This window comes from Lytechinus pictus, chromosome 1 (assembly GCF_037042905.1).
Source record: "Lytechinus pictus isolate F3 Inbred chromosome 1, Lp3.0, whole genome shotgun sequence".
Lineage (NCBI taxonomy): Eukaryota > Metazoa > Echinodermata > Echinoidea > Temnopleuroida > Toxopneustidae > Lytechinus > Lytechinus pictus.
In genome coordinates this window covers 33,333,314-33,456,620 of record NC_087245.1, presented here as the reverse complement: position 1 = coordinate 33,456,620, position 123,307 = coordinate 33,333,314, and the positions used below count along the sequence as shown (strand labels likewise).

Sequence of the window (123,307 nt, the reverse complement as noted above, 5' to 3'; positions counted from 1 at the left end):
CCCCCCCCCCCTCCAAAGCAAACTGGAGTATATAGGTTAAGGTTGGGAATAATGCGATTGCAAGAGTGACCAGTGAGTGTGGAGGAGCTACTAATGAGTATCTCAGCTCCTTTTGGAGATGTTGGTAGAACTGACGTATAGAATAGGGAGGGGGGGGCTTGGGGCTCTTGCCCCCCCCCAAAAAAAAAAAAAAAAAAAAAAAAAAATTCACGACCAAGAAAAAGATAATAGAAATGAGGGTGAAATAGAATATTTTTTGATATTATGTGAAAACCTAACACAAACTAGGATTTTAATGTCAATTAAAAATTTTTTTTGCTCGCTTAATTTTTTTTAAAAATCAATTTATCGAGATACACCATATAAAAAGACAAAAATAAATAAATGAATTGAAAATATTACTTCGAATGGGAAAGTCAATTCTGAGGGAAAGGAAAAGAGGCACGCTTGTGGACGCGAGATCAGATCAAGGTCATGTCGCTTCACCCCACGCGACGCTGGCCCCACCATTGCATTTACCAAGTACATAACCCAAACAAAGATTCAATTCCATATTTCCATTTTCTATCAAAGCTAGCTCCGGGCAAAGTTCCACCAGACTTCGATAAGGTAGGTAGGATTATACAATCAGATTTAATTCAAACAAATGTGCACTTGATCTAGATGTAATTGGTGTGTAACGTTATATTTATTTTTCCGTAGATCTAAGTAACTTCCTCAGGCCTAAAACGCAGTTACGGCACGCTATTATAGGCCTAGATCCACGTCTAACTGCACTGTAATACGATGGCGATCGATCTGGACCTCATATTAGACCAAAAAGGCAAAAAAAAAAAAAAAAAAACTTTGGTCTCTGTCATTGTTCCGCTGGACTCCGTTGCCTCCACTAACCAATTGAGAAATAAGAAATTGAAAAAAAATGTGTAAAACCCCCTCGAAAAAGCCGGCTGCTGCAGCTGTCTAAAAAAGGTTAAAACTTCTTCACGTTGCAGTGCACCTACCGCACGGTACCGTACATTGACGGAGTTTGAACTTACTTCTCGATACGGTACGATGCTGCAGGCGCAGTCGAGCTAGCTCGCACGCAGGCAGCGCTAACGGTAGTCCGAACCTAAGTTGGTAACTATTAACAAATAAGTAATGACAATGTTCGTTGTCAACACCTCATTGCTAAGAAATTCAAGTTCATGCTGCTGATACATGATTTTGGGGTTGAGTTCTGCTTCCTAACTCATGTGATGCAATGGCGACATTTCATATGGCCCTAGCAGACGAAACTCTCAAATACGGCACTGAGCATGCTCAGTACTGCTTTATTACACTGAGCATGCTCAGTGCAGTGTTATAATAGTATGCTAGCTTCAGTCCATGATTTAATCCATGGACTAAAGTTATCACCTGGGTATAACTCAGCCGTGGGTTAAATTTAGCACCGGGTGCTAAAGTTAGTCCATGGATTAGTTAGTCCACCGTTTGTGAATAGCGCGGTGGACTAACTTTATACCCCGGTATTAGTTAACCCCCGACTAAATTTAACCCCGGTATAACTTTAGTCAACCTTTGTGACTTCGGGCCATAATGTTAAACAATGGTAATTCCACATGTTCAGGGAGAAAAAAAAACTTTGTTTCACAGGACAATGAGGAGAAAATTAGAATATATCACATTTCATATAATAAAATACAAAAGAAAAAGTGAGTGAGTGATGTCATCAGTTCCCTCATTTGCATACCGACCGGGATGTGCATAATTAAGCGAAACTTTAAAATGTCATAACTTTCTTATTTTACATCCGATTTTGATGAAATTTTCAGTGTTATGCTCGTTGGATTTTTCTCTTTTTATTCAAATCGACATTTTGTTGGGGTGGACTTGTCCTTTAATAAGCGCATAATAACTGGAGTAGTTTTCTATGCACTTTACACTAACCTGTAGCTCTAGCCATGGACGTGCTGCATCTTCATCAATCTCCATGGGTATGTGGTTAGACTGAGATACCCAGGTAAACCAAATACTTTCCATTACTCTGTAAATAAAGTAATAGGAATATTCTATATACCATTTAAGTCACAAAAGGATAAAACCAAAAACGGAGACCTGTTTTCAGCTCTACATCACTATCATCAAATAGGTTTTGATTAGAAATATGACAACCACAGTAAGAGTAAACTAGCTTCTTTAAATTGAGATTGAATAATTTGTGCATTGTTCATATATTATATGGTAGATTAAAAACTATAATCATTGTTGTGTCAGAAACGTGTCAGAAGACAAATGTTGATGAAACACTCTTCAGGAATCATATCCAAAGGTGTTTTCCTGAAACAGAGCAGGGGCCTTGCAAAGGACTTGCAACTGTTGTAACTTTGCCATTATGGCAACTACCATGGTAACAGGGCTCAGCAGCCAATCAGAATCAAGGTTTCCATGGTAGTTGCCATAATGGCAAAGTAACAACAGTTGTAACTCTTTATGAATAATAATAATAATAATAAACACTTCTTGTATAACGCATATCACAATTATGAATAATGTCTCTATGCGCTTCCCAGGGACTTGGATATTACCCCAGCTGTAGCTTGGCAGCCGTAATTACAAAGATTACAGCGCTCATGCATTTCAAGGAATAAATTCCTGCCAGGTACCCATTCACCTCACCTGGGTTGAGTGCAGCACAATGTAGATAAGTTTCTTGCTGAAGGAAATTACGCCATGGCTGGGATTCGAACCCACGACCCTCTGTTTCAAAGTCCGGAGACTAATCCACTGGGCCACAACGCTCCTATGAAATGGGCCCCTCGTCCCCATAACATAAAGAGTAACGGTTGATAGTGGGGTAGATTTTCGGGATTGATCACACATAATAATCAATGCAATCAATCATAGAAATAGGCCCCAAGACCAATTGCTATTTAAAGCTCTGAATTATGGGACCCTGGACTGATTAAACTCTACTGCCCTTAGTGATATAAAATGGTCTGTCTGGGGGGGGGCACGTGGTTGAGTGGTTATGACTCTCATCCCAATCTGAGGGATGTGGGTTTGGTTCCTAGCCATGGTTTTTTTCCTTCAGAAAGAAAATTACCCATATTGTGCTGCACTAAGTTTGGGTGAGGTAAATTGGTACCTGGTAGGAAGAAATTTATTGAATGCCTGAGCACCTAGGCAGCCCAGCCAATGCCGGGGAAATGATAATAGCAGGGCACGCTGGGAGAACAGTTTTCGGAATTGAATTGGCTACCCTGGTTAAATATGCCGTCATCATTATTATATTATTATTTTCTACTAGTAAACAAACCTGAAGGATTCATAGAAGAGAAAAATTTGCCACCATTTCATGAGAGGTAGATAGAGGTATAGAAACCTGACATAGTATAAGACGTTGCAGAACAGGTCCTAGAGGAGAAAAATGTGAATGAAAAGAAAATGAAACACTATTTACAACATTACCATTAGAATATTTATTCACTCACTGTAATATTAAAATGTATTTTCCATGAAATAATTTGATTTTATTGTCATCTGATTCACTATATACACACACGTATTGGCAGCTATTTGCATATTCATTAATATTCATAAGTCACATGACCAGAGCTTTTAGTGGTGTAAGATTCTGTTCACAAAATTCAACATTTTTGCACTAAAACCAACTTTTAAAAAAGTGAATCTAACAAAACACACCTTCAAAAGATTACTCTTACAGATCAAACTGTGACATGATGAATTTTCAGATCTAAAGGTACAAAAAAGTGAAATTTAAGCCACTTTTTTCCACATTTTGTAACTGTTTTTACAGGGACATATTTATGTACATAAGACACATCAGCATGAGGACTTTGAGGAACATAGTTTTGCACATGATTTGCACTAGTTTTGCTTCTTTGAAATGCTGTGGGGTGTTTCGTACATCTTCCAATCGCAAATTTAACAACCCGCGAAAATGTCGGGACCCCCCCCCCCCCCGATTCCCAAAAAATTCTATACGCGAAAATAACAGCTTGTACAGTAATACTAAATTGCGTTTCATCAGTTGGTTTGGATTCAGTTACAAAGGTGTGACTGATGCAGTCATACACAACTGTAATCTATCAAAATCTGGGGTCACAAGCACAGGACAGAAATACATGTTGTATGGCTATTCAAATCCTGCAGTGTTGCACATTATTTTGTGACAATTACAAGTACAAGAATGTGTGTTAAGTACTACATGTAGTTCATGTGTGATATTGTAACATCAGTATCAGTTGTCCACGGCCTTGCTGAAAAGCAGCATCTAGCTGAAAGCAGACTTTTTAATCATGATTAAATATATAAAATATAATACAAATACAATGATGAGGTTTGTCACACTTTGTCTGAACGAGCTTTCACATTCCCTTTTTTTTTTCCTTGGGAAATGTAAGATCTTGATAAGATCTGAAAAGGAAGAACTGGAAGGGCCATTACTTGACAACAAGCAACCACTTCCTTCAAATCTTCTTGTTAAAGGGTACCAAGGATCTAAGCGTATCTTTATGTCATACGCCCTATGTGGATAACTAAATAATCAAGAGCTTCAGTCCACCCCAATAAAAAGGCAATTTGAATAAAAAGAGAAACAACCATGAATAACACAGAAAATTTCATGAAAATTTGATACAAATAACAAATTTTATAACATTATAAAATGCATATATTGCTTATTTTTCAGTTATACATGGATGCACAACACAACAATATGTAAATAAGAAAGTTGATAATGTCACACATTCGGTATTTCTTTTGTATCTTACGGTTTGAATAATAAATTTTTCAATTTTTGCAGTATTGACATCACAGAAGCTCTTCATTGACTCATAATAGGTTCAACAATATTAATTCCAAGTGTTCAGGGGGAAATCAAACTTTGGTTTACAACATAATGAGGAAAAATTAAAATATTTAATATTTCATCATGGAATGAAATACAAAAGAAATATTGATTCGGAGACATCATTGATTCCCTTATTTGTATATTTTGTTTAATGAAATTCAGCAAAACTTAAAAAATATATTAACTCTTTTATCTCATATCTGAATTTGACTTAATTCTAATGCTTGTTTGATTTTTATCTTTTCATCAAAAATCAATGGTTGGGGTGGACATGTCCTTTAAATGAACAAAAACATTTTCAACTCACCGTCCATTCCCTCTGCTTGATCATGTGACGATAAATCATGAATTGGAAGTATGCAGGAAACAGCAAAGGGGGTCCAACTAAAAAATAAATCACAAGACATGATAAATCATATTCACTCAAGCTTTATGGGAAAAAGAAATGAATTGTTATATGACAATTACTTAACACACTATGACAAAATATCAATTTCAGTTTAAATATCAATATCATCCTAAGAAGCTTCATAGGATATGAAAACAAATGATTCATTGACCCCCCCCCCCCCATCCCCCCTTGTCAATATGTCAATAAGCATGCTATATAGAATTGGCTACTTTAAGAATCATTTCTTAATCATTTGGTATGACATCAAATGAAATAGAGGCCTGTTCTCATTGCCGGCAGTTTGAATTTGGTTCATGCAGCTTTTCAACCTGATTCTTAAGAGAGCATAGATGCTTGTCAGTTTGGACAAGTGAACAACTGGGGGACAGAGAGCCCAATGTCCTCTCCAAGGGACCAAAGGGTACTAGTGCATCAACTTGGTATTAAACCCAGGTCACAGGATTACAAGAACACTCCTATATCAACTGAGCTATCACACCTCAAATAATCTGTAAAACTGGCAAAACACTCTGCAATTCTTCCGGATAGGCTGAGAATCGGAACAGGACTGATGAGATAGCAAAGATAAACTTACTCAGGAAGAAGTACTTGTGTTGATGATTGTATGGCATTGACGACTGACCACTCTCTGCGACCATCACAGGCATCTTCTCTCCAACAACAAAGAGCTTTTCAAGACGAACATCTGGATCTTTGTTCATCTGAAGCAGAGAAAAATAAGATATCAGTTTCGTTCTCATATTAAGAGTCATCATCCTGCTACATGTACATCACATTTCTTGTACATGTATCCATGATCATACGCATGGGAGGGGAGGGGCAGTTATCCTCCCCCCACCCCCTGCAATTTTGAAAACTTACATATATTACTGAAAATTTTTACTGTATTCATCAAAAATCTGCACAAGATCCTTCAATTTCACTTCAGAACATGCAAAAGCACCCCATGACAAGCTTGATCACTTCGCTCCCTCACTTTGGAATTTCTTAAAGTTGTATGCCCCCGGGAAAAAAATTCTGCATATGGCCATGTTTGTATTCCATACTTCTATAAATTGCTAGGTACCATCAACCGAATTCAGGCAGGATAAACATGAAAAAAAAATGATTTCATACTCATAAATATTTCATTAATAATAATCCACTTTTGTTTAGCACTACTATCACATTAGAACAATGTTTCTAATCACTTTGCAATTAAATTGTTACCTCTAGTCATTGGATTCTGGCTCATTTACATGTAATTGCACTTTTTAAACATTTTCCATAGAGTACCAAAATGATGACGTCACAAAAATGTCATCATGCTCTACCAAAATATGGTATCTAATACGCTGGCAACGCAAAAAGGGAAAATTGATGATGTCACACTTTGGTACTCTATTGCAGAATCAAATCATTATTTACTTGGTATTGAGTTGGCAACTGACACTCTATTAAAGTGATGTTTTTGTTTACCTATCAGTTTGTAACCTCTACAAACATCCAATTCCCCCAAAATAAGTATTTTAAAAAAGGTTTGTAAAACCTCTTTGATGTAATTTCCTTACAAAGTGCTCATGTACGTGTGTACAAAATCCTGTGCTTGCACAAGTATTCATGGGTATTGTGTCCATGGAATTCAACATATTTTGCAATCTTGAGATCATTATCAAGTGGAGTAAAACAGAAATAGTTTGATAACTCTGTACATACCACATTAGGCTTTGCATGATGCTGATAGTGCATGTGATTCCACCATTTAGCTGATGCACCCTGTTGGGATGGATAGAACAATGTATTAGAATTCATACTATGTATCAATACTTCACTTCATTATAGGAAAAAAGTTTAAACAGCCCCTTTCCATTTCTAAACAGACCATCCGCAAGTATTCTTTCTATTTTCTTGAGCGCCTCTAATATATTTATAAAATAGCACTATATACATGTAAATGACTAGTATTATAATTTTCTATAGCTTTTTCGCCTATTTTCGGTATTTGATTTTTTTCAATACCAGAGTTACTATTACGTTTAATACTGGTACACCATTACAGTCTCTATTTCTGAGATTATCGCTTGCGTGCCGAAGAATGAATAATTATTCACAGAAGAAAACACTAATATGATATAATAAAATATTATGTCCATTGACCCAAAATGACCTTTGACCATGATCATGTGACCTAAGACATGTGCAAAACAATCATTCATACTTGATTACCCTTATGTCGATGTTTCATGAGCAAGTACCATAATCTTCCTAAGTTATAATGCCAATTCAACACATACTCCCAACTCGGCCAGAGTTCATTGACCTTTAAATGACCTTTGATCTTGGCCATGTTCCTGAAACACACACAGGGTATTCAGGGATACATTGCTGCTCTTACATTTAAGTTTCATGAACTAAATCCATAGACTTTTAAACTTATGACAATTCCACAAATACCCCTAACATTACCAAAGTTTGATGACCCTAAATGACCTTTGACCTTGATCATGTGACCTGAATCTAGCACAGGATGTTCAAGGATACTTGATTGCTCATATGTCCAAGTTTCATGAACTAGATCCATAAAATTTCAAAGTTATGATAATTCCTCAAATACCCCCAATATGGCCAAAGTTCATTGACCTAAGTGACCTTTGACCTTGGTCATGTGACCTGAAACTCACGCATGATATTCAGGAATACTTGGTTGCTCTTATGTCCAAGTTTCATGAACTAGGTCCATATACTTTCTAAGTTATGACATTTCAAAAACTTAACCAAGGTTAAGATTTCAATGTTGACTATGCTGTTGTAGGAAAAGTGGCACCTACTGTATAGTCTTGCTCTGCTATGCAGACGAAACAAAAATGATCGCACAAATGCATTCAAGTTGGGGAATTTTAGGGGGGTTCGGGCTGTCATGACAGCGAAACTACTTGTTGCCCTCATGTAGAACTACCACTTACCTTGACTGTAGACATGAAGATAAAGTGCAAGGCATGGTTCCACTTTGATGACTTGAAGCATGACAGGTGACCAAGATCATGTTGAAACCATCCTACCTGCGCCTGTATTTGAAACAGAAAAGTTGCTTTTCACCATTGTCTTCATGTAAATGTACATCCAGGGAGGGGGGGTTAGGGTTTCTTAGTATAAATGTATGATACTGTATGTATGTATGTACCACGGTCGATTTTCAGCCTAAAATTCTGTTCCAGAACATCACCAATTTATAGAAAACCATAGAAATTCCTATTTTTTTCCTTTTCCGGAGACCCCAAAATTTGTGGTTTCTCATTCCAGTGCCCGCCCTTACCATGGACCTACTACATGCTCATACTCAGCGCAGCAAAGTGGCAAATCGACATTGACTGCGTTCAGCAGACAGCAAAAGCTTTGCACAGCGATTCCAAGACCGGTAATTGGTTTATCGTGCAGAAACGTCATGATCAATTTCATGCATACTTATATAAAGCTCCGAAACACCTAATTTGTGCCGTTCCAGAGCATTGCATTTTTAGCAATTGTTATCCAAAAGCAGTTCCGGAGATCACATTTTCTGACCAAAGTTTAGTTCCAGAGCCCCCTGTATTCGTAGTTTTTGCTGCAGCATGCTGCAGCACAAACATGTAGGTATCAATATAATTCGAGTCCCCCCCCCCCCCGAATGGGAAGACGACAGATTTTGTCAGTGTCACCATCACCAAACAGCTACTGGATATTACGATTAATTGTTGTCAATGATACTATTTTTACCAAATTACATGATTTTAAGCCTCTTGTAAATTTTCAAAAAGCATTATCACTGTTCCAGTCCATTACTACATGTGCAATACACAAATATGTACGTCCTTTAACTAATGTTTAGGGTGACATGCAATAAAATAATGTGATTTTACAGGAACATTTATTTTTTAAATATAAATTTACTTTTCATGTTATTACATGTATGGAATAGGCTGAAAGTTTTTACACTGTACATGTGTATGCAGTTTTCTGACATCCAATCATTAAATTTTTAAGCTAAGTTCATTTTAAAGTGAAGCAAAAATATAATCAGAAAGTCAAAAAGGGGCCTAAGCTTTCGATCCTAGCAGAATCTTCGTCGGAGGCAAAATATAATTGAGAGAGGGCCATAAACATCAACAATTTTATTTAAATTTGGCCTCAAAAACATTGAACTGCCACTACACTTTTTAAAGATTAGAATTTTACATGTGGATCATGCTTATAAGTACTTCACAGCATTTACCCTCAATAATTTAGCAAAGTTTTTAGACAAAGGTTTTAAACAGCAGCAATTTGATCATCCCTTATATACCTATCATACATACTGTACTTATACAAATTTCTTGTATATTCACAATTTAATTTCTTCAAAATTTCACATCTTGAAGCAAAATGACAATCAATACTCCTTTACAATGTTTGGGGTTTTTTTTTAGAATGTTGCATTGTAAACAGTGATCATCCAAAGTTCATAATTTTTGCAATATTTATACATTTTTAATTTCAACTTCAATTTTCATGGTTCACTGTTTATTTTCAATCATCAATCGATTGTGATTTCAACCATGAACTATATGTAAGGTCAACTTTGTCTCGCTCAATACCTGTAGTGATTCTGATTTCAAACAGTAAAGGGGATGAGCATTGGTACTGTAGGGGCTATTGATGATTGCAATACTTTATGTAAATAATTATTAGGCCTTTATGTGACTGTCTGATGATTTTTTATCACAGTTGATTTATGGAATGGAAGATGAAACTTAAAGGGGGTACTCCTGGCTGAAAATACTTAAATCTAATAGAGTAAATTTAGCACAGTAAAATGCTGAAAATTTCATCAAAATCTGATAATAGTAAAGTTATTAAAATTTAAAATTTAGTAATATATTGTGAAAACAGTTGTCGTCATGAATATTTCATTAGGTGAGCTGATGTCACATCCCCACTTTCCTTGTTCTTAGAACTTTATGTTTAATAGTTGGGGTATTACTGTCTTTTATTTGATTAAATATTTTTATAATGAGTATACATGTTGTGTAAGAAGAATTGGCCACTACACTGTTTCATAAGAACTTCAATATCCAATATGGTATTGGTAACCATACACGCTAGCCAATCAAAATCAAGGATTTCCAAGAAGTTAAATACTAATGAGTTGGCAAAGTGACCATTTTGTAATAATATAAACTTTCATGCAACAGTCCTAGATTCGAGTATCATCTTCACACATTAAATAATGTATGTACATGTACATGTAGTTCACCATACCTGAAGTGTACCGTGCATCATTACACATGCGATGAACGTCCACCACGTTACTCCAAATGTCCTCATGACGATGTAAGACAAGATCTCCAGGCCAACGATATGACTCATATGAAGGAAGAAGAAGAGGAAATTAGCATTGAAAAGACCCTGAAATATTAAAAAAAAGGAAACAAAAGGTAAATATAAGGTTAAACTATTTTCATACATTTCATAAAAATACAGGCTTTTATGGGAACCAACAAGATCTTTAAAAAAAAGTTAATATAGGGATGGAGTATTAATTTCGAGTTTCGCAGTGGCTTGATGTGCATGATCATGCCTGCCTGAAGATATACTTTGTGACACTTAATGCAACATCTCTATGAATGACTGAGAGGCTTTTATAATTACCGGCTGAATTATTCTGTTTTTCACTTTGAATTCTGACCTTATCAGAGCTGTAAACCATTCATAACGTATAATCAAATGAAAATGTACACTACATATCCTCTGCAACCTAAAATTACTGTAAAAAGAAGGCAATTTGGTTGGTACAAACTATCCTCATAAAAAGGCACTGATAATATAAAATAAATTACATGTCACTGTTTTTCCCCTAAAATAAGCATTATACAGTGCGTATCAAAAAAAAGTTTACACTTTGAAAAACCCTGGGAATTAAAAAATATACAACATGTGGGTAATTTTTTCACATATAATCTTGGGTTTGGGTCTCATCTATCCAATGAAAGTAAAAGTTTTGACAGAATGTTACACTTGAGTGAGCACTGTCCATTTTTGTAAAGCTCGCAGAAATCAGTTTGCGCAGAAATGCTCGTTTTCACGCTGTGTCAAGGGGAAAGGGCGAAATCAAACTTTCCTTGCGAAACATTTCTCATACATTTCCCTTGCACTTTTGTGTCAATTGAATAAAACGGATCCATTCAAACATTTTGTAACAATTTTGCCACCCAAATTGAAATTTCAACACTTAGTAAGCACAACCTTTACCATTTTTGTGCAAGCTGGATCTGAAGACATAACTGAATCTGAACAAAAGTTTATATCAGACATCTCCAGCATTTTTCACTAAGGTTTTATCATGTAAAGTGGGTTTACATTTCACTTTTCATTCAATACTTGTTTCTCCACACTTATTCCAAGCTTGACAATGATTAACAAAATGAAAATCAAGCCTAAGCCATTTCATGTAAATCACAGCTCAGTGTAAAGCAAATATCGTCACAATGGTATTGGTGTGTGGGGGGAGTGGGGTGGGGCGCAATGTACTCTTCGAAGTGTTTTGGGCAAGGAAACAAGTTAAAAAGGGTAAAAGATATCTTCAAATCAATTTTACTAGCTAAATTCCATGTGTTCTTCATGATTAAGGTCTACTTTTATTCGCATAACTATTTCAAAGTTCTGCGCAAATCATTTTTCACTAACTTTTCAAAAGTAAGTGGTGCTCACTCAAGCGGAAATATTTTTCGACAGTTATATCGTCATTTGCTTAAATGGATCTGTACCAATGTTAAAATGTGGAAAAATCATCAGGATATTACAAATGTATAATTTTAGAGGATTTTTTCTTAGTGTAAACTTTTTTTTGATACACACTGTATAGGCTACTCATAACAGGCAGCATACAAATGAGGGGACCCTGACCTCACACACTCATCTTTTGTCTTCTTTTATGAATATGTGATTTCAGGCGTACTAAGAGCTCCAGTCTAAGTTCCATTTGGTTTACACAAATATCAAACTGATAAGTTTTTTTCTCATTGCAAACTGAGATTACTCCAATCTTACATACATTGTTCAAATTCTTTCAATATTTTTGTTTTTCTGTTTGACATGTATACATAAGGTGTACAGTAAATTGTATGTAACCAATTTTATAACCAAGATTCAATTCGACCTTTTAAGGACATTTAGCTTTAACAATCCTGCTAATTCAAAAATAAAACTTTAATTGGAGCTTACAAACAATGAGGAAAATAAAACTTTCAGAATGTACATGTACTACACATGTACCTTACACAAGGTACATGCAGTTACGTATACTGTACCAAGGATGTATTGTGTCAATATTACCCCAACTGTGTTTCTGTCAAGAACCACATGACTTTGTGATAATTTGTGGGGGATAACAAATCTACTAATTAGCACTGGAAGTAAATAGTACATGTACACGGTGTACATGTACTATCTACAATTCACCTCCAGTGCTAATTAGTAGATTTGTTATCTCCCACAAATTATCACAAAGTCATGTGGTTCTTGACAGAAACAGTGCACCCATCATTGACCTGCATGTATACAATTCGTTAGGTTTAAATATACTTATCTCTGAACTGTCAAATTACATAAACACAATACTACACAGTTACATAAACCAACATGTAATTGTTTCAGTATGCACAGACACACTTCAAACAACCTCTACATTGTAAGTATTCAACTTCAAATCTGTAAATTATCCTCTAGTCAGGATATTGACAAAACATGTAGAAAATGTTGTACAGTGTAGTACTGAACAGACCTTGATTTCCCTTTTTTTTTTGTGTACATATTTGTATCTATTTTTCATGTAATGATAAATTTGGACAGTACGTTTTATTAACATAATGTACAATGAAATACACATAATAAGAATGAGTTATTTTGACACCATTGACAAATGAAGACCTATAGAAATATGACACTAAATGGCTAGCCTGTTTTTTTAGTAAACTCCCATAAGTGTATAAAGTGTAAAAACAGCACCCAAAAAGAAAAAGAAAACATTACTGATTAAGGGTGTCAGATTTAACAATTTGAAAATTTTAATGTTCACAAAAAGAAAATCAACGGCCACTTCATTTCTTGTATGATTGGATAAGTTCACGTAAACACTTTACCAAAGCTTCCGACAGGCTTTAAATTACTAGTAATTAACCCTATTCGAACACCTTGCATACCCACGTGTTCTCTACATGCTATGGGGTGATTGGTAAAGACAGGCTGATTAATCACTGCTCAATTAAATTCAGAATGTTGGTTCAGTGTGTCATAATGTTTGTTCATTGTTTACAGCCCCTGTTACATGTTTGGGATCAACTCTTATATGACACAGTCTACAAGGCTTTTGCTATGATGTAAAACCAAAGTTATGCAATCATTGAAATGTGTAAACCATTGTTGCTTACGGTATATATAAGGAAAATACATCTGAGAGACCTACAAATAACACGGGATAAATGTGTAGTTTCTTGTGGGTTTTTTTTCATAATCTTGACAAGATTTTCATCCAAATTATTATAATAATAATAATAATAATATTAATACAGGTATATTTACCCAGGGAAGCCGCTTCAGTTCCGAAAACTGTTCTCCCAGCGGGCCCTGCTATTATTATTACCCCGGCTTTAGCTGGGCTACCTAGGCGCTCAAAGCATTGAAGGAATTTCTTCCTACCGGGTACCCATTCATCTCACCTGGGTTGAGTGCAGCACAGTGTGGATAAATTTCTTGCTGAAGGAAATTACGCCATGGCTGGGATTCGAACCCACGACCCTCTGTTTCAAAGTCCGAAGACTAATCCACTGGGCCACAATGGGGTATTGATGGGGGAATAGTATTTTCTGAGTGGAGGCAACTTATACCTTCTTGTTTGAGCCACATGGCACTCTTTAATGAACTCACTATTAATGCTCCTGCATTCAAAAATATATAACTCTTAAAGATTAATGCTAATATTTAAAATAAATAATGAAACAAAAAGTGAACATGTGTCACAGAACACTCAAGCCATTATAAAAAGTGAATTTAGCAAGAAAGGGAACCAATGAATATAGTTGTTAATGAAAAAAAAAAAAAATATATATATTTATATCCTACATAGAGTAAATCCTGTATAGTGATTGGTTCAAGTAGCATCATGTGACCTAATATATTTCAACTATGATGTTGCGTGACGTCAGACCTCGATATATTTTTGGATATACCAATATTATGACGTCATTATTTCACAAAACTGGATATCTCGGCGCACCGGCTTGCGCGCTCTCTCCCCCGGGCGCGCAAGTCCAGCGCGATGCGTCAGCGCAGACACTAATCTGCGTTCCGCTGAGCGCGGTGGCTCGGAGAAAAGTAGGTAATTCAACGCAAGTAACAGGACTTTGCATGCTCAGCGCATAGATTTTGGTTATGAATTATTAAAAGTAGGATATAAAACAAATATATCAGGCGTTTCATTCGAAAGCATAGTGGGAATTATTAATCCTCGGTTGGACTGGCAAAACTACTATATTTCCCTCGGGGCTTCGCCCCTCGGGGAAAAATAGTAATTGCCAGACCAACCTCGGATAAATAATTCCACTATACTTTCTCAAAGCCTGATATATTTGTTTAATATATACCGGTATATATATTTGTGCACATTAATGTCAAAATGAGCACAAATACTGTAGTTCTAAAGAAACAGTAAAAATTAGATAATCTAACCCTACATGTACAGTACATGTATATCTAGGAAGTTTCAATTACCTTCCTGTATTGAGGAGTTTTCCATTTAAAAGGGTTATTCTAATAATCCACTATGAATAGTATATACATACAGGTACACACAGAATAGTTCATGATTATTCAAGCCAATTACATGTAATCACAGTACCAGCTCACAAATTTTACATAAAGCCTCTTCTACTTTTGTCAAGGTTTTGAAACTGATTTGCATGAAATTTGTAACTCAACTGTTCTTGAATATATAGTAAAATATATAAAGGGAGGAGTACGCTCTTTAAGATATCAATAGACTGTGTGCATAAATCCCATATAATAAGAACTGACTGTGTCCGGTATTAAATAGAAAGATAGTTAATAAATCTTTGGGAGAAAGTCATTACAATGTCAATCCATGAACAGTTTAAAAAACAAATCATGAAGTACACTCTTCATGCACCGTCAGTCTGATATGCATGTTTACTGACAAAGTTCACTACAGATATAGAACTATTTACTATTCTTGACAAACGGTCTGCCTAGAACAAAAATGTCAAAAACTTCAGGGCCTTAAATTTACTTCTTCATTTTCAAGGGTCAATTCAACTTGTTATAATAACTTATTTGCAATGAGTTTAACCCTAAAACCGCTGGGGGGTTGAATCAACCCCCCCCCCCCCTTGACATTTTCAGTGACCACTCAGGTGCGTGAAATTTTTCAACCGCGTCACTCACTGACTTTTTTATTTGAAGTCTTGCGCATCTTTTGGAAAGAAATTTAAGATGGGTGTGTGGTTGAAAAATTATGCAACATTACGCAAGTCCAAAACTTGATTTTGTGTACAAAGTCAATGTAAATTTAGTTTTCTCATCTTATTCATAAAGATAGAATCATTTTTACTTAAATCAGCAGAAATTCATTGATTTTTGCATAATTATACTTCAAAAAAGGTTCTGCTATAAATTTGGCAAAAAAAAGAAAAACAGAGAAACAATAAGAAATTTATAAAACAATAAAATACATTAAAAATTCATTTTCAAACCAGGATTTTTTTTCATTAAAAAATTGTTACAAATGGTACAAAGAATATTTACACCAAAAATTTGCATTCTATGAATTTTTAATAGTGAATTAGATAAAAAAGTATGATTTATGCATAAATTAGCATACATGTAATTCATTTTTTTTTATCTGATGATTTCAGAAAAATTAACCATACCCCCCCTTCATCATCATCATCATATAACATCCAAAAAAGCCCGGCCTGGTTTAAGGCTAATAAAATCATACCATTCGATTGGCTGATAGTATATTTGTTAAAGAAATTGAGCATTTTTTTGTTATGATAAGCCGTCATAAAACGGGATCCAGGTATTGTTGTAAAGGTACGTGCAATCTGGCACAATGCTTAATGCCATAGCTGGTCAAAGTTCAAAGTAAGTTTAATTGCATATACAATCAGGGATCTTGTCCTATCTTAGTTATCAAAACCATACATGTACAACCCTAACAAGAACTAGATGGACCTTGCATAAAATCTAATTTTTTGACAGAAGCTGATCCAGATGACTGAATAAATTTACTAAGATTGGTACCCCCAAATATTTGTAATGGCCAAATTTGTTCAATATTATTATTACATAAAAATACATCTATGGACAAATAATTGTTGTTGATCACTGCTCAAGCAATTAATTTTAGAACCGCGGTTCTCAATTGGCAGGATATTAATGTTGTTTACAGTGTATATAAACAGATTGAAGCCATCCAAAAGACATCATATTCAGATATTTGTTTGGGGGGGGGGATACTCTATCTCCTGGACCCCCTATCAGGAGGTTTCACTTCAACTTGCTACACATATGTAACAGCAATTAACACTGACAAATTTATTGATAAATAGTGGAGGAAGATAATGCAAAAAAAAGAAGAAACATTCTATATCGATTATTATATAATATTCTTAAAATGAATTAATAAACAATATTTAGATCACATGATTTGTAGATTTCTTTTGTGTTTTTTTTTCTGAATATCCGAGATTGAAAACCTTTAACAGCTCCCAATACCTACCATTTTCTCAGCAGTTTCTCGTAGCTCAGCAAAGTCTTTGACAACTTCTTTTTGCTCAATTTGATCTTTGACAATCTGTCCAATATGGATAGACTTCATGAACTTCCTCACGTATTGTTCATCATTGTGAAAAGCTGTAAATGCTTCCTGTGGATGGAAGTGAAAATTCTTTTTAATTATTTTTTTCATTTTTTTATTTTTTTTTATTTATTATTACCAAAATAATTCATTAAGTATCATGATGAGCATTCACCTGTAAGCTATACATCATACAGTAAAACCAAGGGGGGAAATATCTTGCTGCTTTATCATTACCTAATCACAAATTTTATCAATTGAGAGTTTCTTTTTCTATATCTACATGTACAACTCATATATTGCGAATAAGAATGACTGAGTAAAAACAAAATAGTGAAAGGGAACCAACAGGTTATTTAGTGTGCAGTACAGTACATGTATCTCACTTCCTAAAGGAAACTCACCTTGATTGAGTTCATGGATTGCAAGAGATGTTCTAGATGCTGATATCAAAGTCAAGTAAGATTGTTTTAATAACAAAACTTGAGTACTTTATAAAAGTTATACCTATTTTCTCTATTTTTTAGATACGGAAGTAGGAACTGTTTAATACAAACAAGCCATTCCCCAATCAATCAGATACTTCCTCTAATGCATAGTGAAATGATCATGAGCACATACATGTACATGTAGAATGGCTGGTGTTTTAAAGTAAGGCATATGGTTTATGGTTCATTTTAGGAATTAGCAAGTGAAGAAGCCGGACTGTGCATCAAATTATAGTTTTCATGATTTTTTTTGTCAATAACACATTCAGATTTCAATTATTCCATTGACAGTACGTGTTCTGGCTCTTAAACAGCCAAAAGAGCCTTACGGATCCGTCTTGTCCAGCATAGTGTGTGATGACTTTAAACCCTCCCGGATGCCTCTTACTCCACTGTGTGATGTCATAGACCTGGTTATCAACTACCAGCCACTTCTCCTTCACGGTCTTGCCATCATGCTTCTTCACCTCATCCCAGGTGACATCACCCACAAACCTCCTCGGCTTGTGCACGGCACCCTGTACCTCTCCATTGGCTTGGTTCCTTCCCAGACCCATCTTTCACGCTACGGAAAACTACTGTACAAAAGAGAAGGGAAAACAAAACAAAAGACTTCATAACATTGAAACAGGCTAGGAGATGAAATGAACGAATCATACATGTATATCATAAAAACATGAATATTGATGATCAAACTGATGCAATATTTAATTTTAAATGACCATTTTATATTTCAAGCTCTTGCACGTGCGTCAGCAGCTCCATGATGCGTACAACCTTAAACATGGAGAATCAATCCCTTTTGCAGCTCCATCTGAAAGCTGATGGCTGCATGTGCAATCAATGGCCGACAGTGATGTTGGAGGTTATTTAGAATTAAAAGTAACAAGAAGTCAAAGCCAAGGTTGCAAATACAAACATGGTTATTTGATTTATAACTGAATGCAATGAAAGAATGATTTTGTAAAGCTAATTAGTCAAAAATTATCCTTTGATTAATGTTTTTTTTTTTAATTTACAATTTCTAAATAGTCTACATTACCGGTACTACTAGTATGAAGTGCTGCAAAGTATGACGAATATGACCTCAAATCCGAATAAATAGTAGAGTGGTTTGGAATCATTCCTTACTGATATAGATCTAAAGCCTTTGGCATGTTTTTGGTATTCTAAATAGCACAATAGCTCCCAAAAAAATGTGCTGATTCTATATTTTAAAACAAGCACATGAACCCCTATTTTTAAATGTTTAGGTCTAGAGATCTACAGTCTTCGCTAGCAAGCTTGCAAATTATGGTGAAAATGACATGGATTTTGAAAAAAAGTGTGGAGAGCATAAAGTGCAGCATTTATTGTACTTCTCAGATTTGTATATATTTGAAATATATTTCAGGTGCTAACTTAAAGCATGGATCCTACTATCAAAAGTGACATTGTATGAAAGTAGAGTTTGAGCTTTTTTTTCTGATGATAATTGATATAGGCTAAATAATGTTTGTGCCTAAAAGCAAAACACAAAATTTTGCACAATTTGCAAGAGAAAACAGAGGAAGAAAACTCTGTTTGAGGCCTCTTTTCAGGCCTGAAATTCACTTATTTATCAAAATATTTTATTCAAAAGAAATAACCAATATAAAAAAGTAATGTTTACTCTTTCCTATGCTATGGTACAAAAATAATCAATTTTACTCAAGTCAAGAGTCAAGGAGAAAATGTTATTGGTAAGTTTGAGAGTAAAGTCTCCCAATTCACGAGATTTTGTAGGGATATGAATTCAGCCACGAAAGGACTTGGATAAATCTTGCTCATTTGCTCATTAACATAGGGTACTTCAGGGGCAGATCCAGCCATCGCCAATAGGGGGGGCCCGGATTTTTTTTCAGCCATGTTTTCCCAGATCGGCCACTCGAAGATGATTTTTGGTTTCTTTGAAGGGGTAGTCCTAATAGTCACTTCTCAGCTTTATAAATCAACATGAATACCGGTATATAATATCAAATATCCTTATATATATACCGGTATATAATGCGAGCGCAAAGCGCGAGCTAAATTTTTTTTGAAATCTTATGTATTTTTTCCTAAAATTTGAACATTCTGGGCAATGTTTGTTATCCTGAAAAGGATGTGTATGCAACTAAATAATTGCCACGAACGCCACGCGCGAGCAGAAATGAAGTGATGGAAAAGGTACCTGTTAAAGGCTGCATGCAGTTAGCCATGAAGACGTTACATATTTATTTAAAAAAATCAAATGATGCGAGCGCGAAGCGCAAGCTGAAATTTTTTGACATTTTAACCTAAAGAATGGAAAGGGTTTTTTTTAATTAAGCAAAACTAAACAATTGATTTCGAGATTTAGACCTACTGAACGAGACACTCTATTCATGTTATGTAATCCATTACTAAAAGGATGATCTTCCTTACATTAATAACGCGAGCGCAAAGCGCGAGCAGAAAATTTTTATTTACGTTTTGAACTGATCGAAAAGGTACCTGTAGTGTTAAGGACTGCTTGCACTTAGCCATGAAGACGTTACATATTTCAACAATCCAATAATGCGAGCGCGAAGCGCGAGCTGAAAATTTTTGACATTTATACCTAAAGAATGGAAAATTTAATCAATTTTTTGTAATTGTGAACAGGATAGCTATATAACTAAACAACTAATTGATGGAAAAAAATTGAGATTTAGACCTAAAAACGGGACACTCTAATCATGAAAAGAATAAGAAATAGGGGATCTTCCTACATGAATAATGCGAGCACAAAGTGCGAGCAGAAATTTTTTGATATTTTGTGATCTGAAACTGGATAATGATTTAAATAGAGAACAAGTTAGGTATCTGAATATACATGCGCGCGTGTTTCATATTTAGACCGAGAATCCAGCCATTCTAAATAATCTTTTATCATGAAAATCAAAGCGAGCGTGAAGCGGGAGCTTAAACTATTTGACAGACAGACATTTGACTGACAGCATTTTGATCTGAAAAAAAGTCAATTTCAGCTCTATATTTCAAGCACTTCCTATTCCTCTTGCTAAGCGCGAGATGAAAAAAAAGGACAATTTAATTATTGAATTAATATCTTATTCATTAATGCCTAATGAGGGTGCGAAATCTGATGATATTATGGCCTGAAAACTTGACATTTTTTTGTAATTATACATAGGATGCATCAGTTAATATATTTTTAACCATTAATGCGAGCTCAAATTGTGGACCAAATTTTTTTATAAACTATATAATGTTATTTATATTTTGATCAATAAAGATTGAAAGAAAAAAAAACTATCATGAAAAGGGGACTTTAAGTAGTTTGTTGTATAATCAATATTGAGACATACATAACTCGCCAATCAAAATGCGAGCGTGCAGCGCTAGCTGATACGTTTTGACAATCAGACCTGAAAAGGGATATTCTGAAAACTTCATGGAATACACGAAAGTAATAGGTACCTGATAAATCAAAATTTGCGAGCGCGCAGCGCGAGCAGAAAATGTTAATTTTCAGACCATAAAACTGACATTTTTACAGAGCACTTTTTAAGAATCAATTTGTAAATCACAAAACAATAATGAAAGTTCGGTGAGGTGAAATATGTTTTGTATATTGGCTTGACTAGATACTTAAACTCCATATTGTAGGTACGTGACAATCCGCGCTTCCGCAGGTTATTTCCTTGCACCGCGCTATCGTTACGCCTCTGGTTCGAGTGCACAGTGCATGTCTCTGCTAAAATCGCTGTAGCGGTGCTATTTTTAGACCTTACATCATGAATGGGGTATCGATCAAGAGATCGGGAATCCCACTTGATATCGCTTTTTTTTTTTTCCGTACGATGAACAAGGTCTGAGATACGACCATCAAAAGATTGGAAACGGATTCGATGCCTTGAATTTCAAAAAAGGAAGGTATGTATAGTTTTGAATGTTATATATCTACGTAGAATATTTATTTAATTACCTGCATATGAAATATCTAAGTGATTTCATTAACGAAACAATGTTTTTTAGCTACAAAACTTGCTGTATGTGCCAAGCAAAAATTGGCTGCATGACCACGCGCGCATTATAGGCATCCTGGCGAGTTTTCACGGGGCTGCGCTGGGCTAGTATGTGGCTGCCAGCTGTGCTAGGGCGCTGATCTTGCTGCTTGCTGAAGTGGGGTTTATTGTTTGTTTACCAAATTAACTGCTCTTTTCTTTCGTGTTTTGGATTAATATAACTGCATTCAAAGATATTGGGGGGGCACATCTCCAAATTTATTTTGAAAAAGAAAGCTGGGCAGATTGAGGCTTAATATCAGTGTGTGTGTGAATCGGCTCCCCAGGACTACGAGGCAGGACCCATTCCCCTTCTTTTAAAAAGGATTATTTTTAAATAGCTTCTTTCATATTCTTTATTTTCTCTTTTCTTTTTTATTTTCTTCACTTTTCTTTTCTATTTTTTCTTTTCCTTTTTTAAAATTTTCATTTCTTTTTTTTATGTTCTTTTGTTTCTTTCCTTTTCATATTTCCCCTTTAGGTTTTCTTTTATTTTTATGTTTCTTTTGTAAATTTTTGTATTGTTTATTTTTTCAATTTTTTTGGTCAAGTTTCATTATTTGGAGACTGGATTTGCTTTTGAAAGGAGAATATCTTATATGTTGATTTTTTTTATTAAAATGCACGAACTATATGTTATTCATTTTTTTGTTGTTATCTTTTTTCACTCTTGTAAGAAAATACATGAAAACTCAGAGGAAAGAATATTTCATTTCCAGATGGGTCTAAGTCCTGTATTTATGTTTTTTTTTATTTTTTATTTTACTTTTTTTTTTTTACTTTTTTTTTCATTAGGGGTGCAGGTGGGGGTTGTGTTTTACACTGGAAAATGGGGATGGGATTGGTACAAGTTTTTGTGTCACTTTTGTTTCTCTTGTTTTAATGTTTGTTTGGAGCATTGATGTCTGGTTTTTTTTTTTTTTTTTAGAGCTTTGTTATCTTTTTTTCCTGGTTGTTTTTTGTTTTGTTTTGAAAGAAATAGACCACTCTTTTCCTTTTCTTTTGGCTTCAACTAATAATTTGAATTTATTCATTTTTCTTAAAAAAAAGAGAGCTCAAACAGGGCCTTTATAATACAATGTGTGTATACAAATCTAAGAAATACATTGAAAACTGATAGAATATATTAAAGCTTAATTTTTATACTTCTTGATACTTGAAATAAATTGCAAACAATGCTACATAACATATTTTACACTCAGCTGCTCATCCCTCCTAAAAAATGTAATCAAATCTCCATTGTCTCTAAAATCAAGAGCTACATATTATACATGTATAACAAATTGTTGAAACAATAGAATACATAAAGAATTGGTGAAACAATCATATACATCAGAAAAAAGCACACTTGTATTTTTATTTGGTCATACAAAGTGCAAAAGGGATAATTTTTATATGTAAAAAAGGACCCCTGTACATACATGTATACAAAATTTACAATACTTAGTTGAAAAAGAGCTTGTAATTTATATCAGAAAAACAAGGAAATACATTAGAAATTACAAAAACAATACTTTTAGCAAATTTATTTAGGATATTATCTACATGATGCTGTTTTGATGCCAACTAAATTATGTAAATTATCTATCATGATCACCTTCATTTGGCAAAAAAATTGTGTTGAGTAATTGTGATTTTGCATAATTTGCTTAATTAATTAGAATTAATTAAAAGAAATAATTTTTCACATAATAATAAGAAAAATTACAAGATGATTGATTACACATCGATTGAGTCTTCTTTCACTTTTCCATTGATACCTAAATTACCGGTACTTCATAGCCGGGGCTTAAAAAACAAAGAAGTTAGAGCCTGTTGAAGACTTTGGTTCAAAATGGTCACAAAAATCGGTTCTGTACTCCATTGACTTTACATTAAGACAATGACCACAAATTGGGAAGAATATGCGCGACTTAAACTGGAATAACTCTATAATTTCTTAGTTGATGAAAATTAGAGTTCTTGGTAATGGTATCATTTGAATTGAAAGGTCTTTTTATTTAATTTTAAGAGCTTTCAAATGATACCAAATTTATTCATATTTGATGATTTTCATTTTTTTTGTCACATACAGATTGAACAAGATATGAAAATCACCTAACAGGGAATGCGAGCGCAAAGTGCGAGCGAAAATTTTATATATTGACATAAAAAGAATCTTTTTATTTTACAAGTCTTTATTTCATTCACTCGTCTTCCTCCTCTTCTTCTTCTCTCTTTTCCCTCCTTTTTTCTTTTTTTTTCTTTCTTTCTTTTTTTTTTTTTTTTTGCTCCGCCAATAGGGGGACCCCGGGCCCCCTCCCCCCTGGATCCGCCTATGTACTTGCAGACTGACTGAACAACCAAAAATAGAGACTTAACTTTTTTGGTCTAAGAAAAAAAAAAAACTCTAAGTTACCCGCCCACAACAGTCGACCCCACACATTGATTGAGTTATCATGCGGGCTCCGTGCCGGTACCCTGGGCCTGGCGTCCAAGGGCAACCAATCCCCGCTCGCATGGCTCGGCTGGAACTGGTCAAATCACATTGATATATACTCTAATTCATGCTGTAAAAGGTCTATGAATAAATTCCATTCGAAAATTGAGAATATAAATGAAATTTCTTTCAATTTAATTAAAAAACTAAAGTGAAAACAGACAAAATGTAAGTAAATTACTCACTTGAATAACAGGTCACTCCAACGAGTCCAAGAGCTAGGCGGCAGCTGACAACGATTAATTTATTATCCACTAAGTATCGAACATGCGCCGGACCGATATCGTGCCCTTTGCCCTCCAGGGCCCTGCGCGTGCGTGAACTCACAAATATATCAGCTTCCATGATTACCAGTGCTATTTAAATTCATTAATCAAGAACTTTTCGTTTAAAGAAGGAGCCGTTATTTTTTGTTTTGCTTTGAGTGTAAAATTTTTCATAGAATAAGCCATAAACCGTTTGTCTCAGAATAATATTTGTCAAGTCAATGATGTGTATACTTGGGATCATAGAGTGGGATAGAGTGTTGTTTCTGTAGGAAGGTCTTTTCAATAGCATCGGGTGATCTTTCGCGTATGAGGCGAGAAGCATACGATATTATGGGTCCGATATCACATCGATACAAAATTTACAAATTACGCAAGCCATGCATATTCTGTTGGCACAGACCCTTTGCTTTCGCAATTCGCATAATGCATACTTCACAGTCTGAAGTAGTGAGACTAGATTCACTGTGTACTGTTGCTGGCCAGTATAGCTTCCTGTTTGAGCTGCCAAAGGGATGACTCCATCAAGTATCTACAGACAGCATTTGGAGTAAATACTATCGACCTGTTTTGTTTGAAGTGTCAATTATGAGTCTGTGCTTGCAGACTAAGCCGTGCTCGTGGTGCTATGCTTAGTTGCTAACCCCTTCTTCTATATTTTACGCCACGCCCTTCATTTTTCATTTCTACTGCATTGCCATTGGGTCTATTTATTTCAGGGGGAAAAAGACATTTGACAAATAAATAATTTTCTGGAGCGTATATATTGATATAGACCTCTGGCTAGTACTGGTTATCCACCTATACATTTATGATTTATGATATCATCATGATCATGATCATCATGATAAAAAAATGATGATTATCATAATAAATTCATGAATTCTATCATGATTTATATTCCATCGGACCCTGTACTGTATATTATACAAAAAAAGCTATACCAAAATAAAGCCTTTGTCAAATAACTCTTGGAACTCTTCTTTTCATAACTTTCTATTCTGTAACACTGGGCTTCACCATGCATAATAAACAAAGAAGGGTAAAATGACTATAAATGAACCAATTTTATACGGATTAAGATGAATGGAGTTGTTTTATACATGAAATGGAATTACTCGTAGGCCTAAGCGGATTCAGTCGGCATGAAAAACTGAATTAAAAAAAATATTAATTGGTTTACCATCATCGATGTTTTGATCATGTATTACAGGGGCAATTTTTATTTCCACTTGGAGAGAGCGGTCGCGCATTTTTTGTTATGATGAAAGGAATTTACATAATTTGTGCAATTGGTCTATAATGCAAATTCGTCCAGTTACCAACTCGTCTACTATCATTGGTCTACCATCAGTTCGTCCCACTGATCAGTACAGTGGTTCGTCCACTATCCACATGGTCTAATTGCCATTTCGTCCACTCACCATATCGTCTAATGGCCAGTTGGTCCAATAGTCATTTAGCCCATATACCATTTGGTCTAATTGGACAAAATGTTAGTTGGCAAAATGAATAAAAATAAAATGGATAGTAGACCAAATGCTCACAGACGAACCGGTGATTAGACGAAGTGATGATCGGACCAAATTGTTATTGGACCAAATAGTTGTTAAACGAAATGTTGGACGACGGAATGGCATTAGACTAAATGAAGGTATAGACCATGTGATGAGTGGACGAGATGGCAATAGACGAATTGGCTATTTACCGGCAAGATATCAAAGGGGTATACCGATAAAACGATTTCTCAATTCATTCGCTTTTCAATGGGCCTAATGTAATAATTTGTTATACTTTTGTCGAATAACTATCATTAAAACATACAGTATATAAAGCAAAACGCTGTTAAAACAATACTTTTTAGAGTGACAGACTTAAACTGTGTGCTTAAATCTTAAACAGCGTTTTACGGTGTATAAAGATTATTTATGTTGTCTGGCATAATCGGGGGGGGGTTTCAAGGAGAAAAAAAATTGTGTTTAAATAAAAAAGGGGACAGGCAAAAATATTTCATCGCTCAAAAAGTGTCAAAATTTCCCTTAAAATCGGACAAGCACAAGAAAGGAGTAAAGCTCTTTCCTTCATCATTTTTTGGGGGGGGGGCGGGGGAAGGAACCGTGAATACAACCAAACCCACCACGCCTTAATTTCTTACGTTATCTTGAAATATTATAAATTGTGAAAAATCTCTTTTTACAACTTTCATTTTATTGACATTTTGGAATTATAGCAACGGTAACTATAAAGCATCAACTGCCTAAAGGTGAAACAATTTTTTCACATTTAATGTTTTTATTTTCCTTTTCAAAATGCATTCATAATATTTAAGGGGCGGCCCCCTCCCACTTTTTGAAGCACTGAAAGAGTGCGGCAAGAAAAATGCCCCCTCACGAACTTGTGCTGTGCCCCTTTCACCTGAGAAGAACCCGATTTATGTGTGAGCAAATGCCCCATTGCCTTCTTGTAAGTGCCCTTTCTCGAATCAGTGCCCCTTTTTACCCAATAAAGGTGCCCCTCACAAACGTGTTCTGTGCCCCTTTTACCTGAAATAGGACCAGTTTTTGTTAATGAGTACCCCTTTGAAAAAAGTAAACAATATTCTCATTTTATGTTACTGCAAAAATAATCCTCGTGCCTTAAAGTCAAGTTAGTGGAGTAGATTAGCAGAGGCGTGGAGATAGATGGGGGTTGGGAGCTTTTGCCCCTCCCCAAATTTTTCACGACCGAGAAAAAAAAAGAGAAAAGGAAAGAGAGAAGGGTGAAATATGATATTATTTTCTTAATATTGTCAAAATCTATCACAAAATTGGATTTTCGTTAAAAGATGTCAACATTTGTGCTCGCTCGCAACTTCTTATAAATTTACGTGATACTACATATCTAGCCCCCTAAAAAGTTTGGCCCATTACGCCACTGAAGACAAGTCATTCTTTCTTTGTTTTAAGAAAGTGACCTTTTCGAAAGAAAATTGCCCTTTCTTCCCTGTGCCCCCCCCCCCCCCACTTTCAACTTCGCTCCGCCGCCCCTGCAGAATATCATATTGTTTGTCTTTCTCTTCTAATTACATGCGATTAATTATGCTTGCCACTTAACCCTGATTATCAATGATCTTATAAGTTGATATTATTCTTGATACAGAATCATGATATAGGTCTGGACCCCGTCTTACAAAGAGTTGCGATTGATCCAATCAACCTTACCACAACTATGGAAAGCCAGCAACGTCAACTTCTAAACTACATGTTTGTTCAAAATATTTTCTAGATTATGATGCATATTCATACATTCATTGGTTTCTTGACAATCCAGTATGCTTCTTTTTGTTTACAAAGGACATTTTGCAAATTTCCTGTAGAAAAAATTATGGCACTGATGGATTTCCAGGATCAATCATAACTCTTTGTAAGACGGGGCCCTGTTCTTATTATGACGTGACTCTGCCCCCTCTTGAGAGATTTCAATGTTGATATATGATTTTGTTTATCATATCAGCGGTCGTTGACATATTTCGTCATTGTTTAATTTCTTTGATTAAAATTTGCTCACTGTTTTGGCCGACAAAAAATGATGGGTCTTTCTGCGTCATCATTTGAAGTTGAAATAAATATAAGTCCTAATTCAAAAAGTAAATAAACAACCTTTGTGTATGCAGCATACGGTTATTTTCCTTTTCGTTGTCCGATTTGTTTCAAATTCTTTACCAATCTGCTTTTCTATTTGTTTTATTTCTCCCTTCATGCATAATAATTCTTTGTCCCATGCAGTGCCCTCATGTTAGCTAAACTGCGAAAGTTCGTTCAATTAACAATATTGAACATAACATTGTTTCACTAATTTATTGGAGTGGTCTGGTTGCTAATCATAAAGACCCCTAATTCGTAAAGTTTTTTTGGGGATAGTTACTGTTCAAAGTTTTATACACACTGTTCGAAAATTTTTACTTTAAAAGACAAAAATTTATTCATGCAGCAGAGTCTCGAGAACACCTGTAATCTTACATGTTGTATGAAATTAGAGAAAATTGGTATTTGGTGTATGTAACCTTACAAATTTTTCGTAATAAATCTGTTTCCCCCTTTTTAAAACTGACCTGTTCTGTAAAACTGTAGAAAAATTGTAAAAAGTATTTACTGTTATAACAATTTACAGAATGATTTGGTTATTTCTTTCGGTAAAATCTGTTGTTTTTTTCTTCTGTAAAATCTTTTTTTCTAACAGTGCAACGCTGCTTCCAATGTGAACCTTAGAGTATAGTGGTTCAAACGGTTTAATCTTAAACAAAAAAGTTCCATTTTGAATGGTTGATTCTGAATAAATTAAGCATGGCTGTTTAAACTGTTAAACAATACTGTAAGGATCATAGTAAACAAAGCATATACAATTTTCAATGACGTTTTTATTGGGTACAACAAATTTTGAGAGTGCATTTATAATGACACGGTATTGCTTTGCAATTTTTTTGGGGGGTGGGGGTGGTTCAATGAATAGTGTGATCCTAATAGATCGTAGCCAAGGAGTTCAATTGGGAGGTTTGGGGTGCGAACGTGGCTAACAAATTTGACAAGCCCCCCAAAAAAAAAATCAAAAAGAAATTTCATCAGTCTAAACACTGTTTTCTATTTCGACTCCGATAAATTTGACAAGAAGACCCCCCCCCCTAAAAAAAAAGGTCATCAGCAAAAACTGTTGGTCATTTTCCCCAGAAAATTTTGACAAGCTTTTCTTGCTCCCCCCCCCCCCCCCCCTTCTGGCAACGGGCTTGATTGCTATTCATATTTTCCGAGTTTCGTTATTTCGCAATTGGCATGTCAATAAACTTATTTAGATTATTTCATTATCGGGAATAACTCAAGATGGCAGTGTTTAACAGCAAAAGGTGCTTATTTTATCCACATCTTTATGTTTTTAACTTGATTATCATGACAAGTCATGGTTGACATGGTCACCATTTCAGTGTTTATATAGATGTAAGTCCGACAATTTTCATTACTTTCGGTTCTAAAATTACAATCTTCATTCGCAAGAGGTTTTATTTCATGTAATCTTTTCCTATATTTAGCTTCATCAATGTTGAAAAATGACGGGGAATTTGCAACGCTGTAGGGATATGTCAACGTCTATTCAGATTCCTGTGATAAATAAGACAGTTTTCAACTTATATTTAATGATTAAAAACAAAGTTTAATGCTATTTCTAATTTATATAACGTGAGTCATATTCGCCGTGCGCCACTTTGGTTTGGGCGACCCTCCGCGGGTGTTTACATCTAAAACCCCATTTCTGACGAAAAAAAACGATTACTTGGTATCCTAATTTGAAGTTAGACATATGAGTGAAACAAGTTTGTATAGAAATTTCCAGCCGAGATGAGTTCAATATATTTTATTGTTACAACTACAGGCATTATACTGCGAGTAGAAATGTGAGTAAACTTTGCCTGTAATATATCATTGCTATGAAGCCAGAAAAAATGGCCCGAGATCAGTTCCCTGAAGTAAACCTTGCAACTGAAATACTTTTATCATAAAAATACTTTCAAAACGTGGTAATGCATTTTATTTTCCGTCATGTCAGTTTGTTCACAAAAAAAGAAGAAGAAAGCTGCGGAATATTAATGTTAGCCAATACTTTTTAAAAATCTAGGCTATACATTGATCATTTCTTTATAATCTACCATTCATTAAATCGTTATGGATTGTTTTTCATTCGTGTACTAAAAGTTACCAGAGGACGTCATAACAATTCTTATGATACAAAGATCACGTGGTTTGGTTCTATCGTTCATCTTACATGTATGGATGGATATACGCTGAAAGGCAATGGGATCATTCAATGTGTGCCAGGAGGATCGCAATTCTATCTGATATGGAACGATTCCATTCCAACATGTGAGGAGATTACAGGTAATAGTAAAAAAAAATTGTTATTGTAGTAACCTTGAAAAATATTATTCAGAAATTTATACGAATAAAACGTGTATGATGATTACAAATCCTATTTCCTGCTTCGGTGCGTTTTACAGTGTGCTATGATATATACTATTTCAATGTTTTGGTGTTCGATAAGTTGTTCATTAATCAGTTATCTTTTTTTTCTTTTTACCTCTTTTCGCATTATATGAAAAAGGGTAATTAATACGATCTTTTGTTCAACAAAACATCGTATTATTGGAAGGAATGGTGTATACCCCAGGCGCGGATCCAAGGGGGGGGGGGGCGAGCCGGCCCCGCCCCCCATTTTTGGCAACCAAAAAAGTGTCCTTTTTAACTTGAGAGAAACGCTGAAAAACAGGAAAAAAGTACGAAGGGGGTATTATATCAATTTACGGCCTCGTAACGGCCGGCCCGATCCCCATAGGCCTACTCGCTTTGGCACCGCATTGGTTCACATGTACGCAAACCAGCTATACCCGGCAACCGCGCGCCCATCAATGAAAGACAGTCTCCTGCACATGGATTTCCTGCACTCAATTAACGGCCGAGTAGCTCTGCATATAGGAGGATTAACCTAAAGTAGGCCGTAAGGCGATATTTAAAACAAAATCCTAAAAATGTCCAGTTTTCGGGCCTTAATATCAATATATTTCGCGCTCTCATTAATATCAAATTTAAAAATAAGATAACAGATTCATGAATTCCTAGGAATGAAATTGTCCCCTTTTTTCAGAATGGAATATCAACAAGTTTCATCTCGCGTTCGGAAAGAGGAATAGAAAGATATAAATCACTTTCATATGATGACAAAATGTCCTTACCATGCCCCAGTGCTATAGGTCTATAATAATGATTTTTTAGAATCGGCTAGATCGCGCTCGCATCATTGGTTACATGCGATCCATATAAAATCCACTTCACAATTTTCCTACACAGTGCTTGAAATAGTGCTTAAATTGACTTTTTTCAGATTCAGCTCTCGCATTATCGATTTTGATAATAAAAGAAATATATTTAGAATGCCCAGATTCTAGGTCTAAATCAAATCGTGCTTAAATTATCCAGTTTCATATCAGAATTAAAAAAAAATCTTCTCACCCGTCGCGTTCGCACTAATAATGTAGGAAGATCCCCATTTACTCACCCTCTTCAAGATTTACATAACATGAATATAGAGAGTCCCGTTTTTAGGTCTAAATCTCTTTTTTTACACTCGCGCTTCGCGCTCGCATTAATTGTTTAGTTATATACCTATCCTGTTCATGATTACAAAAAGTGCTTAGAAAGTCAAATTTTTAGGTCAGAATTTCAACAATTTTCATCTCGCGCTTCGCGCTCGCATTATTTGATTAAATATGTATCGTTTTAACTGCAAACAGTCAGTAACAGCTCTTTTTCGATCAGGCAGAACGTATAGGCTTATTACAAATTTCTGCTCGCATTTCGCGCTCGCAGTAATTATTTAGTTACATACACATCTTGTTCACGATCACAAACATTGCTCAGAATATTAATTTTTCAGGACAAAATACATGAAATTTCCAATTTCGCGCTCGCACTATTCGATTAGGGCTTATATAATATTATTATTTATTTATGTTATGTAAGAATAAAGCTAAAAAGTGAATGTTAGGACTACCCCTTCAAAGAAACAAATGTTCATTTTTCAGGACAAAATACATGAAATTTCCAAAAAAATAGCTCGCGCTTCGCGCTCGCAATATTCGATTAGGGCTTACATGATATTATTTATTTCTGTTTTGTAAGAATAAAGCTAAGAAGTGACTGTTAGGACTACCCCTTCAAAGAAACAAATAAAAATCAACTTTGAGAAACCGATCGGGAAAAATATGGGGGAAATTTTTCGCCCCCTGCCCCCCTCCTATTGGCGAAAGCTGGATCCAAACCTGTACGCAAAAGAATCTTGGCAACCCCAAATGAACAACATCTTAAACATAAAACGATGGATTGCAATCATAACAGGCATAGGATTGTACTGACTAAGCTACAGGGAGAAACGGTGTAATTTCTGTTTTATTATAAATTCACTTTCCATTTTTATATCGACAGTTATAAAAGGCCTATGATATGGGGATGCACCACTCAAAAAGCTTCATTCCTTCTCTGATTATGTGTGTGTGTTGTTTTCATAATGATACAAAATATTAAATCATTTAAAAATCCAGATAGCAACTTTGCAAAGGCCCCTTTATTTGGATAAACTTTTCTTCTTTTTTTCATAATTACAGCCAAAAGGGCCCTTTATTTGGATAAACTTTTCTTCTTCTTTTTCATAATTACATTCAAAGATGAATCGACCATCGTTTCTGATGTCATCACGGAGCAGTTTGGAGGTAATATGTATTTACATCTATATGGATAATATCTATGGATAACTTCCAGAATTCCCTCTTCATGTTCATGATCATTTTGTCCATGTTAATCATGATGGGCCTGTTGAGAGGTCGGAAGTGTGCGTGGGTCTATACGAGTGTTTTTATTTCATAGCACCCTTAATCACAACACAGACATGATAAACCAGAGCTTATAAATTACTTTCATGTAATTTCATTTCTTTGAATCATTCATTTATGTTTTATAAGCAAATCACCAATATATAAAGTTGATTGCGTCAACCAAACAACAAATATTTCTTGATCGGAAATAATGTAGTTAATTTGGATAAAGAAATGTATACGTCAAGACAAATACATTATTGTATAGCACACAAAACATCTATCTTCGGATGGAGTTATATTTTTAGATGGATGCCCAAAACATGCTGATAATTAAAGTTATTCTTATTGATGGTAAATATATTTAATCCATTCTTCTTTATTTTAAAGGGGTAAGACATCTGTCATGGTTTAGTTAATCTTAGCAAATTATTTTCTGGATTGATGCTGGATAATATGAGCTGGCTGTTTGGGTTACAGTTTTAGTTAAAGAATTAGTTAAAGGCGAACATTTTTTAGAAAAAAAATGATTCGCCTCAGTTGTACTTGTGGAGATCAGGAAAACTAATCAGCCTGTATACTTTTGAATATTTGGAATAACTCAAATTATTTGCATGCCTGTGCAAGCAATATGCGAATTAAATTATCATTTTTCTTTTTTTTTTCATTTTAAAAATATACCCCTTCTGTTTTAAAAATGTATTAATCTAATGAGTTTGCATATGGGATTGCAGTTTTTCAAGTAATCTACAGCACAAAATGATAATAAGTAATAACAGTTTTCAAGTAATTAGTAGCTTATAATAACAATCCTTCTCCTACATATATTACATGAATATCATATAATGATTTCATAGTAGATAATTTTTGTTTGAATTGAAATTTCGTTTAAGTACATTTTTTACTAAAATTCACACGAAACAGTAATACACATATTTATGTGAGTTATGTAATAAAAATCGTAGAAGAAATAATCAAATCCCCCCCCCCAAAAAAAATGAATCAATGATAATAGCCAACGAAGATACACCTATATACACGGTTTAGCGCCTTATACGCTTATTTCCTGTTTATTTGACTATATGTTCTGTTCATGATTGTGATTATGTTCATGATCTTATGATGAAAGTGAGAGTCGGTGGTATCACTCTGTTGTTCAAAGAGAGAGATGTCGAAATAGAACTCTTTAAACATCTTGAATGTTGAAGGGTGTACTGTACATATCAAAACCGAGTATTATGATGGGCTCTTAATCTTTTTGTCTGATTTGCTTTTTCTGTACTGTTGAGTCTATCAATGAAATAAATTGGGTGTTGGGTAAAGGGTTGTCATTTTTTTATAACCCTAGTTTAACAAATAGTTTAATGGGATCTATGGTAATGAATAATTGAGACTTTATGATACAGAAAGTTGCATGTGAGACCTCTTGTACACTGTTAATCTTATGGCACTGTGTAATCTTACATGCATTTGTGCAAAATTACAGGAAAATAGATATTTGGTGTATGTAACCTAACAAATTTATTGTAATAAAACTGTTTTCCCCCTTTTTAAAACAGACCTGTTCTATAAAATTCTATAAAAACTTGTATAAAATCTTTCCTGTTTTAACAATTTACAGAATTATTTGGTAACTGCTTTCTGTAAAATCTGTTTTTTTTTTCTTCTAACAGTGTATAGGTGCTTCAACAGCATTGAGAGTACGAAGCAGTATATGATAATGACAGGCTTCAGCGGTCCTTCCCAGAAAATATCGATTAATGAATAATCAATTGATAATTAATTATTGATAATTATAGGGATAGACCTAGCATGTTCCCAAACGCTGACGTATTGTGTCAGCACTTATGTCTATAATGACTATGAAATTTATATCATTATTATCATTAAATATATATATATATATATATATATAGTGATTATTTGATTTTGTAATCGGTATGGACGGCAACGATAATGGCAGATATCGTCCTGCAGGAAAATGGTAAAATGTGCCTCAGACAAAACATGAATACATTAACTCTAAAAAAATACTTTTTGTATTTTCATTATTTTTTTCCTCGGTAGAATGTTATGAATATCAAAGCAGTCTTTCTAAGCAGATTAATCATATTCCTTATAATATTTCGCATTTTGTGGAGCAGATGTGGATGTGAAATCAATGTTTCACATAGTGATAACGACTACCAAGGAGTACTGTGTCTGCTTGCGTGAGATTCGTATACTGTTATTTTGTAAAATTATTTTCACTTTCTAATACTTACATGGATATGTATGTTGTGGACATTGATTGAAATGAATGATCACGGATCATCAGACAGTATATCTACAATATGTATATTTCCTTGTTGCTGTTCTGCTGATGATATTTTACCAGTCCTATACATACCATGGACAAAATACTAAGACTGAGATTGCTCTTCCTGAAACGTATACCTTTGTAAATTTATAGTAGTGCCTATATATGCAGAATCGAAACAAAAATGATTATTTTTATTAGATTATACATCCACGCCTTATATAGAAAGTCTTGAGTAAAAGATGCATTTCGTCCCTTTTCTTCTCTTCTGAATCACTTATTTTCATTTTGATACAGATTTGGAATTGACGTCATCAGAAGATAAGGATATGACATCCACATCAAAAGGTAAAGAATTAATTTGCCTCTTATTTTAAGAAATGGTCCTCTTTCCATTTTGGGGTTGAATATTGACGACATAACTCTCCAAAAATTATTAGTGAAGATGTATTCAAATCAAGACATTTTTCTCACTTAACAAATCAAATAATCATAATAATAGAGAGTGCAGGTCGTAATGATTTCTCTTAACACTGAATGCAATATAACAATATTACTAAACAGATTCATTGAAGGACATATAAAATATTTGGGAACCAATCCATCCATCAAACCAACAAAAAGTGGGGGGACAGGAAAGCTTCACAAACAAATAATTTTCAAAGCTCTTCCAAAGCTGTCAGCATGTTCAGTGCTTCCTAAGTTAATAATGTTTTATTTCTCTCATGAAGTCGCTACACAGGAGTGCGTGCCACCGACAACGTCCACCCTCGTTTTCATGGGGACTACAGGTGGCTTGGCCATTCTTCTTCTTATCATAGCAATATCCTGGGTAGTCTATCGGATCCGAGGTCACATGTCTAATAAAGAGGTTCATGGAACGCAGGTAGGTGTCAAAACAATACCATAGTGCCGTGGTTTGTTCACTTGGCTCGTCGGGTTGGGGGTTCGAATCACCCCATAGGGGAGAGCGGGGCTAATCCGCCCCGGGCAAGTCCGCCCACTACTTGATTTTCCACTTTGCTGTGACTGGATGTATAGGTTTTGTTGATGTTGATGTAATGTTAACCTGCCCAAGGTAGCAACATACCTTGGCGAGAGGTCATCTGCTCGGAATTCCCAAAAATTACGGCGACTCGTCCATTTCGAGGCCATTTTGTAACAAAAAATCAAATTTCTTTTTTTTTAATAGACACTCATGAATGCAGTTATATTTATTTGTTAAAATGGTGTGACATTTGCTAACTGAAATATGCCTTTGATACTTCAAAATAGGTTGTACATTTGTACATTTTTCGAAAAACAATAGAAAAGAAAATGGCTGCCGGGGGGGGGCTAGTTCGCTCCTTTTGTGACTGGACAGGTCCTCCCCACTTACGCCCATAGACCTACATAAATATCCATATAAACATGACATGACATGCAAATACATCGGTATATGTGCTAGATAATTATAACTATTCATAGATTATCGAACTAATTCGTTGTTGTTTCAATATGAAAAAAAATGTGTGGTGTCTTTTAACACATCAATTTGTTTCATATATAACTGTTTTTCCCTGTGGGCGAACTCGCCTCGCCTAACCGGTGAACTTGCCCCAGGGTGGGGCAGGTTCGCCCTGCAGCGAAATTTTCTTTACGGACCATTTTTGCCAAAACCGTATGCATGTCCTCGCAGAAAATAAGATGAATTTTGGACATTCCATATAGGCTATATATGGACAGTATTTTCTCTCTTCAAGTAAGCAATTACAAGCATAATAGAAATTGATTTATCAAGAGATCCTACTTTTGGTTTATCAAAAATAAAAATGTTGATAAAAGGGACTGTTTATTGATTCAAATGCGCTCTCAGAAATATTTCGACCAACCTAAAGGGTTTATTATCAAAATGAGCCTAGCAACGGTTGGTTAAGGAAATCCCATTCGTTTTACTTGCAATTTTTTTCTGTTGTTTTATCTGATGAGACTATGACTGAATGGATCGTATTTTGGTCAAAGTGTATCATTCTAAAGGTTGTCACAAGATTTGTTTTACTTTTATTTTTCCATTTTCTTGTAGGTGACACACACTTACCTCGACATGTCTCGATCGCCGTCCCATAAGGTTGACAGACTGAACCAAGGGATGTCACTAAAATCCACTCTATCCAGACCACTTCCGGGACCTCAGCCAGGAGCTGAGGATTATGAAGAAACTACAAATGTACAAAACACTGGGGTATTTTACGAAAGCATTCCAGAGAACAAACTCGGTGGGCAGTACGAAAACGCTCCAGAGCCCGGATCAATACGCGATGTTGAATGTGACTACGAGAGCGCCACCGATACTGTTCTTTCAGATAATCTTCAAGGAAGTGTAGCGCTTGCGGATGATAGGGGCAATGCGGAATCCGTGGACCAGGATGAATTAGGTTATGTTCTTCCAAACGCTCGATCGAGTGCGCGGGTGCAAAGTAACGTGTTACCAAGTAAGATGAAATCGACAGGTCTGTTCATGGTCTTTGATGAAGATGGTTATCTCAACCCACACTCGTGAACATTGTATTGATTATAATAGCCTCATGCAAACTGGACCACATTCAACCATCGTGATAACCTACTCGATACATGTGTGACCGAATATGGTCATGGGTGGTTATGATGGGTTATTAATAGAAACAGAAATGAAAATGCTGTAAAAAGTGACTTTCGAGACGGAATATTTTCACTATAACTGAAAGGTGCACGTAGCTGGCACATGCAACTTACTATTAAATATATTCTGAGGAGCATTTCATCAACATTTGTAATCTTAAAAGTTGTCAGAAATGTCTGACAACTTGTTAACGTTGCTGTTATTTAACGTTAATCTTTCAGCCAATATTAATTGGCTGGAAGTACTGTATATAATGGTACTGCCGGATAAAAGGGCTCATCGGGTCATAAGGTATTGATGAAAGGGGTTGTATTTTTGGCGAGATTATGTCTTTTTAAAGACAATTTTTCAAATCAAATTAATGAATGAATACATTGAAAAAAAAACATCTCAAGATGGGAATTTTGACATTCATTTGGTCCATGAATGTTTACAAAAGGAATGAAGTTTACAAACGAGATAAACTATGCAAATCAATTACATGTCAGCAGTAATATTATCGACTTAATTTCAACACAATGTTAAGGTTATATAACAGTAAAAATGGATCATCATCATCATCATTGTGGAGTAACATGTAAAAGGGTTATCTAAATATCAACATCGAATGAAGAGTTAATAAACGATGTTACTGTCTTAAATGTTGAAAAAAAAATAGGTCATAGCTAGGCGATACTGTGTTCTGTCGAAATTTCGGCAATATGAGAGGAAAACGTCGGGAAGACGCCTATGGTAACTTTATATTTCTTTTTCTCGTCGCTAATGTTATCCAAGTTCTTCTTGGAAGAACTTTATTTCAGTAGTATAAGACCTGTATTGCGAATCTTTAAATAGAAATAGGCAGCCATTTTGTGAAAGCCTTATCAGGTCATCTGTTTCCTTTCGTAATGTAAACGAATAAAACGTCGAAAATCTAATTTCAATAATTGTTTGATGTTTATATTACAAATATCAAGTGATATGTAACTTTTCTTTCACTTAATGTTATAGTGTCATAATTATATATCATTTTATTGTCCATTTGAGAAGGCAAATTGAAAAATAAGGAAAGAATCTTGATGCTAAATTCTTTTTAATATTTCACAACTGTGTTGTGAGTCTTAATACAAACTACATTTACCCGATTTTCTTCTTCGAATTAAAGCAAAATTCTTTTTGTTTAGTTCAAAGATATCTTCATTCTAATTGAATTTCGGATGCTGGAGAAAATGTGATGTATGTAGATGTGTAGTTTAGGCCTACTGTAACCAGAGACTTGCAAGGAGACAGAACACATGCATAATGCGTATATCATTTACGTTTATTGAGATCTGTATTACATTTCAGGAACATAATATTTAAACAAAATTTGATGTGATGATTTTTTTGTGCGGCCACTCCAATAAAGATATCATGCACCTGCAACAATAAAGGAACAAGCACTTCATACTATTCTGTAAAAATGTATCGGTAGCTGCCTACATGGCTTGTATTTAACCTAAAAAAATTATCAATGTAAACATGGAATACCACATAAATGTAATGTATATGATACTATGGTACCATTATGAAGACGACATTGTCATTTCAATTGCATATTATTCATCTTTTATACATTGAAATTAACATACTTGTGAGCTACAATACATTGTATAATGGATTTCATAATGGCACTATTCAACCTGAATATAAAATATGATCAATGATATTAGTAACATTAATATTTTCAAGCGCAAACTTTAAAAGATGCTAATTTGTCAATACTCCACACCAACAAATCTAGCTAACATATAACTGTAACTACATTTGTCAAATATTGTATATTCTAAATAATGTAACTACAGTGTTAATAACCTGTGTACTTGCCATGTTCCTCTTTTCATTTTCAGTTTCCCCTCTTATAATTTCTCCCTAAAATTTATCATTATTATCGTTATCAGTAAAATAATTATTTTCATGTTTTGTTGTCGCTTATTCGCTCTATTTTGGTATTTTGTAGATTACGTATTTTAAGTTCGTTTTCCGTCCGTCTCTTGTACATAGGTTATGTTAATTAGTATTGGAACTAAGTTCAGGGACTTGCCTTTTTTACAAGCTCTGCTTTTCTTGGCAAGTCAGTTAATTCAACTTTAATATTTGTTATGAAATGTCATTGAACTGTATGTATTATTTTGAACATGTATTTGCACTGTTACTTCGATTATATCATTTTTTAATCTAAATCTAACATACATGTATTTCGTCGTAAACTACATCACATAAACATTTGGTAATAATTTCGAATGAGTAGTTATTCACCATTCAAATAAAATATAAAGATATGCATTGTGCTGTCTAAAGGTCGTTCGAATTATTTGATACTTATTATTTTGATTGGACAAAAAACATTCAACACAATGAATGTCTTTAGAGACCTTGTTAAGAGTGGCCTTCATGCATTCATTTGTATTGTGTATACAAAATAATCATAATATCGGATTAACTCTGCAAAGAACAAATAACTATATATAGTCGAAAACTGTATATATACCGTAATATTCCATGATGATGTGAAATGGAAGAACAGTTGCGTACGGATGTTAGCATAACTGAATGCTTGTAATCTTAGACACGTCAATTTCTAGCAGATAAGATAGTCGGCCCAGCTGATTTCATGTCTCCATCGATTATCAATATTATCTTACTATTCAATTACATCAATTCGCAATCTTTTCCGTTGTCGCCATCGAGACCAACATAATGGAGCTATACACAGGAACGCGTTGAGGACGTTCAATCCCGATATAAAAACAAACGATATATCGTATGATTTAGTAATGTCATACAGACGACCTGTAAGAAATAAGAACACAAGATTCCAATTATACAAATATTCATATAATAGCTGCTTACCGATTTTATGTCTTTAGATAATACTGGATTTTCAACAACTTTGCTTTTTTTCACAATGGTCTTTCTAATCTTATCAATACGCTTTGACAACATTAACAAGGCGTACTTCAAAGAGGTATCACTTTATTTTAACGACCGAAGTTCCATCAACATAATTTTGAAACTATATTCAATCATTGGGAAAGTTGTATGGCTTCGCCAATTACAACAGACGATGCAATACTGCAAAGGTCGAGTCTGTGATTATGAATGAAAGAGGGGAAATAAAATGACAGAGACAGTGAATATCGGACTAGGCAATGAAATACAAAGACGGATCTATGCACCCGTTGTTTCATAAAGCAACAGTGGTGTCAAAACGTTTTGCCATGCATTAATAGCATACGATGGTTTACCCATCCAAACCGTCATCTCTACCGACACCTCTGTCGACTGTGGACGATATCTACTCTTCCACTTCAATTGTGAAGGCATGACGTCCCGCCTCCTCGGATTAAGAAACTTACCAAATATTGCTCCTGCAATCGGACTACTTAGGCCACGTCCTATGAAGAATATTGACATTCCAGTCTTATAATCATCAGGGGAATCTTCACCAACGACATTCATCACTAACTGAAATTGAGATGTCACGAGGGCACCCATTAATACACCATAGAACGCAGATAAGACCATCAGAATCTCGAAACGTTGCGCGACAAAGTTGATCCAGAAGAGAGCCGCCGACAGGAGGCATATCAGAGAGTACCAGAGTTTAAACTTAATGTATTTTCGGGACCAGAAGAAGCCGATCCCCAAACGACCTATGAAGTTAAAAGCGCCTCCTACGATCGATATTTGGACTGCTTTCTGACTAGAATGGCCTTTAGCGAGGGCATTGGGCACAATGTATAGCAGCCAACCGATGTAAGAGAGGCCAAAAACGAAAGCTTGCAGGCAAAGCAAGGCCATGAGAGGGTGATCTTTGAAGATTGTTAAACCAATGAATCTTGTCGTAGTTTTGAACCCTTTGGAAATAATGCTCCGAGTCTTGACAGTCTGGCCATCCGTTTGTCCACCATCATCATCATTAAAGCTTAGCTGACCTTTAGAAGGTTCAGATGCCGCAGTATTTGTAACTGTATGTAAATATTTATGGGATCTTGATAAATCATCCGAACTTGATAATTCGTTTTCATTTTCACCAGCACGTGATGAGGATGGGCTTTTCTTGTCCGAGTCCTGGGAAGAATCCATCCTTTTCATTGGTTCCTGCAAGGATGCTACCACAACAAGGTGTGCGTTTAATCCACCAAGTATCAAAAGAGAGCCCCTCCAACCATATTCGACAAGCAGTTCTCTAAAGAACCATGGCATCACCGTAACACCCATGCTTCCTCCGGATAACAGAATACCGGTTGCGATCATTACCAGCTTAGGGAAGTAATCCTTTGGGCAAGTGTTTGTTGGAACCAAAATCAATATGTTGCCGATCCCTGTTCAAGAAATTGAGAACAAGAAAAATAAAACTAGGTAAGAAGGTAAGAACTAACGTTTCTTACGTGACGGAAAGGGTTTACGAGACATAGAAAGGCGAGAAAGTGGGCGTTTAGAAAACAGAGTAGGTCTTATCTTTCGGAAATGAGTGTAGTCCTTTCAACCAGAAAGAGAAGAAAAGATGCAGAAGTAGGCAAGAATATAGAGACTTGAATAGAAGGCTGGCTTCCCAAGACCGAGAGTCAACCTGCCCGAAACGTCTCCTCATCTGCTCCCGCTCCACAACTAAACTCGCCGACTCAAGCCAGCTTTCTCTCATCTACTCAAGCCTCTCTCAACTCTCAAACTCAAGCCAGCCTTCAACTCAAGTCTCTAGGATCATCTTGCTTTTCTACTCTCTGATGACTATCACATGGAGAACGTAGTCCTATTATCTTTCAAACAAATCGTTCAAAGGTTATCTCACATTACTATAAATAAAACTGTTACATTCTGAAGGCCTATGCTGCGTGTCTAATTTATTGCAATGAACAAATTTCCATAATTTTGTTTATTCTTTATCAATTCCACCCCACCCCCTTGATGACACCTTGAATTTTTTTCAAACTTCATTTGGCGAATTTGTGCATGTTTCTCCTATTTTTTACAAGGTGGTTCATGAACCACGAGTCTCGCCTGATATCTCGATCGATAAAATATGCAATATGACCTTATCATTTTATCATACCCAAGGATCATATGTACCAAATGTCAACATAATTGATGCAGAAATAAAGAAATGAGAGCAAGATGAACAAAAACTTGACCTTTTGACTCCTAAATTACTTTTGACCCCATCACCCTCATGGACATACATGTGGTATTAGCCTAGGATCATACGTACAAAGTGTCATAATTGATACAGAAATAAAGAAATGAGAGCAGGTTGAACAAAAACTTTAACATTTTTGGAACAAACATGACCTCACATCATTTGACATTTTTGACCCCTAGATGACCTTTGACCCCATCACCCTCATGGACACACATGTGGTATTACCCTAGGATCATATATACCAAGGTCTTGTATGTTCCAAAACGTTTTTGGAACAGACATGACCTCATATCATTTGACCTTTCGACCCCTAGATGACCTTTGACCCCATCACCCTTACATGCGTTAATACTCAATGATCATATGTACCAAGTATGAACTTAATTGATGCAGAAATACAGAAATGGGAGCAAGTTGAAAAAAAACTTTAATATTTTGGAACAGACTCACGGACCAACAGGAAAAGTGATTTCTAGGTCTCTACCGAACTTCGTTCAGGCGAGACAAAAAGGTTTTCTCTATATTTTTCAGAATTTAAATCAATTACTACTAATACTACGCGTCAGATGATCAATATCGACGTAGGCCTACAAGAAAAACGCTTTTTGCGAATGTATGAACTTCATAATCTTACCATATGCTGACATTGCAGCTGAAAACTGGATGGCTGTTTGAGCCCACGAAGATGTTACGAGTCCAAGGGTTGACACCGTCCCTCCAAACATAACGAGCTGCCGGACCGAGAATCTTCGTAGGAGAGGGATGTTCAACCATCCTGATTGAAAAAAGGCAATCTCATTTACTGTCACATTACTATTTATTATTTGAAAATGTATATTTGAAGAGTTTAGTTGCAAAAGGGCTTAGGTCCACTTTGGACCATTCTAAGAAAAACTAAGTTTTTTATTCTCACTTACTGCAATATTCTTATGAGAAACTTAATTGTCATGACGTACTACCCTCTCATGTGAACATAACATTGGGTATAAAAGAAATCTACCTGTCTTCAATTTTTTTCTATAGATTCTTTTAAAAATTATCATTGTGGACCTAAGCCCTTTTGCAAGTAAACTTAAATGAATCCAATCTATTTTGGTTAAAAAACGTGATTTTTCTTTTCCACTTCTTTTCACGTTTTCATGTAAATTTCAAATTTTCTTTGTTTTCATCAAAGCGACTAAAAATTTTGAGGTTTTGAGACAGAAAACAATAAAATTTATGGACAATGGACCTAACCCCTTTTGACAAATGAGCTATTCAGAAGAGTTTGTTTGCAAAAGGGCTTAGGTCCACTCCAAGAAAATCATTTTTTTTTTATTCTGCTATATTGCATATTCTTATGCGAAACTAAATTTTCAAGATTCCCTACCATGACAACATAAAATTGGGTATAAAAAGAAATCTACCTTTCTTCATATTTTTTAAAATATTCTTTTCCAAAAAATTCGGTGTGGACCTAATCCCTTTTGTAACTAAACTGAAATGGACCTAACCCCTTTTGAAAAAAGTGATTTTTCTTTGCCATTTTTGATTACTTTTAATTAGGAATTTCAAATTTTCTTTGGTATCATCTTATAGAGCTACTAAAAATCTATAAATTGAGACCAAAAAATCAAATTTGATGAAAAATGGACCTAACCCCTTTTGCAAGTGAGCTCTTCATTTATAGTATATTCTGGGTCCCGTCACACAAAGGTTAGCGATTAATCGTATGCTTAATTTTCACGATTGATTGTACATTCTAGTCTATGGAATCAATCGTCGAAAATAATTGTTCTACGATTGTTGCTAAGCTTTGTGCTACGGGCCCCTGGTTGATTTTTCCTGCTTTACTTTGTTTGGGGCGTCGTGATCTGGTATAGTTTGAACAGAGGATTCGAATCCCAGCCATGGCGCGCCGTGTTTTCCTTCAGCAATAAAGTTATCAAAACTTTGTTTGTTTGTTTGTTTGTTTGTATTTATATCCATATAAAAAATACAATATATACATGCTCAATTTAACATAACGTACATATTATGGAGGATGGCCCATTTCAGCGGTATTAATAAAATACCACTGTTCTTCCATGGGGTCCTTTAAAACATAAATACATGCATATAAAACAAATATACACAAAACTTAATTGAATGCATGACAAGAATTTTACCGCCCTCATCCCAGGTGAGGTGAATGGGTAATTCATTTTTCGATTACACCAAGTTCTGGAAGGCACCTCGAGCTAAAAAAAAAATACTTAGTAATCATAATAGAGCGACTTGGTATAGATCATTTCTGATAGATGGCTTTATAATGATTATTATTTTTTGTATTCTTTGCAAATCGGACAACGGAAAGTCCATGCCCCCCCCCCCCATTAAAAAAATATATGGTATTCAACATTTTCAAATATCCTTCACCCTAGTTCTCCTGACTATCTGGTTCTTGCTAATCATGGAAAACTAATAGGTCTACCATGCCTACTGCGCAATATTTAATTTTGAATCATAGTAAGTAATTTACTTAATCAATTATAATCGTGTTTGTTATAGTACACTTAACATCAACTATCTATTCATTCTCTCACACTAAAAAGTGAAACGTTAAATCAGCAATAGGAAGGCTGGAGGAGTGAGAACCTTTTCCGTATCTTATACCCAACCTTGCATAACGCTGAATCCCTCAGTTTAAGTGTTGCGTTGAACCATTTAAAGTGGTATATACAACTTTTAGAAGAGGTTGTCACTCCTCTAACAAGTCGGGTAGAAATTATGATATATATTAGAATTTGATTTTTCATTAGCTTTAATTTGATACCAAACATGATATGTTTATTATGTAAAATAGAAAAATCATAATTGAGAGGAATGTGAAAAAGTGGGCGTGGCTTATGACGTTAATATAAAAAAATGCCCAATGGTGCCCAGGTGGCACCCTGCGCATTCTTGAAAAAGACATCCTATACTACCACTTTAGGCAAAAAAAATTGCATATATACCCAACTTGACAGTCATGTTGAGGTTCTACTGGACTAAATCGTTCAATTGCTGATTTATCATTTAAATTTGTAGAGTGATGAGTGATAGATCACTATGTGTGACAAATTAATTGTAGGCATTACATGTTTAGCGATTGGTTTAAGGTTTTATTGAAATATCCACATATCGCAGCCAATTTGGCTGAATTGCATTGGATTTACAAAGTATGGCAATTATCAAATGATATAGCAAATCAAACATTACAACATTTACAAATAAAACGACAAACACATTGAGTAACCTTGCATATTAAGGGAAAGATGAACAGAGTATAGATAAGAGGAGAAAGAAGATTATAGGGGGTGATGTAGATAAGGAAGGGTGAGGGGAAATATGAAGGACAGAAAAGAGTGGAAGAAGAGCAGTAACACACAGCAGATAAAATTCTGATTTAAACCAAGGGGAAACGGAAGAGCGAGAAACATAGCTCGTTAAATTAAGAAAGGTGCAAAAAAAGATAAACATACGGAGATGATATATATATATGTAAATTAAGTTTGCAATGTTTTCGAAACTAAAGACAATTTATACAGGTCTAAAGTCTATAATGTTGACAAAAATGTCAGAGTATAAAATAGTTAAGCAGGTGAAGTCCAATATCTAGATAGTAAATATGAAAATATAAACATACTAGGAATCAAATATGAACATACTAGGAATTGATAGTAGGGCAATGTTTGTACAGTGATTGCATGCTATCATGTGTAATCATTCGTTCGATCACTTCGCTTTGCTTCGTGCTACTTAACCTTGGTTTCGCCTTTGTATATATTTAAAGTACATGACCTTGAAATTTTTGTTTTGTTTTGTAATTAATTAGGAATAAATATATGCGCATAACCAACCATTGAAGAGAGCTGTTATTTTACCAATCCACAGGGTTAAATTTGGAACCCTATTTCTTATAAAGTGTGTAACCTATATAGGCGTATGCGCCAACCCTGATGGTGATAGTTTGACCAGCACGGCCACCCATTTTTAAAGGGTCCTACATGGGGCCTACGTTTCAGCGGGACCGGAAAATTGATTAGGTGTGGCTAAAACTTGCTACTTTCATTATTTGAAAAAATACTTTGCTAATGTATTTTTAAATTGACTTACCCAGATAGTGAGGTGCACCGAATACAAGTCCAAGAAGAGTGCCAAGGTGGGCGGCAGTGATGTCAAACTCCTTAGTGAGATCGTCCAGGATGAGGGCAATGGATCTGATGATGCCATTTTCCAAAAAAGACACAAAGAACAAACCGAAGAGAATGACCCAACGCTTCTTCCTTAATCTCAAGTTGTTTCCCGATTCACCTGTTGATGTAACACGAGTTACTGCATTACAAGCCAAGTACACTACAAATACTCCGGTGTTGATTTAACACCAGCCCGGAATCTATATATGTATACACCAGAGAAGTATTGAAACAACACCAGTTTGGAATCAAACCGATGCTGTTTTAATACTAATTGGTGTTGTATGAACACCTTTCTGGTGTTAGACCAAAACGAAACTGGTGTGGACATATATAGATTCCGGGCTGGTGTTAAATTAACACCAGAGCTTTTGCAGTGTATAATACAATTTCACCCACATCAACACGCACACAGACACACACCTTCACCTTACCCCAGCACCATCACTTTTGCATACACAAAACACACGGAACGAACACACCCTGCTGAAATAAAACGGAAAAAAAAAAAAACACACATATCAACGCACATCTTTCAAAGTTTGATCCGCCAGGTTACAAGATGAAAATACTGCCGACGTTTTGGAAGTATCTAAGTGTATACGCTCCTTAATCTGTAGATAGCTAAGGTTGTGTCTATTTTGCACTTTTTGTTTTTAATTCACCTGAATTATTGGCCCCTTATTTTTTATTCTTTATTTTTTTTAGAATGATAAATTTCTCAAAACATTGTACTTACTTGGACGCGTATTGCAACCCTTCTGTTCCTGGCCAACACAGTAAGGCCAAAATTCTAACCAAAATTGTGTTGCCCATGTATACAACACTTTTAATTAGAATTTTGGCATAAAACAATCGTCAAGATCATATCCAATTCGAGTTATATAAATGCTGACAAGATATTTTGTAATACCCTTAACAAAAGTTTGGTCACATTGATATTTGCAAAATATACCTGTACGTCCGATAAATATGCTTTCCAGGCCTGGGTTGCACAATAAAAACGCCGTTCGATACTTTATAATGTACAATGATGAACTTTACAGAAGTTGTTGATTTTTTTAAGATTACATAAAAAAAAAAAATTTGTTGTTTAAGATAAAAAAACAAACACTTTTTTGTAATTTGTTAAACAACTACGGGACAATTCACACACATTAGTTGCATAGTATAACATTCGATAGTGGTTTTTACTGAGTCCTTCATCTTTTTGGGCAAACTTAAGCACATAAATTGTTCATTGTCTAGGCCTATTAATGTGTGTTAAATATTGTCAATGAGAAACAACAACTCATGTTGGGCAATCTTCACACCCAGAGATAGGCAACTCAAGTGCAAAGACAGTTATGGCAGTGACTACCCAAATATTTTATCGGCAGCAAACGCACCAATGTTGGATATGGATTGGCTAAATCATTGACCAACCATTTAAAACTGTATGAATAGTGTACAGTATAGTTATAGAAAAATCATTCTACAAGCATATAGTTGGCATATTATTGGATTAGTGTTGCATAATGCGTTATGTTTACACATCTCTGGGAAATTTAGTTCATTGAAATCATGTCTTTATTGAGTTCAAGTACATGTTGACATACAGTGGTGCTAAAAAGTTAGTGAACCCCCACCAGAAAATGAACATATTTAAAAGTGTTCAAGTTCTGCCATGTCATTGTAATTGATTGTGAAGTCAGGTGATAAAATAATATATTCAATAGCGTTTGTTCCTCTGGGCTCGCCCGACATTGTCGTGTTGTTGTCTACATTTAACACTCAGCATGAACATGATGAAGGAGTGCATTTTATATAACTCTATGATTTTGTGGGTGTCACGCGCGTAAAACATTCCCCCATAGACTTGTGTGTTAAAATGGCACTTTTGTAAAATTCATAACAAATAAACGTGAAATTAGAGGGTCGAATGTTTACTACCATTCGATAGGATATATATCTGACATTCCATATCTGACCAGAGAAGGGTATCGTAGCCAGCTCATTTTAAAAATAAATCGCCATTTATGAAGATAACTATGATGGGATCAAATTTATAAACTGAAACAGTAAAATAGTCCCAATTCTTCCGCCAGCCAAAAAATAGTTCCAAAGTCATTTTATATCTTTCCAATTTGGGCTAAGGAAGTTCAATAGTTACCATTTCTAGAATCAGTGTTAGATTTTCAATTATATTCATACACTTTTGGCAATCAGCAATATCAAATTGAAAAAAAATCGAATGAGTTGGGTCGGACGAATATCTTCAGCCCTCCTGTTGTAATTAGGCTCATGGAACCTGTGGTGGGGTTCACTAACTTTCAGCACAACAGTATATTAGGTCCATGGTTCTATTTTGAACGCATGGCAGGTCAATCACAATCATAAAATACGTTAACATTAATCATATTCATTTAACACAGACATATATCAGATTCAAATATATAACACATTCCAAATGGTAATGAGGTCAAGTACGATTGTGCATATTTTAAATTGTTATATTGCTCTGAATAGAGTGATCCATCCATATCTCTTCTCTCAACATATTTCATTATAGTTCCCTAAAATGACCACGGTGTCATGCGTTTTGTAGTTATACGGTAAATAGAACCTACCAAACCAAATCAAAAGATTTTCATTAGTCAACGAATTGATGACTTGTGTCGTAGTTTAATGTGCAAATGATTATTTATAACTTGAATACGAATATTTTTCATTGCATTATTATGGACATTCGATATTTTAAGTCTTTTGTTTCACGGAGAGTTTTTTAATATAAAATAATGATCATAATACATATCGGATTGATTAAACTTACCCATATCTGTAAACTCCTGAACAAAGCCACCTCTTTTCTGAAACGAAACGATGAATAAATAAAAAATAAATAAATGTAGGCATATTGATAACAGCTTTTGTTGGAACGTTGTCGCACCGGTTGAGAGTTTTTTCAAAACGCGGGGGCGGCAACGGGTATTTTCATAGGAAAAGAGGGCCTCGAATGACGTCATTTAAATTCTCAGTCGAGCAAAAAAAAGAATGCTGTACATTATGTGGTATCCATTTGTTTACATGACCACACCGGTCATTTTACTACGGTGTCAGTTTTTTTAATGCATAAGTTCGACACCATTGGTGTCACTTTTAACACCCCGGGTCCCGTAACACAAAGGTTAGTAATTAATCACACACTTGATTTTTACGATTGATTGTACATTGTATATAGTCAATGAAATCGAAGAAAAATGTTCTACGATCAATGCTAAGCTTTGTGTTACGGGCCCCCGGTTTTTTCAGTGTTCAGAGTTCGACGAACATGCAATTTTATTGCAATACTCTTATTCTTTCTTTACTTTACCCTCTCTTTTTTTAATTATTCTTCTTATGAACTAAAATTTTCAGTACTGGTATCAAATTGAAAAAAAGACAGGCATATTGGAATAAATCGAACTAAAATGTAAGTTTTACTGAGAAGTGTATTTCATCGTATCATTTCCATGTGCTGGCAAACGGAAGGGGGAGAGTGGGCTCAAAAGCGATTGGTCCATGGACGTTTTCAGTGGATTATAAGAAGTGATCGAATTATATTCACAGTTCTGTCTCTGGGCGTTGTGGCGTGTGCCTGTAATCCAAGCTATGCGGGGGAAGTTACAAATTGATGCAGAGGTTCGATGCAGAGGTCACGTCTTTCGGATGGTAACGTTAAAGGTCGGTCCCAGACGTAAATAATCATATCTGATTGATACACGTCTGACAAAACTCAAATACACACACAGTTCTGTCTCTGGTAAGAAGAGCTCCTTCGTGAATAAAGGCCTAATGATGACAGTGATTATGATGATGAGGAGGAGGAGGATGGTGATGATGATAAAGAGGATGAGGATGGTGATGATGATGGTGATAACAATGAGGATGGTGATGATGATGTTGGTGGTGGTGGTGGTGGTGATGATGATGCCATGATGATGGTGATGATGATGATGATATAGATGATGGTGATGGTGATGATGATGTCATGATGATGATGATGATGTAGATGTTGGTGATGGTGATGATGATGCCATGATGATGATGATGATGATGATGGTAGTGGTGATAGTGGGATGATATCAATGATGAATATAATGATCATGTTCTAATATTGTTCGAGATGAAGGGTCATATTTTTCTTTGAACGTGGTTCCATCCACGGGCACCGCTTTCCTTGATCCTCAACCATCTCTTTCAATAAAGCATATGCCAACCTGAACATGAAAATTGAAGTATTATAAAAGCTGAAAATCAGTATTTTGGTGAGGAAATTAATATTTCAAAAAATACCATAGAACAACACATAAAACAGAAACCTTAGAAATCAGTATTCTTCTCATTTTTCAGTACTGAATACGGAAAATCCGTACTACTTTGCAGCTCTTTTTCTAATAAAATCAAGCAAGATTGATTGATATTTGGTTTTATTGATAACTTTGATATTCATGCTTTAGCTTCATCTGTTGTTAGATATGTTACAGCGTTGAGTGTTGAGACATATAATTTTGTTTCAGTTAATGTTTCTTTCGCAATCAACAAATTGGTTATGGGCTAGTTTTGCCTAATGAATCTATACGACACTGGGCACATTTATGCTTTAGCGCCATCTGCCGTTGTATATTTTACAATGTCGAGTAGCAGAAGACATTTCAGGCTAGAAAACGACGTTTGAGTCAAACTCGTCGAACACGGGGCCGAGCCCGAGCAAGAAATTTTGAGCGACAGACGACAAACCGTTCGATATAACCGATCGATTCATCGAAAAATTATATCGAACACAATAACTTCTGCCAATTGCATAGTTTGTATATAATCATGTACGGCGCGCAAATGTACCTGCACTTTAAAACAGGTGTGTGTGTCTGAAATTATTTTATTTTTGTTGACCCCGGGGCCAATCCAATCGGAGGTGTGAATGTTTGCTATCCAGTATCGGAGATCTGAATGTTTGTGAGGAGATCTTCTTAATTTCATCTGGCATCATCGGGACGAAGTATTTGGATTTATACCAGGGATTTTTAGGACATCGGTTTGCTTGAAATATGAGCTGGTCGGATGGGAAGGAACACAGGCTGTACCACCTTGCGAGGAAGTGGGACGAAAAATGGAGTGACCAGCTGGGAAGTTTCGGACTGGCATGCCTGGAAGATTATGATTCGGATTCAGATATCTCTCTCGAAATTGAAACGGTGAGTAGGTCTATCTGTATATTCTTTTAGTTAGTTGTATTTTTATGTCGATGACAATGTGATCAGATGATGCGAGTGGATTAAGGCATGGTTCTCTTTATCTGAAGTGACGACGTGGTTTTGAGACAATGATGATGTCGGGTTCCATATAGTGGAACGCAACATCCCCGGAACTCCTCCGGTCTTCGCTGTGATCTTGCCCTGCCAGTGCCGTACCACAGTTGATCTTCACCTGCCTCGGTTTGCTTCTGCCGGCACCTAAAGCAACGGCATGGGCAATGAAAAGTAAGGCCTTCTCTGTCTTTCCCCAGTTTAAATACAGTCCAACCTGAAGGCCAACCAAGCAAAGGAAACAGAAAAAATTGTCACTGATTCTTGACAGGTGGCCTAACATTAGACCCTAACGTTAGACAGCTTCCATCACATGACATGATAGATTGAGACTACATTGTCATGATTAGGCCAGATTTTTTAATTGGGTTTTCATGATTTTGTTGTGTAACAAATCTTTTAAGTTGAAAATAAAAATAAAAAATAAATAAAGCAGCACAGACATTATTAGACAGCTGGCAGCCGTCTGTTTCGAGGAGTTTTTAAACATTTTAATTTTTTTTTAAATTTCTCCTCGTACACAGACGGCTCGCTATCGTGCAGCCACCATTAGGGGTTTAACAATGCAAAATCCCTCCGAAGGGGCTCATCAATTTTTGTCTTTATTTCATAAATCTATATAGAAAGGGAACTGTACCAAAATAAAGATTATTATTCCATTTTGGCCTGAAATGCACCAAAACGGGGAAAAATAAACTTAACAGGGGAAAAAACATTGACTTACTTCGGCTGTCGCGCAACTTCACTTCCCTGTTTTATCCGATGGCCATTGAGTCCCCTGTACAGATCGAGCTAGAACTTCGGTCTCTGTATTTGGTGAGTGGAGCCAACAGAGTTCAGCGGAACAACCAACATAACAGAGACCGAAGCTTTTGGTCTAAGACATTATTTGTTTACATTAGAAAAAATACAACTTATCAACAGATAATAAGTGATAAACATGTAGTAAAAGCAGTCACTTTGTCTCTTCTCAGTACTCCTCGTCCGCTTTGATTTTTTTCCTTCAAATTTAGAAGTCAATTTTGATGGCCACTAATGGTAGGTTTTCACTATATAGATCAGTGGTAAAAAAGACAGGTTTGACTTATTGTGACCATTCACAGATTGGTGTATTTTATGTCATCAGTGATAACTGAATGAGAGAAAAAAAGAGATTGACAGAAGGTGCAAGAATGGAGAGAGAAATTGAGAAACATGATGGATAAAGGAGACAGAGAAAAGGAGGGTGAAAAGAAGGAAAGGAGTGGGGGGTGGGAGAGAGAGAGAGGGGGGAGAGAAACAGAGAGGAAGGAGAATTTGAGACAGCCAGTGACATAGTAGGCTAAAATAGAGACTATAAAAAAGGGACAATTATTTGTAAACTTTGAGTGAAAAAAAAAGAAGATGAAAGTGATTTGTCATGGCCCAGTGAACTGGATAATCTAGGTCTCTGAGTACTGACCTCTTTTGAAACAGTCTTGGATAAAAAGAACCCAAAAACTTTGCTCTGCCTTTTGTCGTATACAGATGAATGGTAGCTCTTTTGGGGCAGATCACCATTTCCCTTCTCTGCTGAAGATATTTTGTTCGATTAAACAGTCGACATTATCATTTCCTCAGAATATACACAAGTCATGCTCACTCCAGCGAGGACTGGATGTAATGACACTTAAATATTTTTCAGCTCCTGATGACAAAGCAATGTGATAAAGGGGCATGACATACTCATTTGTTTGATATCAAATTTGTCATGATAGCACAAATACTTTTTAAGATACAGTAAATTTTATGATATTTGGCAAGTGTCAACTTTTCTTTAACTTTCCTGGGTGTTTGTAAACTTCTGGCCTCAACTGTATATATTTTTGTTGTATTATTTTAATAAAAATCTTATATTGAAAAACAGGTCAGTGCTTTTAATGGTTCCATAGTCATGTTCCTTTGTACATGTAGGAATATTGATTCTGTAAATTGATGCAGAACATTCAGTGGGTGTGCACTATAAGACTCTGTGATTAAAAATTGATACATTCTTAGTAAGGAGCTAAATACAATTTAATTCTGTTTGGTGTGGGACTTGGGCTAATGCTATTTAAAGTGGCTGTGACTTAAAATGTTAAATGTTATATTTTTTTCATTTTCTAATTCAGATTGTTATTCAGCCATAATTTGTAAATGTAGTACTGCCCTAACATTAAATAATGAAAAGGTTTATTTTCAATTTTAAATCTTATGTACTTAATGTTGGTGGAATGCCAAATAGCATGTTGTGTTGGGGATCATTCCTCATATAATTCAACTCTTTTCTAATTCTCATCTTAAATTGACTTTTAATTTTAAGAGGAGCTTCATGGAATGAAAAGATGTCAGGATAGTATATTAGTTCAATGTTGTAAACCAATCAGTTACTTCATGTGGAACCATATGTTGACATACTTCTAGGGCTCAGAGTGGAAGAGAGAATTCGCTAATTAATTTTCTTGACAGGATTGGTAGAAGACTTGATGTTCCTCATTCTAATTTAAGGGGTATGTTGGTATCTTATAATTGTTGTAAATCAATTTTTTCTTGTTTGATGACCCAACTCCTGACACCATTGAAAGGGTTCGTGCCACGACTGCACAATACAGACAGGAGGGCTGAGGTTTCGTGAATTCCTTTATCTTCTTCTTCTTCAGGGTAGACCTGTGTCCTTCACATTCACAGGCGATTTGTGTGTCTGGTGCTTGTGCTTGATAGTGCAGTTGAACAAAAATAAAATCACAACTGAAACAGCCTCTGTATGATAGTAACAAAATATAAACAACCACTTTACTAAAATAAGAGTATATTAATAAACTTACTTCTATATCTCAAAATCAAACTTTCTTTTAGAGGGAAAAGTTTCCTCATCCAACAATAAACAGTAATACCCTTTTTACACAAGCTAAAATTTCCTTAACCCCGTACTATAGGTGGGGCTAAATTGCCATTTAGCCCCACCTATAGTACGGGGTTAAGCTTAGCCCACTTTCTTTTTACACAGCATTTTTGCAAAGTGGGCTAACCCCACCTTTAGTACGGGATTATTTGGCCCTGCAAAAAAGCAGGGTTATCCCAGCAATTGCGGTGCTAAGAGCGATAGTACGGGGTTAAGATCGCTAGTGTAAAACGAAAGTGGGCTAAGCTTAACCCCGTACTATAGGTGGGGCTAAATGGCAATTTAGCCCCACCTATAGTACGGGGTTAAGGAAATTTTAGCGTGTGTATAAAGGTACGAGTGAAGTACTTGTACTACGAATGATCGACAAAAACCACTAGTCCGGGGTTAGCGAGTTTCGTGTGTGAAAAGCAAGCATTCCTTATCCGGGGTTAGCGATAACAATTTGGCATGTGTGAAAAGGGAAAAAAAATAGTACGGGGTTAAGGATAGTACGGGGTTAGCGATAGTCCGGGGTTAAGAAAATCCTGTGTAAAAAGGGTATTAGAATGTCATTGGACTTTCTATCTAACAATAAAAGTGCAGTGGTGCACATCAAGGTACAAAATAATTCCTAAAGGGTGCATGAATTGGTATTAGTGCTACCCCTAAAAAGGCGGGAAAGTATTAGCGAATGAGCAGAGAGGGAAAGAGTAAAGGCAAAGTTGGCATGAATAGAGAGAGGGAGAAAAAGTACTAATGAGAAAATTGGCAGAAGTAAAGTGAAACATAGATAGGCCTACATTATATGCATTGTATTTTAAATACTACACGTTTTGAAATTAAATAATAACTAGATTTTGAGAAAAATAATACAAGAACACTAGATTTTAATCCGTCATGCGGACGAACTAGGTGGTCTGTCGAGAGAGCAGAGAGGGAAAGAGTAAAGGAAAATTTGGCATAAATGGAGAGAGGGAGAAAAGGTACTAAAGAGAAAATTGGCAGAAGTAAAGTGAAACATAGATAGGCCTACATTATATACATTGTATGTTAAATAAATGCTACACGTTTTGAAATTAAATAATAACTAGATTTTGAGAAAAATTATACAAGAAAACTAGATTTTAATTCGTCATGCGGACGAACTAGGTGGTCTGTCGTAGATAAATAGATAAGCAGACATTATTATTTAAACAAATGAGTAGATATTAGATTGAAAGATAAATAGACAGACAGATAGACATACATATTTAAAGAGATACATATAAGAAAGATAGATAAATAGATAAATGATAGGTGGATAGATTAATAGAATATAGACAGATGTGTATTGATATATAGATAGATAAGAAAATAGATAGATAGATAGACACAGAGATATAAACAGATAAGTAGGTATTTGATAGATAGACAGATAGACATGAGATAGATAGATACAGTAGATCATGATTGATGACAAATATGATGATGATTACGGTGATTATGATATTATATTTGATAAGCACTGTATAGATTCAGAGACAGATAGATACATAGGTACATACACTGATAGATAGATAGACAGATAGATAAATAGAAAGATGGATAGATAGATATATAGATAGACAGACAGACAGATAAAAGATAGATTGATATATTTATTGATAGACAAATAGATAGAAAGATAGAACAGCTTATTAAACAAATTTAATAAATAGATTATAGATAGATAGATATTAGATAAATAGACAGACAAATAAACAGACATAATTATTTAAAAAGATCAATAGATATTAGAATGAAAGATAAAAAGATAGACATACAGATATGCATACATTTTCAAACAGATAGATATAACATATATATAGATAGATGGATAGATAAATAGATGGATAGATAGATAAATAGATAGACCGAAAGATAGATGGATAGATAGATAGAAAGATAGATAGAAAGATAGATAGAAAGATAGATGGATAGATAGATAGAAAGATAGATAGAAAGATAGATAGAAAGATAGATGGATTGGTGGATAAATAAAAGATAGGTGGATAGATAAACATACATCATTATTTAAACAGATAAATAGATATTAGATTGAAAAATAAATGGATAGATAGACAGACATATCAAACAGATAGATACAAGATAGATATAATATAGATAGATAGATAGATAAATAGATAGATTAATTGGAATTGTTATAAAAGATCATGTGCGAGATAGTAAAACAAAAAAGAAAACAAAAATCATGTTCACCCTTGGACTCGAACTCGTGCCCACATGACTTATATGCTTTTCACACTGCATTTCCTTAACCCCATACTATCCCTAATGCCGGACTATCCTTGACCCCATACTATCTTTTTTTGGATGCACACTGTCTTTCTTAACCCCGTACTATTTGCTTAGCCGGGGTTAACGCCTTAACCCCGGTCAATCACACAGCTCATAAATATTGATGATTTTACCATACAGAGCGCGATTAACGTGCAATTTCGACTTCTGTGATTGGCTAATGCTTAGCCCCACTTTCCTTAGCCCTGTTTCGTTTCACACTGCATCTCTTAGCACCGCAATTGTGGTTCTAGCACCACAATAAGCCGGCTAACCCTGCTTTTTTGCAGGGCCAGATAGTACCGTACTATTTACCGTGCTAGCCCACTTTGCTAAAACGTAGTGTGAAAACGAAGTGGGCTAAGCTTAACCCCGGGAAATTGGTGGGGCAAAGACCCCCCTTAGCCCCACCAATTTCCTGGGATTAAGGGAAAAAAGTGCAGTGTGAAAAGCATATGAATGAGATCTATGTAAGTCTCACACCTTACCGATTGACCTACAATATTTCCCATAGACTTTACAAGTATGCAAAGTATGAGAATCTCAACTCCGATTTTGCAAGTAAAATACGGGCATGATCCCGGCATCTGATTTGAAAATGAAGGAACATTTGCGAAAGCTTGTAATCTCAGCTGCAACATACTAAAAGCTCAAGGAAAACTAACAAGCAAAATTGGAGATATAGCTCACGAAATAGAGGATTGTAGAATCCAGTTTTGTTAAAAAGTCATCTCCCATAGAGATTACACGCAAAATAAGCAAAAATTACATGCCTCTAAAAATTTCAAGTTTTCAGGATGATCCATTTATCAAAATGAAGATGACGGCAATAATTTATGAAAAGTAAGACCTAAGCTACAACATATCCAAACTTGGGCGAAAATGGACCAATATTCACGGAGTTAGAGCCAAATTTGCATAATTATGATAACATCATAACACACAAAATGGAAATTTTGAGTTCCGACGCCATTTTAATGACGTCATGATATAAGTGAGGGTCAAACGACACATGAAATCATATCTATGATTCATTCTCTATCAAAATATGAAAAAAAGATTTGGGGTCCCTTTGTTCTGAAGAGCTACAGTGAATTTTCAATAGGCATGTTTTTACCCATATAGAGCCTATGGAATGAGTTTGTGCGCATGCGTGCTGCAAACTTTAATGGGTGCTCATTCCCTCATTAATGATCGTAGAAAGCTGATCGAGGTATCAATTTGATCAGAATTATATCATCAATGGAAACACATAGCAAAAAAAGCAATTTTTTGCTGCGTAACGCCATTACACATGAAAACGCGTACACATACGTGGGCGCGCAAAATGTTGATATGCTTAAAATGACCTGAAACGTACCCAATATTATTTATAGACGATTTTGACGCCCACGTACGCACGCATCATGATCTCTACATGACTTTTAATAACATTGACCTTTGACCTAAAGTTTATTTGATGTAAATATGATTGATTATTGATGATCCATTATGTTGATATGATCAAATCAAGAATTTTACAAAATGGCACGTAGAAGACGTCATCATAACCTGATGACCTTGAAAAGCTTAGTATGGCAGTGTATCCTATTGCTGGACACCTTTATTTCAGTGCTTTAAAAATGACAACTAGAGGAAATACAATCAAGAAAAATTCGCACTTGCTATTCCAAATATTATGAAAATTATTAATATGATAAAATTATTTTATATTTACCAACCATTTTCTTTGCATCGCACTTGCCGCATACCCCTCCACGAAAAACAATTATTTTCGTGCGCGACAAATTACATCATGATTCCGGACGCGCGCCGGACGGGTAAAGATATCCTTGATTATAATGATGTAAGAATAAATTTCTGTGATTTTTTTCTTCTTATATCATATCATGAATAAATTCTAACTTTTTGTTTGCTTTTTTTATATCGAATCTGAGCAGATGTTGGTAATAAATTCGTGTTTGATAACTTAATTTATTTTTTATTTTTTGGTTAGCTGCATGTTTCATGGCACTTTTCAGTGCTCGTTCGTATCGTGACGCTCATCAAGTTCTATCGATGCGCAGCCGATCGTCGACGGCTCTACTCGACTCACGGGAAACCTCGCGCACGGTACATTGAGAACTAGCCGTCGACGATCACCCACAATACACCTCACCTCATCATTCGATCGAAGGAGCCGACGAGATTGAAATTCGGCAAATCAGGCCCGTATTTCCGTTAGAAAATATATCAATTCATTCAATTGTTAATGCAAAACTATGTTATATGATATTTTAAGCATTTTCTGTCATTTTAGAGATAAATAAGGTAGAAATTTGATTTTTTTTCGCCTTGTTTTTGCAATCTTGTTCTATGTATTGATCTGTGAAAATGAATTGCGGAAGTCTTACGGTACGAAATTGTTTTCGAACGCATTTATATGCGCGTCCGGAATCACAATAGTGTCCGGTAATACAATACGTGACTATACCGCGTCTCTATGATAGACTTTATATATGACAAAAAATTCAGCTAAATTGATAGAGCTAATTCAGAGAAAAGTTGGCGACAAACATTGGTGTGAAAAATAAAGAAATAAATAGTAAGGAAAATTCTGACGAAATTAAGAGGTGATCTGTCAGAGACAGACCACTTAAAAAAAAAAAAATTTACAACATAATCCACATCAATTACTCATTAGACCCATATAATAGGAAAAAATAATAATGTTGAAGCGGGGGGGGGATATATTACAATATAATTGATCATGTAGCATTCAGGATTTTAAAAAAAAGGGCCCTTGAAATATTATTTTCCACATGTGCCTTAAAACAAATTTAACCTCATTGAACATATCCCATTTGAGGAATATATATTTGCACAAAACCCATTTCAATAGGCCTATGGGGGATGGGATGAACTCAGATATTGGGCTTTAAACTCCATATACTTAACCTCTTGACAAAGCTTTGAATTGGTAAAAAGTAGTAAGGATAAGTGTAATCTGTTTTGAACACACTTCATTGCTATAATACATAATATTCACATCTTTAACCACAAATATTGATAACATACATTTCTCCTCTAGACTACCAGCATGACCAGTAAAAGTATTTTTTTATTGAATTTGTTATTTTGGTTGTTGATTTGGAATTAAATTTTTTTCTTTTTGTGTGATGTTTGATACATTTTTGTATTTCTATTGAAATGATGTTTTTGGAAAAAGTTAAGTTGTAAATATGCATTGTAATTCATGTCTAAAGCAAGGTTTCCACTTTGGCGAGTTGGAGTTGCGAGTCATACGCGAGCTGCGCGAGCTCTAACTCGCCTTAGCTCGCACAAGCTCGCGTGAAATTTACATTTTTCCCTGGAATTTGTTTGAGTGACAAACAACTCAACATCGAGTTCACTACGCTCGTTGTACGAGTGAACCGAGCGCGAAACGAGTCAGGCCGAGCTTAGTATGAGTTGCGGTGACCTTTATACGACTTAAAGCGAGCTATGAACGAGTTATAAAGATTTTGTTACGAGTGATAAGAGTTTCATACGACCTAGGGGTGGGAAATGCACATTTTTGGCACTCAAAGATGGATGCCGGCGGAGGGGGCGTCAACACCAAATCTTAACCGAAGGTTAAGTTTTTGAAATGGCATCATAACTGAGAAAGTATTTGGACCTAGTTCATGAAACTTGACCATAAGGTTTATCAAGCATTACAAAATATTCTTTTCGAGTTTCAGGTCACAAGACCAAGGTCAGAGGTCATTTATGGTCAATGAACGTAGACCATGTTTAGGGAATCAACATCAAAGTCTTAACCTACGGTTAAGTTTTTGAAATGTCATCATAACTTAGAAAATATATGAACCTAGTTCATGAAACGTGGACATAAGGTTATTAAAGTATATAAACATCCTGCTTGAGTTTCAAGTCACATGACTAAGGTCAATTAGGGTCAATGGACTTTGGCCAATTGGGGTATTTGTTAAATTAACATTATAACTTTGAAAGTTTATGAATCTGATTCATGAAACTTGAACATAAGAGTAATCAGGTATCACTAAACATCCTGTGCGGATATCAGGTCACATGTCCAAGGTCAAAGGTCAATGAACTTTAGTGATGTTCGGGTGATCTGTTGAATTACCATCATAACTTTAAAAGTTTATAGATCTGATTCATGAATCTTAGATATAAGAGTAATCAAGTATTCCTGAACATCCTGTGCGAGTTTCAGGTCACATGACGAAGGTCAAAGGTCATTTATGGTCAATAAACTTTGGCCATGTTGGGGGTATTTGTTGAATTACCATCATAACTTTGAAAGCTTATGGATATGATTCATCAACTTGGATATTAGAGTAGTCAAGTATCACCGAACATTTCATGCCAGTTTCAGGTCACATGACCAAAGTCAAAGGTCATTTAAGGTTATTGAACTTTGGCCATTTGGAGATTGATACTATATTACTGTCATAACTTTCAAAGTTTAGATACAGTTTATAAAATGTGGATATAGGGGTAATCTAGTATCACTGACAAGTCTTAGGTCAAATGATAAAGGTCAAATGTCATTTATTGTAAATGAACGTAGTATTGTATCAATGTATGAATGGTGTTTTTGTGAATAATTATTTTACAATAGTTTTCAGAGTCAGCACTACTTCTATATTGGAAAGCGTGATGCAGAGGCGCTCCACTTGGACCTTAATTGTCCAGTTTGATGTCTTGTTTTTTTACCTTGGCTCTGCTCGTCATTGACCTCCTCTTCCGTTTCAATTGTCTCTTCCTGCACTTCTTCTACCCTTGTTTGAATGTCATCTTCTTTCGCTGTTTCCCTATCTGAATGGCCACAACTCTTGGATCTTTTGGATCGAGGCATATTTCTCTCCTTATTTGTTGAAAGTTGTAATAATGCAGTGGAAACAGCCTTTTTAAAAGTACGTGTACATTGCGTGGGTCAGTTAAAATGTGCTCTCACTTTAAAATAACTCCTCAAAAAAAGTTTGGAAATCCGACTTTAATCAAAACTCCCTCCTCAGTTTTAGTAAATATCAATTGTTATTAATATCAATGAATAGATCATTTAAGTGTCTTTAAATGATACCCTACATGATATGATTATGGTTCACATGGAGGTGCAGTGCCTTGAAATGTAGGGCAAGGTCAAAAATCAAAATTAAGTTGCAAAGAGACACAGTATTGAAAGTCACTGTTCCTTTGATGAGTGAGTATTTTAAGCGGTTTCTTTTGAGTTTGATCGGTAATCCCGCCTCGGTTTTAGTAAATATCAAGTTTAATTAATATTAATGAATAGATCATTTAAGTGTCTTTAAATGATACCCTACATGATATGATTATGGCTCACATGGAGGTGCAGTGCCTTGAAATGCGGGGCAAGGTCAAAATTCAAAATTTGCAAAATGACACAATATTGAAAGTCACTGTTCTTTTCTTCCATGATGATGAGTGAGATTCTCAGCAATTGTTTTCATGCACCTTAATATCAACATTCAAATGGAATCAAACACACCTCTGCACAAGCAAACACACAACAAACAAACATAAACCACAACAAAACATTATGAAATGAAAAAGCAGGGGTTTGATTTGAATGGATTTTCATCTTTATTGACACAGACAAAAACATCATGTTCTGTATTGACCCTTCATGATTACTTATGCTCGTTTTGCAGCTTTTTACTTGAGACCTCATCCAACACTTATTAATTTTGTTCTTTTTTTGATGGCATGATCATAACAAGCATGGGATCATTTAAAAGAGAATCAAATGATCTTTTGAAAGATATCAAATATGCATTGTGTAAAATTCGGAGTCGGGATAAATTAATGGCCAAACTCAGATTTCCAAACTTTTTTGCTCGTTTTGCAGCTTTTCAATTCAGACTTTATCCAACACTTTTGAATCCTGCTCTTTTCGTGATGGCATGATCATAACAAGCATGGTATCATTGTAAAGGAAATTGAATGACCTTTTAAATGATGTCAAATGTGCAATGTGTAAATTTTGGAGTTGGGAGAAATTAATGGCCAAACTCAGATTTCAAACTTTTTTTGAGGGGTTTATATGTGGGGAAAATATAGATCACTGGACATTTATCATTCAGCTGGCATGCCTCTGAGCTATTGCAACGCACTCGGAATAAACTCATACGAAACTCGCTGTAACTCGGGGTGCTCGATCTAAAGTCGCGCTAATCTCGTGGGCACCTCCATTTGACTCGTAAAACGATCGCAATGCTCGTATATCGCTCTTGAAAACTCGGAACGCACTCGCGTATACTCAGATGTGGCGAGTTATTACGAGTTATTGTGAGTTTATCTCGAGCTTCTTACGAGTTATTGCGAGTGCTGCGAGTATATAACGAGTTTAGGTGAGTTCAGCACGAGTTACAGCGAGTTAGCAAAATTTTTGAACATGTTCAAAAATTTTGAAACAGCTCACGACTTCAAGGAGAGTTGTCCCGAGCTTGAACGAGCTCCGCCGAGCTCTGCCGAGTTGTCGCGAGTTATCCCGAGTTTCATGGTGAGCTTTATGCGAGTTATCGCGAGTGCCTCATTTTGGCAACTCGCTATAACTCGCCATAACTCGCGATGTTAACTCGCCAAAGTGGAAACCTTGCTTTACTCCCACAGGAGTAGTAACATATGTAGGGCTTAAAATAAATCATATGTGCTCTTTTCCTACTGCTGCAGATTATGTTCTCTGATTGTAACAATTAGAGAGTTATATGGAATGAAATGTTTCTTTCAAACTTGTAAGAATTCACCTGAAATTGGTTCTTTTGGAACTGCTGATGATGGCTCAGTATATTTCTATATCAAGGAGAGGATTATGTGATATATAAGAAACTGAGATCTTGTATGTACATGGAGATAATGTGAATAATGTTCCTTTTGTGTTCTTTTGGGGGAAAAGCTGTTTCTTCACAATCAAATGGAGCTGTATGAGAAAAGAGGAGAGTGTGACTGGGAGAAGGTTTGAAGGATCAGTGAGAGTGAGGATATAAGGAGAGTGGGAGAGAGAGATGAGGCATTGTAATATGCTTTTCACACTGCATTTCCTTAACCCCATACTATCCTTAACCCCGGACTATCCTTAACCCCATACTATCCTTTTTTCGATTCACACTGTCTTTCTTAACCCCATACTATTTGCTTAGCCGGGGTTAACGCCTTAACCCCAGGCAATCACACAGCTCATAAATATTGATGATTTTACCATACAGAGCGCGATTAACGTGCAATTTCGACTTCTGTGATTGGCTAATGCTTAGCCCCACTTTTCCTTAGCCCGGTTTCGATTCACACTGCATCTCTTAGCACCGCAAGTGTGGTGCTAGCACCGCAATATGCCGGCTAACCCTGCTTTTTTGCAGGGCCAGATAGTACCGCACTATTTCCCGTGCTAGCCCACTTTGCTAAAACGTAGTGTGAAAACGAAGTGGGCTAAGCTTAACCCCGGGATATTGGTGGGGCTAAGACCCCCCCCCCTTAGCCCCACCAATTTAGGACAAAAAGTGCAGTGTGAAAAGCATAGAATTGGAGAAAGGAATTGAGAAAGAAGAGAGAGAGAGAAAGAAAGGGAAAGAAAAAAGACAGAAAGGAAGGAAGGAAGGAAGAAAGAAAGAAAGAAATAGAGGAAGGAAGAAAGCAAGGGAAGTAGGAAGGAAGGAATAAGAAAGGAAGATAGAATAAAAGAAAGAGGAATAGGGAGGGTGGGTCCGGTGGGAGGATTGAAATGAGGGGATAGATCATAGAATTAAGGGTCGATAGAAAAAAAAATCACTCAACATATTTTTGCAAGGTTATGTATGTACAATATTTCTTATATCCAACATATCAAAATTCATAAAGCAAAATTGGCATTTTCTCACTGGACCAGCCCGAACAATACACAAAACAAGCTGAAAACAACATTTTCAATAGCCAGTCATTCTGTAGTGAGGGAGGCAGTTGAATGTGCAGTGTATTGAACATTTGCATAGAATGGTTTCACCCGTTCTTTCATAGCTTGATATATTTAGCTTTTTTTATTTGGTGGCTAGACATTCTTGCAGTCTCCATTGGATGTGAGACCTAAATACCAATGGATGGTGGTCTTAACTGAAATCAAATAACACCAACTGGGCAGGTTCTTAAAGGGAAGGATGAAAACAATATTGTGATATTTCTTTTTTTTCATGATATATTTTGTACACAGATGAGCAAAAGCTCTACCTTTCACTGGCACACAACCTGCTGTTTTCATAGAGTTCTTTTATCAATCAGGGGTCCGTTTCATATAACACTTCTTAAAATAACAGTGAAAAGCTATTGAAATCCGTCAATCTGATTAGTTGATAGAAATGTGCATTTTGTTATAACAAGTATTTTTTTTGTTATAAAAAGTCTTGATGAAACTGGACCCAGATTTAAGCCGATAACAAATCAATGAATGAGTTGTGATCAAACAAAACTCCAAAAATTAAACAAACTCTTTCTGCAATGCGTCCGTCCGTATGGTTTATTTCCAATCGTCTAATGCCAATTCGTCCAGATGCCAACTCATCTACGACCATTGATCTATCATCAGTTCGTCTACTCACCACATGGTCTATCTTCTATGAATATATCCACCTATCATTTATCTCTCCATCTAGCCAGCCATCCATCTATCTTATCTTTAAACCTAAACCTTCTTCTTTAAACCTAACATGTACATATTTATATTCTTCACAACAATTTGATTTTTGTATGAATTTATGTTTGTGAAAAATGTTTTGAAATGGAAGAAAATAGAAGTTTATTTGAATTGAATTGAAAAAAAAAATCTTATTAAAATCTTATATGTATCTGTTTAAATATGTTTGTCTATCTGTATGTCTATTTATCTTTCAATCTAATCTGTTTAAATAATTGTGTTTGTTTATCTATCTACGACAGACAACCTAATTCGTCCACATGACAAATTAAAGTCTAGTTCACACCAATTATTAAAATTCTAAAATTCAACACTGTGAAGATATTTTCATGCTGTGGACACTTCAACAATGTAACTGTACACAGTGTGTTCACACGGTCAACTTTGTGAATATGTGATTCACACTGTTGGATTGCTCAAATTTAAAAGTGTGAAGATGATTTTGTATTGTGTTCCACACTGTGAACATACTGTGTATTTTCCGGTAGGAAATTACCGGGAGATTTCACAGTCTCAGATCATATTTTTAACAGTGGAATAATTTTTTTCATTTAAAATGAACACTGTAAATATGATCATTTACATTGCCAAAATATTCACCCCGTTTTCACTACTCCTTATATGAAACTAAAAGATTTGTTTTCTTTGATCATGTCAGTAAGAAGTGTAAATTTACATTTTGCTATATGTTGGTGTCCAAAATCAAATACTCCAGGAGTGAATTTTCTCTGATCCTTTTTGCAAGTGTTTGCTGGTAGCAGCCTTTGTAAATATTCCTCATGTGAGGAGGAAATAAGCGAGATTTCTTTCGTGCTAGAAATTAATGACCCACCATTAAGTTATACATTAACTTTAAAGACCATGTGTACATACCTGTATCCCGGGGGGGGGGGGGGGGGGCACTCAGTATATAATGCATAGTGGGTATGTGCCGCGGAGGGGACCCCCATTTTTACACTCAAATTTCTGTTCCAAGGCATAGCATTTTTGTTTTATTGAGAAAAAGAACAAAGAAAGCCACTCCAAAGCATAGCATTTTCTTCTTATCGAGAAAAAAGAAAAAAGAAATCCGCTCCGGTCGCATTGATCTGCTACAATGAGCTGCAATTTTGGTGAAAAGCGGCCGCAGAGCGCTGTCCGACCATCGCCTCTGCGCGAGCGCGCCCGGCGGAGGCCGCGCTAGCTGCATCATGCACGCATGCCCGATCCATAGGGATGCGTACGCACTCACACGCTGGCGATCCGTTCCAAGGACCCCCGTTTTCACAAACATTGGTAGTTCCGAAGCCCGCTCCGAGGACCCTCCTTTTTACAATAAGCCCGCTCCAAGGCCCCCGTTTTTTGTCTCGCCCGCGGCACACCCCTACCACTTTTTTGGTCGAGTCCCCCCCCCCCCCCCCCGGGACCTGTATGCCTAGATGAGTTGTATAACATTGTTGTATTGATTAAATGAAAGCATCAATATTCAGTTCCAAATGATGTTACTATTACAACATGGTATATGCATGAAAACATCATCTTTAGATGTAAAAAGTAATTTTTCCTATTGATCCTGCAAGAAAAAAGGAAGAAGAAAAATAATTGAATCCCCTCCACTGTTCACTCTGTTGAAAATGTTTATCTTACATCCTACCAATTTTCATTGTAATGCAGGCTTTGGAAATCAAGTGCTAGAATATTATTCCCCCTATTCTCTTCCTTTTAATTTATGTTGCAATATGAATTCTGTTTTGACATCAACTTCGAAATTGTCAATTCAAAATGAATGACATTATTCTTGCAAAAGTCATTTCCATTTCACATTTTGCTACATACAAGAGCTTCTGTATGGGGAGAACAAAATTCAGATATAATCATAGATCTATCGCCAGCCAGCAATCTAATTCATTAGATGTTGTTGATATTGTGTCCCGTTCACATTCAGCATAGTACTCTCCGATGAGATTGGTGTGACCAGGTTAATTCAAATTTTTTGTTAATGTATTCTTCAAATGTTGAAAATAACATTTCTTTATAATTTTTTTAAATAAAAAAGTCCTCAGGTTTCTTTGATTCATAAAACATTTTTTAAAATCAAGAATTCAGAAGGAACTGAAATCACAATTTCTGCAGGTGTTCTCAGTAAAAAATGTGATGATCAAAATACATTTAAAAAATACTTGTTACAAAGCAAAATCCAATACCTGCTGCTTCCATTAATTAGCAGACAACCTAATTTGAACCAGTTTGCAGTGTTTAGATTGATTTGCAAAGTGACACTTGCATACATGCATTTGTACTAGTTTGTCAGTTATATATTAATTTTGTCAAACATATTTTGCCATTTTATGTTGCTTTGTCTTATGTTTTGTACAGTCCACAGGAAAGCATTTATGTAAATTTTAGAGCAATTGAAAAAAACAACAACTGAATTTGCTTTTCCGAAAATGAAAATCTTCGGAATTGATGATAAAATGGAATAAAACAAATAACCAATAAAGATTTTGTGTGCTATCAAATTGATTCACCAAGCATTCATGGAGATTTCTTGAGTCTGTGCATAATTGCTATCATGGTAGAATTTTGTTTTAATTTGTCTGAAAGTGAAATCAAACTTTGAAACAATGTGTTCTTTGCTAAATATATGACTGTCAAGTTTTCCTAATTAGGCCCTGATTACTTGTAATCACTCAGAAATATGAAATGTATATCAATTTGTATATTATAGCATTTTGTACAGGATTTCATTATATCTGGTTTTTCTTGAGTCTCATTTGTTATAATCATTATCACCATCAGCATCATCATCATCATCATCCATCATCGCCCACCACCACCACCACCATCGTCATTACCCATCTCATAACTATGATTACCACACACACCATATCCTCACCACCCTCATTATCATCCTCATCATCATCACCATCATCTTCATGGTCCTCACGATCATCATCTATTTATTTTTTATTTATTTATTTATTTCATTTTATTTATACAGGGTAGCCCCATCAGTAGCCCCATCATCATCATTATCGTCAAGATCATCATCATCATCATCACCATCATTATCATTGTCATCATCATCACCATTATCATCATCATCATCCTCAGCATCATCATTATCATCACCATTATCATGATCATCATCATCAGCATCCATCATTGCCCACCACCATCGTCATTACCCATCTCATAACTCTGATTACCACCCACACCATCATCTTTATTATCATCATCATCATCATCGTCAGCATCATCATCATTATCATCATCATCATCATCACCAACATTATTATCATCAACACCATCATCTTCATCAGTAGGATTATCACCGTTATCATCATCTTCAACAGCATCGTCATCATCATCACCATCACCATCATCACTATGATCACCACCATCACCATCATTGCTTACATGTATATCAGTTAGAATTTTAATACAGCTTTCATGGAGTGTACACGGTAAAAAGTACATTGACCCATCCTTCAGAAAACTCATAAATGTATTTAGCAACCCAACTTTATATACATGTTATGGCTCATTAGTTTCATAATGTAGATGAGCATCAATGTAACAAAGCTAGGTGATTAGGGTTAATGACTGAATTTTCCCCATTCACAAGTCCTCATTTTTTATATTCATGAATGTGGTCTAATCAGATATATTTTTATCAAATTGATTTTCAATGTGATTACAGCTGATATTTGTCATTTTTGGTTCATCAGTTTCAAACGTGGAATTCGATTTTACCATTTTGTTTACAAAATTTAATTGTATATGATTTTACATATATTTATGATTTTTCCCATCTGATTGTGTTTGTAATGCAAAGGTTGTCAAGTATCGAACTCTGCTAATTTCAGCCACTCTCATTTTCAATTTCATATTTGTTTACAAATTTCATATTTCACAGCAATGTGCAAGGTATTGTACTTTAGGTTGACATGAATACAATGGATACAATCAATGGAAATAAAACATGAGATGTGGATACTTTAAAATTCATTAACAGTTATAAATTTAACCATGGACCTACATGTAACACAGCCATATCATCCCAAGAACCAGCCCTCACACTTTACACAAGGTGATTTTTGATAAGCCCGCCCATTGATTTTAATGCAATGCCGCCCTCTTGTGTGTGATCCCATTCATGTGAGAGCTGTGCTCTTTATTGCAGATCCATCCTTTCTCTCTCTCTTTATATTTCTGTCTCTGATTTGTACTGCTGTTATCGATAACCTTTTTATCGCTAGTCTTGTCGATAATCGCTTGTTTTTTGCCACTGAGCAATATCGATAACCTTTCCCTCATTGTCGATTTAATACCCACTACTATGTAGGGACATAGTGATTTTCCGCGATATCACAGAATTCATGGAAATGGCCTTTTGAAAGTGGCTTTTCAAGCGGAAAATCACAGAAAACATATTTTCCTCAAAATACAAAGAACAGCAACAGAAATTACTCCAAAACTCAACAAAATATGAATACTTACTAGCCACTAGATTTTAAAGCAGTGGCAGATACAAATTTTGACCAACACGATTATGTGACATCGCTATAATGCATGAAAAATGCGTATTGATCATGTTTTTTTGTCATAAAGATAGTTATAGCAATATATCGACAGATAATTTTCTTAACAATAACAGCACTACTGATTTGTGGCATGGCACATTTTGCATTCCTTATACTTCCCTTGGGTAATGGGTAAGGGTTGTAACAACCCCTTTTTTTATTTTATTTTAAGTAGGCCTATTTCTAAATAGTTTTACAATTAAGAAGAATCCCAGAGGGGAGTGATATTGAGGGGAGATAGTGAGCATAATCATATCATGACTTTTCAGAGTGTGTCTGATTTTATGTTTAAATTACATCATAAATAAAGACTAAAGGTTAAATGGGAAATGGAGTATAATTGGTTCTTACTTCAAAATATCATAACATAATGGTAATAATGATGATGATGATGATAATAATGGAGATGATGATGATCAATGGTGATGATGATGATGATAATGGTGATGATGATGATCAATGGGGAAGATGGTGATGATGATGATGGTGATGATGATGGTGATGGTGATGATGATGATGATGATGATCAATGGGAAAATGGTGATGGTGATGGTAATGATGATGATGTTGATGATAATAATAATGATGATGATGATGATGATGGTGATGATGATGATGATCAATGGGAAAATGGTGATGGTGATGGTGATGATGATAGTGATGTTGATGATGGTGATGATGATGATGATCAATGGGGAAGATGGTGATGGTGATGATGATGATGATGATGATAATGGTGGAGATGATAATGATGATGATGGTGATGATGATGATCAATGGGAAAATGGTGATGGTGATGGTGATGATGATAGTGATGTTGATGATGGTGATGATGATGATGATCAATGGGGAAGATGGTGATGGTGATGATGATGATGATGATGATAATGGTGGAGATGATAATGATGATGATGGTGATGATGATGATCAATGGGAAAATGGTGATGGTGATGGTGATGATGATAGTGATGTTGATGATGGTGATGATGATGATGATCAATGGGGAAGATGGTGATGGTGATGATGATGATGATGATGATAATGGTGGAGATGATAATGATGATGATGGTGATGATGATGATCAATGGGAAAATGGTGATGGTGATGGTGATGATGATAGTGATGTTGATGATGGTGATGATGATGATGATCAATGGGGAAGATGGTGATGGTGATGATGATGATGATGCTGATGATGATGATGATGATAATGGTGGAGATGATAATGATGATGATAATGAATGATGATCATGATTATCTTCTGGTCTTATACATCGGAATGACATCTCTAAATGCTTTACAAATGTAAGCTCCTTGATAGATAAAATTGGGTGATTGGCCGTGGAGAAGCTAGCTAACATCCTTGAATGGTGCCAATATTACCGAAGCCAGTCAAACTATCCATTTTCCTAGCTTTCATCTTGTACCGGTCTTCTATTAGCTCAATGATGTAATTCCCCGATGCAAGTAGTATTATTTAGAGCATTTGCACCTCACAAGGTTATGTTTTAAATGGCTTACCTACTGTACCTTGAAGTATGAAGATGTTCTAATGTAATTCAAAATATACAATCAATAGAACAATTAAGCATTGCTGTAGGACTTTCACATCAAGGCATGGACAAAGTACAGTCTATTTCTTCATACATCCTTCTTTGTACAGTTTAACAAATTTTCATTTAAATAAAATTTCAAAGTACTTGAATGTGTGCTTTATTAAGAAATATGTAGTGTGCAGGATGGGATGAAGGTGACAAGTTGATGATATGCTATTTTTAGCTTGGGCATATCAGATTAAAGTCAGACTTTTTAAAAGAAAATGTGCCCCTGGCTCAGGGAAAGTTACCTGGGGTGGAGGACAACTTTGCCCCCAAAATAGACCCGAAAAGGTAAAAAGAGCCCTGGATACTCCCATAGGATTAAGTGTAATTATGATAAAGTTAGCACATTTTGAATGATCTAAAAAAAAAAACAGCCCTTCAAAGTTTTTTGTTTTGATTATTTTTTCCCTGACCTGGCTTCAAATTGGGACGGAGTGGGGGAGGGGTACAGCTTACTTTTCACATGTAATTGTTACATTTTCTTTATATTTTGTTGCCCTATTTTTTTTTAAAGAAAACAAATTTCAAACACACCACAATGATACATATACTTGTACCCTATCCATCTACTCTAACCATTAAAAGCCCATTGAGAGATGTAATGACTTGTTTTCTTAAATTCAAAGAGGAATTTACCCATGCTTCATTGAATGCCATCAAAATACTTCATTTAGCTCTTTCATTTTTGAACAGCTATTATGTTTGCTTCAACACCTTTGGGCCATTCTAGTAGTTGTATTCACATTGTAGTGTTAACTTATAAACTGAAGTGGAATGAACCCTCGTTGCCTATCTTGAAAAGGAGAGAGAAAAAAGAGGGAAATAAAATGTCTTATTTGCAAGCTAACAGGTAGGCGGTTAGAGGTTTTATTGTTTGGAATAGCAGAGGATCATTAACTGTCCAGCTGCAGAGGAATTCTTATGGATATTTTTGCATCTTCCGGTGTTTAAAAAAAAATTGCAGGTTTTTCAGAAAAGGAGATTTATCTTAATTTTTTTAAATTGAATCAAGGATATTGATAAGATGTAAGTAAAATCAAGGATTTTTAGCTGCAGTTTTCTTTTCAAATTCTTTGTCCTACTCTTTTTGACACTGATGTTTATGGTACTTTATCAAAACGGTTAGTTTGAACATAAGCCTGTTCCCCATTCACAGAAAGTTGGATTAACTCGGGTATTGATGCTAGATATTTCATCGAACCTATTAATCAAGTTAGCTGGAGAAAAGTTAGTCAAGGAGTAGAGAGAATAAGAACATATTTGGTATGACAGTGGTGTGTACTTTCAATGGACACAAGGCAAGATTTAGAACCATTCCTCATGGTATTTTTTTCAGTAAGTGTGTATGGAGCAATGCGATTAATGTGAGGTGAGGTCATTTAGTCAAGGAGATGCTTTGAGCAAACACCTTTCTGTTGGATGTGTTAACATCTAATCCTTTGTCACATCAATGATGTAATGCATTGGCAAGGATACAATTGCATTCATAAGGGCCGTCTGCACCAGCCCGAGTTTTCAAATTAGCGCGCTATTTCTGATCCGGCAAATCATCCCAGTCTGAACAATCTCGAGATTATTTGTAATGGAGACGCAATTATCGCGCTAGTTCGTAGGATTAATCTCGAGATTGCAATCCCAAGTCAACTTGGGATTATTTGCAAAATAGTGCGCTATTTTACGAATTATCGCGCTAATTCGTAGGTGCAGACGCACTCGGGATTATTTATTCACGGCGTCAGACCATAATGCATCGATGCCTCGCTCGAGCAGGAATCGTTCTTCTTGCGATGGTGAAGACGGGTTTCTTGAATCTCGAGATTAATCACGAAGAGCGCCGATCACGCTAAAATCTCGAGATTGAGCAAACTCGGGCTGGTGCAGCAACGCCTATAGTGATTCATTTTTGTCTCACCTGCATAGCAGAGTGAGACTATAGGCGCCGCTTTTCCGACGGCGACGGCGGCGGCGGCGGCGGCGGCGGCGGCGGCGGCGACGGCGGCGTCAACATCAAATCTTAACCTGAGGTTAAGTTTTTGAAATGACAGCATAACTTAGAAAGTATATGGACCTAGTTCATGAAACTTGGCCATAAGGTTAATCAAGTATTACTGAACATCCTGCCTGAGTTTCATGTCACATGACCAAGGTCAAAGGTCATTTAGGGTCAATGAACTTAGACCATGTTGGGGGAATCAACATCAAAATCTTAACCTAAGGTTAAGTTTTTGAAATGTCATCATAACTTAGAAAATATATGGACCTAGTTCATGAAACTTATACATAAGGTTAATCAAGTATCACTGAACATCCTGCATGAGTTTCACATCACATGACCAAGGTCAAAGGTCATTTAGGGTCAATGAACTTTGGCCGAATTGGGGGTATCTGTTGAATTACCATCATAACTTTGAAAGTTTATGGATCTGATTCATGAAACTTGGACATAATAGTAATCAAGTATTACTGAACATCCTGTGCAAGTTTCAGGTCACATGATCAAGGTCAAAGGTCATTTAGGGTCAATGAACTTTGGCCAAATTGGGGTATTTGTTGAATTACAGCCATAAATTTGAAAGTGTGTTGGTCTAGTTCATAAAACTTGGACATAATAGTAATCAAGTATCACTGAACATCCTGTGCGAGTTTCAGGTCACATGATCAAGTTCAAAGGTCATGTAAGGTCAAAGAACTTTGGCCACGTTGGGGGTATTTGTTGAATTGCCATCATATCTCTATAAGTGTATTGGTCTAGTTCATAAAACGTGGAAATAAGAGTAACCAAGTATCACTGAACATCTTGTGCGAGTTATAGTAGTTTTCAAAATCAGCACTGCTGCTATATTGAATCGCGTGATGCAGGTGAGACGGCCAGAGGCATTCCACTTGTTGTAGTTAGCATTCCTAATTTTGAAGAAGAAGTTGGCAGATGTACATGTATTGAATATTATCCCTTTTTTGCTCTTTTTGTTTGATACTATGTGTATCTCAAATATTTATTATTCTTTATGATTTTTGCTTGATTATTTCCTCATGGATTTAAGATAAATCCAGGTCATCAGTCGTGGTCATTAACCAGTCATGTCAGACATTGGATTAAAATTTGACTGTTACAGATTTTGATTTAAATCATTTGAGACAAATAAATCTTTTAAGATTTATTACTTGTCACCAATCAGCCTCTTGATTTATATTGAATTGTAATTCAGAGTGTTTTATTTCACACAGTATTCTTTTATATTCTTGGTTCTCATTTTTTTACCTCTCCTTTCTTCTTGTATGTGTGTTATGAAAGGCCTGAAATTATTAAAAAATTAGTGAATTTCTATATCTGTTTTGTGCCTTTCTTTCATTTCTGCCACACCATGTATATATATACTCACAATCTTTTAATTTTCTCTCCTTCCTCACCTCCTTCACACCCCCCCCTCTCTCTCTCCCTTCCCCTCATGATTTTAAATAACATTTTATAGCACCTTTCCCCCAAAGATACAATGTATGTGAATACACACTTTCTTTTTTCCCCACTCTCACTCTCAATCATATCCAATTATGAATAATACACCTCTATTTTTGGATATATTAAATTGATGAAAAATGCATGATTTTCTATTGGGTTTAATCCATTCTCATTTATATATTTGAAATTGTTTGAATGAAAGCTAGAAATTGTCTTGGTTTTGTTGAAGTTAAAGTTCTTCACTAAGAAATGATATTCTGCTGCTGCTGCTGCTGTTGTTTTTGTATCCATCTATGATCTTATCATATCCTTAACCAGGTTTAGATAGCAGACTACAGGATAACAGGTGCTAGGCTTTCTACAACTTGTACGCTATTTCAAAAAAATAGTACATAACCTCATTGGTCTGTACACAAAATGATTGTAGAGTTTATTTTTAGAAAAGATCAAGTTCTTGCTTACCCTGTCAGCTTTATTTCAATTTAGATTCAATTTGAGTTTGCAATGTCTCTTTTCCTCATTTTCAAGAGACTACACACATTATTTTTTTAGAGTTGGCAACACAATACACATCTCAAACTGCATATATACACTCTAAATTTCAACAAGGATTTGAAATAAATCCATATTGACTGTGGATAGTGACCAGCTGATCAATAGGTTTGTTTTTAAATTTGAAATCTCAAGAGATTTACTTTCAAATCTTTTAGATTTAGATTCAAGTGTTGAAAGGGCTAATGTTCGGCTGGTCACTATTCACACACAGTCTCTCAGGAATTTTTTTTTGTTCTAAATCCTTGATATTTAGAGTGTACACCCATGCACGTGCCTATACAAAATTGGATTTGTATATTAAAATTGATTTGATTCATTTAAATTAACAGGTAAAATGTTATTTGTTGAAGGAAGTTCACTGAAAATCTATGTTGAGGTTATACCTTGGTCACAACTGATCTACGGCGGCCGTACGGCGAGTCGAAAACAGCCGTTTTAACATTTTTTGTACCAGCTACATATAGATGGTTTGAATAAAAATTAATAAAATGGCTGTTTTTGACTCGCCGTACGGCCGCCGTACATGTAGGTCATATGTGACCAAGGTATTAGTAGCATTACTGCAGGTCCAGTAGATGCAGTCTAGTCCATAGTATTTGCCTCACAATAATACCCCTTTCATAAACCCAATAAAACCTATCCTCCAATTAGCCGCCTAAGAGTAATGCGGATAATTCAATAAAAATTGCGTTCACAAACTCCAAAAATTATCCGCATTATTTTTACGAGCGCCCGTCCTGAAAAAGGCTGATAATCGTCATGACAACTGGACACGCCCCCTCCGATGCGGTTGTGTTGGAAAAGGGTGACCTTGTGACCGCACCATGGCAATTATCCGCATTATTTGGAAATACGTTCATAAACTCAAAATCTTGTCCCGATGCTGCTATTATGCGGATAATAGCAGCATCAGAATAATGCGGATAACTCTTGTCCTCCTCTGATTTTACGACCAAATTATGCTGCTATTAGCCGCATAATTGTGTTTTATTGGGTTTATGAAAGGGGTATGAGATTATAGGCAATTAAATGATCAAACACAAAGTTTTTATAGCCACTATTGACTCGTAGGCATACATTGAAAACTATTGACTGGACATATAGGCTGTTAATTATACCTGTATCCATGGACTTGGAAGGCCTACTAAAGTAGATCGGGGGAAGGGGAAGGGGGGAGGGGTGGGTGGGCATATTATAAAGAGTTTTTATAGATTAAAATCAAACTCAAATTGCGATTGATATATTTGTGTAGTTTAGAGATAACAATTTTCAGATCACCACAATTGTAAAACAGTCCTGGAGTACATGGAACTAGTAGCACTGATTTTATCACCTCTGGGCAAATAGTTTTACTCTACCTGTTAAAACATTCAATATTTGTATATTGTCAGTACTGAACTAATAGATTAGGTATTTGGGTATCTATGATCATGGACCTACTACTAGGTCCATGCTATGATGAAGGAGATCTAGGGCCTGTTGCACAAAGAGTTGCAACTATGTTAACTTTGCCATTATTGTAACTACCATGGAAACCTTGATTGTGATTGGCTGCTGAGCCATGTTGGTAGTTGCCCCCATAGTGGGTCCCTGGTTTACAATTAAGTTTGATATCATTCAGGACTTTAAAAAAAATTCTGAATACTTTTACGTCTCGGGACCTATGTACACCACAAAATAGATGCAGAATATAAAGTAGTATTAACTTCTTCTGGTAAAATTAAGTCATAATATTGTGGAATGTATTGTTTATTTTATTTTGTGAAATCTACATTCTTTCCAATTATACTAGTTGCTTATGGAAATTATGTTTTGTATTTTTGATCCGTAAAACAAGCAAATTTTGCTTTTGATTTAGTTTTGAAATATATTTTTCAACAGAGGCCTACTAGTACTTGTAGGTATAGTAGACTAATAATGTAGGAGGAAAGGGGACTGCAATCTGTTGTGTTCATTGATTTAGTTCCCTTTCTACCTGTTTGCAGGGGGTAAGCTATATATCATACTTTAACTGCAGTTTGAGAGAAATTTATGATTCATTCTATACATATATTGATGTGAATACCCTCATATTGTTAATAAACAATGCAGCATGAGCGCATCTAGGGGTGCGTTTATCCGCCACTTTTTTACCCTAGAATCATGATTTGAATCATGATTCAAATCATGATTCTGCAGAATCACGATTGCGTTTAGTCGAAATTGAATATAATCATGATTAGAATCACAAACATGAAACACGAAAAAAGGGGCGTTTGGAAAGACGTTTCTGCAGAATCACGTACGAAAATGTTCGAATAAACGATATCGTGATTACAATCATGATTATATGACCTCACTGTTGTGTCGGGCTACTTTCGGTTTGACTCTTGCCAAGCTCTAGGCGCTCTATATGCTCATTGTATGTACATGACTATTCATTTCTTGTCATGTTCAAGTTCTGTGTTGGTCATCGCATCGTCCACTACTTTTCATTTTTTGGTCATGTCTTCAACTTCAAGTTCTAAATGAATTAACTGGACAGACAATGATCTCAGTTGTTGTTGAGTATACAGTATCAATATCAAATTGGATCTACGCTGAAATTCACTTCCGAACACCATTTTGGATAAGCTAACAAGATGAATAGAAGCATATGGACCCTTTATGATAGAAGTAAACAAAATGAGGTATAGACTGAATTCTGATGGAAGCAAAAGAATTTTCGAGAGCCGAAACACGTGCGAAAAACTTCCTCTGTCAAACTGCGCACTAGTGATGCGCACTGGATTGGCCCGAATCTGAGGAGAAACAGCATTGGAATGAAGGTCGTCTAAACGCTGATTCTGTGATATTGTGATTCATGTTTGTGTTTTGAATCATGATTCAAATCATGATTCAAATCATGATTCTGGCTTGAGGTCGCATAAACGCAGCCTAGTAGGTCCATGATCTGACCCATGTGGTGTACATTTCAGGGGAATTCCCTCACGTACACCTGTCATGCACTTATCCCCCAGGTGTACACATGTTCCTGGCAGTCATCACATACCTCAGTAGACTCCCCTGCAGATCTTCAAGAAATTCAGTTGATGCTCCTGTACAAACATGAAAAATAACTTCTATTTTGATATTTCAGTATGAACCTGTTGACAGCTGACTTTGGCAATGTGTTAAAATTGCATCAATTCTGAAAAAAGTAATGGCAACGTATACAAGAACACCGACAAATTAAATGGAACTTTTAAATTTTGTGTGCTTTTGCTAGGTTGGTAAGACATAGCAAATGAAAGCCAATTTAAAAAAAAATCTTGTAAGAAGAGGCATTCCTTTGATATAATATAAGCCGAGTGTCTTGTCCAGAGTCTTATCATTGGAGAAATCTTTGGTCTGCCAAACAAAAGGGGGTAGGGGAGAATAAATTGATTTGCCCCCCTCTATTGAAATTAGGTGAAGGTTAACCTTAAGTCTAAATTGTACTATTTCCTGTCATCACCCTCTTTCCATTAATTGATCCAACCAGACACAGACTGTTGTCAAATTGACCCAATTATTCATTGTAGAGTGCCTAATAGACCCCCTCCTGCTTTCTGTAAAGATGGAAATATGATTCCTCCCGAGTGTCCCCTTGTTACCATTAATATTTCTAGGTCAAACACTGCAGCATGGCCTCACTAAGATATGGTTAGGTTTTAAGTTAAATTAGTTGACAAATTAATTTTGCACTTGAGTTGAGTTGAGTTGAATTTATTAACAACATTAACATATTTACATGAATGAATATATGTGTAATACATATTTACAAGAATGTGTTATATAACATGAATCATATAAATGCAATTCATAACATAACATAATCATAGTCTAGATAAAAACACAATATAATACCGCATGTGATATCAGCATATAATACAAAAGAGTAACATCATGTGTTTTGTCTTGATGCAGTTTCACCTGGCAAGAAGCAAATCACCATAAAAATTGATTGTATGCATGAACATAAATTATAAATGGTATGGGTGATTTTGTACCAAATGAAATGCTGTTAAAGGGAGAACCAAAAGTTAGCACAAGTGCTAGTCGAGAATGGTTTCCCAAAAGGATCAAAGTTCAATGTATCTACTTCTAAAACAACTTTGTTTTATTTTATTTTTTTTCCAAACTCATATCAATCATCAAACTTCATTAATCAAGTAATTTTTCAGATTTTTACGAAATGAAAACCGTGTTCTTTTCTCTCGTATACTCTGGGGCAAACTATTCCAAAACTTTGCTCCAATAAAAGATATAGAAAAAGTGCCATGTGTAGTGTTACATTTGGGAAGTCTTAGCATGGAATGTTCTCTGCCTCTGGTTTTGTAACTATGATTTAACATCTCAAAGTATTGCTTTACAGAATGTGGTAAATGTTCCTTGTGTAAATCATAAACAAATGTTGATACTGCAAGTTTATGCAAGTCATAAACACCTAATACCCCCAGACTGACGAATAGTGGCGTAGAGCTTGTTCTAAGTGGAGAAAATGTAATTGCTCTCATAGCCATTTTCTGCGCCAAATATATACGATTTAGGTGGCTCCTGTAGCTACTTCCCCAAACTTCAATTCCAAAAGATATGTGTGGTTGTATAAAACATTTATACAAAAGCATTAGAACATGCCGTGGTACATAGTAACGTAATTTAAAAAGCAAACCAATTTTCCGCCTAATGCATTTATCAATACATTGGATCTGGTTTTTCCACAACAAAGATTCATCGATTTGAATTCCTACAAAAGATGCCACATGTACTTTTTCTATAACTGTTTCACATAAAGTTAATACACCTTCAATTTCAATAGATCGTCTTGGTCCTTTTATTATCATATAATTAGTTTTCTTCAAATTTGTGGTTAATTTATTAAGTATACACCAACTATACACCTCTTTTAATTTCTTACTTACATAGTTCATATCAATATCTTTTTGACATTTGGGGAAAGTATGGAAAATATTTGAATCATCTGCAAAAAGTCTAAACTGGAAAAAATCAGTTGATCTTGGTAAGTCATTAAATATATAATAAAAAGAGTGTTGGCCCCAGGACTGATCCTTGGGGAACACCACATGTTATCCTTCTACTACTGGACATTTCATCTTTGTAACATAAAACCTGCGATCGGTCCATTAAGTAATTCTGGAACCACTGCAATACAATACCTCTTATTCCATAATGCTTTAATTTTTCGTAGAGTATGTTATGATTGATTGTGTCAAACGCCTTTTTGAAATCTATAAATATACCTATGGTTATTTCACCTTTATCAATCGCCTTCAATAATGTGTTTACCAAATTTATTACTGATAATTTCGTACTATATCTCTTACGAAAGCCATACTGATGTCTATACAAAATATCACTGGAGTCTAGAAAGGCCATGAGACGCATATTATCTAATTTTTCAAAGATTTTTGCAATAACTGGTAAAACTGAAATGGGTCTATAATTGCCTGGGTCATCCTTCGAACCCTTTTTATACAGGGGGGTCACTTTTGCTACCTTTAGGGCATCTGGGAATTTGCCCAATTCTAATGATAAATTGAACATATAAGTCAACAGAGAAGCAATGAAAGGTGCTGCATCCTTGATCAATCTAACTGGCAAATTATCATACCCATGAGATTTTGAAGCATCTAAAGTACATAAAATATCTTTAACTTCCTCTTCCATTAGAGTACTGCCTAGAATTTGCTATAATACAGCAGTTGGAATGATTCTAATAGGTTACATTTTTGAAATACATGTAGATGAAAGTAGAAGAACTTAGGGAAGAGGTAATTTATGATTATTTCATATCTTTATTCACTCCATTGTTGTAATGATTACCATCACTTTCTCTTAATGCGTCTTACTGGGTTTTACTTGACCATTCCATAATTGATCAATGTCACATATTTATTCAAGGCTGCTTTTCAAATTAAAAGATAGTCCTCGTGGAGTTTAGTCCCTTTTTTTATAATTATTTTAGAATTGAAGTGATGGAATTGTCAAGCATCGCCTGAAGGGGTTTTGATGATTTTGCTTTGTAAAACAAGTGTATTTTTTAGTGTACATGAATATATAAGATAATTGGCAGTTAGCATAGAATCATTTATGATTTTCAGAGAAATTTATTCCAGGGATAATGTGTAATAAAGTAATTCTATCATTTAGAGGATAAAAGTAATTTTGGAATCCTGCCAATGAACTTGGTGAACCTCCTCCAATTGCACCATGGAAGAAGCCTGGTCTCATCTAGAACCCAAACATTACCCAATAGAACCCAAAGGGCTCTCCAACTCCCATTGTCATCCAACACCCAGGGTCACTGTTCCACAAACAGACTGCCAAAAAAGGGAGAAAAAGAACTCCAAACTCTCTAGCTGTGAGCTTGAAATATCATTCGCAAGCCATCACAGCTGCCTCGGGCTCCCTCATCCATCCGCCTTGGTTTGCAGCATCCGAGGTTAATCCTATTCGTTTGGTAGCTTTGATTCCTTAGAACGTTCCTCATGCTTTGCCGTCATCCATTAATTCTACAATTGCACCACTGGCTTCATAGTTTCCTCAAGACTTTGTTTCAAACTTAATGTTCCGCTCCGAGAGAATGGGTCAAAGGTCATTCCCAGTGGAGGAGGGTATGTAGTGTTTTTGTTGTTACACGTGGGATATTCAATTTTTTTGTGTGCATACTGGTACTTTGAATCAACGGATCTGCCTGGGAATGTTGTTGTTTGGTTGCTGCGATTCCCATGTTCCCCATCTTTCGCCCTCGGTTGGTGATGGGGGTCGGTGAAAGATCACAGACTGGTAAAATGGGAATCAGAGTAGAATGTTCATGCACCACTTCCCGCCCACATTGTCTGCATTTAGATTGATACACTGGAGAGTGTCCTCACTTATTACCATGGCAACTGTTTGCTTTGGTAATCCATCACTTTTCCTCGTATAGGTTAGAACCTCTTGCTTTTACTTTAACATTATATGCTGAGGCCTACTAGTATTTCGCCTTATTCCAGGCCATTCTAATTAAAGTACATTTTCAGCTATTTAGCCATTTCATATAGTAGCTTTATTGTGTATGAAAGTTAATGAACATATTATTCATAATGCATCATAGTGCTTTATCTGGAGCTGGGGCAATGGGGGGGGGGGGCACTCAAGTATATCACTGAACACATGCAAAACCACTTTTATTTAATAGAAAAAAATGCTTTCCTCAGATGACATTCTATTATAATTATCCCATTTTGGCGAGCAGTTTTGATACCTTAGAATTGCTATGCATGTATCAGTCTTAACCAGAAAAACATGTGTATTCCAATATAGTTAAGTCTGCCCATCCCCCCCTTCTAATTTTTTTATATTACCAAATCCCATTTTTCTGTTAAAGTATATTTCTTGTATTAAGAAATACATCAGATGCATATGTGTAGGCAGAATTTTCCTATTTATTTCTTACTGTCAGCAGAAAACAAATGCTTTACATTTGTTGAACCAGGGACTGCAAGTCTGTTTGGTTTTCCCTGCAAGAGGTCTGATAATGGACGAGGCATCAATCTTTCTTTTCTCAAATAACGAGACAAGTGGGAGGAAAAGGAGATGAGTTTCCTGGTGATGAGCTGTATCTTGGCTTCGATACCTCATTAAACTAGCTAAAGTTTAACTCGGTAGTTTCAGTCCCTGATCAGTTTACAGTTTAGAGTCCCTTGTATGTCCTAGCTTTCTTTCTTTTTTTTTTTAGTTTGTGTCATTAGCATTTGCTGCACAATCCTATCAATTAATTTGGTTTCCTATATTAATAAACATCAATTTTTCAACCATCAGCATGTTATTCCGTTTTACATTCTGATATTCTGATCAAAGTATTTTAAAAATTCTCTTGCTGTGAAACTGTCCTGTATTTTGATATACAGTACGTAGTATGACTAACTTTTAAGGTGTCACTCCCCTTCACTCTTCCCTGTCTTCTCTCCTTGCCCTCTACCAATTTTCTCTCCACATCCTCCCACCACACCCCTTCCACTCCCCCCTCACTTGTAAACTGGGCGTTGTGGCTGTGCGCCTGTAATCTAAGCCATGCGGGGAAGTTACAAATTGATGCAGAGGTTCGAGCCCTGGTCACGTCTTTTGGATGGTGACGTTAAAGGTCCGTCCCAGACGTAAATCATATCTGAATGATACACGTCTGACAAAACTCAAATACACACACACTCACTTGTAATCTCTCCTTCCCCTTTTGTGATTTGGTATATTGCCTTTGTTTTCTAACACCCCCCCTGCAGTCAGTCAAATTTCAATTTATTTATGTGTCTTTTACTTATTCTCTATCTATGAAGCACAACATTGAATTTATTTCAATAATCTTTGATTAAAATATTGTTTACCAGCCTTCCTTTGCACCCGTTTCAAAAGTAATAACCAGAGTATTGATAGCCTAAATGAGTTTTTTACCATTTAGAATTCTCATTACTCATACCAGGCAAGCTATTTATGGGAAGTTCTTCAGTATAATTAAACACCAGTCGTGTAACCTTATCTCAAGACTTTCTGTGAAATATTCTCTTCTTCCTGAACCATGATATTGCAAGTTAGCTATTTATTTCTATGAAGACTAAGATATCCACAATATAGCTTCAGTGTTTGATATTTTCCTCCTCAATCCAATTAAGCAAAGAAGTGTAAAACACACGTAAAGCCTGGGATGAAGAATAGGATAGGACACTTGTTTGTTCTGGAAATTTGTAAAGTATTGCAAATGTACTTCAGGTACCTCATCAGTTTGATGTTGTCATTAAAAAAGATTAAAGTACCATAGAAGGATAAAATTTCAAGCTAAACTTATATAAATTCCTCATGTAAGAGGATTAAGATTTTTTTGCATGCAAATTGAAATTTACTGTGTACTTTTGCTGCATAATTATTTGCACCTTTCTTTCTGCTTTGAATGAACATTACTCCTCATTTTGTCCCCTTTTCTCTCTATCTCTCTCTCCATATCCACCCCAATATCTTTCACTCTCCCTTTCTCTTCCATGCTTTATATATATCTGTCTCTTTCTGTTTTTGTTCATTCATCTATTGATGATTTATCCGTCTCTTACTTTTACCTCAATCTGCTTTTCATCATCCCTAGTGCAATACCCATTATATGTTTTCATAGGAAGACACCCGTAGCACTAATTACTTAATTGCAGACACTCATCCAGAAGGCAAACAGGAATTCATCTATCTCTTATCACAGGATTGATTTGAGATTACAAGCTTTTACAAATTCACAAATTTAGTTTTCCTTGCATGTGTAGCAAATACTATTACAATAATAATAAGAGAATAGTTTGTGACAGTGGGTTTTCAATATTTTGCAAATACAATAGTGCCTACTGCAAATTTGGGGGTTCATTTAAACACTAATTTTTTTTTTTGGGGGGGTTACAATTCTTTTTTTGTTTAACCTGGAATGGGGTGTAGCACCAACAGATCTCTTTGCAGGGATGTTAAAATATAGGCTTATCTACTTCAGGCATTGTCGTAAAATTGAGCTTAACCCGTTGTCTGCTGGAACCTGGTGATCCATATACAAAGCCTATAGGAAATCCAGAAATCAGAGTCCAAGAGGTTAATAGAAAATATATCTCGCACTAAGCTCGCAAATCTACATGGATCCAAGTATATTTTTCTGTTCAGCAACCCATTTCAAGTTTACTTTGCCAATGATGAAGATTAAGAAATTTTCAAGCATTGTTGTCAACGAGGAGGCGTTCTCCATAAATGCTCAATTTCTTCACAGCTAGTTCTTAGTTCTAATTAGCTCTCCCCCCCCCATTCTCCATCCTTCTGTCACATTCCTCTCTATTCATCTCTCTTTCTCATCTCTATATCTTATTCTCATTCTCTCTCATCTTCTCTTCTCGTATCTCATTATTATCCTCTCTCATCCTTTATCTTCTATCTCATTCTCTCTCAACCCCCCACCTCTCTCCTCCCCTCTCCTATCTCTCTCTTTCCTCTTCTTCAATCCCCTTTCTCGTCCCTCCTCATTAACAAGCGACCTTCCTCTCTCTACACACGTGTACATACCCAAGTTCATTAGTACATCTTGTAAGGAGGATCCGCAAACAAGTGTTTATATCTCAGCCTCTGGCATGAGAACTTGTGTAGCCTGCATGCCTTTGGTATCCACAACTCTGTGTACAGTGGTGGGATCAATTCTATCAAACCAGGATTAGTTTCATAATGTTTTTGTGGAATTTGCATTATCGAATGTGGAGTTTTGATCGAGTGCTTTTAATTTCGGCAAGCTGCGATGTAATATTGTGGAGCTTTGAACTTCCTAGCTGGTGGTAATCTTGCTTTCTTTTTGGCATTCAGCTGAATTCTCTTATGGCCAATTTTATAAATCTATTTGCTATTCAAATAGAACGTTTAGTTGAATTCAGAGATTTTAATCACAATTTATCTTTTCAAATATCACAATTGAAATACTGATCTTTATGATATATGTATAATGTTTACATAGTCTGACAAAATGTGGTAGAAACATTATTTTTATACTTAACATGGAAAACGAATCAAAGATTTGATCCCAGATTAGAATATCTTATTATTTTTGGTATGAATACAAACATAACTTAATGTATCACTATCTGATTTTCATTGGCGCCAATTAAATGTATTTGAATTTCTTAAGCACTTCTCTCACAAAGTACCCCACCCGTCCCACTCCTTTTGTCAATTGTAGTCATAAAATGTCTAAATCTTGAAAATGAAAACAAAATGACAAAGCTGTAACATTAATAGATCCTGATTTTATTTGTTATCAAAAACCTTTTTTCTTTTGAGGCGGTGCTTTTCAGTTTTAGCATTTTGTCAACTTCTTTTATTCCTTTATTTCATTTTCTGTTGTTTTTCGTCTCTTACCATGGCATTCTATCAGTGGTATCATTATATCTCCAACTCTAATCATACTGTTATTTCAAATGAAGAAAGAAGGGAATTATTTTAGGTTGTAATTCGAGAGGTTTTGAAAATCATTTTGAACAATTCTTGTTACACAGTTTTTGCCAAAATTGGGTAACAGATCAATTTGGGAAAAGAAATTGACTGAATTATATTTGCCACAAACATATATTACCATTGATTACTGGAGACTGTTACACTCTAAGAATAGTTCTAAAGCAGCACTTTTAAGAACGTGTATAGTTACAGCATTTCAGTTGCTGATTTGCAGTGCATGAGGTGCTAAGAACAGCACGACAAAACATTATGAGCACCCTTGGTGCTGAAAATCATCACATGAATACAAGCTATGGAAAGTGTTGGTTAAGCACTTTATTTTCCAAATTATATATTCATACTGATGTTGTAATATTTGATATTCTACATTTATTGATGATATATGGAGACTTTACAAAAGAGATATGATTTTGAAAGGAATTTAATCTAATTACTGTAGTGCAAATTACAGTTAAGTCTCTTAGCGCTGAGAAAGAAAGAGAGAGAGAAAAAATGGAAAACAGTTATATTGAACCTAAATACATCATTAAACATATAACCTAAAAATATCATTATACATATTTGAGACTGAATTTTGACAATTTGGAACTAGATAATGCAAAATAAGGAAATTTGAATTAATATCTGTCTGCATTATGGTAATATTGAAATCAACATCAGACCTGATCTCTGATCTGACCAATTTCTTAAAGAAGTCCTATATCAGGACCGGTAAGCAGACTAACTGGACCAATTTCATGCATCATAAATTTGATTATTTGCCGCCCAATTTGCGCGGCATTTGGTTTCATATACAAACGATTGCTGCTCTATTCTGTGATTTGCATGTAGGAATTGGGGTTATTATCAACATTCATATCACTTTCACTCTGTTTCTGTCTTCAAGTAATTCTGATTCAAGAGCAAGGTATGGTAGGATAACAGCTGAGAAGCAATGCTGTACAATCTCAGAAACGATTTAACCACCCTGTAAAGTGTGAACCTACCAACTGTTGGTTTAGAAAAAAATGCATGCAAAATGACTTGTGATTGTATTTAACCAACAGTTGCTCAGTTCACACTTGGAGTTGGTTATAGAAAATTCTTAGAGTGTATGTACAGTAATGTTTACTTTACTATATGAACTTATAGAAAGGTAAATGAAGGGTGACATGCATGATATATTCTCCTGCGACATCTGCTCTGGGGTCCGTTGCACAAAGAGTTGCGTTTAAACGCAAGTAAAAAAATCAATTGCAACTCCAAAATGCGCGCTGGTGATTGGTTGAAAATAGGTATATGAAGGGTGACATGACATATTCTCCTGCGACATCTGCTCTGGGGTCCATTGCACAAAGAGTTGCGTTTAAACGCAAGTCAAAAAATCAATCGCAACTCCAAAATGCGCGCTGTTGATTGGTTTTTAGAGTTGCGTTTGATTGCAACTCTTTCTGCAACGGGCTCCGGGTCTTGACATCTCATAGGATTAGATTTAGGATTGTAATAGATTTTTTGGTTCAGAATAATCAATTTAAACAACAATGATAAATTCATAATATTTATTGCTTGAAAAAATAATTGTTTGAATTTTTGAAGTATTTGTTTAAATTGATAGAGAATTACACATTACAAGCTATAGATTAATTTCCATACAGTAGTGAAAAGTTAATTACTGGCTTTGATGTTATCTGTCCTAAACTCTTTACTGTCTAAAAAAAAATCTACCCATTCACCATGAATTATGAGGACGTTACTTTTTAAATGAAACTGTAGGTGATTGATCAGTGTTAATATGTTCAGACCAGCTGGGATTGTAAATATTGAACTTTTCATGTCATTGCATTAACAGTATTTCATTCCAAAGAGGGAATTTTAATTTTAACAATTTGTACAAACAATAAAGTACCTGTATTGAATATGATTTTCATGCACAACAAATGATTCACTCATTCAAACATAAAAAAAACATGTCTTTGACATACAACAGTTTATTATAAATGCCTTCGAAACCTTGAAAGTTATTTCCATTTTCTTGGTTAGGATTGTATCACAGTTCTAAAATTGTGTGGTTGTATAAAGAAAAAAAACAGGTAGCGAACTTTTTCATTCAAGATCATTTTATTACCAGCCTACCAGGAGATGTTTAAAATCTGATTGAGAGATATCGTATGAAAAAAACCACTGTAATATACTTTCTGTATCAGCTTATAAATTCTTTTTGGGATTGACGTACATGAATTGTAAAAAAATATCTATATTATAGAGTACATAATGCATAAATGTTATGAATAATATTTGTTATTGGGGGAATGAAATACAAGCTATATCATTTTGGTTAAAGTTAACATTTTTCTGATTCCAATCAAGTGTTAAAAAACGAATGTGTACATGTAGGTTGCAACTGTTTTGTGGTTACATAACATTAGCTGTACAACCAGATGCTTTGGTGTTTTGTCAAATTCCTATATTCAACCAAATTGAGGATCGTTTCATCATTCTTGCAGTTATTTATATATACAGTGTAATCTGGATTTTTAACAAAAAGTGTAAAGCTTGACAAAGCCAGCCTTGTTATGATTATGATTACTGTATTGCATTGTTATTATCAATTTAAGTTTTTAGTATTTTTGTAATAATATTTTTTGTCATCATCTCCATCATTATTGTATCATAATCATCATCATTAATTCAACAGTGTCTGCAATTATAGACTATCATGACACTGCCTACTCTAATTACTACCATCGGACAAGCTCTCATCAATACTGGCCTACCTGTCATTAAGAAAATGGAATGGCCAAAAAGATTTTTTAATAGTACAGATGAAAATTGAAATGACCTTTTAGTTGATGAACCAGCTCTGGTGATGGTCAGTTAGATCACGTCCAGATTATTAGGTGAAAAAAAACTGCCCCTCCCCAAATGAATATAGTGGGACATCTAGATTTAGAGGTTTGCACATGAAATGAAATATCTCTATTGTTTTCAATTCAATTTTATTCGAGTCCATAAAGGAAATTTGCTTTGGGATTTACATACATACATTTCATGAAAACATCTAAAAATACATATGTGAAAGACATGCAAAAATATTAACGGCAAATGGGAAGGGATCCGCGAGATGAATATATATATTCATCTGAATCATGTAAGAACTCTATTTTAATTTCTATAAGACTAATGGGGCGTTGCAAGAAACTTACAATCAATCACAAGTCTATTTCCAGTGTCTATTTTCAGTCCCTAAATCAGTCATACATTGCAAAAACTCCGGTGTTGATTTAACACCAGCTCGGAATCTATATATGTCCACACCAGAGAAGTATTGAAACAACACCAGTTTGGAATCAAACCGATGCTGTTTTAAAACTAATTGGTGTTGTATAAACACCTATCTGGTCATGCTGGTGTTAGACTAATACCAAAACCGGTGTTATTTAACACTTCTCTGGTTTGGACATATATAGATTCCGGGCTGGTGTTAAATCAACACCGGAGTTTTTGTAGTGTATGTGTTGCCATTGATTGTAAATATGTGACTGATTACTGATATGCTACAGATACAATTGATCTAGTAATTATGAATTTGCAACAGAAAATTTGTGATTGATTGCAAATATTTTCTTGTAACCCCCCCTAAAGTCTAGTATGAAGAGTTGTGTGAATTAATAGTCAACCAACCCATCTATTCAAAAAAATATTATGATTCCACTTGAGAGTTGGTTATAACGTCGTCCGTTGAAAGTTCATTGACAGAGAAAATTACCAAGTGCCTTGATATCTGACAAAATTAATCACCTTTTAGAGGTCATATTGCCAGAATATGAATCAACCTTCAATGACTGTCACCACTTATTACCTAAGTGTACGTATAGCTACAGATATGCTGTAAAATTGAAATATATGGAGCTATATTAGGTGTACTTTTGAGAATAGTCATGCACTGTTAATGGAGGATAACATGATTATGGTTGAGGGAATTCCAAGTTAATTCAGATAAATTGTTGGACTTCTCGTTATGTAAAATTAAGTTTTATTTAAAATAATTTCTATATTCTACTGCAAGCTCTCAGTTCCTTGATATTATAGGTGTTTAAGATTCAAAATATATTTTAATGCTCCTGAGTTGGTGATGAGTATAAAGCTTTTAAAAGAAATTGATCATGTAATAAATCTTTACGGAGCATGGTCCTGCGTAGATGTTAAGCTGTATCACATCGTGATCATATGACAATTATGACTGTAAATAGAAGTTATATTAAGAAGTTATTGCTTTCTATTTGTATTCATCACTGTTGATCCAGCATTTATTTCAGCAAGAAATTAATCTAAATTGTGCTGCTCCTGATCCAGGTGAGGTAAGCTGGTACCAGGCAGGTGCTCGATTGCCCTGATCGCTGGAAATGGTAGATCAAACTCAAGCTGGATGACAGCTCTGAGGATAGATCTATGTTCTATAGATGCATAATGATGTGTAGATGCCTTTTACTATCCTATGTTTGGAATAAACTCTCATATCATGAATGGTGTTTAAGGATTGCAAAGTACTATATAAAATATTAGTCGGACAAAATTATTTTTGATAAGATTATATGAAATATTGTCATGATTAATTCCCTGTGAACCAAAAGTAAACTTGAAGGATTTATCGACCTGAGATGAATTTAATGAAAACCGAGTTTCTGGCATGGCGGGTTGGGAGATGAATGAATGTACAATCCAATAAATATTACAGCTCTATATTGATAGGATAGAACGGCACCTGGAGTTACACTTGCTTCAAGGACATTATATAGATTATTGGATCTGTTCACACTTGACATTTCTGTCTCAATGTGCTTGTATACTTTTCAACATATATTAACATTTCCCAACTCAAGCAACAAGAGGCTGTGAGTGTGAGTTCAATTCAATACGTATTTTGTATCAAGTATTTCTTCATGGTTCCCCGGTATGAATCGTATGCCTGTGAAAAGCAAAAATCCATATTTCTATTTCCAGTGAACGTGATCTCCTATTCACATTTTGACCGGCATGGTGGCTCAGTGGTAGAGTGCCTGCCTCGTGAATGGAAGGTCATGGGTTCAATCCCTGGCTTAGTCACACCAAAGACTTTTTAAATAAGACTCTTTAAACATTAGTTGATAACTTCACAGAGGAGAGACACTTTCTCTTAAAAATATGGGAAGCGTAATGCTAGTTTGGAGCCCAGGAGGAGGGGGGGGGGCACTTCCATTGACCTAGTGGATACTATGCGTGACTAAAAAAACATGTAAAAAGGATCTATTTTCAAGATAGGGCACGTTACGTACGTAACGTAATAAGGGTGTCAAAAACACTTAAATAATGAAAAAAGGATATATATTTGGCTCGGAAAACTGTTTACGGTCCAATTTGTGAGGGTATAAAAAGACTAAAATATGCTTTATAAAGGATATCCTTTTTGCCCAAACACTACATGTGTATGGTCTTTGAGCGACATCTGTGGAGTGGTACTAAACCCAATGAAAGTAAATGTAAAGCTAGCCGACGTCCGTGACATAATAAATACAAAGTTGTACTTGTTTAGGGGGTCAATTCAGGGAATATTTTTCAAGGGTACCGTTTTGTTTCCAATACTTGTGAAGGGTAGGGTTTCACACGCCAGTACTTGCTAAGGGGTGCATTTTCAGAATATGGAAAATACTTGTTTAGGGTGCTTTTCGAAACCCCATGGTCACGCATGGTATCCACTCGTCAATGGAAGTTCCCCGGGGGGGCCAGTCAAATATATTGCTGTACACACGCGTGACCAAGGAATTTCCAAACACCCCCTAAACGAGTTTTTCTCTGTGTGCAAAATAACCCCCGAAAAACAAGTTTTTCGCGGGCTTTATTTACACATTTTGGCCCCTAAACAAGTTGTCGCCAAAATATGACCTCGGGGAAAAAGCTTGGGGACAAAACATACCCTAAACACGTTTGGCTAGTCTTTAAAAAAAAAGTTCTGGGGAAAAAACATACCCTAAATACCTTTGATCCCGCGATTAACCATTGACCAGTCTTTCAAAACCACCCTTTTTCTTGAAAATCTGTGTTTTTGATACCCTTAACAAGTGCACGCGCGGCCCGCGTCCAAAACTGAAAAAACACCCCTTTAAACGCATTTTTTGGTCACGTGTGTGTACAGCAATATATTTGACTGGCCCCCCGGGGGAAGTCCCCCCCCCCCCCCGGTTTGTAGCAAATTACTGGGTAATTGCCCCTTTTTCAGCCCCCCCCCCTTCCCGGATTCGCATCTGATTGATTCTAAACAACAATAGCCACACCTGTATGCATTCCATGCCTAAGTATAATTATATAGGCCAATTAACTGACCAAATTTTATCCTATTTAAGCACCATTGATGCATCTGTAATATATTTGCATGGTTGTCCCAATTTAGAGTGGTGAGTATGGCCTTGAGCCACTTAGCCAGCAATTATAATGGGAATTAGATTGATTAATGTTTCAATTCCATTCATCCTATTGAATAACAGTCAGTTAATCTATTGGAGTGGTTTGGTACATCAATTAATTATTTGTTACCTTATTTGAGGAGGATATGGATTCTGACTATTGATTTGAAAAATAGATATGATTTATAACTAAATAAAAACTTGCTTTTGAATGAGTTGGATATATAGATTGTAAAATATGTCTCCTTTGGATCAAACATTTATTTTATTCTTATTATATTAGAGGCTTTACATCCTAAACGTAAATTTAATGAAAGTGAAAAATTTAATCCTATTCTTAGTCTATGGAACTCTGAAACTGATTCACATTGAGCTGGAAATGCAGTTATCACAACATAGACCTTTATCATTACCTGTTTACATACCCACAAGCCCCCAGATGATCACCATCATGAATAATCACAAATTAGAATTATTAGAACATGATAAACTATTTGGTGGGGCTTCCATGTTAGAAAAACAAGTGAGGGTTGGGCATGATGCTTGCTATTTTCAAAACATCGCCTGGGGCCCTGTTGCAGAAATGTCTGAAAGAAAACAAACAAAAAATCAAATGCAACTCCCATATGTGCACTTCTGATTGGTTAAAAATAAAGTAGTGTTTGGTTTTTGGAGTTGCGTTTGATTGCAGACTTCTCTGCAACTGGTCCCTGATCAACATGATCACCATCTCTGCGGAGTTGCAGCTTTTGACAGGAAATTCATTTAGCCTGAAGCGGCCGAGGCCACATTTATGAGATCAACTTCATTATTGGTTAAAATCAGCCAATATTTAGTGTCGCATTATGTAATTTGTCTTGGTTAGTGAAATTGAAGCGCGTGTAGTTCGTAATCAGATCTGGCAGGGGTGTAGGGAAACACTATTTTGTCTTCTCTTACACTTGGCCAAGGTACATAGAATATGTATAAGCACCCTTTCAATTATACACAAAAAGCACCCACGCAATGTTTAGGTCCTTGCTCTTAACATTTATATACAAATATATATAGACATTGCAAAAATCAGGGACATATAATTTCAATTGAAATGAAAATGTCATTGCTTTTGCAATTACAATCAAGATTTTGGTGTTATGTAACAATAATCAGAATTCATAAAATGTAATGAGGTATATCTTTTTACTTCAATGCCAACCTTTCCCCGTTTTTCAGTATTTGTCTGCTCTACCAAGATAATGATGATAAGTAATCCCTTCCTTTTTCCCCCTTAAAACTGATTTAAAGATTTCTGATATGGATATACACTTCAAAGGATATTTTGCAGCCGTGTTACTGAGCATTTTTAATTGTGGATTTAAAAGTGATCGCCAAAGCCCCCCCCCCCAAAAAAAAATGACCACTTGATCATTCCACAGATTATTTTACGAGATCTGCCTCATACATTGTTACTGCTACCGTAGTGTTTGTAAGTATAAGCACAATAAATTTATATACTTTTCATAACTGCCCATATTGATTTCTTGAAGGATTAGTGAAAATTTAATTCTATTTCTTGAGTAGGCCATATTGTATCCAGGTCACTGCGCTAACCTGCCCTCTACCCTTTTCACATTCAGCACTAAAACCATGTCTATCTATCGACTTCTGAATTTTGTAAGCCACACATGTTTGCTCAAACTTGAGATCAAAAGGTTCATTGCAAATCGAAATATGAGGCTTTTTCATTAAAGTAATGCATTCATTAAAAAGAGTGCCATTTGTGTGATCTATAAAGTACTGAGTAATTGACTGTTAATTCTAATTCTAAATTTGGCATGGTATCATATTCATAAAATAAACCATTTTGTAATTAGCCCCTTTTTTGGCTGGATAAGTAATAAATTAATTTTTCAAAAGTACTTATATAAACTTGCCTAGGCCCTATCTTACAAAGAGTTACGATTGATCCAATCAATCGTAAGTCTGTGGAAATCCATCAATGCCAATTTTTTTTCAGGAAATGTGCAAAAATGTCCTTTGTAAACAAAGGCAAACACACCAAATTGTCAAGAATTCAATGAATTTATGAAAATACATCATATCTAGAACATTTTTTGAACAAACATATTTTTAGATGTGGGTGTTGCTGGCTTTCCATAGTTGAGTTTCATCAGATCAATCGCAACTCTTTGTAAGACGTGACCCTGGTTTATCCATCTGCGATCTAATAAAGAAACCACTGCATAGACCTGGGCCCGTAACACAAAGCTTAGCAATGATTGTAGAACATTTTTGTACGATTGATTCCATTGACTACAATGTACAATCAATCGTAAAAATCAAGCATACGATTAAATGCTAATTAACCTTTGTGTTACGGGACCCAGGTGAGACAACGAAGTTACATTAATTTTCAATCAGGAAAGCTCTTTTACATTGTCCACTTCAAACTAATTGGCTACATGTATATCATTTAACCCATTGCCTAATACTAAAGATGACTGAACACTTAATTGTTATTCTTTAAATGGGATAACAAGCATATTTTGAAGTGATTTATAAATAATCATGCTTACTGTATTGACTTATTGAAGTTAGTTGACCGAAGCAGTTTAAAATTGGATACATGAATGATTGGTGAATAAAGTATGTTAATCAATAAAAGTACACCCTTTTCCCTTCAGAATGGAGATTGAATGTAGATATATGTTCTGTGAAAATATATGTCATAGTTTCATGATTAAATGTCATATATGAAAAGGTGCTAGATTTTTGTCATCTCTCTCAGTCCCCATTCATCCTCCAAATGATCGGTCAGTGTCAGCCCTAGTGTACTTTGTTTAACGGGGAATCAGTGATGCGTACTCCCATCTCACGCATCATCATGGTGTCACAGCTGCGATCGCCACTGGTAAGGGCCTGCTCACTTTTGGTTGGCACGTTTCTTCAGCATTGGGAGAACGTTGGGATTATGCCAGCTGAACGGGTGTTACATTTTTAATTTCCATTTTCATTTGGGCTGATCGTCAAGTCTGCATTTAATTTGCCTCTGTTTATTTGCCATACTGTCCAACATTGCACAAGCTGGAATTTACGCCAATATAGCTGAACAGACTGGTATATTTATATGTTGTGTTGGTAATTGACCATTCCTTTATTTTATGCTCATGAGCCTGTGTGTATTTACAAACTGGAACTTGCTTGAACACTGGTTTGATGGCATGAGTTACATCTGTTTGATACAACAAAACAACAATCGTCGAGGAGGCTTTTTATATTGCTTGCAGGCAATCGCTCTTCACTTTCATGCTTTTTATTGGTCGGTAATTGAACAGGTCGTGGACAAAAGGAGTTAATATCTTGTGTTGGATATGATTGGATGGTATACTCTGCGTGTGCTTTATATTGCGAGTCAGTCCATTCATTGGCCAAGGGGTGATTGCCCTTTGATCATGTGCTGAATCAAAACACTCAACGGATATACGCATCTCTGCCTGTAGGATGGTGATGGCTTTCCAATGATTTGCTTCTTATTTTTTTCATGGATTAGAAAAATTTTTGATGTATTTTCCTTCTTATCTTAATTTCTTGTTAATTGAAGAGCTTTACATTAGAATTTGAAGTAATAAGGATAATTCTTTTTTAGATGACTGGTGAAATTTCCTTGTTCATGGAAGATGTAAGTCTACATAATATTTTAGTCAAATATATAGGTTTTAACTGTGCCATGCCCACCCACCCCTTAATAGAAAAAATATTATTTTGAATCATTATTGACCATTCCCTCAATGATCAATGTATCAAAATTGTTTATATTAAAATCAATGTTTTGTTTTTAAATGGATGTCATATTGAATCCTTTTAAGGATGAAAATCTCGCCTCAAGTATGATTTTTTTTTCATTTCAAATATTAAAAAAATTGGGTGATATTTTGGATGCAAAAATGCCTTTTACCTCCGCTGTGTTGTGAAACATTGTTAGCATGATTGAAATAGCTGAAGATATCTCCAATAATTTGGAAGATTCCTTGGGACAGCCTCATGAAAGAGTTGGTATGACATCTCCCTTTGACAACAAAGCCCCCCTTAGTCCATATGACTTGAGCTTCAATTGGGATGCTGAATAGACAGATCAGATGGTGGTAGTCTCCTCAAACAAGACCTTTTGAAACATTGCTACAAGATAGGCCTAATAAAAACAAAATGATTATCATTGACATGAATTACCATTGTCAGGAAATATTGGGTCACTTATGGGAGCTTACGAAAACACTTTGATATAGATTTAGCTGTTGCCTTTAGTCAGAGTTCTGCTCAGTGTATTTTCCTCCCAATTAATGCATTTCATGATATGCAGCCACTTATGTTTATTATCAGGAAAGGCCTGCGAGTTGACAATTTTTTCCTTTAAAAAAGACATAAAAGTTAGCGCAGGAGTTAAGAATTGAAAGATTTATTTTAAGAAAATGTATAACAGTACGGTGACTGTTGGGATGAAAAAATATTAATTAGTAGTGCTCACTAAGTGATATCTCATGAAAACTGTAGTGTGAATAGGAGGTTTCAAAGGACTTTGAATGAAAAAAAACTGTGATTACTACATGATGTTGAGTACAATCTCAAGATTGATGCGTCTTAGTGGCGTCACATTAAGAGCGCAGTTTGCGTTTATGTATTATGAAACACAAATTATTCCATATCTGTAGAGATGAAACAGAAAGGGCGTTAGGAAAATGGTCGCTAAATCATGTATGCGGCAAAGCCAAAGACTTCTATTTCATAAGAGTACCTAAAAGAGCTTTTGTAAAAGTACCAAACATAAACAGTAAAATTTGTACTGTGTTTTGATAGTCATTTTGCTGATGCTGCACTTGTATGACACAATCGTGTCTCGTCACCTTCCTCAGGAAATGCAAGAGCTAGGGTCTGTACATCCAGACTAGTTGAAAAATAGACAGGGAAATTGATAAGTACATTTCCATCTCCAGTCCACCTTTTATCCATTTTTTCATCCATCTTGTGTTATCCTGCTTTATTATGATGAATATTGCAGGATTATGATCTCTCAAACATTGCCGACAGGCACAGGACAAGTCAATTCTTAGCCCATCACCCCTGATTCAATGTAGGAATCAGGCCTACATCATAACTATCTTGACCAGATATAGACGTAGTGCAGTGAGGCTGTAGTCACATCGTTACATGTGTTTAGGTGTTTATGTGACTTATATCTTGTGTGGATTTATCATATTGTATGATTTGATAGTATTCCATCCTTTTTATGAACCCTATCTTTTGGATATTGTGTGACACTTGACCTTCAAAATATCAGGTATGTTTTATCTGGTTTAATGTCTATGCAGTTAGGAGTATCTGTATGTTTTTGTCATACTCCAAAGATAGATCATCTCACTTTGGACCTCTAAATGTGAAGGTTACACAGATGATTGTGTATTGTCTTTTGTTTATGATTAAATGCACTTGAAGCAAGATTGGATGGGGTCATTATTCCAGCTACAGATTCAAAACATTAGATATTTGCCATCTCGGTACATTTTTTAGAGTTCAATTCTAGTTGTATATATTGGCACAGTCTGCTTGCTAATTGATCAAAAAATGGCTGACTTGTTTGCTTTCTAAATTTATGCTCATTACTTAAAATTCTTTTAAATATCTTCTGATGAATAGAGTTCTTGATCTATTGCCTGATGGTTTTTGCATGTGACTGTGACCTGGGGGGAAGGGGGGGGGGGGTGTATGTCTATGTTGGACATTTTGTGATAATATGATTAATGGACCTAGATAGGATTGGATTAGAACCATTTTATCGAGACCACACGGATAGCTTAAAGCAATGTTGCTACCTTGACAACCATTTACTCGACTTGTTCACACTATGTTTACACAAATTTCCAGAGGGTCTTACTATCAACATTATTTTCATTACCATTATTCATTGTTTACAATTTTGGAAACTTTCGGATTGTCACCCAGAAGTGCTCTAGAAGAACTCTTTATTATTTTAAAGTCATTCTCATTATCATCATCATCATCATCATAATTATCATCATTATTATCATTGTTATCATTTTCGTTCATACTTAAAGAATCATTTTCACTTTTAGATATAATATACTACATTGGTTTATGGTTAAAAAGTAGACAATTTTTATCATATTAGTCTGATTGCAGTAAACATTTACATAGGTGCAATTAGTTTTAAATGTATATAAAAAATGAAACAGATAATCAGCTCCTACAAGTACAGTTTTCAATAGATTTTCAAAGCAAAATATTACATACTTATAGCATTACAAAATTTGTAAATTTGCTACCCAGCTGTGCAAAATTGTTCTATTCATGACGGATATCAGGCATATTGAATTCTAGTTGTACCCTTGAAATCAGCACAATACACATATTGACGTTTCATTATTCCCAATTTTCATTTTATCACATTATCAAAGGAAAGTGGGAATTGCTATATTGTTAGAAATCTAGAGGAATGAATAACATTTTCAAATGAGAATAAATGGATTGAGGGTGGCACAGCATGGTGTTATTCTTAGTACACAAACATTAAATGCAGATACAGAAATAAATACTTGCTTTGCTTACATTCTTGTCTAATTGTACTCCCAGATTGAATTTGACTTTGAAATTAAGACCCCAAGATTAGAGTTTCCTGCCCGAATCAAGGAGGGATCTTGTGGCAAGGCTGATGATTGAGAGCAGCCTGATTTTGCTGGAAATCCTTGTTAATATTTCTTAAGGATAGTGAAAAGCTGGCTAATGATTTTCTTGTAGTTCGGTGGACTATCGGAATGAATCCTTTGATCGAAGGACAGCCATGTTGGAAGTTGATACTGGATATCTAAGCAGTGGCACAAGAAGTATCATCTGTCGAGGTTCAAAAGAGCTTTAAATCTATCTTAAATGATCAACAATGCCATTTGGGCATTGGGAAGCAATCGGATAGTATCTTGTCAAAGTTTGTGTGTTTGAAATTCTCTAGCAAAGTTGCTCATTTTAGCATTGAACATGTAGCAATTGATTGTGTTCTCTCTTTATTTGTGATGTGTGGATAATTTTGCAATTCGACTTTTAGCTACATATGTCTATTTCAAGATCTGCATTTGATGTGTCATGTGCTAGAGGATTATACAGAATACAGCATAAAAAGCTTCTCCACTGTATGCACCAATTTTTTCCCCTTCTAAAAAGTGCTTGTGACTTTTTAAAAATGCATTTGGATTATAGAGCAGGAGTATGTATCGCAGCTGTGATCCAGATTTATTTCCAAATTTATCTTTTATCAAGAGGAATATGCATTTTTCTCATGTCATTAACAAGGTGAATCTAGTAATAAAATAATACCCCCCTTCATAGATCATGGATTTTGTAGGAACTCATATCCCAAATATCAGAAATAATTGTCCCTATAAACATGATGAAATTAAGGAGAGAGGTATGTTTTGGGCGATATTTTCATTATTTTCTTTTCAATTTTGTTACATGGATTTTTAAGATATAGTAGCTTCAACATCTTTTCGCTTGCATTGACTTTGGCATCTGGATCATGTATGTTCTAGGAATTTATGGAAGCAATTTATTATCTCGGCTTATTACACAGGAAAGTCAAGTCTTTCATTGTGATGTCTCCAAGAAATCAGGACTTTGGAAGTGAAGGCGTTTAGGAAATAAAGTGGATTTATTTCATGGCATGGCAGTTGTCTTTCTCTTCAATTTTTGTGCATGATGCTAATTGTTATCATCATCTTGTTAAATTTTTCAAATAATGATAAAAATTATAGAGGGGTCTTTGAAGCTTGTTGAATGATATGTCCTGGTTGCCTGGTTGTCATGCCAATCATGTGAGATTAATAATTCTATGACGTTTTCTTCCATTATTCTCGCTGTGTTAGCTAGATGTTTCTGTTATATATTTTTTCATTAAGAGGATTGTGTATGATTATGTCTGTTTGCATAGACCTGCTCATAATACAATTCGTGATCATTATTTTTAAACCTTGTCATTTCCAAGATGAAACTTAACTCCTTGATGAACGAATGAAAGATGTCATCGAACAGTTCCTTAAATTTTATTTGACAATCGTCTGCAGACTGTGAGCACGGGCATGATGGAAAGAATGAGACTGGAGTCATCTCGTCAGAATCTATTACATCGAAGCAGTATTTAGCTCTCGAAAAGCATCCCAGGCGAAACATGACATGGGATTTGTTTTGGTGAAAAGACACATAGATACTTGTAACCCCACTCTCTGCACTTTGCCAACCCCTGCAATCATATTGAAAAGTCAAACAGTCAAAACGAACAAAAAAGACCTTTCCCTGACCGTGAAAAGCTTGTAAAATTGGACAATGCACAATCCGCCAAGCAATTTGGCAGTGTTTTAGTGCGCATCGTGGAGAATAGCTTTTATTTGTGCAATAATCAATTTGGAAGTGTCTCGTTGTCAGATAGTACTCTTCGTGGTCTGGATGTAATATTTTATATGTGACAAGGCAGCGATGAGGAATAATGAACAAGGCTATGATTTGGATACAGCAATACGAGAACTGGAACGCATTTCACATTGGAGACCGCGGAAGGTGGTCCATTTTTCGCCAGATGTTGAGAAGTTCTTCACGCTAAAACCCAGATACTGGAGCCAGGAGTTTGCAGAAGACTTCACACTGGTAAACATTTCATTATTTCTATATTGTTTTATTTTATCTTTTTATATGTATCGGTACTTGCAAGTTACTAGTGTTTGTATTGTTATCAAGGATGAATTTTTCCATCTCATCTCCACCACCTTTGCATGTACATCAAATATTCAATTATGTAATAGATAATTAGAATCAGTGTTCGGTTGAATGCTCAGAGAAATTGGATTCATACCTTCTAGTCCTGTACATATTGTCATCAAGTGAATCCATTGTATGAAATGTAGTGGTGTTTCTTTTGAGAAAAATAGTATATATAGCTATTAGTCTTTGTCAAATATAATTTTTTTTTATATATGAATCCTCACCTGGCTGGCAGAGGTGTTAGGATTTATGCATACATTCGGTCAATTCCTATTCCTGTTGGTTAGGCAGTAGGTAGTAACTCTTATGTGCACTGTGTATTACACGTACATTTGAGCTAATGCCCTTATGCCGGTTCCATGACATTTGCTCTGGCGACAATTGCTCTGATGGAAAGTCTGCACATTAAAAGCGAAACACAAAACCTAACCTCCAAAAATAATTACTAATCTTTACATTTTCTGAACCAAAAACTCTATTACAATCCTAGCTCTAATCTTTATGCCAGTTGCACAGGAATTGAAAATCACTACGCACATGCAACCTTCTGCCCTTCTGCGAGGCAACGACTGTGTGTTTTCCCTTCGTTTTGATACTATGTCAGTTTGCATTGACATAATAGCCGAAGAACGGTTGTGTCCTCACTTACGCTAAAAGTAAAACCAGTTTAATGAGGCAAAGCGATCTTCAAAACTACATCACGAGGTGGTTTTATGATCCGGTTTGGAAGATCGCTTCAACTGTTCTCATTACATGTTAAACTGGTTTCCACTAAACTAGCTTCCAGTAAACTAGTTTTAGGAAGGTAGCCCGTGGGGGCCACTTCCATTGACGAGTGGATACCATGCGCGACCACGGGGTCTCGAAAAGCACCCTAAACACGTATTTTCCAAATTCTGAAAATGCACCCCTTAATAAGTATTGGCGTCTGAAACCCTACCCTTATCAAGTATTGGAAACAAAACGATACTCTTGGCAAGTATTCCCTGAAATGAACCCCTAAACAAGTACAGTGATGGGTCGTCGGTACCTTTTAATACACACCATTTGGTTTAGTACGGCCCAATGCACCTTCTACACCTCGCGCAAATCGGACTCTAAACACGTAGTGCTGGGGCAAAAAGGACATCCTTTATAAAACATAGTTTGTTTTATCATCCCCGCAAATATGACCCTAAACACGTAGCTTTCCTAGCGAAATAGATACCCTTTTTTCATTATTTTTGTGTTTTTGACACCCTTATCACGTTACGTACGTAACGTGCCCTATCATGAAAAAGACATCCTTTTTACGTGTTTTTTTGGTTGCGCATGGTATCCACTCGTCAATGTAAGTGGCCCCCCCCCCCCGGGGAAGGTAGTGAGAACGGTGTCTATTTCTCCCTCTCTGTATCTCTGTCCTGTCCCCACTCTCTTGTTTTCTTTCTGTATGTTTATGTCACAGAATCTGGATGTTCTTTCTTGAATTGTCTCATTTTGTTCAAAGCATAATGGCATTTAAATATCCATTTCCCCTCTCTTTCTTCTAACAATTGTTGTTTATTGATACTGTTCTCATCCATTTCTTTAACTGATTCTCACTGTACATTGGTCATTCTAGATCATGAATGAAAGAGTCATTAGATAAACACAATGCATTGTTTGCTCACTGTTTATCACCAAACCCCATCAAGATTAAATTGTCTTCATCAAATCACAATTTCCGGAAGGCTAGAAGACAAAGATGTGTGTCTTCATCTTTTTTCTAAGTGATTTTCTCTCTTTTTTGCCGAATCAAAGATAGTTTTTGTCTTGTTCAAAAATTGAAGGTAGGGAAAGATGGAGATTGAGAATGGAAGAGAGAGAGAGAGAGGCAAATAGACAAAGAGACAGAGAGAGAGAGATGGAGAAAGAGAAAAAACAGAGAGACAGAGCGGAAGAGAAAGACAGAGAAAGAGACGTAGAGAGACACACAGAGAGAAAGGGAATTAGAAAGGGAGAGAGGCATGCAGAGGAAAGAAAGATATATAGCAAAGATAAAAGGATAATTTCCATTTTAGAATGGGATGTACTAGATGAAATTCTTCGTTTTATGTAATCAATATAGATGCATTATCACTGATGCGTGAAATACCATTTATTAAATTAGATTATGTGATGACCTCTGAGAGTCTAGATGCTGTAAATAATCTAATAATCATATTTTAAAAGTCAATGGCCATCTCTGATACTCGGACCTCTTTCTGATGAATTTTACCTGTGTTTCGTGTCACGAGGAATTATTGCCAATGCAAGCATCCAGTTCTAGCATTTATTGGCATACATGTATTTATTTTTTAACACAAATTTGAAAAATACCAACAAAAAATCTACCTGAATATTTTACATATCACAAGTTGACATGCAAAGGGCATTCAAGATTATGTGTAAATGTTTTTACAATTGCTTTCGTTGGTTATGTAATCATTTGTTTATTCGTTATCTCTTTTCCCATTGATTTTATTGGTACTGGTAGTCTTCCAACCTTCTATAATCTGTCTTAAGAATAGACTTTCCAGAACAGTTTTTGATATTTTGAAGTGTTAATATGCCATTCAAGACTCATACTGACCATTTGTTCATTACATGAGATTTGAATTTGGAATGATCAAAATTGATATTTCTGAAAACCTCTAGCCATTTTGTTGAACACATTGTACCTCAGGCCAGCCTGATGGTAGTCCCCTTATGGTGTTGACTGACTATGCAAGAGTCAAGTGGGATAAGAAAGGGTATTGGAGAGGCTTAAGATATGACAGTTATCAATAATTACTTAAGGGGATTAAACTAATCTCTTACAGTTAGAGGGTAATTGAGCCCTCAGACTTGCACTGTAGGCTTGACTTTTAGACCTTTTTGGAAGGATTTATTAATAAAATTTTGTGTTGGCTCTTGATGACTCAATGAAATTGCTCCCTCAATAGAATACTCCACAGGGAGTGGTTTATGTCCATGGTTGTGCTGTGCTGAATTGACATGTGTAAAATACCTTTAATAGAAAAATTGGTGTTAGAATTTGCATAACAGTATCATGTTAAAGTATTTCAATACACTATTTCCAATAATTCAGTAGGATATTGAATCTCAGCATTATCACCATATTTACATAATCTTGAAGGTTTTGCAGATACATGTAACATTATCTTCAGTTGCTTTTGTTTCAGAGACTGGTATGGTAATCTTATATGGTAATCACTTATCATCCCCCATGGAAAGAAATTGTATAGCATATAGACCTATAATTTGAATGAAAATATTCAAGAATGAAAAGGTAATGTCATTTTAATGCCTGTGTAACTTTAATATTTTGGAGTTTGCTTTTAGTTCATTCTGATTTTGGGGGTTTGAATTATATTTATGAGTTTAAGATTGTTTTAAAGTAATTTTTTTCCACTTTATATTTGGCTTCCCCTTTTGTGTGTGTGTGTGGGGGGGAATAATTTGAATGTTTTATTATTTATGTTGTAAGAAGTAGGTTTTTCTTGTTTTTTCTAATTATATTGGTTTATTATTGTGTGCTGTTGAACTACTGATGTAATTATGACAACTTGTATATTATTTGGACAGGACTCTTGCGGAAAGTATTATGTAGCAATACGATATGAGATTGTATTAATTAGGGTAAAAATATAGTTGCTGTTTATTTGTAAAATGATGACAGTAGTAAAATAAGATAACAGTAGTCAGCTTTCCCCATTTTTAATGACTGCAATTAAAAGAGCTGACACTTGGGGTTAATGAGCTACCCCAGACATAAACACCCGAATTCACAAAGGTGGTTTTGAAAACCCACGGTTGAGTCCATGGTTTATGCAGATTTTGCTGTATAAATTACGCTTATTTTACCGCATATATTAAAAATGTCCAATGCTGATGCACGCTTTTGTCACAGTGCGCCATATTGACGCCTGCTGCCGTGGTTATCGACGCTATTTTATTCATGAGTACACTGTTTTGAATTGATGAGTCCGCTCTTCAGTGGACTCATGAATAAAATAGCGTATCTATCCATGGTAACAGGCATCAATTTGGCGCACTGTGACAAAAGCGCGCATCAGCATTGGAATTTTTTATACACCCGCCTGATACGCGCTAAATTAAGCGTAATTGATACAGAAAATCTGCATAAACCATTGATTCAACCGTGGGTTTTCAAAACCACCTTTGTGAATTCGGGCCAAAGTTTCTGTGTTGGAATATCATGAAACTCCTTATGTTGTATTGAGATAGTAGGATGGGGTGTCGGGTGTCCGGACACTTTACATTTTTGAAGCCTTCTTTTTTGTCTTTGGATTACACTAAAAATATGAATTCAATAGTTGTAATCATCTTCTATTTTGTTCTCTATAATATTTCTTAACATTTTGTACTAAAAATTATATTTTTCCAAATGACTTTCTAAAATTGATCGTCCGGACACACAACCTGTCCGGACACACAACCTGTCCGGACACACAACAACTGGGTATACTTGATATTCTCTAAGTATCATTTTTCAATATAGGATGGTAACACCCAAAAAGCATCATTTTCCAAGGTACAACTTGTAATATTAGATTCAATACAGGTGAGGAATACATCTGAGATATATGATATAGGTCCTATATTTTACTGAGGTCAGTAACCAAAAAAAATCTAACCGAAGAAGAAATATCTATCTATCTATCTATCTATCTATCTATCTATCTATCTATCTATCTATCTATCTATCTATCTATCTATCTATCTATCTATCTATCTATCTATCTATCTATCTATCTATCTATCTATCTATCTATCTATCTATCTATCTATCTATCTATCTATCTATCTATCTATCTATCTATCTATCTTTCTTTCTTTCTGTCTATATATCTATCTATCTATCTATCTTGCTGCCTGTCTGTCTATCCATCCATCTATCTATCTATCTATCTATCTATCTATCTATCTATCTATCTATCTATCTATCTATCTATCTATCTATCTATCTATCTATCTATCTATCTATCTATCTATCTATCTATCTATCTATCTATCTATCTATCTATCTATCTATCTATCTATCTATCTATCTATCTATCTATCTATCTATCTATCTATCTATCTTGCTGTCTGTCTGTCTGTCTATCCATCCATCTCTCACATTCTCTATCTTTCTCACCCTCCATTTCTATATTTTATAAGTATATTTATCATGTTTGTCTAATTTTGAAAGGTTACTTCTCTGTTAACAGAATCTTTTTAAAGATTGTAACAGTTGTTTTGAAATTAGGAGCATCATTGAAAAATTTGCCATCTGATTATTTCTGATATATCTAATGTTTCATCATCAGGAATTCAGATACATCTATTCACAGTCAAGGAAACGCTTCTCAATCACGTCTTTCTCCCAAAGCCTTGAACTTACTTATTTCATATGGACCAATTTCAAATAATCATTTTCTATCCTTCAAAAGTAATTACTTTTTGGAAACCTGCATCAGTGGTTCAACGAAATGGTCTTTTTCCTATATCTATGCGAATCCAAATTCATGGTCACTCTTGATGGTCCCTTCCGAGGCCATTGCTCAAATTACTTGGTCAACATCGGTGGCTTTATATCATTTGACCAAGCTACTTTTATTTGATGATATTCAAGAGGGACATACCATTGTATTATTGTTTGACCAAGCTTTTATTTGTTGATATTTGATACCATTCTATTACTGTTCAAGCTCTGAAATATGGATATGTATACAATACAATACAAACATATAACCTAATAAGAAAACATTGGTGTTTGCTTGAGACAGTCAGAAATTGAATTTATAAGTAGAAGTTAAATAGTAATTTGAGGACAGCTGTCAACAAAAGTTTTGACATCAAAGCAAAGATGTGTTTGACAGTCACAATTTGTAAGTGGAAGGGGTAAAAGTCAAGTGGGTTTTCACACCATCTTTTGGAATGAAAGCCTGGGAAAATTGTGGAGGGACTTTGCTTTTTTGCTTTTTTAATGAAATTCATGCAGACCTATTTCTATTTCTGAAAACAATCTGATAGGTAGCATATTCCATAGCTGCTATATTCCAATTCTAATACCTGTTTTTTTATAATTGATTTCATTTGCTCACTTCATCCACTTGAAACCACTTCATTCATATTCAAATGGCATATTTTACCAGCAATTCTTGAAATGTTCAATTATGCTGTGAGCAGTCTCATATATGAAGGACATCTGATGATGTTCGATTGTCATACCCTCAACACATTGTACTTTGCATTTTATATTTAATATCCAAACATCATCCCTTCTCATGTTCTGATGATATCTCATATTTTCATTCTCCCTTGTCTCATATTTCCAACAAGCCATCAATTGACTGTAAATGGCATGCGATAGCCATGCACCTCCATATCACATACATAATTGGTGTGATAGTGCAGGCTACTTCACAAGGAAAACAAGCGCCTCCTCAGGCACTATCCGTGATCAGCTCAGCGTGGCAGCGGCCGAGCGAACGATTCAGTGCACTCTTTTGAGGTCATGCGGCTAACATTTTCCAGCCTTGCGGCACGGAAATCCTTTCTGGTAGCATCGCATTGATTTTTCCTATTTTCCCCCTTTTTTCCGCAGCATCTGTGCAAAGCTGTAAACAGTGCAAGTATAGATTTGAATCTTGTATGTGAATTCAATTTTAGAATGATAATCAGTTGTTATTAGTGTAATACCATGAATGCATTAATTTTCATATAGGCCTATGAAATTATGTGAGGGATGTTTGTAATGACATAAAAATACTTTTCACAGCTGATTGTCTATATGTTTGTCAAAATGCGAATCTTTATAACTTCAAAAATCCTTTAGTAATTCATATTAACCTAAAATATGAAGAAAAAAAAAATCATTAAATGTAAGCAATTAATCAAATATTAAGTGCAAAGCTACATGAAGTGTGAAAATGTTGTTATTGATTCACAATCAAATGTACATAAAGCACATAGAAATAACACTATTTTGAAACACAAAATTTTTGACAGTGTCATAACCAATGATAGTAAATATTTTTATTCTAAATTCAACATTTGTTACATTTATCAATATATATATATATATTAATCTTGAAATAAGATAAAACAAAATTAATAAATCCTCAATGATCTTCCTACATGTATTTGACCTTGAAAAAACAAGCGTCATAATAAACCTGCTAGTGAACCAGTTTGTTATTTATATTTCCATTCTTTCTTCAAGAGAGAGCTTCAGTGAAGATGAGGTTTGTCCTAGATCTCGAGAACCGTCAGTTGGGTTGGCTTACGCCGATACAAACGTTGAATTCAGACGATGCGAGAGACTTGGGGCCTAGTACAATCAATCAGTGTTCACTAAAGTATTTGCGCTCGCTCTGGTGACCGATCGATGTAAAACGATGTTTTCCTTTCCCCTGTAGGCACTAGTACGATCATGACACCGTGATATCGAAATTGTGAAGTGAGGCTGAGGAGTTTGGAATGGGAGCAAGAGAAAGGAGGGAAGAACATTGCATGATGTCAGTTTTTTAGGTTGATTTTTCAGTGTCGCATCAAACCCTGACTATAATCAAAAGCAGATCTTCTTTTATTATAATAAAAAATATCAAGAGATAGCCACTCTAATATTTAGACATTGATCCATCAGTAATCTTGACAGGTTTTATAGGGGCTTTCACAATTGCTTGTGCGATCGTTGCGATCACTTGGTCACATATAAGTTGCACACAATCGCAACGGTTGTAAGCAGTCGCACCACCAATTGTGAAAGAGGCTTTAGGGGGAGCGAACGGACAAACAATGCGTTCTGTCTCTCATTGACTCTGTGTTATAAATTACTAGTCTTGAAATATACCTTTTGAGATAATAATTAGAGATATAGACGATAAATTAGCCTGTAATTTCATTTGTGTATAAAAACTAAGTTGGTTTTTAGAGGAAAGGTACGTGTACATGTTCGATTGCTACTCGGTAATGTAATTATTGCGATGTGAATGTATGGAATTGTGCATTAGTGTGTTACCAATAAAGTGGGCCTATATTACAACAATACAATTCTCAGAATGATGCACTATGGATAATAAACCTGGCCAGATATGAGTAGTTAGGGACTTGAGGTTGGGCTATTAAGGCTACTGGTTCGTATCCCCTTAAAAAGAAGATTCTCTCAGTCATCAATAGGCGGTGCTGCACCAGCCCGAGTTTGCTCGATCTCGAGATTTTAGCCCGATCGGCCCTGTTCGCGATTAATCTCGATATTTAAGAAACCCCGTCTCCACCATCGCAAGAAGAGCGATTCCTGCTCAAGCAAGGCCGTGAATAAATAATCCCGAGTGCGTCTGCACCTGCGAACTAGCGGGATAATTCGTAAAATAGCGTGCTATTTTGCAAATAATCCCAAGTTGACTTGGGATTGCAATCTCGAGATTAATCCTACGAACTAGCGCAATAATTGCGTCTCCATTACAAATAATCTCGAGATTGTTCAGATCGGGATAATTTGCTGGATCAGAAATAACGCGCTAATTTGAAAACTTTAGTGAATAAAGTCATTTTACAAGTCTGGAATATGTGAGTTATCGCAGGACTTGTGCTTGTTTTCAGACTCAAAATTAAATTTGCAATTGCTTTGAAGTATATTGCTAGGCATCTTCAAGTTTCAGATCATAAGATAGGTATAGTGACATCACCATGGCGATGACTGGCATTTTTTGAAAGAGTATCTTGTTTCTCAAAGTAAAGACTGCTTATTCACAAGGTCAAAATCTAATGCAGAGATGGTATTTTCCTGAAAATTTTTAATTATTGATAGAAAACATAAATTCTTACTGGCTTGGATAAAAAATGATATTGAAATCTTGGTGAAAAATCTCATGTCATATGTAATTTCCAAAATTTAAACCAATATCAAGGATTTTTAGCCGTTATCAAGATAAATTTTTCGCCGTTATCAAGATAAATTTTTCATGTCAGCTTCACACAAGAAAAAAAGGGTGAAAGAAAAGTGATGTTCTAGGAATAGATGTGTTTGTACACAATCACCCTTCCCCAACTGATACGTTCTCAATACGCTGTATTCACCCTAAACACGTGGGCTTGCGATCAGGAACATACTGCTATGTCATTCAGGGCTCGCAGCTCGAGATGGGAATTTCATTACTGTAAAATATCTAGGATATCAGTATGTTTCCTGCTGACTTTGGTATGGAGTGATCTGTGTAACAAGACCATCTGATAAAGAGGACCCCTTTCTTAAGAATACCAACCCACCCAGCCTCACATCATCCCATCTGACTTTGTATATAATGTATGCGCTCTTAGATCAGTCAAAATAACCAAATCTACCAATATAGATTTCTGTATTTTCATTTTCAAACATTAGCTCTGATTTTCACTATTTAAAGGAGAATGAAACTCTTGGAGCAAGTTAGCTTTTGTGAAAGCAGAAAAATCAAAGAATAAGATCAACAAAAGTTTGAGTAAAATAGGACTAGCAATAAAAGAGTTATGAGCATTTGAATGTCGTGATCACTAATGCTATGGAGATCATCCCATTGGCAATGCGACAAAGATCTGTGATGTCACACACGTACAACTCTCCCATTTGGACACTGAAAATATACCCCAAAACATCTCGTTTTGCTCATTCTAATCATACTATATGACAAATGATTCATCAATGATATAGTGTTGTGAAACCTCTGTACTTGTTATCTCATAAAGAGAACACCTCACCTTGTGATAGATTCTATAAAAGTGAGAATATAAGTGAAATAAGTACTAAAGTAATGAGGGAGTTGTACGTGTGTGACATCACAGATCTTGGTCGCATTGCCGATGGGAGGATCTATATGGCACTAGTGATCTCAATATTCAAATGCTCATAACTTTCTTATTATTCATTCAATCTTCCTCAAACTTTCAACAATATGTTTCTTTGATTTTTCTCTTTGATATTGATTCAGCTGGTTTCAAGGGTTTCATTCTCCTTTAAGAATAATTCCCATCGATATTACACACGTTAAAGAGACATTTATTTTCATCAAAACTATAACTATATTACTATATTGACCTCATTGATGAGTCACAAAATTATTTTTTTCAAAATCCACAAGGGAATCAAAATAGAAATGAAATTTATTAGAAAATAGTCACTAGATAATAAAGATTTTTCTTCTGACGTTACTATTCCTTTTTTTTATAATAAATATTTCTCATGGATATTACATCATCAGACTTTCAGAATGTTTTTTAATCCCATTTTCACTTATAAAACTGAGCTTTTTTGTACAACTATTAACCAGTCAATCTATCCAATGTAATGTTGACCACATTGTCCTTTAACAGAACATCAATCTACGATTTTTCAAGCTCTTCCCAGGTATTAAGTAGGTACCTAGTATGATGCAGAAGTCAATATAGCATGCCTAACACATTAGCCCTCGCTGGAATGCTCTCTATAGTAAAGGAGAAAGTGCACAAGTTGTGTTTGGGCAAGCCAGAACAATGACCAAGTGATATCTGCAAAGCAGTTGTAAACGTTCTTAAAGAGGATTATCATTATTGTTGTTGTTATTGTTGTTATTTCTATTATTATTATTATTAGTAGTAGTTGTATCATAATCATCACTTTTATTTTATTATTATTGTTATTATTATTATTATTGTTGTTGATATTATTATTTTTGTTACTGTTGTTTTTGTTATTGTTGTTCTTGTGGTTGTTATTAGTATTATTTATTATTATCAAACCATATCCTCACCACTCATGCACATAATTTGGGAATTTATTCCCACCCTAGTAATGCTAGTGGTTGCAATAAAAGTCTCTCTCTAAAAAATATCACATTTTATAACCTGGCCTATTTCAAGTTTAGAACTCTGTCCCAAGTCTATAATCAATGCTGTATCAACACTTTTGCAAGATAGTCTCATTTTCCCCTCCGCCCCCCAAGCCAAGTTTCTTGCTTAGAAAAACAGGATTTAAGATTATTTTTTTTAAGTGCATTACATGAATATTTGAGGCTACCATAACTGGATGAAAGGAAAAACAGGATGAAGTAACATTCTTCTTATTCTTCCTGTTTACAGTTACCAGGATCGTGTGTCGCACGAAGAGTTGCGTTCAATTGCAACTAAAAAAATCAATCACAAGTCCCTCTTACCTCTGGCTGATTTGACCAGAATAAGGTTGTGTCGATCATGGACCTACTACTCTGATAGGCGTTGTGATTGATTACATCTCTTTCAGCAACAGGCCCCAGATCAGTGAGCCAGATTGTGTTCTATATTGGGCTATTTTCCCGGGGGGGGCACTCGACCAAAAAAGTGGTAGGGGTGTGCCGCGGGCGAGGCAAAAAACGGGGGCCTTGGAGCGGGCTTATTGTAAAAAGGAGGGTCCTCGGAACGGGCTTCGGAACTATAAATGTTTGTGAAAACGGGGGTCCTCGGAACGGATCTCCGTATCTCTGTGAGTGCGTATGCATCCCTATGGAACGGGCAATCGTGCATGACGCAGCTAGCGCGGCCTCCGCCGGGTGCGCTCGCGCTTATAGGCGATGGTCGAAAAGCGCTCTACGGCCGCTTTTCACCAAAATTGCAGCTCCTTGTAGCAGATCAATGCGACCGGAACGGCGTAACGAAAAATATGCGAAGCTTTGGAACGGATTTCTTTCTTCTTTTTTTCTCGATAAGAAGGAAATGCTATGCCTTGGAGCGGCTTTCTTTGTTCTTTTTCTCAAAAAGACAAAAATGCTATGCCTTGGATCGGAAATTTGAGTGTAAAAATGGGGGTCCCCTCCGCGGCACATACCCACTATGCATTATATACTGAGTGCCCCCCCCCCGGGGCTATTTTGTGCTTTGTGTGGAAGGTGGATCGAGAATAACAGAGAGAAAAGGATAGAGAGAGAGAGAGAGCACAACAGAAAGAGAGATGGGGGTGGGGGAGAGCTAGATTTTGTCCTCGAATGCTGTTTTAATTGTCAATTGAAGCTGGAGAGAGTAACAGAGATAGAGATTGGGAGAAAGAGAGAAGGAAAAAGAATGGAAAGAAAAGGAGATTGAGCGGTGAGTCCTTTGAGGGGATTTTTGGCAGGAGAAGAAAAGATTCAAGAATGAAAGAAATGAAACATGCCTTTGGATGAAAAATCATTCAAAGTGACAAGCTTGAGATTTCTTTTTTAGCATTTTCCCAGGATTTTATCGATGTTTCTGTTACAGTACAAAGGAATAGGGTTCATAATCCCATACATCCTTTCATCATACATTATGTACTTCCATAACATATTCTTTATAAAGTAATTTAATAATAATATAAAATACGTTGTGACTTCACACAAAAGAGCTTTAAAGGTAAATCATACGTGTAAATCCCCTTATCAGATTATGGCTTGCCCCAACACAATGTATGCAAGTATTTTTTGCATGATGAGGTGCATTTCAGGTCTTTTCGTAGAATGTTAGTTCTGTGGTGGGATTTGAACCCGAGAATTCATGGTCCAGGATTATGGAAGTTGACCACTATTCCACAATTCTGTAGTATATAGATCTATACTCCATATCCCTGTTCCTTCTCTCTCGTGTTGTCTATATTTCTTGTTTGGTATATTCCGACCCCACTCTCCTACCCACTTACTTTGTATTTTCTTCCTATCTATCTTTTTTTCTAGCCAGACTGCAACTTTTCTGTTATGTTGCTCAAATTTGGACAAGCTCCTTCCATGTTACAAAGACCTGTGCTTTTTCCAAAAATGCTTTTAAGAAACAAGACTTTTATATCATTGCGTGCAAGATTTGGGGGAAGTGAACCTGCCACTTTTCAAGAGCAAACAGGGTCAGAATAGGGAATCAAGACCAGAAGCTTTTCATTACTTTTTTTCAAACAGACTCGGAGTCACTCCACCAAAAGGGAGTAACAGGATATTTTATTTTGTCAGATTATTTGAACATTTTGTGTCAGCCCATTTTGTGAGTCTTGAGTTTCGATCATTGGTGTGGCTCTGTAGGAAGGAAACAGAACAGTGGTCTTTCATGTTCCCATGGTAACTTGACATTAAAAAAAACAATTTCTTTATGTAACAACCTGTTAAAAAATAGAATATTTGTGATATTAAAATAGAAAATTGAGAATTATAGGCTGAGAAGATCGGGGATAGGCATTGATCACACCAAGGAGCTTCCAGCTGACTTTCTTGCATCTGACTTCAAAATAGCTTGATTTATGTTCCCCATTTTTGCAAAACCATACAAAGCACAACTTTCATTACTCCTGCTTTTGAATGAGCCTCCTCTTTATCAGCAGTGTTCAGTGCATTCAGAGGCCCGTATTCTGAAGTCGGGTTTAACTACTCAGGTTTAAAGTTGTGGCTTAAGTATTGATAGCCAATTGTTACATAAATCATAAACTGTAGAGATATGATATTTCAGCTCATTTGGCTCTCAAATCATTCGTAATTGTCTAGGAAGTATAAATAGATGATTGTCTCTACCATCGATTAATCAGGAAAGAGCACAGTAAACCTAAGAAACATACAACTGAATGAAAATTTTGACACTTTTGGCTTCCCATAATTTTAGCACAGAGTTAGACATGGTCTAAGTTAAACCTGACTTCAGAATACGGGCCAGAGAATTTATCCTACTTGGGACCCATTCATCTCACCTTGGTTGAGTGCAGCATATTGTGGATAAATTTCTTGCTGTATGAAAATGTAACGGCTGGGATTCTACCCAAGGACCCTCTGTTGCAAGATGAGTGTCAGAACCACTAGACCACCACACAAACATAACTAAAATTCTAAAAAAGGATGAAACATGTCCAAAATATACAATCTTACATCTGACAACTGAAGCTACATGTAGGCTCCTTTATTTTCAGTATATTTTTTATTTTATTTTGGAGGAGTTATTATATTCTCTGGAATACCATGATACTAGGTCATAATTGGAGACCCCCATACTTGTAATAGAATAAACGGTTGAAAAGAAAAAATGGTTATTACTTTCTTTTGTTGATTTTGGAAAATAACTACAGCATTCCGTTTTTGTTGCCAAACTGTCGCCACATGACTTTTCTCTCTTGATTGATGGTCTTAAAAGGCTTTTTGATTGCCCACCTTTCACAGCATGTGACATTCAAGTTCTTTTGTAGGAATACACTTCTTTCAACACTGACACAAAAAGTCAAAGTCATATGAAATTGAGTGTGAAAAGAGCTGTGTGTGTACAGCCTGTTCCCATTGCTCTGTCCCAAGAAAAAAAGACAGAATCCAGGGCCCCTTACAAAGAGTTACGATTTATTTATTTATTTATTTTGTTTTATTTATTTTATACTGCAGGGTAGGCCTGTTCAGTTCTTAAAACTGCTTTACAAAGGCGCCCTGCAGTTTAAAATACATGTCAAGATAACTATGAACAACGACAACAAACAACATCAAAAATACAAAATACAAAATATCTAACATCAGAAACAATTAACACCAAAATATAGAGTGGGAAGTGACAATTTAAACATACATAGCATTGTAAATCAATGGAATATCATTTCGCTCTTTATCAAATCGTATGAAAGGCTTTGCATAATTTTTTAAAAACTAACAAGGAGGTACAAACTTGTAAATTTGAAGGAAGTGCATTAAATAATTTGGGTCCGACATATGCGAAAGATTTTCTTTTATGTTCAATTCTAGCTTTGGGAAGCTGAAGGGGGCATCGTAAAGAATACCGTGTCCTGTATTTCACGGGCCGTTTACATACTAAAGGTTTTAAATAATTTGGAACTAAATCATTCATTATTTTATATACAAGAACACAATACTGATATTTTATACGCTGATCTACTGATTGCCACTTCAGTGACTGCAACAAAGAAATTTGTGATGTATTATAATCTTTTTTCAAAAGCATTCTGGCATATTTATTTTGAAGTTTTTGTATCTTATCTAAATGTATTTTTGCACTGCTTCCCCAAGATGTAATACAGTAATCAATGTAAGGTAAAATCATAGAAAAGTACAGCTTCTTCATAATATCAAAGGACAGTAAGTGCTTAATCCGCCTTACACAACCTATTGCCCGAGATATTTTACAAACGATATTAGTAATATGTTCGCACCAAGTAAAGCCCGGATCGAGCATGACACCTAAGTATTTAATCTTTTTTACATTTTCTAATTGTATGTTCCTGAATTTCACTGACAAATGAGCACCCCTCAACTTTTTCTTTTGACCAAATACCATGGCTTTTGTTTTTTGCGGGTGTAAATGCATATTATTTAAGTCTAGCCATTTACTTATTGAATCAAAATCATCTTGCAAATACTTTTGTACCTCCTTAATTTATCCAATCAATTGTAATTCTATGGAAATCCAACAGTGTCATGATTTTTTCTACAGGAAATTGGCAAAATGTCCTTTGTAAACAAAGGAAAACACACCAAATTGTCAAGAAATCAATGACTTTATGGATATACATTCATATCTAGAAAGTTTTTTTAACAAACATGCATTTCATATGTTGACTTTGCTGGCTTTCCATAGTTGCGATTGGGATCCAACGCAACTCTTTGTAAGACGGGCCCCTGGTATGCTTTATCAATAATAGACCCTTTATTTTCAGTTGGTCTAATGCCAATTCGTCCAATTACCAACTCGTCTACTGTAATTTGGTCTGCCATCAGTTCTTCCACTATCCATGTGGTCTAATTGCCATTTTGTCCACTCATCATTTCTTCTAATAACCAGTTGGTCCAATACCCATTTAGTCCATATACAGTACCATTTGGTCTCATTGGACTAAGTGTTAATTCGGCAAAATGAATGAAAATAGAATGGATATTAGACCAACTGAGATGAAATGGTCTTAGACGAACTGGTGATTAGACAAAGTGATTGGACCAAATGTTATTGGACCAAATGGTTGTTAGAGGAAATGTTGATGAACGGAAAGGCATTAGACTAAATGAAGATTGACCATGTGGTGAGTGGACGAGTTGGCAGTTGATGATTTGGCAATTTACCTAATAGACAGGGTGAGTTTCAGTTTACACTGATAAAATTCTGTCACAACAATCCTCTCTTATGAGCTAACACTGGTGGGCAAAGCATAGTTTGAAAATATTCTGAAGAGAAAAATATTTCTGAACCTCTTTGATATTGTGGCGTAACCGAGCTCTGTCGGGGTAGCGTTCTGCCGTCTCGCAGTCTCCAGAACCCGGTCCACGCTCCTCCTCACTTTTATATCTTTTTTAGGCGGATTCGCTCACAAAAGTCTATTGTGCAACGTGGTACACTCTCTCGCTCCTCTGAAATACACCAGATCACCCGCTCACTCACCCTAAATCATGCAAATGAAGCAACTTGGGAGATATTCAGTATACAGTTCAACTTGATTTATTCGGAGCTTACATCTTACAACCGCATGCAACCGCAGCTCCCAGCGAACTCACGTACTTCTCCAATAATCGCAAAGGATATCACAACTAAAATATCGCCCTCTACGATTAAACTATGAAATACATCTTAAAGGCGTAACTCATTATGCTACAATATTTTAGATCTATGTGGTATGATGTTCTGTGATTATTTTTGTACAAAAATGGGAGAAGTCCAGCAAATTCTAGGTCCTGTTTCTAAAACACTTGTTCTAGTAACAAATGAATTGTTTTTATTACAAATTTACTATTAGCCAATCAAATTGAATGGTTTCAATAACTTTAAACTGTTATTGCAATTTGTTTTTATTGTAAAAGTCCAGGATAGAAGAGGTATAACCTTGTTTTTTCAGAAATACAATTTTTTTATGGTTTCTTGTCAATACGAGGGTGCTAATTACGAATCTGAATGATGCTACTCGAATAACCTTGAGCATTTTCTGCAAATTGGCAAAATCCAATATGGCCGCCAAAATATGCAAATTACCCATGAAAATCATAAAATTGCCCGCACATTGGCTATAAAATGCATGCAATTGTGTGGCAGGAGTAATATAATCTCTCTGGAAAAGTGATTTTAAAAAAAATATTAATTTCCTGATATTCAAAATGGCCGCCATAGACCCCTGTATACCCTTTTATGTACAATATATGAATAGGGAAAAATAATTTCACATAAATGATCTCTAAACTGCAAGTAATTGTGATCTATGAATGTAGTAATGTATGAAAATCATCATTATGTCATGTATGGGAAAATTGCTGTATTCAATATTCAAAATAGCTGCCTCTGGTCCATACAGTATTATGTACAATGGAAATGGGGGCCAACAACGTTCACAAGAGTGAGCACTAAGATACATATAATTGAGATAAACAAGAGGAATACTGACTAAAAACAATTGTTCACAAAATGTATTTTGATATTCAAAAGGGCTGCCAAAGACCCTAACATTATTATGTACAATTACAAAGAGGACCAAATAAATCACAAGAGTGAGCACTAAAATGCATGTATTTGGGATAAATAAATAGGATGCTGTCTAAAATCATAATTTTAACGAAATATATCATTCAGGTTTCAAGTGTGTGTCAAATACTGTATTTTGACTTTCAAAATGGCTGCCATAGACATTGACTGTATTATGTAAAATGCGAACTGGGAAACCAATTTTCACAGGTGTGAGCACCATAAATGCACTTAATGGTAAATGCTAGTTTTGGTAACGATATCAAAATGAGTTCGTACAGAATCCAATGAAATGACCACCAAAGTGTCTGTTTGTATAAATAAAACGTATGTGCCAAAGGATTCTGGAAGAAATTGTGTAATTGCTGAGAAATCAGCAAATAAGCACAGGATTCGGGTAGAGCGTCGGGCCCGACATTCAAAGCAATAATTATACACTGTCCCACGTGCGCTTATCTGTGTTGGGGGTCTTCAGTCTGAACATTTTTCAGGGTAGATTTCAAGATTTCACGAAGTTCAGTTTATGTAACTGTACCAGATCTAGATCCTCAATGATATCAGTTAAGCCTTGTTTACAGACTTTCTCATGAAATCAGTGTTTACTGCAACTACTGGAATTTCTCTTTAATTGTGATATATGATTAAAATATTGTTTGAAAGTATAGTTTCTAACAATATATATAATTTCATATGCCTGATAGGTGATAAATACTGTATTTTGAAAGTAAAAATAGCTGCTACAGGCCCTAATGGTAGTATATATAGTGTGAAGGGGACAAATGATTTTAACAGATTTTGGCTTTGCTTGACTAAATATTGTCTGAAAACATTATTTTCTAACAAAATATATCATATTTCTTATGTGATTCAGGGGATAATGGCTATATTTCAAAATTCAAATTAGCTGCCTATGCCCTTTTGTGATAATTATCTGTCATCATTCAATTGTACATAACATGATAAGGGCCTATGGCGACCATTTTCAATTAAAAAATGCAGCATTTACCACCTTAAATAATTACACAATATATGATATATCTCATTAGAAACCATGGTTTTAGACAATATTTAACTCTTCTATCACAATGCAATATTTATTTTCTTGCAAAGCCAAATTCTGTCAAAATTATATGTTCCCAGTTACAATGTATATCATACTTTTAGGGCCTATGGCAACAATTTTGAATGTCAAAGTACAGCATTTCTTACCACCATGACCAATATAAGATGTATTTAGCTAGAAATCATTTTTGAATATCAAGAAAATCAATATTTTGACAGAAATAAATTTTTCTTGCCTGCATAGCAGAGCGAGACTATAGGCGCTGCTTTTCTGATGGCGACAGCGGCGGCGTATTCAACACTGAAATAAAAATCATCATAACTTAAAAAGTATATGGACCTAGGTCATGAAACTTGGGTAATCACGTTTACTGAACACCATGCCTGAGTTTCTGGTCACATGACCAAGGTCACAGGTCATTTAGGGTCAATGAATTTAGACCATGTTGGGGGAATCAATATTGAAATCTTAACCCAAGGATAAGTTTTTTGAAATGTCATCATTACTTCAAAAATATATGGATCTAGTTCATAAAATTTACAGATAAAAGTAATAAAATATTACTTAACATTCTGCTCAAGTTTCAGGTCACATGACCAAGGTCAAAGGTCATTTTGGGTCAAAACACTTTGGGCATGTTGGGGATATTTGTTGAATTTCGTCATGACTTTTAATGTTTATGAAGCTAGTTAATAAAACTTGGAAATAAGATTAATCAATTATCACTGAACATCCTGTGCAAATTTCAGGTCAAATTTAAGGTTGATGAACTTTTGCCATGTTGGAGGTCATTGTTGAATTACCATCATAACTTTTAAAAAATTATGAATATAGTAAATGAAATGTAGACATTAGGGTAATCGTTGCTCATCTCGTACCAGTAGTAGGTCACTTGATCAAGGTCAAATGTCATTTAGGGTCAATTAATGTCGTAACATATTATATGAATGGTATTTTTTGTGAATAATTATTTCATAGTCATTTGCAAAGTCAGCACTGCTGCTATATTGAATCGCGTAATGCAGGCGAGACTGCCAGAGGCGCTCCACTTGTTATAAGTCTTTGGTACGACTCGGCCAAGAATCAAACCACCTATCATTCACGAGGTGGGCGCTCTACCACTGAGCCATCATGAATGGTGTATGGTGGTAAACACTTGACAGAGCTTACAACATCGTTAACAATAGGTTCACACACATCGCAATGATTATTTTGCAATCTCTCTTACACGAAACTTCTAGCCCCGTAACGAAAGATTGCAATTGATTATTAAGTTGATGAGTATTGAATGTATATCTCAAATTATATACAGTATATGACATGACTCGGGAGTATGAAAGTACACATCCACTGATTCACAATATCAAGAATGAAGTACGAACATTTCAAATTGAGCAAAGATATGCAAATATAGTCTACATGTACGAAATACTTCTATATAGCACACATCTATGAAACAGCAGTGGTGTTTACATTTTGTCCTTTAAAAACAAAAGAATATGCTATTTTGCATCAATTGTGTAAACATACTGACACTTCAGCACACTTGCTACACAGTATTTTGTTAATGAAAATGAACAAAATCTAAATCTAGTAGGCCTACATGAAAATTAAATTTAAAAAATCTCTCCATAGTATATAAAAAATGTATTTGCATTTGTATTAGAGTGTTCTTGGCTTATTACTACTTTGTGATAAGTGAATGGATACCTAGCATAAATACAAACAATGAGTTATATGATTTACTGACGATATTACATTGACTTGAAGCAAAAGATTTGTTACCACATACAAGTGTGTCCTTCCACTTTCTGGCTAACATTACTGAATGGTTATGAGTCTCTTTCCTCATGTTTCCTATCTCATCCTCTACAAGTAATTCTACTGTAAACTTTGTTTGATCACCTTCATTCTCAGTCCAACAGCTATAAAGTCCAGTCATGTTTTTCCTGACATGAGTAATGATAAGAGAATTGTGAGGAAGAATGTCCACTCCATCTGGTAAGAAAGAGGTTAAGAGTTGCTGCCCTTTTAATGAGACTGACCAGTAAATGTTGTTTGATGTCTTAATAGGACAAGGTAACTCAATCATTTGATCACCGACAAACGAAAGCATAGTTTGATATGGTGGAG

At 35.4% G+C, this 123,307-nt stretch overlaps 4 protein-coding genes across 5 annotated transcripts in view; 1 reads left to right on the top strand and 3 right to left on the bottom strand.

Annotated features, from left to right (window-relative positions):
• Positions 1-1,806: 1,806 nt before the first annotated feature.
• Positions 1,807-24,403, bottom strand: LOC129261239 (acyl-CoA 6-desaturase-like). 2 transcript variants are annotated; one of them, XM_064100794.1, is made up of 10 exons: positions 24,332-24,403; positions 17,951-18,196; positions 17,056-17,202; positions 10,521-10,667; positions 8,210-8,311; positions 6,963-7,022; positions 5,842-5,968; positions 5,163-5,239; positions 3,299-3,396; positions 1,807-2,026 (listed from the first exon to the last, which is right to left on the bottom strand). In XM_064100794.1, exons 2-10 carry the CDS (start codon positions 18,176-18,178, stop codon positions 1,846-1,848), a joined length of 1,167 nt encoding a protein of 388 aa, XP_063956864.1. In that variant the 5' UTR covers positions 18,179-18,196; positions 24,332-24,403; the 3' UTR covers positions 1,807-1,845. The 2 variants fall into 2 exon arrangements, with proteins under 2 accessions (XP_063956864.1, XP_063956858.1); XM_064100788.1 differs by having other exon boundaries at positions 17,951-18,199; positions 24,332-24,402.
• Positions 24,404-30,175: 5,772 nt separating this feature from the next.
• On the top strand, positions 30,176-40,132 carry LOC129279931 (uncharacterized). The gene is made up of 5 exons (XM_064105579.1): positions 30,176-30,321; positions 32,655-32,699; positions 35,398-35,448; positions 35,832-35,986; positions 37,163-40,132. Exons 1-5 carry the CDS (start codon positions 30,207-30,209, stop codon positions 37,637-37,639), a joined length of 843 nt encoding a protein of 280 aa, XP_063961649.1. The 5' UTR covers positions 30,176-30,206; the 3' UTR covers positions 37,640-40,132.
• LOC129266052 (monocarboxylate transporter 7-like) lies at positions 37,830-62,480 on the bottom strand. The gene is made up of 5 exons (XM_064104327.1): positions 62,339-62,480; positions 47,016-47,213; positions 43,534-43,674; positions 41,116-42,084; positions 37,830-40,549 (listed from the first exon to the last, which is right to left on the bottom strand). Exons 1-5 carry the CDS (start codon positions 62,478-62,480, stop codon positions 40,401-40,403), a joined length of 1,599 nt encoding a protein of 532 aa, XP_063960397.1. The 3' UTR covers positions 37,830-40,400.
• A 59,578-nt stretch (positions 62,481-122,058) lies between these two features.
• The window catches only part of LOC135155675 (toll-like receptor 6), a 6,253-nt gene continuing 5,004 nt past the window's right edge, over positions 122,059-123,307 (bottom strand). Inside the window, exon 1 of the mRNA XM_064105572.1 lies at positions 122,059-123,307. This exon is cut by the window's right edge and continues 5,004 nt beyond it. Within this exon, the coding sequence (XP_063961642.1) occupies positions 122,859-123,307 (449 nt within the window). The 3' untranslated portion in view covers positions 122,059-122,858.

Bases quoted from the DNA above. Each gene is read 5' to 3' on its own strand.
- LOC129266052 (XM_064104327.1), bottom strand. From the start codon at position 62,480: ATGCCTCGATCCAAAAGATCCAAGAGTTGTGGCCATTCAGATAGGGAA. The intron at 42,085-43,533 runs GTAAGATTATGA...TTTCTTGAACAG, and splicing joins AGCTGCAATGTCAGCATATG to GGATCGGCAACATATTGATT. The intron at 40,550-41,115 runs GTAAGTTTCTTA...TATTTCTTACAG, and splicing joins GATTGCAGGAGCAATATTTG to GTCGTCTGTATGACATTACT.
- LOC129279931 (XM_064105579.1), top strand. From the start codon at position 30,207: ATGGATGGATATACGCTGAAAGGCAATGGGATCATTCAATGTGTGCCA. The intron at 30,322-32,654 runs GTAAAAAAAAAT...TTACATTCAAAG, and splicing joins TGAGGAGATTACAGGTAATA to ATGAATCGACCATCGTTTCT. The intron at 35,449-35,831 runs GTAAAGAATTAA...TCTCTCATGAAG, and splicing joins TATGACATCCACATCAAAAG to TCGCTACACAGGAGTGCGTG.
- LOC129261239 (XM_064100794.1), bottom strand. From the start codon at position 18,178: ATGGGTCTGGGAAGGAACCAAGCCAATGGAGAGGTACAGGGTGCCGTG. The intron at 7,023-8,209 runs GTAAGTGGTAGT...CCATCCCAACAG, and splicing joins TCTTCATGTCTACAGTCAAG to GGTGCATCAGCTAAATGGTG. The intron at 2,027-3,298 runs GTTTGTTTACTA...CTTTATTTACAG, and splicing joins CTCTTCTATGAATCCTTCAG to AGTAATGGAAAGTATTTGGT.